The sequence below is a fragment of the Phaseolus vulgaris genome, chromosome 3 (assembly GCF_051622355.1).
Source record: "Phaseolus vulgaris cultivar YP4 chromosome 3, ASM5162235v1, whole genome shotgun sequence".
In the NCBI taxonomy this organism is placed as follows: Eukaryota; Viridiplantae; Streptophyta; class Magnoliopsida; order Fabales; family Fabaceae; genus Phaseolus; species Phaseolus vulgaris.
The window spans coordinates 42,073,291-42,217,128 of record NC_143500.1 but is presented as its reverse complement, the minus strand read 5'-3'; the positions used below and the strand labels follow the sequence as shown (position 1 = coordinate 42,217,128).

General features: G+C 30.4%; 16 protein-coding genes, 2 long non-coding RNA genes, 1 other non-coding gene and 1 pseudogene across 32 annotated transcripts in view; 8 read left to right on the top strand and 12 right to left on the bottom strand.

The window, feature by feature from the left end:
- The window catches only part of LOC137807713 (uncharacterized), a 3,320-nt gene extending 2,270 nt beyond the window's left edge, over positions 1 to 1,050 (bottom strand). Inside the window, exons 1-4 of the mRNA XM_068608478.2 lie at positions 950 to 1,050; positions 348 to 491; positions 168 to 236; positions 1 to 19 (exon numbers count right to left, since the gene is read on the bottom strand). The exon at positions 1 to 19 is cut by the window's left edge and continues 88 nt beyond it. Coding sequence (XP_068464579.2) covers positions 1 to 19; positions 168 to 236; positions 348 to 489 — 230 coding nt within the window. The 5' untranslated portion in view covers positions 490 to 491; positions 950 to 1,050. The remainder of the gene's footprint in view (positions 20 to 167; positions 237 to 347; positions 492 to 949) is intronic.
- A 120-nt stretch (positions 1,051 to 1,170) lies between these two features.
- Positions 1,171 to 2,738, top strand: PS2 (Presenilin-2). The gene has a single exon (XM_068608477.2). The coding sequence runs from the start codon at positions 1,235 to 1,237 to the stop codon at positions 2,597 to 2,599; it is 1,365 nt and encodes a 454-aa protein (XP_068464578.1). The 5' UTR covers positions 1,171 to 1,234; the 3' UTR covers positions 2,600 to 2,738.
- Positions 2,739 to 8,526: 5,788 nt separating this feature from the next.
- On the top strand, positions 8,527 to 9,746 carry LOC137805928 (homeobox-like protein). The gene is made up of 2 exons (XM_068605803.2): positions 8,527 to 9,160; positions 9,288 to 9,746. The coding sequence occupies exons 1-2, from the start codon at positions 8,559 to 8,561 to the stop codon at positions 9,433 to 9,435; spliced, it is 750 nt and encodes a 249-aa protein (XP_068461904.2). The 5' UTR covers positions 8,527 to 8,558; the 3' UTR covers positions 9,436 to 9,746.
- Positions 9,747 to 13,329: 3,583 nt separating this feature from the next.
- On the top strand, positions 13,330 to 16,723 carry RPA70B (RPA70-kDa subunit B). Its single transcript, XM_068608476.2, has 12 exons — positions 13,330 to 13,629; positions 13,739 to 13,885; positions 13,980 to 14,177; positions 14,298 to 14,475; positions 14,564 to 14,834; positions 14,919 to 15,021; positions 15,270 to 15,394; positions 15,480 to 15,558; positions 15,645 to 15,789; positions 15,957 to 16,117; positions 16,192 to 16,312; positions 16,392 to 16,723. Exons 1-12 carry the CDS (start codon positions 13,499 to 13,501, stop codon positions 16,584 to 16,586), a joined length of 1,854 nt encoding a protein of 617 aa, XP_068464577.2. The 5' UTR covers positions 13,330 to 13,498; the 3' UTR covers positions 16,587 to 16,723.
- Positions 16,724 to 18,095: 1,372 nt separating this feature from the next.
- On the bottom strand, positions 18,096 to 21,438 carry GDPD6 (PLC-like phosphodiesterases superfamily protein). The gene is made up of 8 exons (XM_068608475.2): positions 21,217 to 21,438; positions 20,613 to 20,791; positions 20,237 to 20,420; positions 19,883 to 19,957; positions 19,585 to 19,694; positions 19,053 to 19,271; positions 18,619 to 18,774; positions 18,096 to 18,440 (listed from the first exon to the last, which is right to left on the bottom strand). Exons 1-8 carry the CDS (start codon positions 21,230 to 21,232, stop codon positions 18,192 to 18,194), a joined length of 1,188 nt encoding a protein of 395 aa, XP_068464576.2. The 5' UTR covers positions 21,233 to 21,438; the 3' UTR covers positions 18,096 to 18,191.
- Positions 21,439 to 27,179: 5,741 nt separating this feature from the next.
- Positions 27,180 to 29,420, bottom strand: LOC137807709 (uncharacterized; annotated as a pseudogene). Its single transcript, XR_016519116.1, has 3 exons — positions 29,254 to 29,420; positions 28,753 to 29,161; positions 27,180 to 27,736 (listed from the first exon to the last, which is right to left on the bottom strand). The product of XR_016519116.1 is annotated as an uncharacterized LOC137807709 (transcript).
- Positions 29,421 to 34,942: 5,522 nt separating this feature from the next.
- TOM5 (mitochondrial import receptor subunit TOM5-like protein) lies at positions 34,943 to 36,666 on the bottom strand. The gene is made up of 2 exons (XM_068608473.2): positions 36,479 to 36,666; positions 34,943 to 35,270 (listed from the first exon to the last, which is right to left on the bottom strand). Exons 1-2 carry the CDS (start codon positions 36,563 to 36,565, stop codon positions 35,193 to 35,195), a joined length of 165 nt encoding a protein of 54 aa, XP_068464574.1. The 5' UTR covers positions 36,566 to 36,666; the 3' UTR covers positions 34,943 to 35,192.
- Positions 36,667 to 39,566: 2,900 nt separating this feature from the next.
- On the bottom strand, positions 39,567 to 46,548 carry LOC137807706 (nuclear transport factor 2). Of its 4 annotated transcripts, none has more exons than XM_068608471.2 (9): positions 46,312 to 46,548; positions 45,120 to 45,305; positions 43,191 to 43,491; positions 42,838 to 43,076; positions 42,576 to 42,750; positions 42,208 to 42,329; positions 42,061 to 42,123; positions 40,312 to 40,375; positions 39,567 to 40,219 (listed from the first exon to the last, which is right to left on the bottom strand). In XM_068608471.2, exons 2-9 carry the CDS (start codon positions 45,303 to 45,305, stop codon positions 39,978 to 39,980), a joined length of 1,392 nt encoding a protein of 463 aa, XP_068464572.1. In that variant the 5' UTR covers positions 46,312 to 46,548; the 3' UTR covers positions 39,567 to 39,977. The 4 variants fall into 4 exon arrangements, with proteins under 4 accessions (XP_068464572.1, XP_068464571.1, XP_068464570.1 ...); XM_068608470.2 differs by having other exon boundaries at positions 46,304 to 46,511; XM_068608469.2 differs by having other exon boundaries at positions 45,675 to 46,427.
- A 1,904-nt stretch (positions 46,549 to 48,452) lies between these two features.
- On the top strand, positions 48,453 to 51,084 carry LOC137807705 (uncharacterized). Of its 2 annotated transcripts, none has more exons than XR_011080582.2 (4): positions 48,453 to 48,661; positions 48,779 to 48,875; positions 49,229 to 49,343; positions 50,972 to 51,084. It is a non-coding gene; the product is annotated as an uncharacterized LOC137807705 (long non-coding RNA). The 2 variants fall into 2 exon arrangements; XR_011080581.2 differs by having other exon boundaries at positions 50,968 to 51,084.
- A 442-nt stretch (positions 51,085 to 51,526) lies between these two features.
- Positions 51,527 to 52,759, top strand: LOC150028850 (uncharacterized). The gene is made up of 3 exons (XR_016519115.1): positions 51,527 to 51,725; positions 52,228 to 52,294; positions 52,541 to 52,759. It is a non-coding gene; the product is annotated as an uncharacterized LOC150028850 (long non-coding RNA).
- Positions 52,760 to 60,994: 8,235 nt separating this feature from the next.
- On the top strand, positions 60,995 to 65,818 carry LOC137807704 (furry). Its single transcript, XM_068608468.1, has 2 exons — positions 60,995 to 61,461; positions 65,442 to 65,818. Exon 1 carries the CDS (start codon positions 61,071 to 61,073, stop codon positions 61,452 to 61,454), a length of 384 nt encoding a protein of 127 aa, XP_068464569.1. The 5' UTR covers positions 60,995 to 61,070; the 3' UTR covers positions 61,455 to 61,461; positions 65,442 to 65,818.
- Positions 65,819 to 77,259: 11,441 nt separating this feature from the next.
- LOC137807703 (uncharacterized) lies at positions 77,260 to 79,351 on the top strand. 2 transcript variants are annotated; one of them, XM_068608466.2, is made up of 2 exons: positions 77,260 to 77,446; positions 77,879 to 79,351. In XM_068608466.2, the coding sequence occupies exon 2, from the start codon at positions 77,961 to 77,963 to the stop codon at positions 79,059 to 79,061; it is 1,101 nt and encodes a 366-aa protein (XP_068464567.1). In that variant the 5' UTR covers positions 77,260 to 77,446; positions 77,879 to 77,960; the 3' UTR covers positions 79,062 to 79,351. The 2 variants fall into 2 exon arrangements, with proteins under 2 accessions (XP_068464567.1, XP_068464568.1); XM_068608467.1 differs by having other exon boundaries at positions 77,301 to 77,446; positions 77,899 to 79,351.
- Positions 79,352 to 86,324: 6,973 nt separating this feature from the next.
- LOC137805637 (uncharacterized) lies at positions 86,325 to 88,559 on the bottom strand. Its single transcript, XM_090300152.1, has 3 exons — positions 88,341 to 88,559; positions 87,382 to 88,244; positions 86,325 to 86,463 (listed from the first exon to the last, which is right to left on the bottom strand). Exons 1-3 carry the CDS (start codon positions 88,557 to 88,559, stop codon positions 86,325 to 86,327), a joined length of 1,221 nt encoding a protein of 406 aa, XP_090156278.1.
- A 2,429-nt stretch (positions 88,560 to 90,988) lies between these two features.
- On the bottom strand, positions 90,989 to 91,060 carry TRNAT-CGU (transfer RNA threonine (anticodon CGU)). Its single transcript has one exon. It is a non-coding gene; the product is annotated as a tRNA-Thr (tRNA).
- Positions 91,061 to 91,888: 828 nt separating this feature from the next.
- LOC137807702 (protein LONGIFOLIA 2) lies at positions 91,889 to 97,354 on the bottom strand. Its single transcript, XM_090299489.1, is given in 7 exon segments — positions 91,889 to 92,034; positions 92,036 to 92,819; positions 93,347 to 93,497; positions 93,622 to 95,571; positions 95,921 to 95,991; positions 96,364 to 96,897; positions 97,003 to 97,354. Coding segments are annotated over 6 exon segments (3,129 nt in total). The 5' UTR covers positions 96,509 to 96,897; positions 97,003 to 97,354; the 3' UTR covers positions 91,889 to 92,006.
- A 3,778-nt stretch (positions 97,355 to 101,132) lies between these two features.
- On the bottom strand, positions 101,133 to 108,086 carry LOC137807701 (Galactose oxidase/kelch repeat superfamily protein). Of its 8 annotated transcripts, none has more exons than XR_011080574.2 (12): positions 107,563 to 108,086; positions 107,129 to 107,278; positions 106,711 to 106,878; positions 106,176 to 106,328; positions 105,879 to 106,031; positions 105,306 to 105,470; positions 105,026 to 105,196; positions 103,967 to 104,150; positions 103,662 to 103,872; positions 102,676 to 102,940; positions 102,399 to 102,544; positions 101,133 to 101,543 (listed from the first exon to the last, which is right to left on the bottom strand). XR_011080574.2 is itself a non-coding variant. In XM_068608459.2 (11 exons), the coding sequence occupies exons 1-11, from the start codon at positions 107,750 to 107,752 to the stop codon at positions 101,482 to 101,484; spliced, it is 1,872 nt and encodes a 623-aa protein (XP_068464560.1). In that variant the 5' UTR covers positions 107,753 to 108,086; the 3' UTR covers positions 101,133 to 101,481. The 8 variants fall into 8 exon arrangements, 5 of the variants coding, with proteins under 5 accessions (XP_068464560.1, XP_068464561.1, XP_090155614.1 ...); XR_011080575.2 differs by having other exon boundaries at positions 101,133 to 101,537; XR_016519114.1 differs by lacking the exon at positions 101,133 to 101,543 and adding an exon at positions 102,165 to 102,299.
- Positions 108,087 to 110,653: 2,567 nt separating this feature from the next.
- Positions 110,654 to 111,358, bottom strand: LOC137807700 (Nucleic acid-binding, OB-fold-like protein). Its single transcript, XM_068608458.2, has one exon. It carries the CDS (start codon positions 111,180 to 111,182, stop codon positions 110,763 to 110,765), a length of 420 nt encoding a protein of 139 aa, XP_068464559.1. The 5' UTR covers positions 111,183 to 111,358; the 3' UTR covers positions 110,654 to 110,762.
- Positions 111,359 to 113,034: 1,676 nt separating this feature from the next.
- Positions 113,035 to 123,201, bottom strand: RBL12 (RHOMBOID-like protein 12). The gene is made up of 8 exons (XM_068608457.2): positions 122,748 to 123,201; positions 121,704 to 121,824; positions 120,319 to 120,438; positions 117,729 to 117,839; positions 117,110 to 117,148; positions 116,420 to 116,524; positions 116,274 to 116,315; positions 113,035 to 113,308 (listed from the first exon to the last, which is right to left on the bottom strand). The coding sequence occupies exons 1-8, from the start codon at positions 123,104 to 123,106 to the stop codon at positions 113,219 to 113,221; spliced, it is 987 nt and encodes a 328-aa protein (XP_068464558.1). The 5' UTR covers positions 123,107 to 123,201; the 3' UTR covers positions 113,035 to 113,218.
- A 2,324-nt stretch (positions 123,202 to 125,525) lies between these two features.
- On the bottom strand, positions 125,526 to 132,331 carry ABCB27 (transporter associated with antigen processing protein 2). Its single transcript, XM_068608456.1, has 17 exons — positions 131,858 to 132,331; positions 131,204 to 131,272; positions 131,067 to 131,102; positions 130,902 to 130,976; positions 130,623 to 130,747; positions 130,393 to 130,492; positions 130,132 to 130,303; positions 129,483 to 129,601; positions 129,297 to 129,407; positions 129,055 to 129,199; positions 128,708 to 128,840; positions 127,684 to 127,759; positions 127,524 to 127,589; positions 127,248 to 127,355; positions 126,422 to 126,529; positions 126,138 to 126,335; positions 125,526 to 126,031 (listed from the first exon to the last, which is right to left on the bottom strand). Exons 1-17 carry the CDS (start codon positions 131,906 to 131,908, stop codon positions 125,825 to 125,827), a joined length of 1,899 nt encoding a protein of 632 aa, XP_068464557.1. The 5' UTR covers positions 131,909 to 132,331; the 3' UTR covers positions 125,526 to 125,824.
- Positions 132,332 to 143,539: 11,208 nt separating this feature from the next.
- The window catches only part of LOC137807697 (cytochrome P450 78A5), a 1,984-nt gene continuing 1,685 nt past the window's right edge, over positions 143,540 to 143,838 (top strand). The window contains exon 1 of the mRNA XM_068608455.1: positions 143,540 to 143,838. This exon is cut by the window's right edge and continues 875 nt beyond it. Within this exon, the coding sequence (XP_068464556.1) occupies positions 143,727 to 143,838 (112 nt within the window). The 5' untranslated portion in view covers positions 143,540 to 143,726.

Here is a 143,838-nt window from a genome sequence, read left to right as displayed (position 1 = left end):
CGATCCATAATTATCCTTGCTACAATGATCATAACATTCAAGAGAAACTTTTACAGAGTAGAAAATTGATTTACATTAAAGCTGTCAACCGAATTTCATCAACTCCACCCAACAGAATAATTATTACAGATAAAAAAACCTAAAAAAGAGAGAACCCAACTATTTACCATCAACAACTTCACCATATTTTGAAAAAGCTTCCCTCAAGCTTTGTTCATCAGTGGAAAACGAAACACCTGAAAGAGACAGAGACAACCGATGGATGGATATACATAAACCATCACTATCAACCAAACACAGAATAAGAAGCATAAAAGGCATTAACTCAAAAGGAAGATCAAACGCACCTCCAATAAACAGCTTGGAGCTTGGAGCAGAAGACAGACAGCGTATAGCCTGGTAAAAGGAAGGAGACGAACGCAGCTCTGAACTAACCTGTCTGCTAGCTGTCTGTCTTAACAAATTCCCAATTCTACCAAAGAAAGCCATTGCTGCAGAGGAAGCAATAAAAGTCAACAACTCAGTACAGTGTATAACTCAAAAACACAAAGTAAAAAACTATTCAACAACTCAAACATCAAAAAATCCAAAAAGGTAGCCAACAAGAAACGAACTACACGAAAACTTAAATCATTTCTTTGTTTCAGAAACAAAGAAGAAGATAAATCCGAAAAGGCAGACAACAGAACTAATTTCAGAACAAGTTCAACCATAAAACTCTCTGATCCAAAGAGGAGATCAAACGATCACCGATGAAGGCATGTTCGCCGATCGAAAACGGAAAAGAAAAACACGTATCATACCATCCTAAGCAATATATTGATTTACACTAAAAATTATCAAACAAATAAATTGATTCTAAAGGAATAAAAGAGAAGCAGCGAAATGAAAGAAAAAAAATACGAAGAGAACCAGGGTTAAAGAAGAATATTGCATAATCGTATACTACCTGTGTTCACTTCTGAGACTCTTTCTCTAAAACCCTAGCAAGATATCAATAGATATATTTGAGGAAGGGAAATGGGTTTAAGTAGAGCTTATTCAAGACGTAAGACTCTATTTTTCTCCTGCCTTTTTAAATAACGGGCCTAAGCCCATTTTTGGTGATGCGTGGGCCCGGCCCATGAGAGAACTGAAGCCAGCCAACCAACCACAGTACTTCCCAGTCACCAGTTTCGATCTGAGTCAGTGTGACTCTCTTTTTCTTTCTTTCTTTCTTTCTTTCAATCTTGCAATGGCACAAACACAAACCCGGAGACCCTGTTCAAGCATCCTCGATTCTCTGGGGGAAGAAATCGTGAGAATCATCGCACCCGTTTCAATATGCATGTTCTTGGTCGTAATATTGGTGTCAATTCTGAACACGGATTCTTCTCTCTTCGACGCATCGATGAGCATGGTCACCATGGCCTACACCGAGACAACCTCAGACTCCACCTGGGACAAATTCCTTGGTGCCCTTTTGAACTCCTTGGCTTTCGTCGTCCTCGTCACCTTCGCAACCTTCATCCTGGTCCTCCTCTTCTACTTCCGATGCACCGGATTCTTAAAACTCTACATGGCTTTCTCCACTTTCATCGTGCTGGGGTTCCTCGGCGGTGAAGTCTCTCTGTTTTTGATCCAACAGTTTAACACTCCCGTTGATTGCATTACGTTTTTCCTCTTGCTGTGTAATTTCGCCGTTGTGGGTGTTATGACCGTGTTTATGTCAAAAATGGCGATTTTTGTGACGCAGGGGTATTTGGTTGTTATTGGAATATTGATTGCTTATTCGTTTACTATGTTGCCTGAGTGGACCACCTGGGCCTTGCTTGTTGCTATGGCGCTGTATGATGTGGCTGCAGTTTTGTTACCAATTGGGCCACTAAGGATTTTGGTGGAGCTTGCAATATCAAGGGATGAGGAAATTCCCGCATTGGTTTATGAGGCTAGGCCAGTGAACCATGGTAATTTGAGTTCTGCGCAGAGGCGGCGGTTGTGGAGGGAAAGGAGGGTTGAGAATTCAAATCTCCCAACTGATTCCAACTCAGCGTTGGGTCATGGCCCCAGTGTTGAACTCCCCTCCGATTCTGATGCAAGTCCCAGCAATAACGCAAACATGGTTAGGGGAAATGCCTCTACAAATGCAAATCTGAGAGCTAGTAGTTCTGGTGCTTCTTATGGTTACGGAAATTTGGTGACTGCAGAAGAGGAACCGGCGCGAGTTCATGGGACTGATTCGGACCTTTCTGCGCCCTTGATCGATCGTGGAAGGAATGTCCAGCACGGTAGGGGGGAAGATGCTGTGCCAAGTGAGAATTTGATGCTAGAAGGAATTGGATTGGGTTCTTCTGGTTCAATCAAGTTAGGGCTGGGAGATTTTATCTTCTATAGTGTTTTAGTTGGCAGGGCGGCAATGTATGATTTTATGACGGTGTATGCATGTTACCTTGCTATCATTGCGGGTCTTGGGATAACTCTGATCCTTTTGGCTTTATATCAGAAAGCTTTGCCTGCTCTTCCTGTGTCAATAGCACTGGGTGTGTTGTTTTATTTCTTGACCAGGCTCTTACTTGAAGTATTTGTAGTACAATGTTCTTTAAATCTCCTGTTGTTCTAAGGTTAGAAATTGTATTGTTTGGGTTTGGTACTTGTGTGCCGAACTTATGACATGACCACGAATATTGTTTGTTAAATCTTGGCTTTATGCCCCATCTTTAGTTGTAAGGTTTTCGAGAAATGTATATTTACTTAGCAATACTTTGATGCCTCCTTATTTAGTTCTAAGGATGTTCTGTGTGTCTTATGGCGAAGGGAAATGGAGATGTGGGAATCTAACCCCCTCCCTCCCCACCATTGCCATTGTGCCACTCAAAGGCCAGGTGAGAGATATCAGTTGAGCTTATAGCGTTGCCTTTTTTTTACACTGTTTGTTGATTTTGTTCTATAATTCTTTTCTTTTCTGGTTGGTGCTTAGAAAACGCCTAGCTTACTGCAGGTTTAGGATCTGTGACTGCAAACAGTTCATTCCTGATATCGAAGGTAGAAGAGGTGTCTAAAGATCTTAATATGCTTTAGCTATTGAATTCAATTCAATGTAGAAGAAGTCCAAAAGCATGTCATTGCTTGTCCAGCTAATTGTGAAACAAAACATTCAATCACTCTATTGAAACACTTAAAATCCAAGTTTTTTTCTTTAAAACTATAAATAACTATATGTTTGCAGATGATATGATAGGAATTCACTTTCAAAAAAAAATCAATGGAAAGTACTAAGCCAAATAGAGTGATTGAATTGCAACTAATTTAGAAAACAATAAATTTTACATGTCAGTCAGAGCCAAATAATGAGGAGGTAGGAAACCCTTTTATATTCTTAATATTTGGTTTTATCAACTTGAGTAGCAGGTTTGGTTAATTGAACCTAGTTTTGAAAGTTTAACATAAAGGAACTTATAGGTGATCAAGCAAATAGAGGACTTAGAGTGGTACAATTAGAACATTGAGAATTAGAAACTTGGATGTTGTGTGGTCTTGATAGGAATCTACCTTCTAGGTGGGATAGGGCTTTTAAGACATATATCATCGATGGCCATCAGAGTATGGGGCCTAATATTTTTCTGTAAGGGAGATAGCTAGAACAGAGAGGAGTGTTGTGTGGTTCTGTTATACATTGGGATTGGTAAATCATTTGTGGGGGATTATGTCAGATTTGGTACAGAAATTGGAGTCAAATGAACTTCTCTCTAACTTGGGGGACCATTGCTCTCATTCTATAGCAGATTACCTATTCTTCTTTATATGTTATTTCCTTGTTTTCTGCAGTACCTCTGATACTGATTGCATCAGTCGATACTCATTAACAGGTTTTTCTAGAGTTAAGTGCATTTCCTCATTCATTTATTACTTTGAAGGAGGTGGAGGACTGAAGAGTGAGGTCATGGTTATCCTTTTCTTTCATTTGTATTGAGAAGTACTTTATTATTTGAATGTTTGTATGATGAAAACCTTACATCAAATTACAATTAAAGATAATTAAAGAGAGAAATGTATTTTTATTAAAATTAAACAATTTTAAAATTATACTGTCACACATAAGATACTTAAGCTTTATGGCCATTAGCTTTTATTGGCAAAAAAGAGGGGGAAGAGTTGGTATGTATTTTGTTAGTGAATTTTACAATTTGTAAGGAATGAATTTACTTTAAATTTGAATTTTTTTTATTTTTAATTGTTTATTTTTAAATAATTTGTTTAGATAAAACAATTTAATATTATTAAATTTTATTTTTTTAATGAAATATTCTAATTGTTGTTGAATATAAATCTATTTTAATATTAAATGATATTTAATAATTCAAAAACACAAATTGATAATAGTTTTTAGTTCATGTTATCTTAAATTCAAAAATGTTAATTTTTTGGTTAAAAATTGTACTATTTTTTTATATTTTTACTTTATGTCAACTATAATTATTTTCTTTAACATCAATTAAGATTGTATTTTTTACCAACATTAATTAATGTTTTTATAGTGGACTTGTGAATCGAAGCTGACAAAGTTGATTTTGAAATAATCATAGATTGTTTGGTTGATAGTTTCTCCATAAAAAATAAACTTAACGATTGTGAAAAAAAAAATCGGTGGCATTAATTGGAAAACAATTATTACAAATATCAGTAAAAAATAAATCATGAAAAGTGTTAATGTCAACTTAAAAAAAAAAAATAGCATTTATCAAAAGGGTAAATTCCCTATCTAGCACCATTTACACTTTTATTTCCCTAACTAGCACCATTTTGCTTTTATTTCCCTATCTAGCACCATTTTGATTTATTTCCCTATCTAGCACCCTTTTATTTTTTATTTCTTTATCTAGCACCATTTCAAAAATAAATAAATAAATAATAAATTGATTTTTTTTGATAATTTTAATTTTGAATGCATTAAAAAATAAGTATTTTTAATGTTTAAAATAGTTATAAATATAATTAATAAATAAAGAAATGAGTTTTTACAAAATAAAAATAAAAAAGTAATAAATTAAAAATGTTTAGTTTAAAAATATTTTTTTAAGAATGAAGAAAATAAGAAATTAAATCCTACAACAACATAAAAGTTTAAATCTATAAACATAAGTTAGTATTTATTTTTATTGTTATTGATGATGTAATCATGTTAATTTCAAGTAAAAAATACAGGACATAATTATAAAAAAATCAAAGTCAATCAGTATTAATTAATAGTGGACACACAAATAATATTAAAGTGTCTACCCTAAATGCAAAATCCTAAAAAAATAACTAATGCGAATGCTACACTTAATGCTTACAAATGAGAAAAAAAAATGCAAAAATAAATAAGTATAGAAAATAAAAACAACAATAATAAAATAAAAACAAAAATAAATAAACAATGGCAGAAAAAAATAATAACTAAAAACATATAAGATATAAAATAAAGGAAAAACAAAATAAGATAAATATACAAGATATAAAAAAAAATCCAAACAAGATAAAGATAAAAGATATAAGACAATACTAAATAAGTAGATGTTGATCATAAAAAGAAAACTAAATGAAAGATGATCATTCATTTAATATTTTTTCAATGATACATTAAATAGTTTGTGCAAAATGAAACATAATTAATGACGAGAAGTGTACAATTCAATAATGTTGGGACATGTTCTTTTCGTGTGTCATGGTGTTTGACAATATGAACATTTTTTTGTTCAATTATGTTGTTCTTTTATGTTCATATCAGTCCTTATTCGACTTGACTTAGGTCTCTCCTTTAAGGTTATTTTCATGTCGGGACTTGGACATAGTATTTGACCAGTGTATGCAAACCAATACTCTTCATTTCTGAGTTCCATCAAATAGTCTTTCGTAACATGAAAGATCTGATGCAATGTTGTTGTTTTAATTTTCTATATTTATTTATTTTTACATTTTTCTTTTTCTCCTTTTTAAGCATTAAGTGTAGCAATTGCATTAGTTTGTTTTTTAGGATTTTGCATTTAGGGTAGATAGACACTTCAATATTATTTGTGCGTTCAATATTAATTAATACTAATTGACTTTGATTTTTTTATAATTATATCCTGTATTTTTTACTTGAAATTAACATGATTACATCATCAATAATAATAAAAATAGATACTAATTTATGTTTATAGATTCAACTTTCATGTTGTTGTAGAGTTTAATTTTTTATTTTTTTCATTCTTAAAAAAAATTTAAACTAAACATTTTTAATTTATTACTTTTTTTATTTTGTAAAAAAATCATTTCTTTATTCATTAATTATATTTTTAACTATTTTAAACATTAAAAATACTTATTTTTTAATATATTCAAAATTAAAATTATAAAAAAAAAATTATTATTTATTTATTTTTGAAATGGTGCTAGATAGAAAAATAAAAAATAAAAAGGTCATAGATAGGGAAATAAAAACAAAAGGGTACTAGATAGGAAAATAAAAATAAAAATAATGCTAGATAGGGAATTGAGCCTTATAAAAAAAGTAATTCTTAATAAAACAAAATGAGCTATCATCAATCGGGAAATAACTCTTCTGTAGTTATTTAGTTAAGAAAAAACCTTAACTAATGTTAATTAAGAAATGAACTTGTTTTGCGTTATTAAAAAATGATTTTATTACGTAAATCGGTCAAGGAAAAGAAATGAAAGAAAATATTATAAGAACATTAAGTGAGAGTGAGCTATCCTCAACACCTTGGGAGATCTCGTAATATATTACTTTATGATGGCTTGTTTCTTTCTACACCTCACAGATTTCTTATCCCACCTTCCATTCTTTCTTAAATGAGTTCTTTTGGAAACATTGTTTATATTATTGAAAGTTTATTTTAGAATATATGAGAAGTAGGAAATAAAGACTGTGAAGCATGGGAATTTATTTTTTTTACATTTCTTTAACCAATACCCAAGTATTTTCTACAAAAATAATAAATCGGTTTGGTATTCAAAAAATCACTTTTATTGTTTTCATCTCTTATACTAAATATAACAAATTTAAGTGCATAATTTGTTGTCATAAAATTTCTGTTAGTTTTCCATCAAAATAAATGTTACTGTAAGAAAATCTTTTACAGTGCCATTTTCAAGAGATCCAGCACTTTATCCTATTTCTATTTTTCTTACAAATAATCTAATGACTGAAAGTATCTTTACACTACCTTGAGAAATTTGAATATTATATTTTTCTCTTTTAATAAATGAAAATATACATTGCAAATTTATATTACATGGCAAATTTATATTTTTTTGGTGTGAAGATACGGAGTAAAACAAAAAGTATTTATCAAAATTAAATATAATTGGGGATTTTTAAGGTAACAAATTCAATATACACTATCAAAAGCTTTTTTTACAATTATTTATAAATAAAAAAATATTTATTAGATGTTAAATTTTGAAACCGAAATAGCTGCCAACTAGACTTTACTCTTATTTTCGGCCTTGATAGGATGATATAAGGAATAAGCCACCTCACATGCATGGTAAATGGTAACATGACCAATATTACAGTTGGCATGTTGAAGTTCACGGCAGATAAAGTTCGTTAGTTGTTACTACAAAAACATGAGAGAATATAACCTCCTAAACTTGTGCAACACCATACTTTTTATTTGACCCTTTTTTACTCTTTCCATTTCATCAATTTCTCTCTCCAATCTGTCATCTTCTTCAATATAACTTTCTTCCCATTTTCTTCATAATTTGTCTCTCTGTTACTCTTTGGAGGAAATCTTGGGACTGCTGATTTCTTGGCCATCTTGCTTGATTTCAGCAGGGGCCTGATCGGCAGTCTCTTTGGATCTTTCGAACACATTGGATTGTCATGTAATGTTCTCATTCTTTCAGCACTTCTTGATTTGATAATTTTTTGGAATGTATTTTCTTTTGTAAATTTACTTTCTGCATGAAGATAGGGTTTGTTTGCTTCACCTTTCATGTCGATTGAATTTCAATGGTGTAGTATTGGTTTGTCTGATTACGAGGCTAATATTTTTGTTCTCTTTCCATTTGGACGATTTACACACAAAATGTCACGTTCATTAAGTTTGTTAATTTGAAGCAAATATTGTTTCTGTATGTTTTTCACACAAAAACACATTTTGATTATGATGATGTGAATTTTCATTTGTAATTTTGGTTTTACAGCTTACAAAACTTTCCATTAGAAAACCTGGACCTCGTTGGCCGATGGAAACTGGAGGAGATAACAAAAATATAGGTGATGTTAATTTGCATCAGACATCTCAATCAATGAAACAAGGAAATGGAAGCACAAACAATACTCATATGGAAGCTCAGCTTTCATCACAGTCAACATCATCATCCCAAAACTCCTCCCTAATGCCTAGTGATGAAACAAACAACACAGGTAAACTGAGTGCATATTAATGGTGCCTTAAGCATTGATCCTACTGACTGACTAAACACATCATTCTTCAAGTAATACAAGTTATTTATCTCTCATAACATCTGCAAATGAATCATCACCAGGAAATTCATCGGATGAACCAACAAAGTCAGACAACAAAATGGAATCATCACAAAACGAACCTTCTGCGAGTGAGACTGCTCCCACAAATTTTGAATCACACACTCTACCGAAATGTAAAGAAGATTGTGCTCGAATAAACTCTGTGCCAAAACATGAACATGGTGATGTGGCAGATGGGGTAAACCAAGGATTGGAGATACAAAACCCTCCAGTTCAGGTGATGGAGCGTCCAGGTGAATCAAACACCTCTCCTGATTACACCTTTCCATCTCATGTGTTCTCCAAGAGCAATGGAAACTCCCAAGTGGAATGGAGCACTGCTTCTAATGAATCATTGTTTAGCATCCACATGGGAAACACGAGCTTCTCAAATGAATTAGGTTGTTTTAAATCCCGGGAGTTTGATCAGCCTAATGCTTCACCAACTCACTCACTAGCTACTCCAACAAATAAATTCAATGCTATGAGCCAAAGGACTCATGAACTACTGCACGCACATAGTTCCAAAACAGCTGAAGCAAGAGCTGCTGAGAGAATGAGGGAGGTCATAATGGAAAGTAGTGAAACCACAGAGAATGTTGGTAAAGAACATTCTCGACGCCATTCAAATGGCAGCAGCAATTCCTATGCGTTTCAACCGTAAGCTTTGGTCACTAACTGATATGTTATGTGTAACGCTAAAACTGTTTTAAATTCAAATATTGAACAACTATCACACGTAGTCATTCTTTTGATCACTTTTTGTTTCTCTTTCATTGATGTGAAGGTGTTCGAAAAGTCCAGATAGAAGTGGTTCGTCCCTGAGTGCTGGAGAGAAAGAAAATGAAAAGGAGTCGTCAAATACAGCTGATGAAACCCTAAAACCAGCCACAAAGGAACCAGGCAACTGGCTGGGTTGCTTTCCATGTTGTTAGTGGGGGATCATCACATAAGAGTTTTTTGAATTCTTACAACCATTAACTATTTTTTTTCGTCTTATCTGAATAGCAGAATAGATCTAGCTAGTTAGCTTTAATTCTAATTTTATTTTGTCATGTTTGTTTTGTACATCTTAGTTGGGAAATCAGAGACAAAACTTCTAATTGACTCTGATTTAGTTGACGAAAGGAATAACAAATGTAATTCTCCTGGTATTCCGTTGCAAGCTTGTCATTGGAATTGGCTCTTATTTACTTTAGTCATAGTCAATCATACCACGGATTCCAAATAAATTATTGTTTTTCTTATTTTAATAATTTCATTATCCTTAAAAATAAGTTATCAAGTAATTGAATAATTACCAAAATATATGTTTAATGGTCAACAAAATTATTATAATTAAGAAAATTATATTTTTATATCATCAATCCAATAAACACCCATATAAGGTTTTTTTACCACACAGATAATTTTTTTCTCTTTTTACTAAAATTGATCACTTTTAAAAAAATTACACATTTGGGTAAGTCGTGTTAAGTTGACACGACTTCTATCACGTCATAATTTCTTTTAAATTTCTTATTTTTAAATAAATATACATTATAAATATTTAATTATAATTAAAATTGTAAGTTATATAATATTTGAAATTAATATAGTTTGTCTAGTTCTAATTAATATTTTCTCATCATTAGGTGTTGTGTAAATCCATTACTTTCCAATGTATTTATTTTGCAAATCCACACCAACAATTATCTATTTATTTTCTAAATATAATAACATTTCTCATTTTTATTTATTCCAAATGCAAAACAAATTTCTTCATATTTTATATTAATCAAGTAACCAAATTAATTTATTACATTATCGTCAAACATAATCCATACATGATAACCCAATTTTTTGTCGTTTAAAACTAACATCCTTAATTTGTATCAAAATAATTTTAAATATTGCATAACTTACTACTTAGTGTATAAACAATAAAATTATAAAAAAATTATTAAAAAAATATGACGTGGCAAAAGTCGTGCCCGGTTGACAAAACAAAAGTCGTTCTAAGTTGGTACAACAGGTTACTGTGATAAAGTCGTGTCAAGTTGACATAATTTATTCATATGAAATTGTACCAACTTGGTACGACTTCTCTAAATTTATAATTTAAAAAAAAAAACTCATTTTAGTAAAAAAAAAAGTCTCAGCTTAATAAAACCTTATATAAATGTACTTTGATAATATAATAATATATATATATTAAAATTAATATGTGTATTATTTTAATATTATTATAATGAGTGGTTAGATACTTTTTGGTTTGTTTTGATGTTCTGAACCTATCAATGATCTTTGGAATAAGTAATGGTTGTTCGAACTCTCATCCTCTCTACACATTTTCAATAATGATTCTTCTTTTAGTTGTGGAACAAGTAATTGAGTACATTTTTATTTTTTAATTGACATATAAGTAGGAATGGTAAGAATGTTAGGATTAATTCAAATTTGTTAATTTCGTTAAATAAATTCCTATTATTTTTATATTGTTAACGGGTTCTTATATCCAAACACTTCTTAAAGTATTAACTTAAACATTTATAAACACTTCTTAAAGTATTAACTTAAACATTTATTGGTGAAATATTTAATTTAAAAAATATTTGTTGGATTTCTGATCATTATAGTACGGTTCTAACACAAATTTAAAAAGGATAAATACAATAATTTTTAAAAAATTCAAATTTATTGTATAAATTTTTATTATGATTATAAAAATAAGAAAAAAATTATTTTGAACCAGTCATGAAAAATATATTTCTGCTTCCAAAAAATATGAAACATACTTGTGCATGTAAATATTTATTGTCAATTTATATAATTCATAATTATATAATATATCAATATGTGTCATCGTGTCTTACATTTTAGATACTATACCTATCTTTGTATCCGTATTCGTGTTGTGTCAGTGTCCGTACATGTGTCATAGATACTAAGTATATTTTATTTGTTGGTGTTTAGTTTTTTCTTTCTAAGACTATATATAACTTATATATTTCCAATTGAAGAATGTATCATTATGAATAGAGCAAAATGTAAAATTCTAAAGCTTTAAAACATGGATACAACTCATGTATGTTATTTAGGTCAATAATCAATGACTCTTAGATGGCATGAAAAATCCATTGTTCTTGCCAACTTTTCTTTTACATTTTTATAGTTATTTATTCTATCCATAATTCATTCCTTCTTTTTTTACATATGGCTCTTTATTTTTCTTATAAATTTTGTTTCTGTCTATAAATTTCTTCTTTCTATTACTCCTGCTATGTGCTTCAAAAGTACAAGTATTTTTTTGTTGCTGTTTATCACATTTATGTAGAGTATTTAGATTTTCAGGATCACATAAAATTATACATAATAATAGTTTATGTATAATTATGTTTAAGTTTAGGTTGAGCTGGTATTGCAATTAATTTGCCTATCTTGATCTTATTATGTATGTTGTTTGTTTGAATAGATGTTATAATTTCAATGGAATTTAGTTAGTGCTTGTGCTATGATTTATCTATTAGTTTAATATATATATATATATATATATATATTTCAATTAAAAATAGTGACATGGATACTGTTAGTTAAATTAAAATAACCTCTAAACTATTATGACTTAACGTTGTGCCTGATTTGGTTGATAAGCTATATGTATTAGTCACTTTCAAACTAATATCGTGTTTTCAAACTAATTGCAAAAATCTGTGATTAGACAGCTATACAATCAAATCAAATAATCATCATACCACAATAAAAAAATCTTAATGTTAATCTTTTTTCGTCATATAATATTATTTATATGTTTTTTATTTTATTTTAAATTATAATAAACAAAGATATCTTTATTGCAAAAACGGAAACCATAACTTAGTGGGAAGACAAGATTAAATATATAAGAGTAAGGAAAAAAAAAAACTTGGTGACATGTCTTACTTTGAAAATTTGAATTTTAAAGCGGAAAATATGATTTGGATTGATTGATTTTCAATTTTATGTCTTACTTTTATTTTATTATAGAAAACATTTAAGAAATGATAATATATATAGTAAGGATAATTAAAAGTTATTTGAATTATCAAATAGATATTATTTATAAGGCGTAATAATGATTACACAGCTAACTGTAATGTAATTCTCCAAACATATATATTAATAAGAAAATTATACAACTTAATTGTTTTATTTATATACATTTTCTAAATATTTATACAAATATATCTGATAATTTTTGTATGAATAAGTATAAGTTATCTAATAAACTTAATAAAAATACAAACAAGAAGAATATCATAAATTTATAAATAAAAATATGTAAATACATATGTATAATTCAATTTGATTTATTTTCAAAAAATTAAATTCGATATCCAATCTAAACTAATCACAAAATATTGATCCATTGTTTGGATATCGATACAATTTATAATCAAATTTAATAAAGCACTATATTTCATAAAAATATAACGACACTATTTTCGGGCACAATTTAGGGGGAAACAAATGGAAAACAACAGAGGAATATATTTTGCGGATTTTCTTTTGCATTTTTAGAAATATGAAATTAGAAAATATTTATTTCTCTTTTAGAATATTTTTGAAATATATTATCAATTACAATTGACTCCTATTTTTTTTATGATCACGTAATTTGTTTTCTTCTGTTAAAAGAGTGTATTTTCTAACTTTATTAAAACTTTAATTTGTTTGTTTAAAAATTATTAAAACTAAAAAATTTAACCAAACGTAACTTTTAGATATATCTAAAGTAATATTCCAATTAAAAAATAGAAAATATTATTACCATCGATGAATATAAAAAGAAGTAAAAACTAATGGCGCGAGAAGCTTAGGAAAACGAAGCGCGAAAAGTCCTCGAATTGAAAACGCTGCTCACAAAATTGCCGTTTCCCGCCACACTCCCCACTGTACAAAACCACTCTCTCAGCGCTCCTCAACCTTACTCTTATTCTTCTCTCTTCATTCCTTTCTCTTCTCCAAAACTTCCCTCCAATGGCTGCAAAATCAATCACACCCGACGCCGTTTCGACGCTCCTCGCTAACCCTTCCCCCGATTCTTCGTCGGATCTTTCCGACATCGTTGTTCAAGTAGTTGATCTCAAGCCTAGCGGCAATAGATACATGTTTGTTTCTCTAATCTACTCATTTCGTTGCTCCTCCCCCTTTTTTTGTTCCGGATCTGGAATTTCCTGCAATTTTTTTTCACTTAATGCATTTTATGTGGTATTTTAGGTTCTCTGCCAGTGATGGAAAAAAGAAACTGAGGGCGATTCTTCCTTCGAATATGTATTCTGAGGTTCTTTCCGGGAACATTCAAAACCTAGGTCTTGTTCGCATTCTTGATTACACTCTCAACGACATCCCTAACAAATCTGAAAAGTAAGACGTAGTTTCGTTGCAGTTATCGTTCCGTACACTAGCTTTCGTAGATGATTCGAGGTTTCTGATTTTTGGTCTGTATGTTTTGTTGCAGGTACCTTATTGTCACGAAATGTGAGCCGGTATCTCCCGCTCTTGAAAAGGAGATCAAGAGCGATGAGCCTGCGATTCTTTTGAAACCCAAGGAAGAGGTTGGTGCGAAGAGTGAAGGTGCTGCTGGGATTCTTTTGAAGCAAAAGCAGGAAGTGGTGACAAAATCTGCTGCTCAGATTCTAAATGAACAACATAGAAAGTGAGCGGTATTTTTGTGTTCTTGTTTCCTTTCAATGCGTTCTGATATTTAGGGATTTTTTTCGCTTACTGTATTCTTCGACATTTTTTTTAAAAAAATTTATCTCTTATTTTATTTTAGTTCGGCTCCTGCTGCACGCTTGGCAATGACACGTAGGGTACGTCCTCTTGTTTCGTTGAACCCTTATCAGGGTAATTGGACGATAAAGGTTAGCGTTACAAGCAAAGGGAACATGCGTACCTATAAGAATGCTAGGGGTGAAGGTTGTGTATTCAATGTTGAGTTGACTGACGAAGAAGTAAGCTTTGTTCTTTCTTTGTTTGGGAATTGGATGCTGTTTTTTTGGTTAAGTATAGTCGTTGATGTTATTTTTTCTCTAATTTCAGGGTACTCAAATCCAGGCAACCATGTTTAACGATGCCGCGAGGAAATTTTATGACAGATTTGTTCTGGGAAAGGTTTACTATATTTCGAAGGGGACTTTGAAAGTTGCTAACAAACAGTTCAAGACTGTGCAAAATGACTATGAAATGACGCTCAATGAGAATTCTGAGGTGGAAGAGGTGGCGGACGAAGCAAGTTTTGTCCCAGAAACAAAATTTAGCTTTGTCCAGATTGATCAGTTAGGTCCTTATGTCAACAAGTCTGAACTTGTGGGTGAGTGTTGTTTAGAAGATGCGCTAATTGTTGTGGTTTAATCTTTCCCTCTTTCATTATTGATTGTATCTTACGTTATCTCAGATGTCATTGGAGTTGTTAAGAGTGTGTCTTCAACAATGAGCATTCGTAGGAAGAGTGACAACGAGAGCATTCCAAAGCGCGACATTACTATTGCTGATGAAACGTGAGTATTTACTACTTATCACCTTGAGTGTTTGGTTTTTCAACCATTAGAGTATTATTATTGAGAAACTTTATGTATAGGGAGATTTTAAGAGTGTTCCTATGATAATCAATGTTTTTTTTGAACGAGGTCATTATATTGCGTTGGATGATTGTGATTCATGTAGTGCAGTTGATTTTAGTTCTTACCTTGTAGGATACAGCTTTGTTGAATTGTGTAGCTTTAAATGTGTGCGCCTGACATTTCAGGAAGAAGGCAGTGGTTGTGTCGTTGTGGAATGATCTTGCTACTAACACGGGACAAGAGTTACTGGACATTGTTGATAAATCTCCAGTTGTTGCAATCAAGTCTCTCAGGGTTGGGGACTTCCAAGGTATGCTAACCTTTACTTAGATAAGCGCTATGTGACACTGGTGCAAGAGGATCATATATTAAGCGTTCTTGAATATCTGTATCAGGTGTTTCTTTGTCAACTATAAGCAGAAGTGTAGTTCTGGTAAATCCAGACGTACCTGAAGCTAAGAAACTCAGAAGCTGGTATGCCAATATCCGCTACGCTATGCTACTTTCCTTGTTATGGTATTATTTATGATAGTCATACTTTTGTGCTGTATGGTCCGCAGGTATGAATTTGAAGGAAAAGATGCTGCAATGGACGCTCTAGGTTCTGGTTCAAGTCCGACATCTAATAATGGAATTAGATCAGTGTACTCTGATCGTGTTGCTCTTTCTCACATAACCTCAAACCAATCATTGGGGGATATGAAGGTATTTGGTAGCTAATTTTCTTGAATGTTGGACATTGTCAAGATGGTTCCATCTTGTTGTTTGATATGAACATTCGGACAACATAGTATTAGAACTCTTGCAAGTTTGAAAGGATTGTTATGTGATTCACTAACCTGACTTGTGGTCTCTCATGTTGCTTTGAGCAGCCTGCATTTTTCAGCCTTAAAGGATATATAAGCTTCATAAAGCCTGACCAGGCAATGTGGTATCGTGCCTGTAAGACATGCAATAAGAAAGTTACTGAAAGCATTGGTTCTGGATATTGGTGCGAAGGATGCCAGAAAAGCGATGAACAGTGCAGTTTAAGGTATTACATTGATCACCTTTAGTGTTATGTTTTCTATCTGATACATGCATTTAACGTTTTCATTGCCCTTTCAGGTATATTATGGTTGCTAGAGTTTGCGATACAAGTGGTGAGGCTTTCATCTCGGTTTTTAATGATGAAGCTGAGAAGATTGTTGGATGCTCTGCTGATGACTTAGATGACCTTAAATCACAAGTAAGATCAGTAACTCGTTAATTGTTGAAACAGGATGATAGAATGCTTTATTTAACGTTACATGTCTTGTTATTGTCAGGAAGGAGAAGATAATCCTTATAATCTGAAATTGAAGCAAGCAACTTGGGTTCCACATCTTTTCCGCGTGAGTGTTAGCCAGAACGAGTATAATAACGAAAAGCGGCAAAGGATTACAGCTCGGGCAGTTGTTCCTGTTGACTTCGCCGCAGAGTCAAGGATTATGCTGGAAGAAATATCAAAGATGAGAACATAAGAGATGGATATGCAGATTTATAGTTTCTATATCTTTTTAAGTCTTTTTGAGTGATATTACTGGTTGTAATTATTAATACCCTATGTGGTTTATCAAACATTTTCAGACTTCTGGAAATATGCGCTAAATTTTTGTCATCCACATGTTCATAATTTTCCATCATGACATTAGTGATTCCTCAAATATTCTTCCCCAATTAGGTAGAAAAGTTTGCACTCTATGTTTTGATTAGATTTTTCATTCAGTGTCATAATACAGTATATTTTACTAATCTTACTCTTTAAAAACTTGTATTTTAGGGCTTAATCTTTGATTATAATTTTAAAATAGATAAGGTTCTAGATTATGATTAGAAACCAATGGTTTATTTAGTCATAATCTTTTGATTTAATTGTCCATCATACTTATTCTAAAATATAAATGAATTGATATAAAATATAACTTTGTTTCTGGAAAGAGTATTAAGTTAAGTGAAACTAAATATTTGAAGTTAAGGACTGGTTTGCGAAGAAGATTTATTATAACTTTGAGATTTGTTTATTAAGAAGTAAGCTTGATTTGATTGGTTTTATATATATTGTTTTATGAATGTGTTTTCTCTGGCCATCTCTTAAATATCAAATACGCCATCTCTGGCCTATCCCATTACTCCCTTATCCTGTATCCTCTCAACCATGCCAACCCATACTCTTCCCAACTTTGAGGATAAAGTTATAGAGGATATTGTTACTGAACCCAACAGACCCAAGATCCAATCACCTAAATGGCTCAAAAATTTTGTTGCAGCTAAATAGATATAATATCTTCTTTTTTACAAGCATAGAGAGGCTTATTAGTGCAATCCTTCCCCCGAACCCTTATGTGTTGTGTTGTATGACTATTCTATCCCTACATCTTATGAAAATACTAATTTTACTATTATATCTCTTTATTTCCTTTCTAGGTTAGATTGTAGCATCGCCTCACAATATTGTTTTCTGAATAATATCAAGATAATCATTAAACTAATGGGAATAGACAATAATATCAAGATACATTTTTTGTACTATTAAGCATCTTTATTCCCAACTGGAATTCTGTGGGCATACAAATATCGGAAAATTTCAAAATAGCAACTTAAAAGTAATAGGGAGTCGAGTGTTTAAAGAACTTTTAGATCAAGTTTCTTGTTTTCTTACCATCATCTCATCAAAGTAATTGAATAAATATGAACCTATTTTTTACAATTAATGGAAGCTATTTGGCATTTGAAAGAATATCTACACGCACTTTAAAACATAAACATCCTAGTATTTATTCGTTGAATTTTATTAAAAATCATGTAATGTTACGAGTTTTACTTTTTATTTAAAAAAATCCTTTTATATATCTAATAAATTTTAACCAACTATAAAAATTGAATTAAAAGTATGTTAAACACTAATTATCTTATTAGACAAATTCCAAAACTTTATATGGAGATTTATATTGTGATTAGTGATGTTTGATTTTGCTTAATTGTCAGATAACTTTTTAGTCAAAAGCTCACTTGTAAATATTATTATAAGATTTTTTGAACACAATAAATTAATCCAAACACATAATACAATATTTGAATTCTTGAGATCATTTATAAGAGGCGAGCAACATTGCAATTTTATGCAACAGTTTGGATGCAGTGTTATCATCGTTGTCACTATCATCATCTTGATGTTTAGAGGTCCATTCCTGAAAATGATGAAGACTACCAGTGAAGTCCGTAAACAGACCATCAATGCCTATCTTGTTGATCCAGTAATCATACTCCATATACGGATCTTGACTAAAGTTGAAGTGCAAAAAAGAATTCTCATTTCGGTAAGTATATGGATGCACCTGTAAGGATATTAGCAATTCATATTGTCATGTGTTTGGCTCCAAACCATTCATTCATGGAAGACAATACAAAGATTACAAATTAAAGAGGAGATATGTCAAAACAGATAATGCAAGAAAATGAAAAGTATCAAATCCATAAATCTTACGAGAAAAAATAAGCTTTAAAGATCTGTACCTGCAGATTATGAGCATGTGCCCTGGAAACAAGATCAGTAGGAGTTCGCATATAATTTTTTGCTACAGGTACCAACGTGTCTTTCCAAGGTCCAATTCCTACAACATATTGCTTTATGTAGTTTAGGTATTCATCAGATGTAATCTCCCAGTATGACTGCACATAATCATCACAGTACTATTTTGTTAGACTTTGGAATAGACAATCAAAACAACACTGTAACATAAAATGGAGACAAAGCAAGTATCACTATGATGCTAAGGCAGAAATTAACAAATGCTGCTAAGGTCTGAAGATGTATCACTATGATATAAATTATGAACTTTACAAGTATAACAAACTCCATTAACAAAACATTTTGTTCTGAAAAGTTGTAGACAGAACAGAATAATCCTACAGCAGGTTGCACATATGAGGTAATATGCATTACACACCTGATTGGTGTCTTGCGTTGGAATATCAATATCGTCGATTAACAGAATTTTGGGCAAGTCCGTTTTATTTGCTATATACACAAGTGAAGTTGGAGCAAATGACTGAATGAATATAGGTTGTCTCAGCCAATTTTTTGACAGGTAGGAACCCTTGAACCCATACTTCTGAAGTGTGTCCACAAACTTGTCCTCAAATATTTTTCCATCTGACCATTTAACCTGTTGATTGTATCAAGTCAACTTAATGAACGGAAAGAAGACAAAACCTCTAAAGAACTTGGCTAAAACATAATATTATTATTACGAAATTAGCAAGCATGACATTGTAAAACATTCTAACAGGCATAAGAATTCCTAATGCAATTTGCATTTAGAAACTCCCAACAATATAATCTCACCTCCAGTAATACTCATTATTAGCTTTAATTTGAAAATTGGTGGATTCTATTATATTCTTCAATTAGATGAATTATATATCAATAGCTCTGCCTTTCATTTAGGCATTTGTTGTATTCTAAAAAGAAATACTCACATGTTGATTGATATATACTGGATATTTTATCTCTGGATATATTCCAACAACTCTGGGTGCCTGCAGTGCTATGGTAATGAACTCTTCAAAAGTGATGATTTGAAACTTTCCTGAAATAGATTCTCAGTAGTTATAGATTAACGGCCTCTTTTTATGTGTGCAAAAGCGATATTAGTTTCATGTAGTAATCACAAGAAAAAAAAAAGTCATCAGCAGTAAGCTTTCCCAAAAATGAAAACAGCAAGGCATTGAAGAGGAAAAAAATGAGAGAGACTACTCTGTGGAAGGAGGGACTAACCATTAAACTGTTGATCCCTGTATGTATACCTCTGTCTCACCCTCAATGACTTTAACTCCTTTAATGTGAAATCAACTGCAAATATACATAAAAGTAAACTTATTTTGGAAAATTAGATTATTACAGCATGAAGAAAAATGCTTTAGATGGCAAATAGGATTTTCAACAAAACTAGAAAACTTGAAACATATGCAAACCTTCTAGGATACACTACTAAAAACAATGAAAACAGAGAGCAATTTCAAGCTTATGCATTTATGTCACAGACAGTAGCAATCATATTAACCCCATAATTATTTATTAAGGAAATTTGCAACGAAGCTGAACTAAGGATAGCAAGTTTAGCTACTCTACCAGTAAAGAACCCAGTGATGTTTTTCCCTTGGACTTCATACGTTCTTTTACGATTAGCAAACTCTGCGTAATTTGCAATGTCAGTAGTATCATCAAGGGTAGCATCATGAAAACATATAAGAACACCATCTTTGGATGATAAGATATCAGTTTCAATGAAGTCTGCCCCTTCTTCAATAGCTCTCTGCAAGAAACATTCGTTTTTGGGTAACCATAAGCCAAAGATAGAATTTATGTTTTACTATATCATATACAGTTTACCTAATCATATTTGTGCATAATTGAATTTACTGAAACAATAATTATAGTCAATTTCCAAATCAGAAACAGAATAACGAAAAAAAGGAAAGTAATTTTGCACAAAAATAGACTTCACCGTATATGCAGGATGAGTTGCTTCAGGAATCTCTCCATTTGAACCGCGATGTGCAATGTTGTATGGGCGAAGAGTCTGTAGGGGCTTCCTACTTCCCCCATCACCTTTGCTGGGAAGAGGATAAAAAGGCCTTGCAGTGCACCCAATAACAAGCAGAAGAAACACAAGAGGAGCAAAACCTGTTTTAAGTTCAGATTCATTACACTAAGCTAAGAGATATTTTGACGGAAACACTGTGGGGGGAAAAAACCATTATCACACTCACGCATACATGAAACGCACACATATCTCAAGTGAAGAAAATAAAACGAACACAATGGTATGGATATTATGGTGAATTTGAACGTTGACTCAAACGAGTGATATAACTGTGGCACGATATTCAATGACCTCAAATCTACCAAGGCACAAAAACCATTCAGAAAGTAAATGCGAAAGGGTAGTGGATTAATCAAGAACAACAACTGTTACAGATCACATGCACCCAGATTTCCATCTCGCTCAGATCAACAGGAACAAATAAAGGGATAAAAACAAAATAAAAAAAGGAAGAGAATTCGAAAAAATAAAGGTGAAGGGATCCTGAATAGTGAAAAAGCCTTACTGGATAAGGACGCCATGGAGATGAGTGTGGATATGGTGTGTTCCTCACTGCATCATTTTGAAGCCCAATATGGTTTGAACTGTTAAATAATAGTATCAGTGAGAACAATCTCTCATCTTGACTCCCCGAATATTCTCCGCTTTTTCAGATTCCTTCCAAACATGACAACCTAAATGCATACACCAAATCTGTAACATCCTTCAGTAACATAATTTTTATGTTATCCTAACTATAGTTTTCCCCTCTTCTTATGTATTTTTTTTTTTTATAAAATGATATTGATATTATAACCACCACCCTCCACTCACATAAACTCAATATTTTCCTTTTAAAATGATTTATTGACTAAAAAGTATCTTAATTTTTTATTTTATTTTAGTTGGGTGCTGCTAAGTTTACAATTTTTTTCTCTCTCTTAGTATTTTTTCAAGTTGTGATATTTAACTATTCATCATCATGTAAATAAAAAATTAATATTGTTAGTGTAAAAATATTATAAAAAGGTACTTTAATTTAAGATAGAACTTTTCAGAAATAAAAGTGAATGTTTTCAAAATTAAGTTATTATTATAATCGAAGCACTAAAAGTGAATTTTATCCTGCAATTATTTTGTTGGTTACACGAGCAAAGAAAAAAAAAACTAAAACACCCATTGATCACGTTCATAACTTAATAAATAATAAAGTGGTCAACCCTATTGATCACGTTCATAACTTAATAAACAATAAAGTGATCAACCCTATATGTATGTAGCACGAACACTCATATAACATGAAAATGAAAATGAAAATGAAGATGGATATAATTTTTTAAAATGTAGATACGGAAACACTAATTTATATATTATATAATCAATTATATAAATTGACAATAAAGATTTATATGCATAAGTATATTTTAGTTTTTTTTTTTATGCAGAAAGATGTTTTTATGGTTGGTTCAAAAGGATTTTGTTCCTTATTTTTATAATCATAATACAAATTTATACAATAAGTTTGAGTTTTTAGAAAATTAATGCATTTCTCATTTTTAAAATTGTGCTAGAATTGTCAGAAATTCATGTGCTAAAATTGTAAGAAATCCAACAAATATTTTTGGAATTAGACATTTCATCTACGAGTGTCGATGTCCGATACGTGTGTCTGTATCATTTAAGAGAAGTGTCCGAACCTCATAGGTCCAACCTCTCTTCATATAGTTAGTGAGTACAACAAGCCATTAGATTTGGATAAGAAGAAATACATGAGTAATTTTGTTTAGGGTTTAAAAATATAATAAAAAAGGAATAAAACTAATTAAAAAATATAATAGGAAATAAATCTATCTTATTAAAAAATAAAACAAATGAATAAAATTATAGATGATTAAATAGGGAAAATAGAATAAAAATAGAGATTATTTAATGTAAAAGAGGTAAAAGATAAATAAAATAAAAATTTAAACCTTAAAATTGTTTAATTTTAAAAATTGGTATTATTATTTATTAATATTAAAATTTATTATTTGTATTGGTATCGGTAGGTAGTTGGTATGATCTCCTAGAGAATGTAACTTATATAAAGTGAGGAATAAAATTTATTAATTATTAACAGAAATATTTAATAAAACTATAGAGAAATCATAATCAATAATAAAAAATATATACTATTTGTATTTGAGATAAGCCAGAGAAGATATAAAGTTTAAAGATAATAATACTTCAGATTGAGAATATAACATACAACTAATTACAACTCTCATTATGAGCAAGAAAAAAAAACTTCAATACTCTAATTTCATGCCATTAAAACTTAAACTATTATTTTAATTATTATATTTATTCTTTATTGGTATTATTATTTACATTAAAATGGACATATAAACAAAACAGTACACAACAAAACATAAATACATTTATAGGCATAATAAATTAGCAATTATATTATAATGTAAACAAACTTTACACACTTTTCTTCATATTTCAAATGTAATTTCCTTAAAAACTATTCCCTTAGTTTTCACTAAAAAAAAATATATCCAACTTGCATTCACTTATTCACGAAACAATTACATATAATATGAAAATAATATTTTATTACATCCATTTTTTTTTATTGTATATGAAATGAAAACAAAATCAAAGACAAATAGCATACCTTAGTGGCATGACAACAATGAAAACAAAATAAATAAATAAAATACACCTTAGTGGCATGACAACAAACACTTTAGTAAAAGAGTGACAGATCTCACCTAAGAGATGATGCAATCGAAGTACAATCACCACTGAGACATAACATGATGCAAGAAAAGAAGGAAGAAGGAGAACGCAAAGGCAAATAATAAGAGTTCTTTACTATAAATGTTTGAATAAGAGGTTATATGATTCTTTACTATTTTGAAAATACTTACCGTTGTTGTAGATACTTTTGATGAGAGTTCCTACTTAATTGTTAGTGAAAGATATCTTAACAAAACATATCTTACACTCATGCAAATAATTATCAACTTTTTCTCTCTTACACATTATAATCTTCTATAACTACCTTAAGAAACCTGTTAATCTAACCTTAATTTTATTTATTGGGAGACATTAATCTAACATTGTTACAAATGTCTTTTCTAATTGCAAGTTCATTTTTTTTATAATAAATTCGTGACACCTGCTTTCAAGTAGCTTCAACATCAACATTAAATTCGTAAGACCTGCTTTTAATTCTATTTATTCTTTGTTAATAAAAAAAACATTAAATTTTACATGCTACTTTGACATAAACATTTAGTTATTCTTATTCCAACCCTTTCTCATGTTGGGTGGTCATATTCAAGTTCTTATATTGTACTTTATATTAATATTGGAACTTCAATAGTTTATTTTTTTTGTTTTACCATTTTTTTTATGTCAAGTCCTAAAGATTCTTGACATTTACTTAAAGATTTGATATTGGACAAGCATTGTATGTTCGTTAATTAAGAAGTTGCTATCATGTGGGGGAATGAGCATCTTTAGTATGCAAATTCTTAAGTATTATTATATGCACACTTATAACAATTTTTATAGATTTCAATTAAATTTTAAAGTTATGTTATGTCAAAATTTTCGGACTTTCTCTCTCTCTAGCAATTGTGCTTTGTTATTGTTAATAATAATATATATACAATGATATTATATATTATATATTATTTATTTACTTAGATAAGTTAGCACTGTTAGTTTTATAATAACTGTTTGAATAAATTATATATATATATATATATATATATTTTGCAATATAGTTTAATATATTATAACTAAGTATAGAAAGAATTGTTAAGTCTAGAGGACACCGGGGCAAAAAAGAATTGTGTCTGTTTATAACATTTAAACATTATAAATACAGTACTTGGAAATAAAATAGTTTATCTCCCGTTGAAGAAATAAATTCTTTTAAAATAAATTCAATTTATATCACGATCTCTATTTAAAATATTTCAGACTTATAAGAATTAACATTTATTTTTTAATATCTTTTAATCACAAAAATCTCAACAGTTAAAATTATGTTTTTTGTTTTTTTAACATTTAATTACTAAAATGTAAATACATTCTATTATTTATTTTTCTTCTATCTTTTCTTTTTCATTATTTTAAATTTTCTATAGGTGATGAATGGTTAATAATATATGGTAAATAAAGCTCTAGCTTATACATGTTTCTTTAATTATTATTGTGATGTGTGATACTATGTGATACTAGTCACTCAAATTGAGCATTTGAATGATTTCATTAATGTATATAGTGTTTTTTTTTTCTAATCTATTCTACATTTAAATAAATTCCAAGAAGATGTACAATTTTTGGGAAAGAAGATAACACATACTAAGGAAGAATTAACTCACCAACAATATAAACAACTTGTAGCTCTCCTCAACAATTACAAATAGATTCCTCTCAACAACATCTTAGCATACTTCTAAGCATGTCACCACCACCTCATATGATAATGTCACTAATCATGCAAATTCAAGTATTAAATATTTTATTCAAAATTAATTCTTATATTAATTATTTTCAATAACATACTGAGTGTTGAAGTTTTTGTTTTAATATTTTTTTCAAAATGAGTTCACCTTTTTTAGTTAGACATCTAAATATGATTATTGGAAAGAAGTCACAAGTACGAAGTTACTTGTTCTTGAGAAAAAACAAACTTGGTCCTTAGTGAATCTTCCTCTAATAAAGCATCCTATTAGATGTAGATGAGTTTACAAGATCAAGCATAAGTCTGGTGGTACAATTGAAAGATTTAAAACACACTTGGTCATTAAGGGGTATATACAAACATATGTTTAAATTATTTTGAAATCTCCTCTTCTAACAAAATTTAATATTGTTCAGTTTGTTTTGTTAGTTTCAACAATAGAGGGGTTGATTTTTAGAGCAATTTGATGTCAATAATCCCTTTCTTTATGGTAATTTGTAAGAAGAGGTGTATATAATTCAACAACTAGGTTTACATCTTAATCATTCACAAAAAGTTTGCAAATTGTGAAAGTCTCTTTATGGTTTGAAACATGTTAGTAGAAAATAGAATTTTAAACTTACTTCCAGTCTTATATTTTTTGCTTTTGTCCAAATTACTTTTGATTACTCCTTGTTTGTAAAGAGTCCAAGTTCCTCTTTGCTTGTCATTCTTTGTGAACATTGATAATATGATTCTCATCGAAAATAATGTAGTAGAATTGAATGCTATCAAGAATAATCTTCATACTAGTTCTAAAATCAAGGACCTTGATCCTCTTTGTTTTTTGTTAAGATTGAAGTTTTATCCTTCTAGTAATGATATGATACTTAACAAAAGAATGTATTGTCTTGACCTACTGTTTGACGGTGACATGTTAGCTTTCAAGTTTTCAAGTCAGATCCTCTTCTATGGATCCATATTGCTTGTTGAAAATTGACGAAGGAAAATTATTGAGAAATTTTCTTTATTTAATTAATACTCATCTAAAAATTTGTTTTGTTGTCCAACACTTTAGTCAATCCAACCTTATATACAAATTGCACATCATGTTCTCAAATATTTAAAGGTATCTCCATATAGACCTATTTTTCCTTCATAAAGTAATGTTAACATCCAAGTTTTTTCAAATTCTGATTAAGTCTATTGTCTTGATAGGATACTTTCTAGCACATGATTTTGTATTTCATTTGGGGATGTTTTGGTTTCTTGGAAGTACAAGAAGAAAAATACTCTCTAAATCCTTTTATAAATCTGAATTTCAATAATAAAATAATTTATTTAAGAAACATACAAAGTATATTAAAATTGATTGTGATTTAATCACATTCAAGATAGTCTCATTCACTTTATCCCTATTTTCCACTTCCAATCAAGTTGTAGACTTAAACACTAAACCTCATCTTCCTCAAGCATTCAAAACATTTTTTTCCAAACTAAACATTTACATAAAAGTAATATTAACCAATGCTAATCTCACGTACTCTCATAAAATATATAATTAATAATATGAATTAAAATTTCAACCATGTGAATAATTCAATGCTTTGTATATAAATATTTTTCTTGGTTCTTTATAAATTAATAAGAGAAAAATAATCATTCCTTTTTATTTTATCTTTTCTATGCTATTAGTGATGAATTGTTAATGATATTTTTAATCTACATTAAAAATATATATTATTGATGAATTTAAAAATTTAAATTAAAATCCTCCATGTGACAATTATAAAAAAAATAATCTAATAAAGGATCTTTATAAATAAATAAATTCAAGATTTTCATGTTTTAAAACTATCAGCAACTTTAAAACAACTTCTTTATTCCAAACAACATACATATGTTTTAGTAATTTTTAATAAATGAAATAAAGAATATAATAAAAAAAATATTTTTTTCTTGAGAAAGTATTTTGTATTCTTAATTATACAAGTTCGGCTCCATATTTTTTTTTTCATTTGTTTTCAACACCAATGTGAAGGTTAGCAAATGGGGAAAACCATCTTTGTCTTTGATGAAAACTTCCCCTTACACAGTCATACTAAGAACCATGGATAAGATAATTATAGAAAACTAAGGATTCTTAACTTCTTCTACACATTTTAAAAGGGGTGTTAGCTGCTTCTACACATTCTAAAAGGGATCATCTCCATTGATATACAATGAATCAGAACAACCAGTAATGTGTTTCATGGGATCTGCCACTTCCTTGCCACCAGCATGCATCACAAATTCTGTGGGGGAGACAAAGCTGCCATGGCAGAGGCATAAATACAAACTTGGCCTCTCTTATACTTGTACAGAAGCCCTTCTATTCTCTTCCCAGTTGTGTCATCTCCAGTAGTAATCATGCAAGGCATTTTTCTCACAATGTCCATTGCCTCACTATCATCATAGGAGATCACATGTTTATGCTTTTTGGCTGGCTTCTCAATCATAATCTCAGATGGCCACAGTATCATTTCCTGCATTGCTTTTGGAGAAAGCATTGGATCATTTTCCAGCTTTGGTGATGTTTGGAAATTGGAACTAACTCCTCCTTCAGATAAGAAGACAAAAAAGTGTTTATAAGTAATAAAGACAAGTTATTATAATGTTCTGTGAGAAACTTCTGGTAAAATTCCAAATACAAGTAATTTATGCATATATAGTTTTTCAAGTCACTAGTTTTTCACTTGTTATGTTGTCTAGAGAAAAAAGCTTTAACAAAATGTTTCCCATAAACTGGTTTTCTATGCATAAAACAGTTGTGAACATGAGAAATTCTTGTTTCATTATGAAAGTTTATAAAAACATTTCCGTTTTGGTGGAAAAATTACCTGTGGATAACACTTTGGGAAGTCATGTGCAGAACAACCACCCCTGATTCCAAAACTATGAATATTTTAAGCTAAATGGGAATATCACAGAGACAGATTTAGGACGGAAAATTTGTGGAATTTGGAAATGTTAGTCATATTGCTGATCTAGATAAAAATAATTTAGCTTATGGTAATGAGTGTTAATTTCAGTATCATAATATTTTGCTTCCATATAATGGAAAAATTAATGGACTTGATTTGTCATGCAGAAGAACATTACTCAGTTCCAGTTCAAAGTCAAATGCTTCCTCTAGTCTCAATTATCACACTATCTCGAGTACCAGAAATTATTGTATGGTCTATTAGTGAAGATTGATCATATTTTTCAAATTTACAAGAATGAGATCTATTGTACAGTGAAGATTGATGGAACTATGGACACATATTAGTCAGAAAATACAATAATTTCACATCATCAATTCTGTTGTTTTCCTGTCACAGCATGTTTTGTTCCTCATAATTCCCCTACTTATTATCCTTCTCACCCACGTGGGATACACCACCTCCTTTATTCCTATCTGTACTCATAAAACTGTGTAATAGGAGGTCTATCAGATTGTAAATAAGTAATCATGGTAGTTTTTTTTTTCAACTATATCTCAGTGTTAAATAACACTCACAAAATACATGAATTATGTTAAAAAAGTGCATGCTCATGACATGGTCAACAAACCAAAGAGAAAAAAAAGGTTACCTTCATGCCATAGATCCCAAGAAGGATGTGCAAACATCTTGAAATTATCATCAATTGAGGGAGGTAGTGGCTGAGCACCAGCAAGAGACACCGGAGAAGACTTCTCTGCCTCTGCAGCCGCAGCCATCTGCATCTTCTTCATCAATAATCTCTTTCCAGTCCTCACTCTTCTCATTGTCTGCAAGTCCCCAAACCTCACCAGACCCTTCTCACCCTCTGCTAGACACAGAACAAAGGGATTCTCTTGAACCCCATTTTCCATTATTCTGATCTGGGCTTTCTCCCCAATTATTGTTGATGGTGAACTTGTTAGAACCATCTTTTCTTCTACACTTTGACCGCAGGGAGAAAGCTTGAGAGTAAGGTCTATCTGCTCAGAGTTAGTGTATGATTTCTCAGAATAAAATCCCTGCTAAATAAAAAAACACAGTGACTTTCTAGTGTGAATGAATAAATCAATTTAATCAGCTTTATATATTTTTTTTTCTGGTTTATTGTCACCTCCATTGAAATCCAAGAAAAAGGTGGAGTCATAGAACAGAACAACTCCTTTGAAGAAGACTTGTTCCCTCTGAATGAAAAAGGAAACAAGTTTAAGCCATAAAATTTGGAGGAATGAAAGGGTATCCACTTCCTCCACACTGGGAAAAGTGTCGCCAGGATTATATACTACATGTGACACAAAAGATAATAATGCAAATGAAATATAAACAGGAAAGTCAAAATCTAAACGCAAGCTCTGAATTTAATTTTAGGGACTGAATGTCACATTCACAAAAACAAGTGGGTACTGTGGGAACAAAAGAGTTAAAAACACGAGGATGAGGGTGGCTCACGGATTACACAATGTCAGCAGTGTACTCACCAAGTGACGTAGACACAGCAAAAGGAAACAACACACACTGTTTGATTTATACCATTAAATGTGAGATTCATTATTGTAAAAAACGCATGTGGAATCAACTACACTTAATAAATAACCCATAATTTATCGTCTTTCGTCGCCAATTGTAATTTAGGTCTACTGATAACTATTAAGTTTTTATTTTTATTCTCTATACATCAATAACAAATACAATATATTTTTAAATAAAAATTATAAAAAACACAATCATTAAATTTACTCACTAAGTGTCTATTCAGTCCAACTAATTGATTGTCGCTTCATCTAACAATTCAATATGAAACTGTGATAACCGATTCAATAAATACAGCAACAATTACTAATAATACAGTAACAATCACTGATGTAAACTTTAATATGATCATAAAAGTTAAAGTAAGAGGTAGCTGAATTTGAAAATGTAACTTAAAAACACAAAATTATGTTCACTTGGGTAGATGCTAATTTGAGGAAGATTGAACAAAATCAAGGAAGCCAGCTAAGGAAAGCTTACACAGTTTGGTTTGGCATAAAGAAGTGTGGACCTGAGGTGAGAAGTGAAAAGTGTGTGAGTTCATGCAATGTTTTTAAGCTGCTCAAAGGGTGAGAATGCTTTTCAAATTTTCCACGTGTTAATCAATGGAGATAAAGGTTCACGTATCTTGTCACACAAGCTGCTTCTGAATCCAAATCCTCTGTCACTGTCACTGTCATTGCTTACAATACGACACTTGTACTTCAGCCTCGTACGGGGTTCCCATGTAATTTTCAAAACATGGTAGGGGTATGAAGGTCAAGTTAAATTAAGAAGCACGAACTTGTGAGTGTGGAAAAATCCCAACTTGTTTCTTGTTAAGAATAATCAAGAGTCAATGCAAAATTTAAGTTTAGACCCACGTTTTTAATTATGTTTCATTTTTCAAATTAATATAAACGTATATTTACGATATTTTTTCTTAATAAACCTATTTTTTAAAATTTACACATAAATGCACTCTTCAAATTTTATTCACACAAATAAACTTGATTATTATTTATAAATTGGACAGTCAAATTCTACTATAAGTCTTGGTTTTAATTAATGATTATATTTTTTAAAACAAAGTGCGTTTAGCACTTTTTTAATTATACAATTACCTTTTTTCTATTCCTAAGTTGAACTTCGTAATTTAAAAAAAAAATGCACTAGCCGTTAAAAACAATATTATGTTGTTTATCTCGTAATGATAAGATTGTCGTTAGAAAAAAGGTGAGAGGTGGGAAAGAATTATTCCAACTTTCCTGCGTGGGGATGAAATGATAAACGTGGTGTTGAACAAGACCACTATTAGAGAGTACCATTTTCTTTTCAAAGTTTTGGTAAATGCACATGTCATTCATTTATTTTTTTCACAAAAACTTTGTTGGTAGGTTTCAACACAACTTAAATAAAATAAAATAAATTTAATATGATATTATTCTTATATTTAATTAGTATTATTTGTATGTCTACTTTAGTTAAAATAAATCCCTTATTATACCTGAGTAAGTAATTTATAATTGAATCCTATGTATAACTTATAACTAATGTTATGATATATGAGTGAATAATAATATTTGAAATATTTTTTTATATAATTTTTTTTTTTGGTAATCTTTGAATATGATATGTGATTAATTTTACATGGTATCATTTATATACTTTCTTTGTACATAAAAAAAAAAATTAGAGATATGTCTCTTCAATAAAATTACTTTTCTTAAGTGGCATATATTCATTATATATGTGAAAACTTATCACTAAATTGTCTATTCATAATTTGAGCAACATTTATATAACTTAAATAAACTTATGTCACTTGTGCAATACTAGGATATAAGAGAGATTATCGATATAATGTTTCTCTCACTTAAGCATGAAGTCATCATTTGACTGACCAAAACTCCTAGAGAGAGAGAGAGAGTCAAGATTGACTCTCTCAAAGTTCAACAGTCACACGTGACTTATTGTCACCATGTACCAAAACATCCTTGAAACTCTAACTTTTCATATTTTGAGCAATGAGAGCTCTAAATAAATGATCATTATTTTGACATTTTTCTTGGTTAAATATAAAATTATAGCTTGAACAAGGAACAATATAGATTAAACGATCATGATAACATTTGAGCGAGAGACATTGTTACTTAAATGATCATAGTAGTACTTGATCAATAGTGATTGATGTTAGTAATGATTACCACCACTTAAGCATTGCTCAAATAATAACTTAATGCTCAAGCGAGTAATATAGAAAAAATAGTTGTTCATCACACCAGAAGCAATTCTCTAATTACTCAAATCTAATTGTCCCCACATAATTTTATAATCCAAAATCATACCTCATTCCAAAAGTAAACATGTATGCATATATGTAAATTATATCACAAATATATCTACTATTTCAAACTTAAAGAATTGTAAACCTAAAATCCGAGCATTCAACATATTTCTTAAACATTTAAATTTTAAGAAAATAAATAATATGAATAATTAGTTTTCTCTATCTGGAGTAGCTCGCCTTGCAATAAAAGCAACTTCAATATTTGTAAGAAGCTGATAGAACTTTCAAAATTTGAACTTATATAATCAACTTCTCTATTTTTCATATTATCATCGTATTTTTCTCATCCTCGAGTGATTTGGATAGCTTGTTGCATAATTTTTCCCCAACTTAAAAAAAATAAATAAAGAGTGATATGATCCATACTAAGAGAAATAATTACTTGTTTTGGTTAAAATTTTGATTGATTTATTATTTATATTTATATATTTTGTAAGAAAAGATGGATAATCTTAGGAAAAAAGTTTAGAGAGTTTAAACATTTAAATAAAAATAATTTTAATTAAAGTAAATAATTAATTGTTTTGAACTTATTTATAAAAAAAATCAAAGATTAAGACTTGAAACTTTATGAAATGGGATAATAAGTGTTTTTTTTTCTATAAATACTTTATCTTTTATTTTAATTTTATATAACTTTTTTTTTCTTTAACTCTTGTAAATATGCTACTTTTTTAGCTTACATGACATCATTATTTTTATAAAAAGAGAGTGATATAAATAACTAGAAATAATAATTTTAAAATTACATGAATGAAAATAAAATAAAAATCACATAAACTAAAATAAAATTCAATAATATTATAAGGAAAGAGCATATTTTATCCATAAAAAAGAAAAAGAAAAGGAAATAAAAGTGAAGGAAAGCCTACAATTCTTGATCGAGCGAGTACAAAATTGGTGTATATTTTAAATGTGATTTGTTGGGTTTTAAGACTATTCTTTTATTATCTTACTATTTGTGTAAGTTTTAGTTCAAAATTTCAATCAATCATACAATGAAGGATAAACAAAATGTATTTATTTTAATTCACACAACGTTTTTTAATTTCAGCTTATTGACAATAATTGCAGCGTTGCTTTTTTTTTTTTTTTATCTGTTATGATAATCAAAGATTTTGTCTACACGTAAATAATGAGTTAACTATATAAAATATTACTTTTAAGTCAAAAATCTTAAAATAATAAATTTGTAGATATTTTTTTATATTCTTATTCGAGTATCAACATGATAAGTTCTTAATGTAGTTTATATCAATGTAATGCCGAATACTCTAGCAATGAGAATTATCCAAAATTTTGATTAAAAGATAATTAGATCTCATTATATCCGACCTAATCATTTGTACAGGCAAAGACCCAACACAACTATTATAAATAAAAGAATACATTAAAGCTAAAAGTAATCATAATCTTAAACTAACATATTTTACTTACGCTAAAAATTAACATACTTAAATAAAAATTAACTTAAACGTTGAAATATAATCATAAATATTTATATCAATGACTAAAAGAGCAAGAAGTGAAAAAATTAGATAACTCAAAACAAAAAAACAAAACAAAAATTAAAAGGGACACGTATAAAAAGGATTCCAAATCTTCAAGAACATATTGAAATCGGTTTGACGCTTCTTCACCATTTTCATAAATTCCTTTCAAACTACGATTTTTTTAATTAGTTTTTTAACATTATTTCCATACAAATACAAAAGTGAGAGAGACTTGTTTTAGTAGTGTGACACTTTTTCAATTTTGTTTTAGATTTATCTAACAATGAGGGCAATTGAAGATGGTTGAGAAAAATTGTTGGATTGATGTTGAATAGCCTTCTAAACCAAGAATAAAGCAAAGCTTTACAAATACGCAACTACACAAGTCTCACTAGCATTTCAAATGAAAAAATCATTTTAAAAATCATACTAACAATATTTTTAATAATTAAGTGTGAAAAAAAAAGTTAATTTCTATTGGATAATATGGATAAGGATAGACAATTCTTAAATAATTTTAATAGATACCTTTTGTATTTTATTGTAACTTGTTTCAAAAAAAACGTATGCAAAACCTTTAATAGTCTAACTTATTAACTATTGATTAGAAAGATTAGACCAAATTAATTGATCAAAAAATATAACTACATAAACTTTATTATACCCTTCAGACAAATATATTATTATATATTTTTAATTTTAACTTTTATAAATAATTATTTTTTAGTATTTTTTCTTTCTTTTAATAATTGTATAAGCTTTTTCATTTAAACAAATCTTTTTATTTAAATGAGTTGATCTGGTAATCAAATTTAATTTTTATTTGTTTTCAAAAAATAAATTTTTAAATTTGTTCTTTAACATTTTCATTATGTAATTTTTAAATAACATTATATAATGAAATATTACTTTCTTCAATTTATAATGTTAAACTTATTTCAATTTACACTACATGCCAAATTAAAAAGCAACCAACAAATACTAAATAGTTTAATATATCTACAAAATTAAAATATGTAATAATAGATCAAAGAAATTAAGAGTAATAGAAAGATATGCTAAAATATAAGAAATAGTAAATAAACTAAAAGCTCCTGAAATAAAACTTATCAACCACTTTTGTGTGGATCAACTACTTATAATTTAGGCCAATGCACCTTACCAAAGGCACTTTATATAAGAAAAAACAATTCCACAAATTCAACTAACAAATTTAAGATGGAAACACTACTTTAAAACTTTTACCTTCATTCACCTATGTAGCAAGGATTTTCATGCCAAGATAACAGCTTTGATTTGCAGAAGCAACAATCATAACAACAACTTCCTACTAAATATAAGAGTTTTTTCTTGTACAGATAAGATTTGACCGAACTATTCCAGCCCGCTGCAAATATATATAATAATTCTTGATTCTTACTATATACTATAGTATTTTATACACCAAAGAGTTAAATCTAAGAACATACAAAATAGTTATTTCATATCCAAAACATATTTTGCCAAAGGAAATGTGAATGTACTATAACATAACCAATTGGAAAAACATTGTCATCGCTCATCAAAAGCTTCATGCCAATGAAGCTCACTTCATGTTCAAATTACTGAAAAATAAAGCAAAAACAAAAAAGCTAGACATTACAATACTGTTTAAGTAGATAATAGAAACTCATGGCAGAGAACTTGTCACTTGTTCTACTTTCAGATTGCCATAAGGTCACCATAATTTCGCATGAGTACTATTGATCCTGCAAAAAGTCCCGCAGCACGCAGCATTTTCTACATGCCAAATAAACAAGAGAATCAACATTCGTTCTAAACTAAATCAAGCTTCAAGATATAAACATGAAGAAATACCTCTATAATTAAGTAAAAACTAAACGGCACTAGTCACTTAATAGCCAGTGCAACAATCTTTTTCATGTTCTACGACCAGCATTTCCTCTAAAACCAAGTTCATGAGTATCCTAATTAATCAGAAAGTTCGGTGGTTGCTTAGTCTAGGTGAAAAGTTACAGTAGCTATCCATTACTCCCAGGATAATAAATTTATGGGGTTCAACTGCCCATACTATATTTTCTACAATAATCACAGATCGTGCATCATGCTTAAGAGCTTCTTGCCAAAACTGATCATAATGTTTGACAGCAGAGTGCGCCTAAATTACTACGAAACCAATGCTCTCTTTGGGTGAGAGGAAAAAGAAATAGAAAGGGGGGGAAAACCGGACAATAATGTATTTTCTTACGTTTAGTTTAAGAGTAAATATAGAAAGGAAAAAAAGGATAAAAGTTGACTGTTAGAAACAAAAGTTCAAATTCTTCTTTCTTTCGTTTTCTCTTCAGTTCAAATTTCAAAATGCTCTTTCTCCCTTCATTTTCTCTCTCAAACAATCAAAGGGTAAAGGCAATGCCATTGTCATTAAGGTGCAGGCAATGAGAAGAGAACCAGCATCTTCAAAACTTGAAAGTAATATAATATAACAAACAACGGTAATAGCTACCACAGGAATAAATATCCAAAAGCCACAGGATTATCAACACAACGACTTGAAAAATTCAGGTATGTAATTGGAACAGATGCAAATGCAATCAACAGTTGTCTCATAACCCACAAGAACCAAGAATTGAACCACCTCCATATAAGCATTCACACCAATTGACAGTGACAACGGATTCGACTCTACAAGGTATAAAATCACGGGTTCGTCACAGAGCTGTTATGTTGCAACGATGAGTAAAATGGGCGATGGGGGTAATGAAAACCCATTCATTTTGCAAGTTAAAGGCACACTCATATCACAATAAATAAAAAATAAGGTTTCTTCCTTAGCACCTTAGCACAAAACACACAGAATAGCTCAAGATCAAAAAGGGTTTCATTTCATGGATTAAAACTGTAAAATTTCAAAATAAATAGGAACGGAAGGAAAAAAAGAATGAAAGAAACGGGTGCGAAACGAATAGAAGAATGGTTAGAGATATTACCACATTGAAGGCCCATTTCTCATCGTCGTAGATTTGAGAATTGAAGAAATCTTTGAGGTACTGGATCGAAACTACAGAGTCGGCCATTGATGTGAAAGGAAAGGCGAAAGCAAAGCACCACAAATGAGAGATTGGTATTAGGGTCAAGCGTTAGGGTTCTGGGTTTTGCGTTTTGCGCTCTGAAGTCTTTTATCTTTTTTTTAGCTTCTTTTGTTTTTTATTTTCTATTTTCTATACTTTCTTTCCTGGGTAAAATATAAATATTTATACTTAATTTATTACAAGGAATTTATAAATTCATATAACATCTTATTTTATTTTATTATGTGATTTTATTTTTATGAAATTTACATTAGCACTGAAGTTTTATAATTTTTTATTTGCATTAAATATTTTGTAACTTCAAAAATTATTAAAATATAGAAAATAATGTTATAAATATGAATATATTTATTTATTTTATTTTAAGATCTTATATAATATTTATTTTAATTTAAGATATTTATTATGTCACGTCAACTTGTTTTAAACAAATAATTCTTAAATTTAATACCTTTTTAAAACATTTGTATTGGGAAATTATATTTTAAAACATTTGTATGCGAAATGTTCTATAAATATTTGTGCCAATGGTGAAGCACTAAATGAATAACTTGCAAGAGAGGATAAAAATGTACATTGTTCTTAAATGTATAGATGATTTAAAATTAGTTTAAAATTTATAAAGTGTTTTAATTCAAAATCGAATGTTGGTTGTTTGATTTGGAAGGACATAAGATATCATAAGAAGCATGGAACAATTTCTCTAATGTGTGGTATAATGTCAATTCAATCTTTAAAATACAATTTTGACTTGTATGAAAAATATAAATTAATCTTTAATTTTTTATTTAGTATCAAATTAGTTATAAAAACACATTTTAATATTGAATTTGTTCTTTAAAACTACAACTTAATGACATTTCACTTATATTAGAAGTCTTTATTTAATTTTGGATTAAATATTTTTTTCATTTTTAGTCTAAATTTTATACCTCTTAAATACTTAAGAAGACTATTGAAATGAGTAATTAATAGTTATTTTTTATGACAAATAAATTTCCACTATGAATTAAGATGTTTCATACCGACTCGTATCTAACGTTAATGTTATAATATTATACTATATAGTATGCTGAAGATTTCGTTCATTACGTCAATAGCATATTTCATATTTTATTAATCAATTATTTAGATTATGATAAAATATAATTTCTTTTATTCTTTTATATTTTTTTGGGTAAAAGATATTTCAAGTTTTTTTTGTTGGGAGAGTTGAATTAGAAAATAGTTATATAAAATAGATGTTATTGTTATTATAGGAGTTCCTATTATATAAGTAGTCTGAATTATTATTGTTATAAAATAATTACTATATTAATATAATCATCGTTCTTACATTTATATTATTAATTCCATTCCTCAATAATAATAATTATTATTAAAATTTGTCATTGTTATTATAACTACTAGTTTTATTAAAAATGATAAGATAGATCAAGCTTGACGAATCAATCTCTCAACTCATTATTATTTAAGTGGAATAGATTAACTCGTCTATTCATATTGGTTCAGCCTGTCAATCCAACGGGTTACGGGTGAAGCGGACTAGCCAGTCAACCTTACATTTTTATTGTCCAAAAAGTAATATTAATTATTACAACTAAGTAAATAAATCCAAAATAAATCCAAAAAAATACAAAAAAATAAAATAAAAAGTAGTGGGCTAGCCCTTAAGCCTGCCAAACCACTCTATGATGAGATGGATTATCAATGTCAGTCTGTATAACCTTAGTAGGTCACCCCATGTTGTCCTGCTTTTGACGGATAAGTGTCAGACCAAACCAAAATGAATTGGAATGATCTGTTTTGCCATCTCTTAGTTTTAATGTTATTACCATCTTATTATAATACATCATCTGAATGAATTGCTAACATAACATAGTGTCACAATTACTATCAGTTTTATAAATTTTGTTATTATCATTATTGTTATTATTATTTTTATCATTATTATTATTTTTACTATCACTACCAACATATCTTATCATTACTTACATCATTATTATTAATATTTTCACTTTTATAAATAAATAAATTTAAGTTTAGTTTTACTTTATAAAACAAACTTGTTACATAAAAAGTTAGGCATTTTTTTTTGTTAATATAAAATTTGAATGGTTTCTAATGCATTATTCACTTGTTATTGTATTCTTCACTTTCATTGTTATTATATTTGATGAGATTGATTCTCATATTATCTTAAAAGAAAAAGAAGTAAGTTTAAGTATAATTCTACTTTTTCACATTCATTGTTATTTTACTTGAGATAGATTCTCACATTATCTTAAAAAAAAATGAAGTTATAACTCTGTGCTATATATTGTAAGTTTATAAAATGAAAATTTCTTATAATATTCTATGAAGCTCCGAGATAGCTGGTTATATCCGCTTCCGCACGCGTATCGGACACGGACACCTGACTAGTATACGAGGTTATATTTAAACTAGATATAGTAAAAGAGTAATATTATCTATTTTGATACTATCTTAATTTATGTAACACTTAAACTTTTTGTCATAACCATTACAATTGTAATTAATATCTGAATAATTATTATGATCGTTTTCCCAATCATCACCATTTCATTGTCTTATTTTTATTAAGATGCGCACTAAAGATTACTGAAGTATGTATCTGTCATTCTTATCTTATCCTTGTATGCTATACTTTTATTCTCATCATCATCAAAAATTCCTAAGGGATGGCTTGAAAGTATTGCAAAAAATCTTTTAAAAAACCCTTTCATTTCATGAAAAAAAAAAACACTTTAAAATATGTAATTAAGTAATAAGTTTCCCAAGAATATATTCCGCAGCTGACAGCCATGAGATTTATATCTTGAATGTTTGAGTTACGACGCCATCTATAGTAGGTTTCTTCAATATTGCACCCATTTGCTATACAGATAAAATAATTTGTCTTAGAACACTCGAACAAATATCACGCAACAAAAATGTGCACTTTAACCGATGAAGAGAAGATGCACTAAGGTTAAAATCGTAGAGACAGTTTTCATTAAGTTTATGAAAAAAGGAAAAGAATACACATAGTACCAATTTACATATAAACCCTCCACAACAGAGATTCGTGTAACAACTCAATCGCAGGAACACATCTTGCTCAATAACTTGGCAAAATGGAAGAAGGAAGAGAGTGCATTGGTACTGAAAAAATACATGACCTATCCAAAACACCTCTGCAACTGCAAGCACTAATGAACTCACTAATCTTCCATTGAATGATTGCACTGATGATAGTCAGAAACCTGAACTCGTGCCTAAATAAGGGGAAAAGAAAAAGGTGTTTGGCTTCCTTTTCCTATAAAAAATAATCAACCCACCAGATTCTTTTGTATTGTTTTTGTTTGTCTTTTTCTTATTTAATTAGCCAATATGATCATGCTGCTGAAGATGACGGTGTAGAATTACGGTTCCCCACACCTTGACGTCCACCACCACGCCCACCTCCATTTTGATTTGGCCGTTGAGAACTCCTAGGTTGCCCTGAGAATTCTCCTTGGTTTCTGAATTCGTTTCTGCCATAACCTCGTCCACCGCCAAATTTCCCACGTGCTCTGAAACTGTCGCTTCGGAAACCACCTCTTCCTGGAGGATACCTCCCTCTCCCACTACCGCTTACTAGAATAAGAAGAAAAAGAGCACAATCAACATCTAAATATGGATCATGTTTAACTAGAGATAAAAGCATAGATGAAAATATATCAATGTACCTCTTGTAGTAGTTCTCTTTTCCTCAACAACAGCTTGTCGCTCACCAACAGTGATAGGTGAAGCCTGAAATTAGTATTTAGCAAGGTGCTAGATCAGCATCATGTCGGTAAAAAACCAGAAAAAATTAAATAAAAAGCGCAAACACACCTAATACTTTAACAGCAAAAATACAAATTCACATCACAAACCCCACTTGACCTCATCTATATAAATAAACTACAGACAGTCCAGCCGCCGCACAGTACCAAGCTACTTCCTCAAACAGTTAGTCAAAGGAATCTATGGCTTCGTACCACATTTTGACAAGATTAAAGTCATCTGGACCTATCACCAAAACTTCACAGGGCCCACAACATTAAAAGTGAACTTATATTTTATGTACTGCGACAACAACGACTGCATTGTACATAATTTTCTAATTATGACAAATTATCTGCTTCACTTTACCAAAGAAATAGAAAATTGATTATTAAGTTTACTTGTTCCCCACTCTCTGATTCTTCTAAACCATGTCAACAGAAATTGTTATACATGTTATACAAGACTAGTTTTTCCTATGGTGGTGAAGATTGACAATGAAGGATAAACAATGGCACGGAAAAGTGTAGGGGTGATGGGAATGCTAAGGTGGGTGAGAAGACACAACAGAGAAGAGAAGATTCGTTCAGGGTCAAAATTATCAGTGAGAGAGAGTTTAAATGACGCTTACTATGTAAGGAGAAGATGACTGAAACTCTCACCTATGGTAATTCAATAATGTGAGAAGAAGACTAATTAATATAGGATTTAGTTAGAAAAGTGGATTAAACGAGACAGTATCCAATGAAAAGGGTAAAAGAAAAAATACTGATTTTTTTATTTGCAGAGCCCAATGTCATCCATTAAACCTATAGGCAAGGCAACCCCCTCCAGTAATATAAACTATATCTCTAGGCAATGTGGACTAGGGATTTTCTCAATATAGTCTCACACGCTCAGCACCATTGGACATGGTGCATAAAGAATGTCAGTGATCCTTTTAATGAATTTAAAATGTGCTCTGCCACCACCTTATAATTTGGGTTCAATCCCACAAGACTAGCTTGTGAAGTGTTGCCCTACTTACACTTTAGCCTTATCTCTTGTTAAATTGAAACTTGAATTTTTTTTTCCAAAACATCCATTTACTTGACTTGATGCATAAATAATATGGTAGGTAACCCTTTTAATAGAATTAGTATAGACTATGATATTATTTTATAACTTGGATTTTGACCAACAAAACTGGTTGGTGAGGTTATGATTGTCTCCTACTGATATATTCTTCTCAGATTCCATCTCTAGTTAATGTGTAACTTGAGCTATCCCTAATACTTCTAAATCATAAGATCCATTGACGTCTTTCACAACACTACAACACAAACATGCTCAATAAACATCTAACAAGACCACCTATATGCTAAACACAGAAAAAATAATCCCATTTCTAAACAGTATTCACATATTGCTTTAATCTGATTTCTAAATTTTCTACCAAGACCTTCCAGTTTAGAAGCATGTTTATATTATGAGCAAAAGATGTAGAAAATACTCGATTCAAGCTAAAGCTTGGGAATTACAGGCAACATTGATACACGCTAATGCTAGTTTGTACCACAATCAATCTAAAAGATCTTGTATAATCTTATGGCATCCACTCCTTCCGTGAGAAAATAAACAGACAACAGCGCAGGGCTACAAACTAACAGTTGAAAATAAACAATATGTACCTCAAGTGCACTTTGCATGGAACTCAATTCCTCAAATTCAACAAAGCCAAAACAGAATCCGTGCTGCAAGAAACCAAAAAATATAGTATAGCTCATAAGCTTGCCTCAAAAAATGCTTAGTTAATGCAGACAGTGATATTCACAGACCTTGCTACTTCTAACTTGGATACCATCGTGCTTAATAGGACCAAATTTCTTAAAAACCTCTTCAAGTTGCTCAACTGTTGCGCTAAACGGCAAGTTCCGTATATATATGGAGTGACCTTCAGCTGTTAAAAATACAAAACAGATCAATTGATTTTCATACTAGAATTTAATGCAACAGTATATATGGAGTTATAGACTTCATTTATTTTGCCTCCTTCTCTTTCATATATTTGTTTTTTTATCTCTTCTGCTCACAAGTTATTTTTAGTGAAACATGTAAGCCAAGGAGGAAGATGTGTCTAGATCACAGTTGATTGATCTGAAAAATAAAACGACTGTCAACCATGTCAATGAGCACCAATGTATACCTTCTTCATGGAGGTCACTACTCCCAGGTGCACTATCACTAATAGGAGCAAATGACTCAGGCACAGGGGTTGATTTGGCAGTAGTAGGCCATTGTTCACTAGATTTAGCAGATGCCACTCTTGCAGCTTGTCTGGGAACGTAGACATGGCCAGATGCTACATTACTTTTCATTACCTTCACGTAAATGAACATCACCAATCTAATCAAATATAAACTAGCAGAAAGGTAGCGTTGGGCAAGAAAATATAAGGACAAACTCACAATGAATGCATATGATCTCTTTGGTGCATCATCCTGAGCAGCAGAAGTTGAATCATGCACCGTAACAATATCATTCTGACTTAAGTCAGTAGGGGGTTCAGCGACCTCTTCATCAATAACTGATCCCTCTTCCTCATCCTGAGGATGATAAACTTCACCGCCATTACTATGGTTTTCATCCTCTACCAAAGTTGAAGTTGCAGGGTCTTCCACAAGATGTTTGGGAGAATGTGTCTCCTCTAGAAATATAGAAGTCGAAATTATGAATGGAGGGTTCAGTAAACCAAATAACAGTTGAATATATACATACATACATACATGTGGGTGTGTGTTTTGAGAAAAATCATGCAAACCTGATTCTGGCTCATGCAATGTCTCAGTATTTTCAGTGATGACATTTCCTGAGGCAGAATTTAACTGCGGTGCATCATTCACCTCAATGTACCTAAAGACATCATTTAAAACAAAATATCCCTTTTCTTGTGGAGCCAGAAAGAATGTCTGTGAGAACTTCCTTTTCACATTATCCTTCCCAGTTAAGCATCCAGTTACTAACACTATCACACCTCCCTTATGCGACTCCTGAGCATCTGCAGTTTTTATTTCTGCTGTATAATCTTCATACTTCAGTGAAATGATCTTCTCATGGATTTCCTGATCCAACAATTAGGCAAGGAAATTCTTCAGAAACCAAACCACTAGTAGGCAGCTTCCTAGGGTGTATAAACATTACACAAACACAAACTAGACATATTACGTGACAAATGTATTTAGTAAGGGAGTAAGCATGCTATCACATTACAATAGTACTTAGCTAAGTATACCAAAAAGCATGAATATTGCCTTAGGCTGTTTGAGCATGTTTGAAGAAAGTGGTACACGCCCCAGATTAGTAGTGTATATTAGATGGATGGTAGTCCGATCAATAGTGATAGAGGGAGATAGAGAAATTATAGATGAAACAAACATCATGGAAACAGATAGAAGACTCGACACAAGATGGGCTGATAGTTATCATCTAGCATAGACAAATGTAAAGTATCCATATTGCCTAAACATTGTGATACTAAGGCAGAAATAAAAATGATGATTTAAGTTAGCCATTCTAGTATAAGGGCAGACAGTCATCATTAGTATCATAGTACATTATAAAATAATGATAAAACTAACTGTTGTGCATACAGAACACTGTTCTGGTTTAAGTTTCATACTTAATATAATCATTTCTGCTTTTATCGATAGTATATATATATCTAAGGTGTCAAGGTCCAGATATCAATCGGCCCAAAGTTAACCTGTGCTTCAAGGCCACAAATTTTGTGACAAAAAAGTGTCATCGGTGACTGACTAGCATTCTTTAGCCTTGTTATAGTTTTGTTCCGAGCATACCTCTATTGTGACTTCTCATGTCAGATTTCTTGCATAATATTAGGTTGGCAAGGGGTGAAAGGGAGGGTAAATAGGGAATCAAAATCCTTCCCTTCTCATTTTTAGCCCCCCTCCAATATTAGGGGTATTTGGAGATCGGGGACGCCTAAACTCTCTGAACTGTGCTGAATAACTAATCCTTATTTTGAATACCAATGTTTGATCATTTTACTATCAATTGTAAAGGAATAAAGTATAAAGGTGAAATATTTTATTTTTGTTCCCCTCCACTCACAAACCAAGTAAAGGTAGGTGTCCATTCCTCCCTTCACTTCCCCTCCTTTGAACCAACCAATGCTTAGTTCATCTTGTTTGAAATGGGCACTTTATCTTAACTTTAAGCAAAAACTTCTGAATGACATCTGAAGCATAATTAAGTTCAGAGTTTTATTTCAGAACAAACCTAACAACCAATTATTTCTCCTTATTAAGTATATTACAATAATAATTCTACATAAATCCCAGAAAATCCATCTCTTATTCTTAAAAACTACTGCAAGAAACAACCCTCAGGATTCATAAACTAGGTTCCTTAAACAAAAACTCGATTACAAGTTTTAATTCAAAATTAAAAAAAAGAAACATCAGTTCAATCATCTTTATTTTATAAACAGTGCTAAGATAAAATGCATAATATGAAATATGTCTCATGTAAAAAAAAACTATTTTCAAAATGGTCATAAATATTCCAAAGAGTTAATAACAATTTCATTGCATCGTGTCTCTTTATATCTTTCACAATTTTAAAAATATTTATTTGGATAATGATTCTAGATATCGTTGGTTGTAAACAATATATGGTTTGATCATCAAAGAAGTGAACTACAAATGCACCTGGTAGATTATATACTTACTTGAACACTTGTCACAGTTGTCATCACACCATTGTTGTCTGATCTGGTCAAGAAACTCGAATCCTGATAAAACCTGTGCACCAAGTTTGGGGATTGGTGCAGAATGTGATAATATTGCTCCACAAAGGCATTGCCAACAACTTGAGCACTGGGAGTAGTCAGAGGGATGGTTTCCGGCATTGCCATCTGCAATAAATTTTACATTAGTGTAAAGCAGAAAAAATAATTAATTATGAATAAACCTGGGTTATGGAAAGTAAGAGACATATTTCAGCTTGCCACCCAGCTCGGCCCCACCCCATTTCAAATTAACAAAAAGAATTTGCATAACCCATATGTCATAAAAAGGACAAAAACAAATCCGTTTAAAAAATAATAGTTTGTACACACTCAGTGTCTTCAAATCAAAATTCAGGGTGAAAAGAATTGTAAAGCGCCAGATCAGAACCTACAAATAGAGGGGAAAACACAAATGTGGGGTGAAGAGATAAACTAGAATGAAACTTCACATTCACTAACTATCAAACGCACGAATCCCTTAAACAAGAAACTCACGAGACCGCTAGCCAGTGTCACCACATGTTGCTTCATCTAATCATCCCTAAAGCAAATGATGAAGCTCAATGTTATGAATCACAAGCGAAAGGGTGAAACACTGCCAATAGCTGTTCAAAAAAGTACAAAAATAGGTTCCCTGGAACAAAGATCAGAATGCCAAAACCAACGTTCTGGTTCAAGGTCAAGGAAGAGGACTACAGTAAATTTGTAACAGTATATAAGTGTTAACGCAATACAACGCCCTAATCAAGCCACTGGAGAGCAGAATATTCATTATCCTAATTTAGAAACGTGAACATAGGAACGGCTAAGCATTTTCACACAATTTAGAAGTGGAAAGCCAGAAATCACGAGAACTAAAAAATCCTAGTAAAAACCCTAAACAATCAAAGTCTACATCGGAACCATTGGAATTCGTGGAGAGTAAAAAAAACAGTTGAAGAATTTTGAAAAACTGGGAAAAGGCAGAAACGAAAAACGGCGTACATCATGAAAGCGAGAGCAACTGGTCCAAAACGACGCTGTATTGACAGATCAGGTAGGAAGGAAGCTAGTAAAGAAAAGAATAACCGAAAACCAGCGTATCCGACAACTATTATTAGGAAAAACGAGTTTATGAGACGCACGTGCATACCTGGTTGGTTGAAGACACGAGTTACGAAGGAGAAAGAGAGAGAGATCGAACAAGACAGAGTCCTTGAAGAGCGTGGGAAGAGAGAGAGTAAAGATTCTGAAGCTTAGTTTGTGTTTGTGTTGTGTTCGGAGATCACAAGAGACGATGACTCCTGCTGTTGCTTTTTCCTTTTTTTCTAAGATGCCTTTCCCACGTTTATTATCTATAATCAATAACAATAGTTTATTCTAATCTACTAGTGCGTCTCACGGATAATGGGTATAAATAGTTTTTAAATATTTTATTTATCATATGATTCAAAGTTTGGTACAATAAAAATAATAAAACTATGAAATCTATACTTTTTTAATTAGATTTAGTTATAAATAACTGCTGAGAGTTTCTTTTTGTACTACTTTTATGATTGTGAGGGTGGCTTTTAACATTAACTAAAGAATATTAGTAAGCTAAACTCCTTTTTTTCCTGGATTCATATAATTTATTTAGTTTAATTTCTAGATTTTTAACTTTTATATTCATCATCCTTTATTAACCGACTAAGTAATCTTTTCAAGCCAAGATTATTCCACGGTTGCCTAACTCCAAAATATATAATATCATACTTATAATTCAATATATTGATGTTATAAAATAGCTACTATTTTATACATTCAAATAATTAGTTACGACATATTATCCCTAATATAAAGTTTAAAAGATAAGATTTTATATCTGAATTGTTATATGAATAATTTCATATTTTTTTATACAAAAGTAAAATTTGTGGTGCTTTAAAAATAATATCATTAAAATTAATTACTCTTGATAAAAAAAATCTTAATATAATTACAATGTTTCCATCAAACTTAATAATATCAAGTTTCACACACCAAATTAAATAATACATCCATTTGTGTGTACATGTGATATGTAGCTTTTATACTAGCACATCACTCACATTTAAGCCACTCAATTTCTCACAATAACTCTAATTTAATATTCTTAAGCCACTAAAATTCTCACAAAAACTCTAATTTTTATTTAATATTTAAGTGTGAAGAGTACCTAAGGACCAATTATTTATAAGTGGAGAAAAAGTTCAAGAAACATTAAAAAAAAAAACAAGGTCAATGCAAAACTAAATTTTATAATCATGAAAGTGGGAGAAATTACAAATTCCTCATCAACAATGTGAAGTTACAAATTTTTTGTTAAGGAGATTGTTAGATTAATGAGCTTATATTACCACATAGTTAGTTACCTACTTAAATGCACTTAACCACTTCATGCTTACTTTGTTAAGGAGATTGTTAGATTCATCAACTTCTAAAACATTTTCTATAATATCCATCCTCATTTTCAAAAAAAATTACAAATCATGTTATACTAGTTTCTCTTAATTTCTTAAATCACAAAAACTATGTTTTCTTTTAAATAATCTTTAAATTTTCCTTTAGACATTTGCTTGAAGTATGTATGTATCTTTCCTATTTAAACTAGTTTCAACTTTTTGATGTTATTTTTCTTAATATATTTTTCTCACAAGTTTCATACGATTTATGTGTCTTTCTCTTAACCAAACCATGTACCTTTCATTTTAATAGAAAATGCTTTTTTTATGTTCTTTCTCTCATTTCTTCTCTTTCACTTCCATCTTCTCTTTCTATGATGTCATAATTTTTCTCTTCTAACATCTGTATCTTATATCTATCTTATAGTTCTTGAATCATCTTCTTGTGTTTTTCTATTTCATGTTGCATGTCCTTTATTTGTATACACATGTTGGTTTTTCTTGAATATAGGAGAGAGAATCTTTTGAAGACATTACACTACAAAAAAAGTATAAAAAGTGGCAGTTTTAATATGGCAGTTATTAATAATTGCCACAAATTTCAGTATAATATGTCATTTCATTAACCGCCATAATTATCTTTCAAATTATGTCATTTTTAACTGTCATAATTTTCTTTCTGAAAACTTGTTTTATTCCTTTATTCCTATATTCACATTTTTAACTTGATTTAAAATAATTTATTTTTTTTAAAACGTAAGAAAAGAATTTTTTTTTTTAATTTCATTTTGAAAATCAGAGTGAACCCTAACTCTAATGCTTTCACTCTCGTCCTTCTCTCTGCCTCACACTCACATGAACCCTAGTGCTCGCTGCTTCCACACGAACCTAGCGCTCTCTGCCTCACACGAACCTTAGCGTTCGCTGCTTCCACACGAACCTAGCGCTCTCTGCCTCACACGAACCCTTGCGATGTCTGCCTCACATGAACCCTAACGCTCTCTGCCTCCATACGAACCCTAGCGCTCTCTACCTCACAAAACCCTACTCTCTCTGCCTCTACACGGAACCAATTTGAAGGTAATTAAATGCTCGCGCGTTCTCTTATCAATGCCGACCATCGGCTTTGTTTGATGTTTAGGATTTGTCATGTGATTCTATTTGTGTATTTCATTATGTGTTTCATCTTTTTGCTAGGTAGCTAAAAAGTTATCACAGAGGCGGTAGGGGAGAAAGAGTTTCCTGACTCGAGTTCTGATTTTCGAGCAATTAAAGCAAGTTATCACAGAGGCAGGTGAGAGAATTCTAAAACTCATTTTGAGTTCTAAGAAAATGCAATATCTCTTTCAAATGCAAAATTAGAGCAGCCTAAAATTCCAAGGTATAATTCTCTGCTGGTAATTTGAGTGAATGAACAGAAAAGATAGTTGAAAGCTGAATTGAAAAACATATTGAACAGACAAAGTTTCTGTTAAAACCCCATTAAGTCGATTGCTAAAAGAATAAGTAACGCGAAACATTTGGCTTCCCCAAGTGGCTATCATCATCAAATCATATTTTTTTCCGTAGTTCTTGAATGAATCATTAATATAGAGATAAGATGATGTAATATCTTGTAGATTTTTATTTTCAAAAAATAAAATGCAGTTTGATAGTATTAACAAACCTGGAATTCTGCTGGATGGAAGTGGTGCAAATCCTGACCAAAGCTTACATATCTTTTGATGGTGGATGGTATGTTCGTGATTGAAAACTTGAATAGGTAATGCATTGACTACACAAATTTTTCCTGTCCTTAATTGTTGTTAGCCTGATTAAGAGCTGGTTACTATTGAGAATACTGGTTGATATCAAGATGCTCTTCATTAATTTCCCTTTTCTCTTGACCATGTATGTCCATGATGTATTTGTTTATCTATGTATATTTTAGCCGAAAAGAGGGATAATCCATTGTCTGTACAACAAACAACACATTTTAGTTCTTATGGACATAATTGGGTAAGGTTGTCTTGTTGAATAATGCATATATACCGATGCTTGGTTTATTCCAATCCTTGAGCTATTTTAGATCGAGTTGCGATAGTTATGTGTATTGATAGTTGCATATTGTATAGGAACTACCAAGTGTGATGAATGAGTGAGAAAGAGAGAAAGCCTATTGACAGAACAATATTGTAGGACAATATTTACATTAATTCAAGTCATTTTGTCTTGTAAGTTATCGATCAAGATTCAGGGAGATAACTGTTTCAATAGCTAAGGCGTACGTTGTCACAGTTTCAATTGTTAAGCCAGTTGGGTTGTTATTGTGTGAATAGGCAGTGACTACCAAGGCCTACTTTAATACTAACTTGAGATGATTGACTTTTAGAAATAAGGCTTGAGTGTATATTTTGACTCAACAATTTGTATATGCAGAAAAAAGGTCTGAATAGATGTGCACAGGACGGGAGAAAATTCCACTACCTATGTCACCCTATGGTGGATCCAAAATCCTGGACCAGCAGGACCGAACAAAAAAATTAATCACTCTTATATAGGTTGCAACTGCCCACCGTAAAATGTATCAAAACCCGCTTTTTATGACACTTATTAGTTAGATTCAACAAAAGTGAACTTTATGAAAACATACTGATAATACTTTCATATACCTACCTACTAGTATGTTTCCTGAATGTTGTTATTCAGCATGAAGTTTATTATCAAACAAGAGAGTGTATGTGCTCTGCATAGTTTTTAAATAAAATTAAAAGAAGAGCTGGGAGAAAAAAGTTAGCTCCAATGTACTGTCCAACCAATAGGTGGTGTCGGGTGGACAATTTTTATATTACAATAGATAGCACAATACAAAGAAAGTATTTGTTATAATAGTATAATAAAAAAATAGGATAGTAAAATGAAATTTATAAATGCCTTTGGTAAAAGAAGATAATACCTTCGAAAATATAGGAGTGTATTCAGTTTTCCCATACCGACAGAAAGTTAAGTATACTGAATATGAAAATTAGGATGGGGCATGGGAATTTAACGCAGTGACTACACTAGGTTTGTGGTGGTGAATAAAGCTTAATTGACTCTCGGGATTTGGCTTGTGTTTGTTGTTAAAGCATGAATTGTGTCTTGTACGAATATAGATATATCTAATGCCATTCACATACTAAAAAATTAGTAAGTAACTAGTACTAGCACAATCTAATAACATTACTAAAAGACTCATAAAACTGTAAGAATAATAATTATATTTTAAAATGAAGTTATTTTTTAATTTTGTTGGGGTTTCTTTTTTCATTACTTTCTGTCTTCACTTGGGAATAAAGTGAATGGGGGTGCTTATTGCACCTAGATAGGGCACTTGACCATTTGATTAAGAAGGCAGTTTCAATTAGGAAGCATCTGGAGAGGAATAGAAAGGACAAGGACTCCAAGTTTAGGTTGATTCTCGTGGAGCGCAGAATCCACCGTCTTGCTCGTTATTACAAGAAGACTAGCTCCTACCTATTTGGAAGTAGTAAGTGTCTTCAAACCCCTCACCTATTTGTTGCACTGATCACCATTTTGATTAATGATTGCTTTGATTTGAATTGATCTGCTAGTATATGTTTGCAGCAATTAATTATTAAAACACTGTCTGAAAATTATTAAAAATGCGTTTATGTTTTTCTAGTTCATTCACACTCTCTGTTCTCTTTCCTTTCTCTCTCTTTCTGGCACACACATTCTCTCTTAATACATTCGCATAACAACCTTAGATAGAATCAAGAAGGTTCTCCACGGTATTGTAGTTTGTCATTTCTTCCAGATTCTATGGATTATAATGTACATTTGAATATTCTTACCCTACTCTTTTAATACAAGCTATCAATATAGTGTGTAAGGTGATTATTGTATTTTATGCACTAATCTGAATCATTTTGTGAATCAAGACTTATTTGGATTAATTAGGAGTCATAACAAGGACAAGAATTGCTCTTGTGGCAGCATCCATAAGAAGTACATTAAATTAATTAGAATGGAAGAATGATTTTGGTGTTTATAGGGAGAGACCATGCAAGCTGCCAATGCCAAGAAGCCATGCACAACTACAAGTAAAGCAACAAAACCAAAGTCAAGCCCACTCAAGGATCCTCAAAATGTTGCTGCCAAGGTTTGCTTAATTACTTCAAACCTAAGTTAAATTATGTATGTCGCATATATGTTCCATGTTTTGATTGCAAATTAAGAAAACATAAATATAAGCTCAATGCTGATAGAATGTTTGTACGAGTGTATCACAGAACAGAAGAGAGAGAATAAGTGAGCGGCTTAAGACACTCCAAGAACTGGTCCCTAACGGCTCCCAGGTAGATTTTTCAAACTAGTTTGAAATGCTGCATTCTTTTGCATTTCCTTTGCAACAATATCTAGGATTATGATTTAATTCCATTGATGGATTATTATTGTTATGATGAATGACAGTTAATGAACATAAAATTTCTCTATTACTATTATAATACTAACAATAATTAATATTTATTTTTAATTTTAATTCCAATTCTTTGCTATATTTTAAAGTATTTTTGAAAGATTATTTTTTAAAGTGACTAATTTATCCTTTAATTTTTTTTTTATTTGTTTCAATTTATTCCTTATAACAAATTAGTTTGCAGGTCCACTGGCCTTTGAAAACGAGGAATACAATGGGAGCTTACCTAATTTGAAATTGAAACGACAAAGGTTGAGTATGCATACATGTCTAGACCCTTACCTGTTACCTGAATTAGATATATTAATATATAACACTGATTTCATTTGCTATGTAGTTATTCCATCTACAACTTTCGTTGTTGCAAGCTTCACTTTCCTCCTATTTTAAATAATTAATTTGTCACATGTTATTTTTTCTTTCTCTCTTTTCTAAAATAATTCATTTATTTTTTAAAATTTGAAAATTAACTCTAAACATATTTTAATTAATTTCAGGCACCGGATGATGGAAGTCGTACTTCATCACTGAACCAGAATATTATTGGATCAAGTGGAGGCAACAAGACAAATTAGAATTAGGACTATGACATTAGTTGTAATATATTCAAATAAAATTTACATTTTGACAATTTAATTTAATTGTTTTTTGGATTAGTTTGACATTATAAACTTTGTTATCTTAATGAATGAATAAAATCATTTCTTATTATTATATTTATCAATTTTAATTATATTATGAGGTATAATTTTATTATAAAATTAATTTATCTTATAATTTAATTATACTATGAAATTTAATTGCGTACTGAAATTTAATTATAATATAAAATTAAATAATATTATGAAATCAAATTATAAAACGAAATTAAATTAATTATTATAAATATTAAAATTTAAATTAAATTAATATTATATCGTATTAAGTGGCGGTTAAAACTGCCACTATTTACGTTAGAATTGGTGTACCCAGTTTTAAAATTACGACATTTATAACTGACGTCAATTACACGCTTAAAACCGTCACTTTATACAATGCATAATATAGCGTCTGCTACAACGGTTCTTAATTGACCGCCACATTAAACTTTGTGGCGGCAAGAATTCTGGCGGTATGCGGTACCGCCACAGACGTATAATGCGGCGGTTAAAAACGCCAGTTTTTACGAGCCGCATTATACACGTTTTTTTGTAGTGTTACTACAAAACAAAGAGAGAGAAAAAAATAGTAATAATGATACATTACCTAAATAAATATAGCCTAAATAAGTATATATTTTTTTTTGTTAAACATACAAAATTATTAAAAAAATCCAATTTTATGATTTTTTTTTCTAAATAATAAATATATAAATAAATATGATGTGATTCTTTTTCATGTGCGGATAAATAGTTATTGTTACTTGAAGTATTACTGTAAGGGGAGATGTCAAGTTGCATAATAATACTTAACATTAAAATTTGTATTTAAAAAATATATATGATGATCTCACATGATTTGATAGTATTCGTTTTATAATATCTTTAGTTTATATACATAATTAATGTAATAAATATTCTAACTAATAAAAAGTAAAGATAGTCAATACAACTTAATAAATTAAACAAACTTTTTATTATAATAATTTTTAATGATAATAGATCAATTTTAAAATTAATTTATAAAATAAATTTTATATTTATTTATTTATTATAAAATATTTTTATTTTTAATTGATATAAAATTATCATGATATAAAAAAATATAATCTCCATACATTTAAATAAAACTCATATTCACATCCATCATTCATAATTTGAATCTTACTAGTACTAGGAGAACTTTGGCTTAGGCAGGGAATGTTTTATACTTATTTGTTGAGTTGCAAAACATATTGTGATGTTGATGAATTTTGACTTGATGGTTTTTTTATTTGGTGTCACTCTCCTTACATTTTGTTTCAACGGAGTTGTTGACGCGCATTAAGCAGTATGTAACTTTCATTTTCATTTTTTGTACAGAAATGTAATGGAAATTAGGACGAAATTTATGTGACATGGGTTTTGTTGGTGGTGTGGTCCTAACCAATAGTATTAATTGTATAATAAAGAATGGTGAATGTGTCTTGACCATGAAATAGTGTTGTCGTGATCACAAAACACAATGAAGCTAAATGTATCTACTTTCCAAAAGGGGTATTCCAGGGCCTGCGTATTTAAGCCACACAGCATCTCAACATGCTTACATTTTCACCTTTCTCTACCAATAAGCACGCCATCATAAACAATAAATGTCTTCACACTCAAACTCTCTTAAATTTATTTTTGACAACAATTTATAATTTTAATTTAATTTTAAGTACATTTTTATAATATACTACTTATTTTCTTTTCTCATCTTGCTCATCAACTTGCACTTTCCCCTTTTCATATAGTTTAGCTTGTGAGTCGGTTTTTTTTTCTTTGAAAAAGGAAAGATCGAGTTAATCAGCTAGTTCAAAAAGAAAGAGCAAGTTGATCATTGAATTAATATTTTTTAATAATAACTCAAATAAAAATACTTAGATTTATAAGAATTAAGTTAAATTTATTTTTAAGTTTTTATTCTTTCGATGTTCTTTTCTTTATATTAAAACTGTATTTTTAGCTCAATGATTAGTACGGTCTGTGGTTACTTAGTTATTGGAATGCTGATAAAAAAAAAACTTAGTTATTGGAACAAAATTATAATTCTAAGGAAAAGATCTTCCTACATACTTTTCTTTAGCTGTCAAATCTTTTCGAAGTTATATATATATATATATATATATATATATATATAACTTTCAAGATAATCTTGATTACTTTTATTTAATTTTTTTCGTTGTTTATAAAAAAAAAATCTCAAATATATAAGTAAATTTTGGTTGTTTTATTTTATTTAATGATATTACTTTTACACTTTGTTTGGATTGGAGTGCATTGTAGTTGAGGACGGATGAGAGGGTGCATCTTCGTTTGAATAAGGCAATAGAGAAGGTGGAGGAGCGCTGAAAGAGAAAGGCTTAGATGAGGGTGTCTCAAAACATTGGAGAGAAAAGATATATGAGAGAAGAGAAAGTCACATAATACATGAGTGTTTTATCATTGTGCCCTTTCTTTTTTTCATTTTTCTTTCAATGAATTGATATCATACTACTATGCCATGCATCTACCATGCACCACAATTATTTCATTTAGAAATTTCTGACTTTGGCACATGGAATCTTTTTAATTGTGTTAAAGATGCTTAATGTATTGTCTGGGTAGGTTATGACATAAATAAGTTACATTCACGAGAGTTGTTATATAACCATGTTTCTCGGAAACACACATATGCATTCAAACACACATCTCAATTGCTTCACTGGCCTTGGAGAGTTTCATGAGTGAGTAGAATACGAAAGACAATGAGTTGAACGTGCATCTTCGATCTCAAGTTAGCCATTTTGATGATTTTTTACCGTGTCTAATCGATTAGCAGTGAAAAATCACAAGACACTTAATCGATTATATCATAAAAATAGTTCATAATCGATTTAGCAAAACACATAATCAATTATCTGCTATTTTTTTTAGGCTAATAGATTATATTTTGTGTGTTAAATTGTGCCTAATCGATTATGATGTAAAGCATATGTACATAACCGATTAGGTTTGTTTTGTAATACAAAACATAGTCGATTATGGTGCTGAAAACTTTGGCTAATTGATTAAGTTTTGTTTTTAACGCATAGCATAATTGGTTATGTTTGTAGTTTTTTTTTCTTCAGATTTTGCAGTTTTTTCTTTGTTTTTTTTAATAAAATGTGGGTGTTTTCAGGTGTTTTGTTGGTGGAAATTGTTTAGGCATAGCTTAATCTTCCTCCATTGTGTTCTTCTTCTTCTCTTATCCAAACATGTAATTTGTAATTTTTTTTCAATTTATATTTTGTTTGTGTTTTTTTTCCATTTTAAATGTCTATTTTAAATATATATTTCGTTTTTAATTATTTATTATATGTTTATTTATTATAAATTTAATTTGTTTAATTTATTTTATAGTTGTTTATGTGAATAAGTTTGTAGTTTAAGTTGAATATGCATTTGAAGTTACATTTATGTACATAATTTAGTTATAATTTAAATTAATTACATAATTGAATTTTAGATGTAAATGTTTCATTTCAAATTCAATAGTTATATTAATAAATTAATTATCCGTAAGTTAAAAATGGTTATCTTTGTTTATGTAATTTATTATTGTGTTTTAAAAAATATAAAAAATAATTTTGAGATTGTCCTAAGTATAAGGTAAACTTTATTCAATTAGGTTTGATGTAAACTTAAAAATGTTAAGTTAAAGATATTTATTGTTGAATTGTATGCTTTTCTTCAAAAGAAGATTATAAGTAGCATGATTATAAGCTAAGAATAAGATATGTCTTTTAGAAAAAAGTTAGAAGGTCTCAAAAAAGGATTAAAATGTTGTTAATGGACGTGTTTTTTTTTCTAATTAATATTATTATGTTCTTAATTTTGTTCTAATTTTAAAATTAGGAAAATAATTAACATGTCAGAATGTAGTGACTTTATGTTATTTTTACTTTTTAATGAATAACTATTTCATCTTCATCATATGTTTTATATTTTAGTGTCATGTATTAATCATAATTATATATTAAAAATAATATTTTATTATTTTCTATAATACATGTAAAATTAATAAATAATATTAATCATTAAAACAAATTTGACTACACCACAACCTTCTTCGTACAATAAACATCCGCTATTTTTTTTTTAATTATTTTATATCTTAAAAATTCAAATAAAGAATCATAAATCAAATATAAAATATCGCTTTTTTATGTTATCAATTCATATATAGCATAATATATTGTTAAATTTTAAACATACACATTTTTTTACCCAAATTTTAAATACCCATTTACTTTTTTAAAATATATTAATTTTTCATAACAATAAAAATGAAAATAGTCATTAATATTAATTTTCTTATACAAATATATAAATATATATATAACATAATATAATATAAATTAAATAATCGTAAATAATATAAAAATCATCTAAATACATTAATTTAACTAACAAAATTAATTTAAATTAATGAAATGAAAAAAATTAATTATATTTAAATTTTTAATTTTCTTTATTTATTTTAATTTTACATTATTTTAATTAACTTAAATGTGCACAAAATTAATTAATACTTATTTTTTCTGTTTTTATACACAAGGAAAAATTTGTAATCTTACAATTTATACCATTAAGAATAATTCAAAATACTCTTACAATCGTCACATCACCTACATACTTTAATAAACTTTCTTGATCCATCCACTCAAACATACCACAATCCAAACACCCTCAATTTTCTTCACACTCTCTTCCCAAATCCTCACACTTCCACTCTCTCACATCCTCAACTTTCCCCTCTCCAATCCAAACAAAGCATTAGTTACACTGGCATTAACTGCCTTTTTTTTATTTATGAAAAAAATATTTAGGAGAAAAAAAGAGATTAGTAGAATTTAATGTATTTAAACAGTCTTATTAGTATATGTGAAGTCATTTTCTTATAAATGAGAATGAAGAAGTATTAATTTACAAATATACATTTATGATGTAAACATGAAATAGTTAAAATAAAAAAATTATTGATATTTTATAAAAAACTTACACCACACAAAATAAGTACATATAAACTAATATAAACTAATTTAGTGAAAAAAAAATAATTATTATATAGATTAAGTAGATACTATTTTATAAATTAAAAAATTATTTGTATATAAAAGTAGTTCTTTATTATTAATAAAAAAATATAAATAGTTTTTAATTTGTATCTAACATTACATATCAATGTTTTAGTTACTAACTATTTTATATTTTAAATTGTTTTTTTAATTAAACTAGTGATTAATTTAATCAGTGACTAATTTAGATCGATTGACTCTTCAAGGATCATTGGAGACCGTTTGTTTTAAATTTTTCTGATATAGACTGGCCCCAACAAATTTCATTGTTCTGGGTATGATTAGTCAAAATCCAATTCACTTGAAACAAATCCACCAAATTTAGAAAATTGGAAACAATATATGAGAAAAAGATCTCGAGAATAAAATCCACAAAAACAAAATTTGAGAAAAAAAATATTGGAAACAATATATGAAAAATAATATGAATCCAAAATCTACAAGAGAAAGAAACCTATAAAATACAAGCTATAAGGAGGGAGGACATCATCTTACACTCCATACTCTATATTGGAAGGCATGTTAACTTAGTTGCATCGCCTTTTTATTTTCTTTTTCCCTATCCCCATAAGACTAAACCTTATTGGTTGATTCTATTGGGATTTCACATTGAATTCTAAAGTTATTTTCAATTTAATTTTGTTCTTCAATTTTTATAATAGATTTCATTAAACGCGGTATGGTCTTTTTGAATTTTGATTTTTTGCTTAAAACTTGTTTTTGAATGTTTGTTGATAATCCAATTCTATTTTTTAATTGGAATTCTTTGTTTACTTTATTTTATTCTAAACAATTTGTTATTGATGAATGATTGAATGATGAATGAACTCGAGAATCAAACATATCTTTTATTTTGCTTTAATCTTGTCTTTTTAATTTTGTCTTCGATAATAAAACAACCCCTCTTTTCAATTATTTGTTTCCACTAACTCAAATTCTCTTCATACAAATTTTGAACTCTATTTTATTTTATTTTATTTTATTGTAATTGAGTTTATTGAAAGACCACTTAATATTATTTTATACTATAATTTTCTTGTCTTTTCGTACACTAGATATTCTAGACTATGAGTGAATGGTGTAAGATATTACATTAAATGTTTTACACTTAAAATTCGTCTATTTGATTAAAAACAACATCAATCACACTCTTAAAAAAATTAGAAAATGAAGAATATATAAACTCTTAAATATAAAAATTATCTCTAATAACTCTTAAATGTTAAACACAATTAAATCATATAAAATCTATTTATATTTCTAAAAATATTGATCTTGAGAATTTGTAGATAAAAAAAATCATATATATATATATATATATCTTTATAAATATTTTTAAATTTTAATGTATTTTATAAGACTAGACAATTTTTTTATTAAATATATATACTTGTTATATCTAAAAAAATAATATAATTTTAATAAATGTTTAAATTGTATACTAATCTTTTTGTTCGATTCTTTTTATGTTACCTCTCATTTAATTGCCTCCAAAATTTACATTCCATGTTAAATTGATCATGATAACCTCAATGAAACTTTTTATATGATTTAAGGGTTAGTGAGGCTTACACCCTTTTAGTTTCACACTAAAGAATTAAAGCCCATCACCATGTTTTTGTAATTTACAAATCAATTTGTGAGATATCTCATGAGTCTCGAGAAAGGAAGTCCCTCTTAGGATACATTTTTTAATTATCTTCTTTAAGTTAATGATGTTAAAAGTGGGGAGGGTACTCAATGATCCATTGTCTTAAAATTATGTAAATAAAGGTACATTTTCTTTAAATAAATTATAATATTATTAATTTTAATTATTATGTATTAAGATTTTAAGTATGAGTTTGAATTTCATATTAAATAGAAACAAATAAAACAAATTAACAAATTTTTGTTTTAAGACTTGAAGATAATGTTTTTAGGTTTTCTATAATTTGTTGATGCAAAACTTTTCTTATGAATACTTCATCGAAGGTTTTAACATTGGTATTAGTGCATAGATTCGATATATTCCACAAGATTACTTGTTAATGCCTTTTCTTCATTTTTAGAAGTTTATATTACCTTTTTAAGGTCTAAGTTTGCTACCACATACGCAGCATTTATGTAAAGTACCCTATGTCTTCTTTGCAGTAGTAGATTTTTTTTTTTTGGAAATTAAATTGAATTTGTTCATTTTAATATATATAAGTCTAAATCTTCATCATTACGAGAATGTAAGTTTTGTGATTTTTTTTGGGACTTATTTTTGAATTAAAGTGTTTCTTACTACTATCACACACACATGTATTATATTTTTTTTAATAAACATTAAGCATTTACTTTTTTCTCAACTAAAATTTTAATTTTAATTTTAGACTAATTTGATTTGACTCCCAGTATTTTTTTTTGAGTAATCTCAAATCACTCTTCTTTTTATCATTATTCTGTTCGTAATTTTTTTAAATACTTGCATTTTTAAAATAATTAATACTTTTGTTAAACACATTTTTTAAATTCAAATAACAAACTATAATTTAATATGTAGAATATTTATTTCAAATTTTAATATATAAAAATAAACATTTTTTTCTGTACATTATAGAGGCTAAAAATCAAAATACTAGTCAGCATAATAATTAAAAAAAACCTTTTTCATTTATTTTTAAAAATTTATTACTTACTATAAAAATAAGTTCTTAAACGAAGTTTCTACACGTACCAACAAAATAAACCCTTCATGGCCCATTTTTTTACCTGCAATAATAACTAACTAGCACCCCATGTTTTATGCCTGCAACCTTATATTTTAGAAAATATCAAAATTATATTTTTTGACTTTTTTCAATTCTAAAACAATATTGTATTCGAAGGTAATTCGAAATTAAAAATAATTTCTGAATTCTGTAATATAGAAATAATTTATCGATTCTATAATCTAAAACAATGTTTCTTTTAAAGAAATTTATTTTAGATTATAGAATTTGAAAGATATCAAAAGTTGATCCCCGCATAATGCTCCTTAATTTTATTGAAAATAAAGAAGATAAAGAGAAGCTTTATTTAGTTATTTTTATTAAGGATAAAGTGGTAGTTTCATACCTCATGGGGGTGCAGCATGAAACCACAGGGTGGAGGAAGAATTTTCCTAATAACTAAGGATCCGGGTCCGGGTCTGGGTATGGGTCTGTTTGGGATTGAAAGGAAGGGGAATGAAGGAAAAAATGAGTGGGATTTGATCTGGTGACTGAGAAACCCAGTTTTCTTCTGTTCGTGGTTTGGTTCCTATAATGGCGAAATCGGCGTCGAATTCACTGGTGCAGAGTCTGAAGCGCTTCATAAAGAAGCCATGGGAGATCACGGGTCCCTGCGCCGACCCTGAATACAAATCCTCTATGCTCTTGGCCACCGAATACCGCCTGCAGTGCCCCGCCACCACCAAGGAGAATCCCTGCATCCCCAACTCCCTCCCCGAGACCGTATTCGACATCAAATACTTCTCGCGTGATCAGCGCCGCAACCGCCCTCCCATCCGCCACACCGTTTTGAAGAAGGCCGATGTCGAGAAACTCGCCAAGGAGCAGACCTTCGCCGTCTCTGACTTTCCCCCCGTTTACCTCACCTCCACCGTCGAGGAGGACATCAATGCTTGCGGCGGCGGATACCAGGGCTGACTCCCAGGTCACATTTCCCCGTTTCTGTTAATTAGGGGTTTGCGTGTTATTGTGTTTGAATTCACGAGATTAACCTCTGAAACTAATATTGTTTTCATCAACTTCCAAATCTTTGGCTAGCTGCATGCTTTAGTATAAAAACCAGGGAGGTTTTGTTGTTTTTACGATCTCTTTGGTGTTTGGATTATGGAGTTATTTAACTTAATTTCAATTTTCAACCTTTTTGTTCCTTCTTATGTTGCAATTTATTTTTTTAGAAGGTCTAGTCAAGCTGGTTATGTTTGTTTCGTTGTGCTTTTTACCTAAACTTTATGTAACCAAATTAAGTACAAATGAAATAAGAGGTTAAATTAGGCAGTTGGGAATCCGTGTAAAACTTTATTGAATCTTATGACATGAATTGAACATATGATTTTGCTAATGCTAGTCCTCTACACACTTAAATGATATGTATTTTTTAGCTACATACCCCAGTTAGTAAAGTAAGTATAGATGATACATGGAATTCAGGAAGAAATGTCTGCTACGCGTTTTGCAGCAACATCTCCTTTTGTCCGTCTTATTTTGCTGTCTTTGCTTACTGCTGGTACTATTCCTTGGGGGTTGGGGCTGGAGCAGGAAGACCCGAGTCATCTCTGTTAGGCTCAGAGATGATATATACCCCAAATGCCGTTAACTTTGATGAAGGAAACACCATTGACGATGGAAGGCACATTCTTCCCCACTTTCCTTTTAATGCTCGGACAAAGTCTTCCAATTCTTCTATTCTTCATTGCTTCGTCAGGTATGCAGGTGAAGCAGTAGAAAACCAATCAATGATCTTCTATGAGAATCTATAAAGGGCTAAATCATTGGATTGCCTGATTCTTCTTATGCCGATGAGGAAGTAGGTGCTATCTTCAAGCTCAATATTTAATTCCTTGCTCAGGTAGACGGGGAATCACTAAAGAGCCAAATAGGCAAGCTTCTTTTAGTCAGCACTTGTTAGTTAAAGGTATTAGGGTTAGTTAGCTCTTTAACTGTAGTAGCAGTGGCAGGATAGACAGAGGAAGTGAATGTATGTGTATTCAGTTAGTTAGCTAATTAGTTGAGTGGGAAATATCAGACTTCATTCAACTTAAAACCAATTGGCATTAAGTGAAATTGTCACGCTTCAGGAATTGACGATGTGGGACTTCCCCAACATCCCCTTCCACATATGTTTGCCAAACCAGATGAGCCAACTAGAATAAACAATTACTAAGATGAGCTATAGGCTTTTATAACACCATCTTAGATTTTAAATTAAAACCAATTGACATTAAGTGAAGTTGTTCAACAAATATATAAGCCGCACTCCAAGAATTTAGACAGGCGATGTGGGACTTCCCAACAGGGGAGACCAGGCTTTTGATTTCTCGGAGACTTCTGTTGTTAGCCGTTGTTGCTTTTCACTTTGAATTCCATTGATTCAGAGTGGGAGTAGTACGTTGAATAAATTTCTCTTTTGGTTAATCTCTACATTATGAAGCATTATTACCTGGTCTGGGAGTCAAAGCTACAGATGTCTAGGATAATTCCAATTGTTGGAAAGGAGGCTTTTTGGTGGTTAATTACTATTGAGATGTGTTTTGATGCCATCAGAACATACTGTGAGGGCTTTGAGAGCTGTTTCTCTTTGTTGGTGGCTTTGGTGAGAAAGGTGTAACCAGAAAACTGGCAGACCTTTGTGAAGGCAGTTTTCAAGTGGTTTTGGCCTCAGTATCCTGAAATATATTGCTGTCTGTTTCAAATGAAGCAGCCAAGCAGGAAGTGAATTAGAGCAAGAACCATTGGATCTGAGGACTTGAGCAAAGAAGCAGCAGCTTGAACGTGAGAAACCTATACAGAAAAAAATTACAATTATTCAGGTGAAGGAAGTAAGTTTGACCCAAGGGAGAGGATGAGGATAGAAGTGGAAAGCCCTCCTGTATTATGCAATAGCCCCTGTTTTTGGGATGCAGAACTCCTGAAAGATACAAAATGTTGTTCCACAATAAGCAGAAAGTAGATCATGCTATTTGTTGTGGCTAGATAGGACCTTTAAAAAGTTTGAGTATTGGTGGAACCACACTGGGGGATAGAATTTCAGGAAGTCCTAGCCAGCCCAGCACCATTACTTGGGCTTGAGCTTGGACTTTTTAAAAGGAGGTAAATACTGGTTGCAGCCATGTGAAGAATCAGTGAGGAGTTTGTAAGAATCAGAGAAAGGAAAGATGTGCATGATTGAAATTACAGAAATTGCCTTACCTTTTGATCTAATGAACCAACCTAAACCACTGAAGAAAAGTAATGATCCCGTTGAAAGGAGGTGTACCTGATTCACTGGCTAATAGTAGGCACCATCCTGCAGGTCACACTATATTTGATGATATATTAGGTTCACTTAATCATGTAGATGTTCATTGAGTTGGATTGGCTGCTATTGATGTCTCTAAAAGGAATTCTCCCTCAGCATTGTCGGTCAGACCCAATTCTGTAATGCTATTATTTTTGTTTTTATTTGTGGTCTTGAACCTAATTTCTGAAACAAAGAGGAAGGCTTCAGGGTAGTCCACCACACCCTACTCTTGGTCCACTTGGTCTTTGGGATCCTTCAAAAGTGGGACTATAGCTCAGGCTATCCATTTAGACATCCACTACCAAAGAGCCTCTGCATTCTAGCTCCCCCTGGTGGCCAATAGGTTGATAGCATTCAAATTGCAGTTACTATCTGTTAGGTCAATATACTGAAGCTCTGGGTACAGTTGATGAATGATGTTGCCCAGAAGCTATAATCTGTTAGGTATCAAGAACAAAAATATTGAGAAGTAAAGAAAGTGTAGAGAGAGTTGGGAATAATAGATACTCCAAGAAAGGATGATCTATGGACGTAGTTGATGCCATGATTAGGAGGAAAGGATGATCTATGTGCCTTCAAAAAACCAAGGGGGTTGGTGAAGATATTAAGGGAGTAGATGCATTGGAATTTGTAACTTTGGCTCATTGGTGAAGATAGAGTTAGACAAGAGAGATATGACAACATCCTAAAATTTGTCAGAAATCAACAAATATTTACCTGAAAGTGTATTGCTCCCCAAATAAACCTAGAGGAGCAACAACAATATGATTTTGGAAAGATTAGAAGGGTTAGTCCGAGAAATCCCATAGGAAAATATTTTTTAGGAGGGGATATGAGGGGTACATGGTGCAGACAACTAAATGAGAAAGTCCTTAGTGCAGTCTGACCACAATGGAAGAGAGGTGTTTCATTATGTTTCTGTGGAGTGGTGATAGCAGCCTGTATGACAGCTACTATGTTTCAGATTTCACTGAATTCCTGCTTTGTGCTCCTTTTGTTCAACTACTGCTCACTCAGATTAAGGTGGTTTATGAGATTTCATAATTTTCTCCTTTTTTATACTGTGAGACAACCTCTGTTTATCCTCTTTGGAACAGCCAAGGCATAATCTCAATTACATCCTGCCCAGCTGCTCAGTGGAGCACCTGATCATCTGCTTTAGTCTCTTGTTATTGACTTGTTAAATATGCCTTATATACTTCTGATTAATAATAATAATGATGTCTTTAGTCTATTTCTCAGCGTATGTATGGTATAAATTACCTTTCCGCTCATTTTTCTCAGTATAGTGGTTATCTTACTATCTGCTATCTCACTGGAGTGTTTTTGGCTTGGTAGCTCTGCTCTGCTATCCAGGTTAATAAACGTCTAAACATACACAAAATAAAGAAAAAAAAAACTATGATGCACCTGGTATTATGTTAGAAAGAAAAATACCCTCACTCTGTGTTACTCGTGGCGTTTCTGCTTTAGTGTAATGTCATTCTTTTAATGTGGAAACAAAGAAAAAGAAATCATTCTTGCTGTGGTTGGATTCTGCTACTCAGTCGTATAACTATGATGCATTAATAGTAGTATACACCTGCTGTCATAACTCTGTTTAACTGCTTTTCTGTTTTTGTGACCAGGTTTGTGCTCTTGATGAGGACATTATTGGCCCAGTCAGCTTTCTGTTTTTTGTCAATGGAAAAAAGGTTGGAATAGTCTTTTAGCACAGACCTCTAATGTCCGTCCATTTCAAAGAGGTGTGCAAACATTTGATATCAATAAAGTGTAGCTGGCTGGGGTTAAGTTTAACTATTTGTTTACTTTTTTGTGAATGTGGGATAAAAAAGTAAATTGATTCAATGACTTGATAATGGGTAAATTGAATACTTGCCCCCCAAATTTCCTATTTTATTTTGAATAGAGAAGATTTTCAATATCATTTCAAAATTTCTTCAGAGCAACTAGATGGAGCATGCAGCAAACATATATTGGAAATGAAATCCATATTTTGTTTAAAGCTTTATTCTTGTTGTAACTTGTAGCTATAAAATCGTGCCTTCACCTTAGACCTTTATTAGCTATTGACAAATTTGGTTTCTAAAATGGTATCGGAGTATCTGTTGCCTCCATTCTTCTAAATATAAGTTAATTTAACAAGAGGGGGGTGGATTTGGGCCTATGCAATGTTCATGACTCAGGGCTCTTGTGTAGCTTTAGGCATAAAACTATTCATGTGTCTTCGACAAAGAGCTTATTCTTTTGGAAGAGTTTGTTGATATCATGTATATATAAATGAACAGTATACATCATGATCCTTTATCCACGAAGTGATGCTGGTGACAGGATGAAAAATCATTTAGATACCTCGTGTTGAACCCAAATTTCTGAACAACTCCATAACCTTTTTAGTGGGCATTCAACTAGTTGAACATCTATTCTCTATACCACATTTACAAACTACCTCAGCTTAATCCCTAAATATAGATACCATAATAAAGATATAATCTTGCATACATGGTCCTGTAATGCTTAAGTAAGTAAAGAAACGCATGAATTTTTTTCCTCGTTTATGACTAACATGCAGAAAGATTGACGCACAGTAAAAGGATTGCCATTTATCAGCTTAACTGTTAATCACACATTTCTTGGATGCATATGATAATTGGAAATTTCTTGTCTCTATCCTACCGTAATTGTTCATGTAGAACACCTACATATGAATGTAATTGCATATAATGTATAGAAACGACTCAACTGTTATGTAGTGGTCCCCTAACTTGTTCCATACTGAAGTGAATGAAATATAAAGCTTTGGTTGCTCCTTTTGCAACTCGCGTGCCACTTGTTTGGACCGCATCCATAATTCCATATTGCGTGCCTCATTTTTATGCAGTATAATTGTCTTGCTTGACAAATGAATCAACTACTCATCTTTTAGTAGCTTTTCATAAGAATGCGCAAGTAAACTTTGAATGAGTATTGAAGTGTTTTTGCTTTTTTGGGCTACATATATTTTGGAATCATAGATTTATCTACGTGTATATAAATTAAATCAACACTAGCAGTATTATATTTTAATATAGAATTATAATATTTTTACGTCAATAATTAAGCTTAGTTAAATAAAATTTATACTAAGTTACTTGTACGGGTATTGTAAGTCAGTTGAGCGTGGTCAACTGATAAATGTTATAAAATTTGAACTGATTATTGTACTGAACAAGGTATTAACTTGATTAGTGAACTGTTAAATTATGAGATATTCTCTCACATGCAAAACAACTTTGAGATATTTAAGAATGATGATTTCTACCATTTTTTAAATTGTCACTTTTAAAAAAAATGTATTATATTAAAATTTTTTGAAGCACAAAGATATAATCTAATGAAAATGTTACCGAAGAGATCCATTCCCATAAAATGCAGAATGTAAATAAGTAGTTGAATCCTAACTGATAATTCTATAGTTACAAATAGGACCATGCAAGTGCTTCCATTTTCACATGTTTTATATGATATTCAACAATTTTTATGTTCATGAACTCGTATTCGTTGATTGACAGAGTCCACCTAATTGAGCACTTGGTCTAAGTAGGAACGAGCAAGAAACGAGTCCAAATAAATTTATTTTTATGTAATTTAAAATTTTGATGGGACATTTAAAAAAAAATAAATTCCAATTCAATCAGGTCAAGATTCAAATAGATGTGATTAAATCGAGTGACCAAATTTTAACATAATATATACATCTCACTATTATGGACGATTAAATTGTAAATAAAAAATTATAAAACTTGGATTAAGGTATATTTTAAAATCATTTTATATATTAAACAAATTTTTATTATAAATATATAATTGTTTCTAAAATTATATTTAAAAATATGTAAAAACTAAATTAGATTGAAACATTTTATTAAGTTTGATTGTTACCTAAAATCTTATGTTTGAATCCTTACTATTTTTATGTTAGTTTGAATTCTTATATTTAACTTCATATATTTGAATTCTTACTATTTTTATGTTAGTTTGAATATATCATTATTTTAAATATAAATTTTTTACTATTCTAAATTTGTGTATAAAAGTCAGAGTTGTCAAAATGAGTTATCAACTTATCATGGGTTGATTACTTGGTGGATCAATCAAACTCAGACTAAAAAAATGAATATTATGTAGTAAGTTTCATAATTTAATTAATATCAAATTATATTTTTATTGTTTTAGAGAATGAGGAATCATGGTAGATTTTAATAGAATTTGGACTTCAAGTCTACTTTATAGTATCAACAAGTCATTATGTAAGGTTCGTAAGAATAAGATGTATAATGATACTATTGACTTTGCTATTTTGAGTTTTCTTAGTATATATATATATATTAATAGATACAATGTAATAAAATTATGTTTGAGTAATCTTGTTCTTTTTGGAGTTTTTCATTTTGCATGAGTATGGTGCGGTCCTCATGCATTATATACTTTTTCTTCTTTCTTTGTGGTAATGCACATATGAAAATTAGTTAATGAATGTACACAATTTTTTTTTTATACTCCTTCTTTCCTTACCAATGTCAAGTTCCACTAATAGAGATAGATAAGTATATATGTTATTGTTATTTCTTAATTATCATCATCGCAAATAACAAATTATAATTTATATAACCAATAAGAAAAGTTATAAATGACAAAAAAAACAAAGGGATAACAAGGGGGTGTGGTGAGATGTGTGTGTTTGATTATACTTGTTTTTATCTCCAAAGTAAACATTTATACCTATCCCAATCACGGATGAATTTTGTATCCTATCCTCATCTCTGTCCGATATTGGGTGTTGAGAAAATAGACTAATTTCAAGAAAGATGTGAATTGAACTTTAAAACAAAACCTTAGTTCTTAAATTTTTTTGAATATTTTGGTAAAGTTTCTTGAACAATTTTTTTGAGATGTTATACCAATTTACCTTATATTCAATGAAGAAACACAAAAAAAAGATTTAAGAGAGGAAAAAGAAAGATACAACAAATTTATATTGGTTTATCTTTCAAAGATGGCTACATCCAATTGGCTAATTATCTTGATAAAATCAATCTCCTAAAATAAAGTTTTTACATGAACTCTACGAGAAAAAAAAGAGAAAAGTAACTAGATCTCAAACCCTCTAAGATCTTTACACACTGATGAAATCCTTTCACAATCCAATCTTGATCACTTGGATCAATAAAGAAAACTTACAAAAAATAAATGAAAATAAAATTTGGAACAAGATCACCTTGATGCTAATTATAAAGAAAAAAAATTCCCACTAAGAACAATGCTAGATGATCTTCACCAAAGATGAGTAGAACAAGGCTTGAATTTTTCTCTTTAACAAAAATTCATTCAAAAGAATTTCAAGAAAATGTTTTTAGCTCAGTGTAATCAAACTTTGCTTTTTAAAAAGTTATCTTTTTATGAAACCTTTCATTTATATTAGATCATTTGAAGAACAAAAGCACTAAATTGGTATAATCAACCAATTGAAAACAATTATAGTCAATTAAAACAAAAGAAAAATAAGTTTCAAAAGTCAATTCAAATAGTTGAACTATGTTTTAACCGGTTGAAATCACTTAAAACGACTCTTTTAGTGATTTCAATCGGTCGGTTCATGTTTCAATCAGTTGAAACAAAGTAAATGTGATTTCTGATGAATGTTTTAGGATTTTAAGAGGTTGAAATCATGTTTTAATTGATTGAAATATTTAAGCATGTGTTCTCACAAAGTTATTAACAATTCAACTTATTAAAAAGTTATTAACAATTCAACTTATTAAAGTGAGATTATAACTAATTGAAATTATAATTACTTGGCATCCTTTTAAATCAATTTAAATGCTTGGAAAAAAGTTTTAAATATATGAAATGTAAAGATCAAGCATTAGTCACTCACTCACACAAGTCCTAAGCCTAAGGAATACAAATTTAACATGTTCAAGCACATGACCTTCATCAAAGAGGCTGAAGACATCAAATCAATTATTCAAGTTCAACCTATACACATGCCTATACTTACACACTGTCTCAAATATTAATCAAATATTTTTCTTATAAATAATAAAAATAAAAATAAAATATATTATCAAGAATTCAATTTCAAAAAGACTTATAATTACATAAATCTTAAAATAGAATACCAACTAACAATTGCATAATTTTCAAGTAACTATAGAAAAAGTAAACAATTAGATAATGAAAATTTCACAACAACTATAACATCTATTATTTTTGTAAATGTTAAAAAGAAAAATATTGTAGTAATTTGAGTAATCTCGCTGAATATCAAATGACTTAAACCGTTGAGAGAAAATAAGAAATTATGTAACGAAATAAGAGTTCTTCAATAAAATGAAACTAAGAACCAAACAGAAAATAAAAGATAGATTTGTTAGGTGGCCTAAGGATTTACACGATTGAATACTTGAAATCATGGTTATAGAATCGAGATTCGAAATGTAATCGTTTTTCGATTTTTTTGGATTGTGAATCAAATCTTATTAAGAATTGTAAGATACATAATAGATAAAATATGATATATTTTTAAGTCAAAAATCAAAATATGAAGTTAAAATGTTCATGACTCTTCTATTCTCCCTACTACATTCTTCCCCATTGCGTTCTTGACTTTTATAGGCAAATTCATGGTCTCTGTGACTATCCGTTTTGTTCTTTTTATTAAGTTTATTGAGATTTTTGGAAAAAATTAAATCTTTCATCTCTTTTTTCGGATTTTCACTATCTATTTTTTTTTTTGGATTTTCACTATCTTTCGTTTCCTTTTTCGAATTTTCCAGAATGATTTTCCAGAATATGATTGATTCGAAAATATTGGAATCGAATCGGGAATAGAATCGAGAATCCACGATTCACGTGATTCTTATAATTCACGCGATTCATGGTTCGATTCATGCCAAAAAAACGATTCAGGACCCGATTTGAATCGATAAGGTCCTGTTTTGAATCGCGATTCGTATCGTATGAATAGTAAGATTCTAACTACCATGCTTGAAATAGATAGTCAGAAGCTCACATGACAAAAAATAAACAAAAACTATTTTTTTTTAAATAACATAAATGATCAAATGTGTACACGAGAAATAATTTGGTATGATATTATTGATATTTATATTTCATGAAATGGATTACATTGTTTCAATATTACGGCAAATGTAGTATTGTTCCTAAGGATGAATATCAAATCCACAAGGAAAAATTATTTTAAATCCTAGTAGTAACACTCACTAACTATAAAGATATGTACAATAGTTTTATATTTGAAAGATATTGATATAAGTTTACATGAAAAATTAGGAATGAGGTTAATCCTTCTTACTCATTTTGTAGTTTCAATGAATAAAAAATATAACATTTCATCTTGATTGACATTCATACACATGATATATCTTTAGTGTCAATATGTCTTTTGTGTGCAAAACTTTTTTTCTTTTAGTCTCACCATTTTTTGTAAATATTGTTTTATATTTTCACTCTTTTATAAACTAACATCTATTTTTTATTTATTTGATGCTACCAATAATTCTTTAATTATTTGATTTAAAATCTCTAGGTCATGTTTCACGCTTCTTAATTTTTAATGTTATAAATTAAAAAAATATTTTATTCTTATTCTTTTAAGTGTAAATATTTTTAATTTTTTTTATCAACAATAAAAAATAAATAAATAAAAACCAGAAAAAATCTAATCTATATATAAAATCGTACACAAATGAACTATACTTCTCCAGAAACTTCACACTAACTTATGATATTTTGAAATGTTTAGATAACATTAACTATGTCCTTATTGTTTGTCTCCATCTTAATTAATCATTACAATTATTATAAAAATAAAAATATTTTTAATATAGAATAAAAATTGAAAAAACTCAATAAAATATTTATATTTTTAATTTTTACCTAAATTTTTTAAAAGACATATATCAATCAAGGCACATTCAATTGAAGACATTAATATTAGCATCTTTATTTGAAAGAAGTTAAAGAAATGGTGCAGCTAGCTAGCATGAAAAATTGAGCTCCTCTGTTGACCTTTATATATGATAATAAACATGAAACAGAAGCAGAAGCAAGATCATAGGCCACACCAATGACCCAAACGATTCCTCCTTCTCAGTCACTTTCATTCACATGGACACACGCATTGAGGTTTGCAATTCACGCTGTCACTGCTAACCTTAATAGCCAGTAATGGTTACAAGGAGAAGAACCTGTCATTCTCCTCCACTTTCTATCAACATTTGGACGTGATCGATAACACCCTTTTCTCTTCCTTCTAAACAATTCACTTACCTTAATGTGCATTTACCTTTATTACTTTTCTTTTATCTTCACATCAAATATCTTTGCTCTTGTCACTAGCTTTTGCAGATTTTCTGTACAGCGCAATAACTACTAGGCAGGTGCAAGAAACCAAGAAAATTTTGTAGTTATGCAAAATTTAAGACCTAAATTGATTTCTGTGACTATACATGCACACATTTTTTTAGTATGTATAGATAATTAAGCATAGATTCCTGTATTCCCAATCCACAATGGGAAACTTGTCATTCATGCAAATCCTCCTGAATTACCTATTGATTTCTGAGCTCACATTTATTAACTGAGTCATATCTTGAAGCTAAATAGCAGAGATCTCACAGTCCTTGATAGTGATAGTATATATATTCATTCATTAGAGAGTTACTCACTACTACTCAGTGGACAGTGTTGATGTTGATGCAACAGTGTTTTCAGCTGTAGTACCAAAGAAAGAAACATACATACTTATCTTTCTAAAACATTTCAAGTAAAACATTACTTTACATGTCCCTCTTTTGATTAATGTGCACCCAGTTTCCTAAACTTTAATTTCTCCAAGATATAGATTAGAAATAAAAAACTTTATATATATATATATTTGTATTTTGAACCTATATATGCATGATAGTGTAGAGTGTAGACATCTACAGAGAGAATTAAAAATCAGACAGAAATATTGGTTATTATTAATAGTCTATGACTTCAATAATTTATTTGTGGAGGCAAACTTTTTCCTTTCTCTCCTAACTACTTTTGAAACTTTCTTCCTATAAAAACTACTTCAAGAATAATGAAGATTGTATTTTCACAAGCAAGTTTTCACATAAATAACTATTTATTAATTTCATTTTAATAATAAAATATCATTATATTAAGTGTATATTAACCTGTAAATGAATAAAAAAGCATTAATTTAAAATGTAAATTAGTTGTATAATATAGATTTATAGCAAATATATTAGTTATCAAAATACTATAATATTTCAATATATACATCATACCAACCAGATGCCAAATCCACAACTACTTAATTAAAAAGCCTCAACCTTCTCTAAGAGTTTAGACAAAATAAATTGCAGACTCAAGCTGTCTTCTGTCTTACATCTTACATGGTAGTACTCTGGTATTTGGTTATAAAGGTCCAAAATGCAATTTTGTCTACTAGTTTCATGTGTATTTCGTCTAAAGTAATAAAAATTTGATTAAAGGTGTCTTGAATATAACATACAAGAACAGTAAACAGGTTCACTAACCTGAGTTTTGATTCAAATTATTGGAAATCAATATAACTTACCGATAACTAGAGATCTATCCTATTTAACATCGGAATATTTTTCAAATATATTATGATTTGGTAAAAAAAAGGATTTCTATGAGTAAGTAAATAAAATTTAAAGAAATACAGTTTTTTTTTTTAATTTTTATTAAGTAGCACAGTCAATATAGATTCCATTTCAAATACTATAATTCGAAAATAATTGTTAGAAATCTCAAAATACCACTTAACACACTCAGAGAGTAAGAAATTTATACAAAATATAGGTAAGATAATTGATATAGTTTGGTTGAAAGAAAAATATAAAAAAATGAAATATATTTTAAAAGTCATTACTCTATGAGAAGGGTGCTGACAAAAAAAATGAGAAGGGGTTTAAGTCTATTAGTTTGCTCCATCTTTTTTACTTTTATCTTTGCATGTTTTATTCTTTTTGATTTTGTGTATGTGAGTTTGGTATTCTTTATATACTTACATACTAAAATTGCTGATAAAAAAAATGTAAAATCCTTGCAGAGGTATGGTTGAGTATAAAATTTGAAGTGAATTGACTTGATTATTCCAAGATTATACGAGACTTAGGACAAGTTGGAGTAAATAATTATATGATCAGGATAGGAGTATTTAGAAACTCCTGTTATTGTTAAATTCATTACTTTTTCTGCTATAGGTTGCAGACATAAGGATAACGCTGGGCACATAAAACTAAAAAACCCTTGAAAAGATAAACAAATTGACATCAATACGTCGAAATCATCATTTTCTGTTTTCTGCAAACAAAAACTGAATACTTCGAATGGGCCATCTTTATAACTCAAATGATAAAGTTCTCACTGAATTGAAATTCCTACCGCAAGTAATACCATTTTTTGTATTTCTTATTTTTTTCAAATCTGATTTAAAACTAATATATCCATTAAGAGGTGGGTGCAGAAATATTAAATTTTCAACTTACTTATTACTGCAAGGTTCATATATATGTGGTTCACAAGGTCTTAACCCCACTTAGGGTTTTGAGTTTAAAAGTATTGGTTCAGCTTTTGACCAGTACCCAACCACGGCAGTAGCAGTGTGTCCTGATGAGGAACGCCTCAATAATTTAGGCCAAGATTCCTATTTTGTGGATATTTTGAAGGGAAAAGCTGAAGCCTCTTACTCCTTGTCTCTAACTCCAGCACACATTCATTATGTTTTTTCTTTTTTCAACTTTCGACATACAACATGGAGAGTTAGCTAGCTAGGGTTCTTCTTCTGTCATTTTACTACACATACATAAATCTTATCTACAAATATACAGCGTGAGTATCATTTTGAAAGGAAAATATCTCTCTAAGGCTAAGTAAGCCACACCAATTACTTCCATGTTAGTTTTTTCTTTTCTTTTCCTTGTTTGACAGGAAACACTCTTATATATGCATACAACAACATTCAGAAGACAAAAAACTAATTAGGATTATATGATTATTTGATTTTACTGCACCATATACTTGTATTTTTTGGTTGATCTGGGATACACTAGTTCTGAGTTGAAGGCCAAGGCAAGTTCATATCACACAGTAAAAGAAAAACTAGGATTAGTGTATTTAGCTAGAAGAAACTAATTAATCTTAAAGTGTAGATATTAATACTGTGAAACTAAGTAGCATAATTAGAGAATAAATCAAAGTAGTTATTAGAATGTGAGTCATACACACACAAACACATATAGAGACTTGTAATTGTGCTGTGTGCAAATCTCACTGCCATATGCTTGTGGTCCCTCTCTTTTTTTCCAGCTATAAGTTGAGTGGATGCTTTTATGAGCCTAAGTTGGTCCCTCGTCTATAGCACAGCTATGGATCTATATCATCTAATACAACAGATCAGACTCCAACAGCATACATCATAACTTTTGAAAGTTTACCTGTGAGGCTTTCTTTTTTTTTTATTTTTACTTTCTTCATATACTTCTATTAGTAATTGCACCATTTATTTTGTCTCTCACTTTTCAGAATTCATTTTCTTAAAAGCCAAAAATGTCTTTCCAAACTAAAAAACCAAAATAAATTATATCTGTACAATTTTTTACAACAAAAAACAGATAAAAACATCAAAATATAAAATATGAAAAGGGCTATATAGCGAGATAAAAACGAATAATATTATTGTATAAAAATTTATAGCTCATAAAAAATGCAAATAAATCATGACATTATAACATTATTATATATATTTTGTGTGTTAGGGATGACAAGGAAAAAAAACGTTAATTCGTTTATCTAACTGTGGAATAGGGTGATTAGTCCGCAAAATATTTTATGTCTTCAATTTAAGGTTGCATTAATATAATCTTTTAATAATTTAAATAATAATATTTTTTTTTATGAAATATCCTATTTATTTGATGTAGTATTTAATTTTATGTTTATTTAACTTATTTAAATTTCATTGCCTAAAGTAGATTAATGAAATGCAATAAAGATGTGAAATATTCAAATAAAATATATTTATATGTGTATTTTTTCTAAATATTTTTGTTTATGAAAACTGACCCACGAGACCTCTGGACCAATTTTTATACAAGGCAAAACAACTCATCTTGTTATAAGTGGTGACTCACATTGTCATTCTTATAATGTGTGCCATGTGTGTATATTTATCTTTCTCTAAAATAATCTATTTTTATTCTTTGTCCAATTTCATTTTCTTCAACTAAAAAAGGACATGTGAAGAAAGTAAATAACTTAACTACTAAAAGAGTATATGTTAAATGGTCAATGAAAAAGACTAAAAATAGGAACAAATTAATTACAATATAGATTCAAAACATTTGTTCCCCTTGACGGTCTCTTTCCCATCGTAATTAACATGGCATATAAATGAAAACTAACAACTATACCTACATAATATAACATTCACTTTCATCCCTGCTTTACTTTTATTTAACTTGCAAGTATTTATATAAATTTTAAAAGAAATTTAAGCTTAGGGAATTTTTTTATAGGTAACTTCAATTCAGAAAAAAAAATGCAATTTAGATTTAGGAATAACGGGAAATTTTTAAACACGCTTCAAAAAAATAATTTTAAATTATGGGTAGTTAAGATTTGAAATAAAAATAAAGGTTCTAATTTAGAAAAGAGGAGTTTAAATGATTATAGTTAAATTTTTGTCTCATCTATATAAAAGTTAAACACATATAGGACAAATCCCTAACAAAAATGTAAATTGCATTTAAAATTGACCATACAGATTAAGTTTAGTGTCTAATATATACACCTTAAGTAAATTTGTCTTTAAAGGATAAAAATCAATGAATTTTGAGAAATTTTTGGTTCAAATCTATTCTGATGCTTTATTTTTATTAAAATAAAACTCAAAATCGTAAATGGATTAAAGGTATAATATTATTTTTCCTAACTTTTCCATTTTTTCACTCCTGTTGGGCTAGCTGGCACAGGCAAGCCTAAATTAGTCCGACATGAAGTTTTCTATAATTAATAACTAAAAAAAACCATTCAGAGTTTTAAAATTTAGTGTACTATTATTTTAGTTATTTGAAAAATATTTTGATGTTAAATAGAAATTCTTATTTGGCCTCTAATTCTTTGACGATTTTAGGGATCAAGTTAATTTTAGTTTTGATTAATAGTGATTATTAGGGCAGTGAGTAACATTAATTGTTGATGAGCATGTGGTGTAAACAGACTGAGAAAGTGAAGACAAGTAATGGTTGACGTGGCACTTGACAAGGATGCCACATGGTCAAGGCGAATTAATTACTATTAGTATTATTATTTTTGACATTTACACCCATATTATATGCTGTAAAATGATAAGCTTTCTTTACAAAAATACTCAATTCGATGCAACATTATTATTCCTTTGCAGGAAAAAGGTTGAAGTCGAAACTTGAGGTCATCTGCTCCACTAGTTAACATTGAAGTCTTGTACGAAGTTTCTACTTCTGCAGTCTCCTCCATTTCTTCTTCGCTGAAAAGCTTAAGACATAGCATCCACACTTTCCTCTCTCACGTAAGTTCATCTTGTTATCTCACCACTCACATCAGCTTTCACCTCATACTTCTAATGTTTTCACTGAAAACCTAAGCATGCATGTCTCAATTTTTCCACCAAACTCATGTTTCTGGCTTCGATTCACTTTCATAACACTATCAATTGAGTGAGTAGAGTTGTCTTTGCCCTAATTTGGACCAGCATAACTTCAATGGTCTTGTAGAATTGGTAAAGCTGATTTCAGTGTTCAACTTTACACTATCTTGTTTGTTTCTGACCCATAATTTTGGCTCCCTAATTTTTGAATCTATATTGTGGGGTGTTTTCCAGTCAAGTGAGGAACAATTTTAGCATATATAGTTTGTTGTAAACATTTAAACAAAAACTGTACAATAAGAAAAAGACAGTTTTCTGATATTATAACTTCTTCCTTTCCCCATTGTTTATCAGATCGGGTTGGTTGGTTGCAGTGCATGAGATCGAAAAGGTTGATTTTATTGTATGGTATTATCAAGAGGAAAATGATGAGATTATGAGTGGCATGATGAATGAAAGTTCAAGTAAAGTTCAGTTAGCCAATCAACAAGAGGGTGAGAACATTAAAACTGAGAAATTCTCAAAGGCACCCTCCACCTCAAGATCATGGTCAACATTCAGAAACCCAAGAATTGTACGAGTGTCGCGTTCTTTGGGAGGAAAAGATAGGCACAGCAAGGTTTGCACCATTAGGGGACTGAGGGACCGAAGGATTAGACTGTCTGTACCCACAGCAATTCAGCTATATGATCTTCAAGACAAGCTTGGACTCAACCAACCTAGCAAGGTGGTAGATTGGTTGCTTGAAGTCACCAAATCTGATATTGATAAACTCCCACCACTTCAATTTCCTCACTGTTTTACCCAGTTTCACCAACAAACTCCACTGTCAGGTACCTCTCAGTTCTCTCTTGGAAGTTTGTATGATGGTGTTAATTCCGCCTTTATAAAGGATGGGGGAAATAAAAACCTCATGGTAAAGTCAACAAGGTATTGGGATATAGATTCACAAAACCGTACGGAGTTAGCTGAAAGTGTCTCAACCTCCCAGAAGGGCAAGTTCTGGACCAAACCAAATGAACTAGAAAATCATCAAAATGGAAATGGTGGTAGTACTCGTAATAGAGAAGAATCTTCAGCTCATTGTAAGCTCTTCCCCCTTGGGACTAATAGCTCTTATTTACCTGGTTTGTCAAACAATGCCATGACACATAACTCCTACCACCATTCTGAGCCTTCAAGTCTATCTTTATCCCACCTTGGAAGCCATGGATTATTTCCTTCCCATTCAAGCAGTGGCAGTGGTGTGCAATTTTCATCTTCTAATTTCTATGGAGCATCTGGTCCCCAATTACTTTTTTGTCCACCTTCTGCTACACCATCTGCTTTTTACTCGGTGGAAACTGATCCAAGACAATCCAACAATGTTCAGATCTTTAGCTCAAGTTCCCAAGTCATTATGCCTCATCCTCTCATCCAATCTATTCATTCCACCAGTTCACCTCTTAGACGCCTTCCAACATCATTAAGCTCCAAGCTTTTTGATTCAGATAATAATGATCGTAGCCAACAAGGTAAGGGTGGTACTTGTTCTTGAATCTCCTCACCATGGTCCCTTTCTCACGCAAACGATTTGAACAATGCCAACAAGATATAAGGGTAGTACTCGTTCGAGGACATTCTTCATATCAATATTCAACGGGCTAAAGCACATGAATTAAATTTTCGCACTCAGCCGTGAATATTAGTTTTGTAAGTATGGCAATGCTAGCTATACATACACAATATTTATATTTGAAGTAAACTTTGTGGTTGCAACTTTTACATACCTTGTTGATTAATCATTATGAATACGAGGTATAATAAAACATTCTGAAATAGTGCTCATGTGCTTATATGTTAGAGCTTTAATATGAATTTGTTGGCATGCTTTAATCTATAGTTTAAACTCTTAAATAACCGAGTGGGTCAAGTTCAATCATTTTCATCTTTTATTATCTAGACTTCAAGTCCAAATAGTTCTAGTTTCTCCCTCCTAAAGCCTTAAATTATAAAAATATTCATGTGTTTTCGTTTAAACTTGAATTATTTTTGGTTCATGACACTATATACGCAGCCACGAGTCATGTATATTAAGTGGTTTAATTTTGGACAGTAAATCATAATGTAAAATAAAAACTAAATACTTTATCAAAACCCAGCTTGTTATGCTTTGTAAAATAGAAAGTTCGACATGATATTGTGTTATGACACTTTCTTTTTACCCAAGATTTAATTTTCTTGTTTGAATTCTCTTTCATGTTATGAGTAATAATTGATGATTATGTTGAAAGTAACCCTTGTACTCTATCTTTCATTAATATATTATGCTTTATTCAAAATGCTAGGAATCCCATTTAGGAAGTTTAAACTGGTACTATTTTCGCATGCTTTATTCAAGATGCTATGAATCCCATTTGAGTACAAAGGAAGCTTAAACTGGTACTATTTTGCAGCAGTCGATCATTGAGATCACTGTGTATTGCTGGTATGGTAATCTTTGTTTAAAAAGAGTACAAATAATTAATTATAAAGTAAGTGGAACATAGATGCATAGACTGATGAAACTCGATGAACATATACATATGCACAGATGTTGCTGTTTGAACTTCACGTACTCTCTCTCACACACTTGCATGCTATCCTCTCACTTCATATGGACTTGACAGCTTTCGAAATGACTCCGATTGTCTTGTTGAGTAATATCTTATTTAGTTGCTATTTAACGTTGCTTTTGAACTTTTTTGCGCACGATTTGACCAAGGGAAGTGTTCAATCAATGACTAAAAGCAATCCCAAGAAAGCTTCTCTCACTAGTACACATCCATGCACTCATATTTAAGCTTTTGCATAATTGCTATTTTCAGAATGTCAGATTTAACCTGAGTGAAACCAAGACATGTGTATGCGTAGGATGACAACGATTCGGCCTAATACCTATAATAATTACCTCGTAAAAAAGTTGTTATGTTTTTTGTTTCATTATTTATAGTATTGCTTAAAAAATATCAATAAAGCATCTTATATTTGTGAGTCTTCATAAATATTTACGAATACTTTTTAATTTTTTTGTGTGTATTTGAGGGATATGAAGAATCATCATAATTACACTACAGTGCATATTGGTTAAAGAATAAAAAAAATCCCCCTTCAAACAAATTTTATAGGCAAAGAAACTGTCCTTGAAAAAATTTATGATTTCTTAAGCTCGTGCATTTGAATTTGGTTTACACTTAAAAAATGCCCATTTGATTTCTTACATTGGTGCATTTTGATTTTTTATACTTTTACCTTTGAGTTTACTTAAATATATATCAAACTTATAGATCAATATAAAATTCATACCTTTTGGATTAGATAACAATAAAGGCTTTCCGTCACAAAACAAAATGAAACATAAAAAATAATGAAGAGACATGATCATTCACGAAAAGCACAAAGAGGCATATGGTCACTCCCAAAAGACTCAAAGAGATGGTGGCGACAGAACTAAGGTAAGATGAGCAAAGAAAAAGCAAAATCGTAGAAGCACAGTCATAAACAACTTATAGAGCCAAGATTCTTATTTATGAATCTATCAGTAGATTAAAGTCTCTTCTCACGTCACGAGAGACATGGATGAGAGCAAAGAAACAAAAAACCTCTAAACACATCCTTCACGAAGAATTTTACTTAATTAGAAAGGGAAAAGAGATACACTTTTCATGTAGATATATCTTTATTATATTTTAATAGATAATAAAAATCTAATAGTGGATATTCATTCCCAAATGGATAATAAGTTTCTTTATACCTATTATGCACAAGTACCTTTAAAATATTATTTTTTTACACGGAATTTAGCAACAAATATATGCATTCACATTTTTCTTCATCTAGTGATATGCTTGCATATGCTATTATGAATCTATCATTAAAATGCAAAACTGGTTTCTTTAGAGGAACTGTACGTGACTTCTGATACTATTAAAATACGTAAAATCAAGTCAGATTTTGTATATGTTCTGAAGCTAATATACCTTTGAAAACATTCGGCAGATCCAGAATGGCAAGCATAATTTCCCAGATTTTCACACACACATTTATGTGTATATATGTATGTATATGTTTGTTTTTGTCTTCCAAGCGTGTGGTATGGTTGGTTTACTATATATCTAAATGGAACAAACGAAAAAGCTAAATAGTCTGTGCCTTATTTGGAGTTATGGTATTAAAAGCATGTGCTCCCGGGGATAATTGTAACTTGCAAACCAAACGTCCTTTTTCTTTTCGAAAATAAAAGGAGGCTAAGGCTTTCTTAAAGTCCACTCAAAACCACAAAATGATATGTATTAATAATTTCTAAAATCCCCCATTTTAACAAGATTTTAAATTAAATCACCTACTAATCGCATTGTGGACATGACTGTTTTATGTGGAAAATTATAATAAAGATTTTTATTGTCGTAAATTGAACTAAGGGATGTTTATTTTATGCAATCATGTTTATTTATGAAAATTATATATTCCTAAAAACATTATAATTAACAATTTTTTAGTAAAAGGTGTTTGGTTTCATTTGACTATTTATAAATATATTTTTAAATTTAAAATATTTAAATTTTAAATAAATAAACATAAAATTTTATAAGTGAATAAATAACCATGAAAATACTGTTTTCCATCCTTCACACACAGTGACAATAAAAACTGACTAAAACATAGAATCTCTTAGAATAAATTCTTAAGAATAAAATATAGCCTTCAAAATATATATGTTTCTTAAAACTATTACACTACCTTGAAATTAATATGCTAATTTTTAAGTTTGAACTTTAAATACTAAAAAAATGAGACTAGTAAAACAACTTTTGGAAGCCTGGTCCAATCAGTTCATTCCCGGATAATTTAATCTCTCATGCATGCAACTAGCCATGCATGTTGCGCCACCCAGACTTGATAGAGACAAAAAGGCAATGAATTAAGGCTTATGGAGGTGCAAGTAATGATATAGTCCTCTATTTAAACTGTTACAATTACAAAAGAAATTAACATCTACGATCAATTCATAAAAAGAGTTAGGATTAAAACGAAAACTCATGTGGGAAAAGAAGAACATGTTGTAGTAGTTTTGTTGTTTGAGTTTCTGACAGGATAATTTAGAGAGTTAAGAGAAAGATAAAGATGGTATTAGAGGGGAAAGATCTGTGTGAGTTGTTGATGTCTGTGTTTGTGTACATATATAGTGGGGGAAAATAGGAAATCCTATCTTGCTTCATCTTTGTACCCTCTTTAACAGTATATTGATGAAGGCAGGAAACTGATAGAAGCATCCTTCTAACACAAAGTGAAAAAGTGAGAAAATGTTTTGGAATCTGCAGTTCTTCTGATAATGAAAAGGAAGCAACATGAAATCTCAAGCAGAGTACTACTGATTTTGAAAGCAGTCTCTCCTGCCTGTAGACAATAATATATCACAAGATCCAAGATCAATTAAAGAGACTCGGTAGTTGCAGCGAGTTGGGTTTTTAAAGGGTCCTTTTAAAGGTGTCATCAAAGAAAAAAGCCAAAATTTTTACATGGTGGTCCCAATTCTAAGGTTTCAAAAGTAACAAAGAAAATTGGAAGCAATAAAGACGAAGCAGTTACATTTATTGACATGCTATTTTATTTTCTTACAACGGTTCACAGTGCCATGTGATGTTTGGTGTGCCACTTCATTTTTATATTAGCTTAGCTCTTAGCTCAGCTTTACACTTATTTACTGCACCCTCGTAAAGCTTCAACAAAAGTAAAAAACTAAACAACAAATAAACCTAAATTATATTAACTAAATTGTTCAATACGAAACTGATATTATGTTTATATTTTGATTCTAAGAAATGTTGCATCTTCTAGATGTGTTGAACGGTTTATGGGTTGAATTTCAGTGAGTATGACTTGTGTTTTTGAGACAAAAATGACTCTTTCTTGGGATTGGGAACAAATACTTATGTCTAAGATTCAAATATTATGTAATTAATTAACTTTAGTGTTATAAGAAAATAATTGTATTATATATTGTATGGTTTAACATATATAGTTGTTTTGATAAAAAAGTTATCATAACTTTTTTATTGTAATAAAGATTATGATGATGAGATTTACGTTTTTTTATAATTTATATTTCTATTATTATTGATCTAAATTATTGTTGATTATAAGATTTTATAAACATGATATTAATAATTTCAATAAATTAAATCAAATGAATTTATAGGAAATTCTTAAAAAGAGAATAAATATTTTCTTTGATATTAAATTATCATGTTAATTAAAATTTATTTGTTATATATATATATATATATATATATATATTAATTTGAGACACCTCTATAGTACTGAATGGATATTATATATGATTAAATATCTGTGAAATTAATAATTATTTATGAAGGAATTTATCAACTCTACGTTTGAAGTTTACTATAAAATTAAAACTTAAAATATTTATTCTTAAATTAAACCATCATAATTTGAATGAGGAAAGAAAAATATTTTTCTTAAATGATTCATGATGAGTTAAATTAATTACTATTTGATATTTTATATAATACTTTAAAGTAAATTCAGAGTTGTTAAAAATGGAAGAAAATACTATATTAACACTGAAAAGTATTCGGTAACTTCCTTAATTAATTTATTAATTTAATTAATATATTACTATTTAGTTTTGAATTTAAGAAGTGACACACAAACAGTATTATGATCTTTACTAAAGAAATTAATTTTCATATTTAATTATTAAAGTAAACAATTTAATATGATTAAATAATTGATTAATTTTAAATAAATTATTATTAAATTATTGACTATCATTAAAAATATAAATAATATTAAGGTGAAAAAAAATAAAAAAATACTTTAGTTGTGAGGAAATCTTTGGACTTGGTCAAAGTTGCAGTTTTGATTAGAAAGAAAGCTGGTTTCTTGGTTGGATTATAAAAAGAGGTCAGGGATATTTGTTTAACAATTATCAGTATCTCCTTCAGTTCTCTCACATTATACTTAGTATTTTATCTCTAATTATTTCACAAATCAAAATAGTCAATAATAATCAATTTCGATAACAATGGTCAGTTTCAATGTAGATCCACATAAAATCTTCATACTGTAAAAAATTGTTTTTCATATAAAGAGTTGATAAAAAAAAGTGTACACAATTAAAATGTCTTAGCCAGAGTATTTATATAATTTAAATATAAAATAAATACTTTATTTTTATTCTGTTATTTTAACTCTACTAAAATTTGTTTTCATGCATTGGTAAGTCCGATTCCAAAATTCAAGGTAATGGGATATTTTTATACAATAATGATGTGTCAAATTTTCCATGCACCTAGAATCTTCTTCTACGTCTCTATACTTTTTTTTTCTGAGTACGATAGAAAATGTGATTTCTTGTTTCCGTAGTGTTAGTTATTTGTGGCAGTGATTTTTTTTAGGAAAGTTTTGTAGTGTTTTTATTAATGAGTGATGTGTTTTTTTTTATAATAATGGTATTTTTTTTAATTTTTTTAGAAGTCACAATAAAAACAAGAAAAACTGCTAGATTATCTTCAAATAAAATATTTAGCAATTTCAAAATATTTTTTAGTTTTTTCTTGATGAAAAAACTATCGTTAAACAAGATTATGAACAATGTGACATGCAATTTTATTATTATAATTATATGTGAACAGTATTATGCACAACTTTCGCAACAAAACAGTAACTAAATATTTAGATACTAAAAATAATTAGTAACTATATTAATTAAATTAAATATCAATTTAGAAATTAAAAAATTATTTATATATAAAGTGGTTATTATTTATAAAAATTTATAAATAGTTTCTAAATTAACTATCTAAGTTTTAGCGACTAGAATTTTAGATTCTAAATTAGTTTCTAAAAGACTAATAAAGACTAATTTAAAATATAAAGGAGAAAGTAATTAAAATCTTTGTAACTAATGGTTAGATATCAATTTATAAATTATTTTATAAATTTTTATTAATAATAGAAACTACTTTAGATACCAATGATTTTTTTAATTTATAAAATAGTCGCTAGTTTAATCAAATAGTTTATATTTAATGATTTTTGTATAGTGTTTACCTTGTCGAAGTTGATTTGATTTTTGTTTATTAGCAATAAAGAATTAATAAATATGAACCACTTCGGGGTGATTCAACCCTTATACAAATTGCACTTTAACCTCCCCCTACCTCTCAAGAAACACCTACCAAACAAATAAAATCAAAGATTTTTTTTTATCAACAATAGACAAATGAATTAAAGAGGACACTTCAGAGGTGTCACAACCCTTATACAAAGAAAACTTACAAAACAACAAGCACAAATACCTAGGTTCATTTGGCTCTTGTTTTAACATAACAAAAAAGAGTCTAAAACTAAAGAGATCACCTACACAACAGATGAATACAAACATCACCAAAGAACAAGGTCACACACTCAAACAATCTATGTTTAACAACCTGCTACTAAACCTGAAAACACCAGTGCCTAGGCTCCAAAAAAACATCAAAAAAACACCATAACTACAACAAAAAAACAACACCAAAACTGCAGTAGAAAACCAACATCTATACAACATAAAACCAATGTCTATGCAACAGAAAAACAACACCAAAGCTGCAGCAGAAAGACAACATCTATGCAACAGAAAAAAAAAAGCACAAAAAACCATAACAAATACCTTTAAAACTATCGTATGGCTGCATCTTGACTCACCACCCTGCCCGAAAATTGTACTTACATCTTCTTTGGCCAAAAAAGAATCAAACAACAAAGAACTGCATCATCCGAAACCAGCAGAGGACCTCCCACTTGTGTTTTTCCTTAAAAAAAGCAGGTTCCACCAGCGTAAACCAGCTCTTCTCCGTCCATCAAACCTGTGCTCCACAAACTGGCTCTCATCCTTCCTTTCATAGGACACTCTTAATGCAAATTAGGGGATTTAAATGTCAATAAGAAAAGGAGTAGTTAAAAGCATCCATCCTATGTTTCATCCAAAGCCATGTTTTTAGTTGTGTCATTTGGAAAATCTCTTTCGCGTTCACCTCCTCCCCTTGCCTAAAAACAATCTGGTTCCTTTGTTTCCATATACACCACACAACTGCCGCACACATACCTTTCCACACCAGGTTTTGTTTGAGAGATCCATAAGGTAAGACGAAATTCTCAAAATGACTCCTCAAATCATTGTGTTGGACAAACTTAATCCCAATCCATCTAAAGCATTGAACCTAGACCCGTTGAGCAATGATACAACCAACAAAAAGATGTTGCGAGGATTCATCCGAATCTTGGCACATAACACAATTTAAAGGGGTTAACACCCCTATTCTAGATAAACTCGTTCTTGTAGGAATCCTATCCATGAGGGCTCTCCATGTTGTTGTCAGTACATTTGGAAAAGCTTGTAGATATATACTGATACATTTCCTCTTCTTGTTCCTCTTCCCATTGGAACTATTACAAAGTAGACTTTAAGCCTAACTCAACCCTATAAAACCGGCTCATAAGGTGAGGTTTGCACCCACTTATATACAATGAATTGTCCCAATTTCTAGTTGATGTGGGATCTCCAACACACCCCTTTCACGCTGAGACTGCCAACTCGTGCGTGGGACAACATATTATGAGTGATCCGATAATGGCCCGATAGCGGGTGGCATGATAGCCCCAACAAACACTCGCTAGGATAGGCTCGATATGACTTTGATACCATATTACAAAGTGGACTTTAAGACTAACTCAACCCCATAAAATCGGCTCATAAGGTGAGGTTTGCACCCATTTATATACAATAAATTGTCCCAATTTCTAGTCGATGTGGGATCTCCAATAGGAACATAGCCCTCCTCCACCCTAGTCGCCACCTCCACTCTGAATCCTCCCACCCTCCTACCTTTGCTACCTTCTTCCCTTGATCCAGCGAAAGGGAATACATCCTAGGATACTTAGATAAGTGGGAACCACCACCACACCAAGCATCCTCCCAAAATCTAATCTTATCCCCACCTCCCACTTTCCATTCTAATGCACCTCGAAACCAATCCTCTTCCCTATCCTCATCGCAACTTTTACAAAGGTCTCTCCACCACCATGACTGGTACTTCAAAGGAAGCTGATAATGTCTATGCATTATGCCATACTTAGATAAGATGATATATTTCCATTTCCCCTTTTCTTCTCCCAAAAGTCTCCACTTCCACTTAGCCAAGAGGGTTGTATTAAACTTTCTAATATCTTTAATGCCTTGTCCTCCCTCCTCCAACAGTTTACACAGGTTCTCCCAGCTCACCCACAAGATAGAGCTTTTCTCCCTTCCCCATCCCCAAAGAAACCTCCTTTTGATGCTAATAATTTTGCTATGCACCACCTCTAGAGCTTTGAAGAAGGACAGATAGAAGAGCGGTAAAGACGAAAACACCGATTTCACAAGGCAAATTCTTCCAACAAGAGATAGAAAACATCCCTTCCAAGCACTTAGTTTAGAACTAATTCTATTTATCGTTGGCTCCTTTAACTGCTTCTTCCTCGGGTTACCTCTTACTTCTAACCCGAGGCATTTGAAGGGAACCATCATAAGACAACAGTGTAAAGATTTAACATAAACTTCAAGGGATTGCCTCGTAACGTTAATACCTGTCAGCTTTGATTTGTAGAAGTTGATTTTCAACCCAAATGCAAGTTCATAACACCTAAGAATAGCCTTAAGAGAGAAGACATCGGAGTAGGAATCTTAGCCCAAAAAAAGAGTGGCATCCGCAAATTGAAGAATACAAGTATCAACTTCATCAGAACCCACCTTCACACCTTTGAGCAAATTAGCTTTAGTCGCCTGTCTAACCACCCCAACTAGGCCTTCAACAACCACTAGAAAGAGGAACGCAGCTAAAAGATCACCATGTCTTAATCCTCTCATAGGTTTAAACTCTGATGTAGGATTACCATTAACTAAGACAAATATCGTTGTAGACTCCAGACATCCCCTGATCCATACAATCCATCTACTGTGGAAGCCCATTCTTCACATCATATCATATAAAAAATTCCACCTAACTGAATCATACATCTTTTCATAATTCACTTTTAAACATAACCCACTCATCAAATATATTAACAAAAATAAAAAATCAACAACAACATCATCAAAACCAAACCAAGTTGATTTGATTTACTTCGATTGATTTACGATATCTTATTATTACAATAATTGAATGTGAACAATATCCCACACAACTTTACCTTGAAAACGTTGGTATAATCTACATCAATGTACTAATAAATAAATAATAATATATATATATATATATATATCATTTTAATTGGCAATTATCAGGTTGCAGTGTCCTTTCTAAAACATCAGATGTATGTGCTTAAACATTAGAATATGCATCAATGTATATATCATCAGTTCAATCAAAGTATACATTTTTTTTCTCAATTTCTATAGTCACATTTGCTATAAAATCTTTAGTGGTATTGAATCACATGTCATCACTATTTCATGTCAAAGAGACTTGTTACTGTATTCATTTACAAAATGTTACTGTATTTTGTCAACATCGGTTGTTTAACAACTACTATAAACAATGTGTTATAGAATTTATATTTTGTAATAATACATTCTCTCAAAACCTGTTTGCCAACTAATTATTAATTATTTCAATCAAATTCAGCTTGCAAAAACTCATGCATGTATTAGCAAATTATTCCAACCATAATAGGTAGAGAGTGCATATTAATTAAATTCTATTACAAACAATTTTAACTAATAAAAAAATATTTTAATTAAAATTTCAAGCACAATAAATCATTTAATTTTATTCAACGGACAAATTTTCTTAGAAATTCATCTTTATCCTGAAAATAAAAATTTAACTTCAAATTAATTATTGTTAATTCATTAACTTTATTTATTAGCTACTACATTTATTAAATTTTTTTAAAGTTTAAATAAACTGACAAAATAGTATGATAGAAATTTCAAACACAAATTATTGTCCTGGTAGCATAAATTAGGTTCATTTTTCCTTTTATTGTTATGATTATACTAATAATGATAACAAAGAATGAATTGTATAATATTATGACAGAAATAATGTGATTCTGTTGTACTTTAAGCATATATATAATATAAACATAGTGGTCCTATTTATTCTTACTATTCTTTTGTGTGGCTAGGGAGTTGAACTACTTAGAACTTGAGCATATTCCATATAGAATTATAAAAGAAGAAAAAAACATATGGTTATAGGTAAGTTGCATGCACTTTGTAGGCGTGCAGATGAGAAGAGTACTATTTGACTACAAACAAAATCCTCTACTCCAATCAATTCTTGATTATGATCAACATTAGATAGATAAGGGGACCACTCATGCTACTTCCAATTCTTTCTTTTCTTCCTCAAATTGGGAAGAGAGACACATATAACATTTTTTCTTTCTTACAGATAAAGAGAAACATAAAAGCTCAAATAACTTTAGTAATTGCTTGGTTTTACCTAACAAATTTAGACATGCATCTGATCAGTGATACAAAATAACTAAAATATCTTTTGTAATTTTTCGAAATCTCTTTTTTTCAATATGTTATCGGATTTTGTTTTGAATATATTGTTTTTTTCTGAAAAATGAGATTTTGATTTTCAAATTTCATTTTCATAACACAAAAATCTATTTTAATTTTTTTAGTATATATTTTTAATTTTTAATTATGAAATGAGAGACAATAACTCAAAAGTTAACTTAGTTGCAGATCTAAAATCATTGGGTATAGGAAGCAATTGACAATAACTTTTTGGTCAACAATACAAGAGTCCACTCTATTAACCATCCTATTCAGTTTTTCATGGTTTTCTTTATACATTTTAAGTAATGATTTTTTTTTTCAACAAAAAATTAATGAATTAAGATAGATATTTTTGGGTGTCTCGATACAGAACCAAAGTCTATACCACCTAACTATTTATTCCAATAGCTTACAAGTTTCAAAATGGTTAAGATCAAGACTCATGGAACCAATAACTAAAACATCTGCTACTACCCATACAAGCATAATTATGCAGCAAAAAAACATACAGATTTATGCATCAAAATTGTATTTTAGTTTAACCAACACTATACATAAAGCTCACCATGTGTGTATATGCTACTACCAATCTAACCATAACTAAAAAAGTGTTTGACAAGACTTTTGCATTATCCGCTATTACATTTGTTCTCCATGCGAAAGATGATTGAGGTCTTAAAGAGTTGCAAGACATTCCACAAATTCTGCAATCTGATTGATGTTCAGGCTTTGCAACAAAACTGTATAGCCTACACACAAAAAACACCATACCTCCCTCCTTGGTGGCCATCACACAAGGAAATATCAGTACACCTTTACGCTATAAGGAACCCATAAACCAAATCTCCAAAAACTCAAAAACCACCAATATTTTGGTAAAAAGCCTTCGGCGAGGATCGAACTCGCGACCTTTCGCTTACGAAGCGAACGCACTACCACTATGCTACGAAGGCTTATTTGATAAAAATAGTTCTACACAATATTTATAAGTTAGTTTGTAGGAAACTAAATATAAAACAAAATCTGAAAATCAGCCCAAATTTACACCATACTTCTGGTTGTTTTTTTTTATAAATATTTTGTGTACAACAGCAACATGTCTGTATTTAAGAGTTATGCAACATATTCAAACCTCCTAGTTCTAAACCAACTCTAAGATTTTTATTTAATATTTACTTAATAAAACATAAGCACATTGGTTTATTTATGTCTTTCTTAGTCTATATAGCAATTATCTTCCAATTTCTCCACTACCTTATTTTTCATAAATTAATTTTATCTTTTCTTTAACCGTTCAACTCCCAAAAAAGCATATAGCAGCATTAGTTATTTTGAGTTCCTCTACCCAGTAAGTACAAAATTCAGTGAAGTTGATTCTATACTACATTTTGCATTATATGTTTTTGGATTGATGACTACGAACTATTGAATGTGACAAGTGCAATCAGGAACAGTATTCTGATTTCCATGGCTTGGAATTTGGTTTACCAATGTCTTTCTACAAGAATGTAGCGATTTTATAGTAAAAAGGAGATGCACATTAGCCCCTTTTGTTGGCCTAGAACATGAATTCTTCAAGAGACATGTGCATGGCATTTCCCAGTTGTTTTCTCCACTTTCATTGAGGAATGCAACTTCTAGTATTTTCAGGGCACGGAAATTTGTGGCCTTACAGAAGACAACTCAACATCAGAAGCCAAAGTTACAACACACATGTTTCACCACGAATTTTTGAGAATACTTATGATGTAAATCCGTGTTGAAGTTACTTGCTTCACAGGTTAGCAAAAACAATCAAAGCTCTTAATCCTTAAACTTTCATGGCTTGATACAAAAAAATCATTTGTAATTGTAGATGAACAAAATGATGGATTAGAGATTGGCAGCAAATGGAATGAACTACTTTCCAAATAGCTTGCTGTGCCTACTGTACCTTCAATCGCAAACTTTCATCAATCACAAACTCATCAACTAAGTCCTTAAATATCTGCCTCTCAACATCCAACACAACCCCGGGTAATTCACCAGGGAAACATGTCCAGTTTTCTGAGGGATGCATCACATATTCCTCTAGCATACTTTTCAGACCATCCCCTTCATCTTTTAAACTGCAATCTGGCTTCACATAATTAAGTTTTTGTATCTCAAAGCAAAGTTCTTTAAGAAGCTTTTGTGCAGTGACGAATTTCGTTGCAAGTCCATCAGGCTTCAACCATGGCTCACGAGAAGAGCCTAGCTTTGTACCAAGAATCTCATTCACAGTATCAAAGATGAGCTTCCTGTGCCACTTCTCTGTATTTAGCTTTCTATAAGCAATTTTTCCAGCGGTGCCCCCTTCTTTTGAAAGCAAACTACTTAATTTGGTCTGCTCCAACACAAGGAATAACTCAGGGTTAATGGGATGACCTGATGAGTGATGTTGAAATGTCAGCAACTCAGAACTCAAAGCTCTCAGTAGTAGACCTGAAGCCAACAGTATTTCAGCAATATATCTGTGGTCTGAGTTTGTATTTTCACAAAGGGAAGCTATGTAATCGATTCTAGTTTCATCATGACTTGAGTTTAGCTGTCTAAGCTTTTGAATAAGGCGACCTATGCTTTGCAATTTCTTGTGGTTGATCTCTCTATATCTTCTGTTGTTAACGAAGAGGTCATCTGCAGGGCTCCACTGATCTGTATGATAATTTTCTTTAGATTCTTGAGCGTTGTCAACTGCAGAATTTGAGCTTATAGGTAAATAGTCTATGGGAACGAACAAAATATTCCAAATTAAAATTTCTTTCTCTAGTGAATACTCGCTTCTTCTTTTTTTCAGAAAATAAGATTATGGCAGGAAGAAAACATAAAGCTTAAGGCACCTTGAATATGATGCTCATCATAGTTGCCTTTGAGAAAATTTGATATATGTAAACCATTTTGAACGTGACTTAATAAGGATGGCTGGAAACCAGAAAAATCAGTGGCTCAAAGGAGTACAGTTATGCATCATCATCATATCTATGTAACAAATTACTTTGCCGTCTTTGTACGATACAGGCATGGTCAACTCTAGTTGTGGTCAATCCATCATAAGAAAAGGATTTTCAATCTCTTACATGAGGTAGCATTTCAGATAGAAAACGACTAAAACTTCTTTTAAACATAAAGTTGCAATCAATCTTGAGGATGAACTGACTGTCAAAACCAATAATTTGTCTTTTTTAATCTGACTAATTACATGTGGAAGAAAGAAATATCACCTTTACAAGAATTGGATATACTCTTTACTGGCGATGGCATACCGAATTTGTACACTGAGACATCGACAACTGATCCAAGACTTGGATGATCAGAGGCATGTGTTGCGAGTTCTGCAATTGATTCATCCTCATCCCACCTCAGAGTTGATTTCTGCAAAAATTAAGTAAAATTTACATATCAACTGATAATTGGAATATATTACTGCCAAAAGTTTTAATTTTCTCATAGTTTTAATCAGAAAGATTGAAGGCAAAGAGATCATCGTAGTTCTAACCTTATGCATGGATCCTGAAACTAAATGCTCAATAACCTTCCTAGATGGGCATTGGCTATCAATAATTTCAGCAGATTGTAAACTGCTGGTAACTTCAATATCCATCTTTGAGTCGAAAGTGATACTGTCTGATTGAAGAGATACTTCATCCCACTGGCTACTTAAACTTCTCAGTTCGTTGCTAGTCTCACTGAGTCGGTCATCACTGCTCTGTGAATTATGGACTTTAGGTCTCAGTTTTTGACTGGGAGAATCTGGGTATGTTGTCTGCTTCAAGGACTGCCTTCTGGGATTATTTGAATCTGATGATGGGGTAAGAAGACAAGATTGCTTCTCCGATTCTAACTTCTTCTGTTGCATTCTTGGGCTAACAGATCCTGAATTCTTTACTGAGTTTGGGCCATTTTCTTTTGGAAATTGTGTAGACCTTGGTTGGGATTGTGTTGATTTTATAGTCTTCATACTATTTGCTTTATTTTCACTAAAACTGATAGAAGCATCCTTGGGACTGTTTCTAGGAGACTGATCTTTTGCTATTTGACTGGAAGCTGTCCCTTTTTTATCATGTACGTGTACACCATCACTATGAAGTTTGTGGGAATAAGAAAGTTCATTAATTGGAAAGACCGAAGAAGTAAAAACTCCAGTTTTCTCAACAATTTTTGCTGGTTTCATGATCACTATAGGTGACTCTACAGCAATTGCATAACCAGATTCCCAGGCTGTTTCCTGCCTCATAGAATGCTGAATTGAGGTCGAATTTAGTTCATAGTCTCTTTTATTTCGAACAACATCTGAAGCTTGTTCTTCTTTTCTGGTCTCTAACAGACCCTTTACTTGCATTGTTTCCAATATCCGTTTAAGTGCTCTGAGATCCCTTCCAGATTGTTTAAATTCAAGATCCTTCAATCTATTCTCAATCTCGCTATAAACTGAAGGAAATGAATCTGGAGTTCTTGCTACAGGTTTTATGGCCCTGGAAGTTAGTTTCTCAGAGCTTTGGTTTCCATCCTGCTGCTTCCATGGTGCAGGTTCAATGGGAAACCTTGTACTCAAGATTGGTTTCACAACCAAATCAAGATTCTTGCATTGTGGGGAAGTCATCTCTTTCTCTTTCAATGGGACTTCAGGGAAATTAGAAACTCGAAGTGGTCTAACGAATCCATTTTTCCCAAACTGACCATTACCTTGAGTTGAGTCATTTTCACTAAAATTTGAGTTAGTATCACTAGCCTCACAGGATTCTGGCAATGTTTCCAAACCCATTAATTTTGCTACAATACTAGGTGACCGTCTCTGGGATGCTGAAGGCTGTCGTAGACTAGAAATGTTGTCATCTGAGGTGGAGGTACCACCTGCATTGAAATTTTTTGAGAGGTTACTGGGTTTTGAATCAGAGCTGTTTGAGCGCCATGAACTTTCCCTACTGTCCAGTGAAAGTCTAGGAAGCTCTTTTAACTTTTGTGGACATTTCAAGGTGTCATGCGAGTGAAAAGGTATCTCACTTGTTTCTCTTCCATCATAAGAAAACCGAGGAGCATCCTTAGGAAGTTCTTTAGCTTCAACATAACGTCGAGGTGTTTCTCTAAGTTTAGCAAGGACTCGCAAGGACTCCTTTAGATCAATAGGAGTCTGTTTTCTATCAACAGATTTAGACACCTGAAATTGTCTCGGGGAATCCCCTTCTATGGACATTCCTCTGGCTTCCCCATATATAGACTCCTTCACCTCATCCCTCAGGTCAAGAGATGGACATCCTAAATTGGGAGAGGTACTTGCTTGGTTCATAACTGGGTCCCTAATAGGAGTTTCAGGAAAACCAACCCTGTCAAAGGGAGCATCTGCTTCAGCTTTATAGTCCGAAGAGGACATTGATGATGAACAAGAAGAGAACGAGGTTCTTGATGATTCAGCTGAAATTTTGTGCTTATCAGTCATACCCCTCATATCCTGCAACAAACTCACCAAATTGCATATGTTTAGTTCCATTCAATTACGCGCACTTCAGACAAGATGGTAGTTTCAGCACATTGCAGACACAGGGTAAAAACAAAATTTAAGCCACTAAATTAGGAAGAAACAAACAAAATCGGCAAATCCTGAAACGATTTTCAGAAAGATAACAAACAACCAATTCTCGGCCTTTTTACAACTGACACCAGTATATAGTACAAATTTACTGGACCCAAATTTTGATCTGGTAGCAGAACTTCCATTCCTCAAATTGAAATATTATTCATGAAATTTTGAAGCGTAAAACAGTTGAGAATTTGTGAAACATGTAAAGGAAGGTTCTTACTGCTGTTGATTGCTGCTGGTTTATGCTATCAGAACCTCTTTCCAGGCTGTCATAATTGAAGTGAGAATTACCTTTGACGAAAACAGAAGCGTTAGATTTGTATACTCAAATGAAATAAATACACAAGACCAAGAACCAACACTGAGTGGTGCAAAGGTCATGAGCTAATTATTTTATGGAGACCGAACCAACTACTGTATACAAAGTATCGAATGAAATTCAAAAGGGAAGAATGCAAACAAAAGGAGTTGAAACCTAGGACTAAAACATGAGACTAGTATCCTTGTGACAAATCAACCATTAAGAAACAGCACTAGTGATAAAACATATGAGATTGATGAAAGGAACATAGAAAGAAAAAATGAAAAAAAGATCAACTTATGAAAGCCACGCTGAGAAACTAAATTTATTGAACACGTGACCAACAACTACCAAAGGATTACCTGGAGGAAGCCTCTTCTGGGTAATGCGGGGAGAAGATATAATGTGGTGACGATCAAAGAGGTGGAAAATCCCAGTCATGCATCCTATCTGCTTTTTTAAATCTAGGCTGTCATCTGCTAAAGAATGCAAGAACTTTGCTGCCATATCTACCTCTTCTTCTTGAATTAAACTCAACTTCTCAACTACCACAATCAATTACAATTACTCCCTCTTCATAAAAGCTTCATCATTTGTACTCCAAATCTACTAACAAGAGAACAATGCGAAGTTGCAAACCAAGCTTGCAGATTCGATTAAGCAACAATTAGTACAACACAGAATCCAGTAATTCAGACAGCTCAAAGGGTCCTTAGTCCTTACCATCCAAAGAATCAATCCATTGGGCTTAAAGATATAATTGAGCCTCCTTTGCTCTCTAAAGTTTAGTCCAGTCACAGTTCATAAGACAACTACAAGTCAATGGAGCAAGTCTCCTCGTCTATGTTTTGCAGTCCCATATGCAGCATCCGCAAAGAGGTTGATTTCCATCCTAGCTACACATAAACAATGTAATTGCTAAATTACAGGGCTGCACTAAATATTTCATGCAAAATATTCTCTAGTTGATTTCATCAAATAATATAGAGTTGGTTCCTTACAAAATATGAAAGAGAGGAAACTTTGCCGACAGTACTGCCTTTCCCAAAATTTTCAAGCAGGAGTTATTATCATTTGGGTATTGGTTTTACCAAAAAAAAGGAAACAGGTAAATAAAAAAAAGAGCCAATGCTCCTTAAAATTTGCAGACAGAAAACGCATTGGAAAAAATTCATACACAATAGCTTGAACCACCTAAATGAACTAGTTCCAACATATAGTGCAAATGAATTTCTGCAGATCCAAGAAGAGTTGTCTTAATGTTTCTCCTCTGAGAACAAATGGAGAATCGTGAAAATGGGCACCCAATCTGGTCAGAGCTGGGTCAGAAAGTCCATGTCTTTTGTTTTGGTTATATAGTATTTTCATTGTAAGAAAGACAAGAAATTTGAGAAAAGTTGAGTGGGTCACTTCTGTTGTTCTCCTCACTGAGATACGACTACCCTTTTTACTTCTCTTCCCCGACAAACTAGGTTATGGTACCATTTGCTTAAAAAAAAATATTTGATAAAATTTTATCTCTTAACTATTAAAATAAATAAAATTTTAAAAAATTATTAAAATGGATAGTTATATTAAAGTTGTATTTACGAAATATTTAGAGTGAATTTTCATATTCGTTTAATCGATATAGAAAACAATAATATAGCTAATTATGCTTACAAGATGCTGAATGCAAATATTGTTTCCCATAATAATGAGAGAAAAGGAGTATATAAATAATAAACATGAACATTATTTTATACAATAAATAGTTTTGGAAATTCAAATTAACTCCAAACTCATTCTAATATAACTGCCAACGTGAAGGGACTGATATGTAATAACCACAATAATATTTTAATCACATTCATTAAATAATTTGAAGTTGTGGCGTAGTACTTTGTTTCTAATTGAAGTGGTGATCCTTTGAAACGACAAAAATTTAGTTTGAAAATAATGAAATAAAAAATTAAAGAGGCTTTTGCTCCAAGGTTGCACGGAGCAAGAGTGAAAGTGACGCACGTGGGCAGCCATACCTTTTCTTTGGATCTCTTTTTCGTCGGACTCCTCAATGTTTCACATTGCATGCTATTTTTATTAGACCTTTTAAATTTTCACCCAAGAAGAAAATTAACTTATGCTTTCTTCTCCATCTTTTTTATTTCAAATCCTCTTTATAAATTTCAATTTCTTCCTCTTCTCTATATATTTTAGCAATTCATTAATTTTCACTCTCCTTTTCCTTTCTATAATATTTTTGACATGTATGTTGGAGGTGGATGAAACTTTGTGTAGTGAAGAACATGGTGGAGGTCAGTATTGTTTAGCTTAGTGAAGTAGGAATACAAAAGATGGAGGTTGCTAGGAAGCTTTAATGGTAGAAAGTAAGAAAAAAAAACGAGAGTGGAGCATGCTGGGATTTAGTTTTTTTTAACTAAACACAATAATTAATGTCTACTGTTTTACAATTAATTTCTTCATTGTGCTTGTTCACAAAATATTAAGTAGCCTTGACTCATTAATTATGTAATTTTCTCTCACACTAATCATAAATAGATAGGTTAAATATATTTTTATTTTTATGAAATTATTTTTTATTCATAGTTCAAAATTTAAATCTTATATTTAAATCTTATGAGTATAGTAAAAAAAATATTGTACTTATAAAACTTTAATCCATTTCAATAGTTTATTTATTACAAATATATAAGAGATCTAATATTTAGATCAACGAAAAACAAATTTTACATGACGAAAAACCTATTTAATCTTAAATAGATTTCTTATAGTAGATGTAGACTTGCTTTATTCATTGTCTTATTAACTAAATAAAGAAAGAAAAAAAATAACAATAAAAAAAATATTAAGAAAAATTGAAATTTTTAATTTCAAATTTTCATATTATTTGTTGGAGATTTCACATAAATTAGAAATAAAAATATTTCATAATACATAAATAAATAACTCTAAATTTCATATTATAAATCAATTTTATAAGTTTAAGTTATATTTAAACTCTATTTTTTAATATAATTTAAAAATATAACAATTTATCTTTGGTGTGTAAAGGTCTCCCGCCTTAACCTGCGCCTTTGGAAAGACATTGAATTAGATAATGGTATGTGCATGCAGGGCATGAAAGAGATGAAAGAGTTTGCATTGATTGAGTAGGGTGGAGGAATTGAAAGTGACGGTGATCGTAAATATGGTGACAGAAAAATAAAGATTGAGCAGATGAATCCAACCCCACGTTCATAAACACCAACAAACCTATCATAATCATCTCTACCCCATATTCCACCAAACATTTATTACCTTTCTTGTAAGACCCTGCTCCACCAATAATACTCATCTCTGCACTCTACACTCTTCACCCACTTCGATCAGACAAACAATTATAGCCAAACCTGCATTACTTTCTCCACAACTAACTACCAATATTAACTATTCCAATCCAATACCCATGCTTGCCTTATCACGAGGGAAATCCAACATTATTTTCTCTTCCTCTCACAAGGGTGTCAAGTAAAACAAAATTTTGGATATTTTCCTTTTGGGTCTAGTTTTTTTTCCTACGACAAGAATTATGCAGTGAGTCAGAATAATTTGGCTTGTGAAGATTAAATATAATTTGTGTTACATGAATCCTCTCTGCAATATATACAGGAGCAAGTGTGCAAAATATAATTAGACTTGGTCTGTTTTAGTTGTCTAGCCAGATCAAATATTTAGCCTTTATTATAATTTGCAACACAACTTAGAAACTTAGACTCCTATTAGATGCAGTAAATAGGTACTTCTCCCAGTGAAAGGAGAATGTCAAGCTTGTTTTAATGGAAATTTTATATTCAGCTCGATTTGTCACACTGTTTGGGATTGTGTAGAAGATACACAACGACGTTACGGATTGACAGTGGGGCAATAAAAGACAACATGGTACCCCGTGGCAGTCTTTTGTTTTGTGACCCTTCTCTTCCTCTGTATCTGGCATTTTATATTCTCCACAAGCAATTAATACTGAAAAAGATAATTCCTCGTATAAATCACTACACAACAATAATAAAACGATACCGTTAACATAATTTGGCACTGCCTTTCAATGAAATATTTAGTGACAAACGTTAGATGATTAAGTAAACCTCCAAAGAGGCTAGTCAATAAAGTTTAGATGAACCCCAATATGGTTATTGAACTGTCAGGTGTGCAAATTAGACAGAAAATCACCGACTAATACTATGTTTTTTATTTAATGAATTGGATTAGAAGACGCCAAAAGAGCCTGTCCGGTATCACTTCTAACTTGGATTTCTGGTGATTTTTATTTACCAGTTGGGAATGAAACATACTTGTATTGTAACTGTCATGTTGCTGCTTGAAGAATGAAAACATATCAAGTTTGTAGACCACGGAAAGGCATGTTTGCGAAATAATGAGTATAAACACTGGCTAGTACTTTGAAATTCTTGCAAGCATATTTAAATAGAAATTTGAATGGTAGACGCTATGAGCCAAACACTCCAATTACAATAGACACCTTGAAAGTGAAATAAAAAAATAGGCATGATAAATTGTATAAAATATTATAGGAAGAGAGGAATTGAGAATAGAAATGAAGTAGAGAAATGTTCATGAACATTTTTTTAAGGAGAATGGTGATTGGTTGGTTTAATGAACTGCTCAGTTGTCATTGCAACTACCCGCATAAAGATGACAGCAACAGTGATGAGAAAACCAAAATAAAAAGTGTTGGAATGCAAAAGGCAACCGCACATAAAGTTGAGCTTCTATCACCATATAATCAAGAAGCTTAAACTTCTGAAAGGTGCCATTGCCCATACTTTGCTTTATGCTTTTCATGAAAAAAATATACGATAAATGAACTTTTCAAGTAGTCATATGGCTAAAGAAGAAATGAACTCAAATCCTGTCAAAACAACAGATAAATTGGAATACGGATTCTTTATGCTTCAGTGCAGTAAACTTGGTGCTCAAAGACAGGGCGCCAGATTAACGCCGACAGATAACAGTGCTAACCTTAACGTTATTACACCTCACAGAAACACGAATGCCTGAATTCAACTTCAGAAAAATACATGACAAAACAAGAGTCCTACAAGATGAAAAAAGAACAACATAGTAACTCTTGAGCTTTGCAATTTAATAGGTAAATCTGCATTTGGAAATAATATTGATGCCCAGGCACCAATAAAACAAAATTTTCTTTCCATGCAATAAATGAAGACAGGCATGAACGTAAATAGATAACTCAGTAAAATAGAACTGCTTCTATCACTACCTAAACCTAAAAGTAATAAAGGTTTTGTTCAATTAAAAATTCAGACCAAAGGGTGTCAGTGAGCATATAATTGTATATCCCACCAGTGGAACATGTTAGCCTATATCACCAGTCAGTTATATTGACCTCTATGGTCACCTTGAGAAGAGGAATGTACAAATGCCTAGCAGACAAAGTTATCACCAGCCATTATCTTCTGTGTTCAAATTAATTTTGCTGCTTCGCTGCATTCTCTTGTTGGAGTTGTGGAATCCGCGGCTGCACCTACCATTCATGAAAAATTAGGGTGCAAAAACATTGACAAGAAAAAATAAATAACATCAAAATAAAATAGAAAATGCTCTGTAACAGAAATCTATTCTTTTATACCATATTCTTAAATAACACTTCCCTTCTTGACATAATACCCCCTTTTAACATTAATTATTTTGAAATCTTAACTCCAAAAAAATAACACTGTGTTGCATATCAATATAACACATACCTTAAATGCACGATCAACATCTAGTATACAGAAAAGAGCATTTTTTTTTTCAGGGAAATGGGCATGTTCCGTACAACAATGGAAAACTTAATCCAGCTTTCCAGGTTCTCGGCAATACAAAAACACATGTGAAAAAAAAGAGTAATGCATCCACCATCAAAATAATATCTCCTTATGCAAAAGGGTCATGGGAAGTGAGGGAGTGGAAAGAAAGAAAGAGAATTAGAGTGAAAAGGAAGATTGTTAGGCTGAATTGAAAGAAAGTGAAAATGAATGGAAAGATGATTTTATCTGTTATTAATAATTTCATTTATTATTTATAATATTATTTTAGAAAATAATTATTATTGTTAGAAAAAAACACTCAGTCGATTATGATGGCCTGTCATCCCATAATCGATTATGTATACAAATAACTCTTAAAAAATGTGTCGCATCCTCCACACTTCTCCACAAGTCAATGCAGTTTCTTCTCATTTCTCACCATAATAAGATGATTTACACCGTGGAGCCCACTAAACTTTCTTAGGAAATCACTGCAAATCACCAGTTCCAAATGCTCACCATGAGCACAAATTCACACCCTTCTTTGCCAAAGTAAATCTGTTAAAACAAACAGATCTTCAGGGTCTCACCTCTGAAAATATGCCTTCACGTAACAAAAGATTTAGTGATAGTTGATTCATGAGTTGGTACTAGAGTTTAAAGCCTTTGACTATGCAATCTAGTGTTCAATCCTTGTCCTCCCATCCGTCCAATACAATTGGGCCCAAATAGGCATCTAGCATGAGATGGTATGTTAGATCTAACAGTTTAAATTTTTGGAATTGTAGCTTTATGATTGAACCCCCCAAAACAAAGTGATTTGATGAAAACATATGAAAAAGACTAAGTGGACCAACGACTTCATACCTTGATTTGACAGGCAGAAAGCACTCTCAGATGCAGCAGGTTTCTGAAATTCAGTGTTGTAATTTGGAGCATCAAATTTTGTATCATGTCTTGTAACTTCGAAGTTGGAAATTAGCACATTTGTTTGATCATTTGTTTGCACCTCATCTTTGGAACTTGTCACGTCATTTGCTTTTTTCAAGTTTCCACTCAAGGATATGGGTGTTTCATGTTTTTCATCGTTCTGATTCAAAGCAGCAGCTTCTGGTTCTGGGTTGGCAGAAACCTGCAGGACAGTCATGGATAGATATAACTATATATAAAAAAACTTAAAAAAAAAAACCACCCCAACGCTCCCATGGATACAAAGTTATTCGCCTAACATCGAATAATCTGATGAGATTCATATTCTCATTTCCCAACACAAGATGGGATGATCTTTCAAACATGTACACAATTAAATCCAAGCAAACGAACTATCACTTAGAAACTGACAATGTCTTATCACTGGAAAGTTATACTATATATAAAATTGGATTTAACCCATGGCAAATTGGCAAGTAAGGGAAAACATTATAATTGTACAGATGTCCCAGAAATATATCAAATGAATTGCATCAGCTACAGTTCACATGGATCCTCAAAAATCAGAAAGAAAAAACTCAACACGAAGTCACAGAAATGCATCTTCACTAAAGCAACATTTGCAAGAAACATACATACAATATCCTTAAGAGAATAAAAATTTGAAAATCAGTATTTCATGCAGTATATACTCTAGGTTGCAGCAGTTCTAGCAAATTTTAAGACAAAAAAAAAACAAGATAATACGAATGTTAAGATCAACTTCCTTTCAGTAACAAAGCTCAACAGAATCACTCAGTCAGTTTTTTTCTGAGAGTAGTTCGATTGAGCAATCTAACAGGTGTAATTAGAGAAAAGATAAAGAAATCATTACTCATGCCTTTCTCTATAATTCTAAACAGAAATAGAGAAAAAAACTTAACCTTATGGGTATCAGAGGCATCGGCAGTCATTGGGTTACTTGACATTACCACTGGAATGGGTTCAGTGCGGTGTTCATGAGATTCTGAACTATCTCCACAAAATGCTTCTTGGTTTTCCATTTGATTTTGCTTAGGTAATTTAGGAGTCTTTAATTGGTTAGAGTGTGTACCATTCGAGACAACACCATCAATTTCACCAAGAGTCCTTTTCCTGCTTTGTGATTTAAGCATAAGTTGAAACAAACTTATATAAAAAAGAAACTTAATTTAGTAACATGTTGGGGGAAGGACTCAGGAAGACATACCTACTGGTAGTCTGAGCAGCTGAGTACAGAGTGTTTGGCTTGTTTAAAAACAGTATTCCACGAAGAGGCTTTCCATCAATAACAGTTTCAATAGTATATCCTTCTGAGATGTTCTCAGTGACCTTGGCTTCAAACATTTTCTTTCCAGGAGGTAGGGATTGATTTACTGGGATATTTAGCCTACCTGCATTTATGATAGTGGATATTTATCAGTCCATAAGTGGCACTAAAATGTAAATAGTCATTTATCATTTTAATTTTGTTTGTGCTCCTGGCTCATAAATAATGGAAATCCAAAACTATTAGAGAATCATTATTTTATAAATCACTGACTCGCCAACTTCCATAACTACAATCCATATCTAAGATTAATACATAGTCGTTGCAAGCACTATATCTTCACAAACACAAACTTGACTAATTGAATCTCACGGAGAGTACAACAAGGAACACCAATTCTTGCTGCCTTAAACTTAATTAGCCAAACTACACAAATCTTTAAAAGTGAGCCCCAACAGAACCTTGAAAAACTTTTTGAATCCAACATACCATGATAAATTTTTAAAAATTTACAAAAATGGGTATGATAATATGTACAAAATAAAACAAGTATAATGTATCATAGTCAGGCAAAGGCAACCAACCATCTAATATACATATCAGCATTTTATAAAGGTACAATATGGATCTATCTATCCATATATCATAGTTTAAAACCATAGGGTTTTATTACCCACTTTGGTAGAATGGAAATAGGTGGAAAGAGTGAAAAAATGTTGCTTGTTTGGTTGAACGGAAATATAGTGGAATGCACTGATACATTTCCCATTTATTTCCACCAATTTTCATTCATCTTCCTATCTTTTTCCTTGTTTTTCACTTTCACCACTTTATCAAACACCTTTAATTTTCACTTTAATTCTAGCATATTTGCATTCACTTTATTTCATTTCCATCCACTCATTTTCTTTTCTCTCTACCAGATGGAATCTAAGAGAAAAATTAAACTTTACTATCAATGAATCACAAACTTTATGTATAAAGACAACAAATTCATACTTGGCTGGCTATAATTCAACACTGACATGATCTGGCCCATATCAGAACCCACACCATATCTTACTAGAACTTGATTTTGGCCAGGATTGGGATTTTGTTCTTGGCACTTCAGTTTCAATTGCTTCCTTAAAGATAACTTCTCTGGTCTCTGTTCACTTTCCCGAGCAATCCCTAAAAGGCAGATATATATCATAATTGATAAGAGATACTAGAGAAATACCAGAACCAAAGGTTATGTTATAAAATTTAATAATAGCAAATAAATGTCACTTTGCTGAACCTGTATATAGGTAATACATATCATCCAGGGCTTCAAGACTTTTATTACAACCACCTATGAATACAAGAACACCCCCCTTGAAAGGGTCTAAACAGTCACCAGCCACAGAAAATCTAGCAGAAGGACCATTGGTTGCAGATGTAACATTTGTCCAAACACCAGTGTCTACAGTTAGTAAGAAATGAAAGATTATATGAGGAATCAATTACCATATACATAACAATAGTCACTGAAACAGTAATTTTGGGAAAGTTGGAGCAAGACCCTACATTAATTTATAAGCTAAAATGACCAACGTGAACTCTCATCATCTAAATGATTGAATATCTTCTGAAGAAATGTCAAAAGCATTTGGCACCAATGAAATGTGCAGAAATAAGTTTGCAAACAACCTGTCACGTGCGGTGCTGCTCCACAAGGACTAAATTCTCAACTTAAAAAGTAAAAGTTATAAAAGCCACAGCAATGGCCTTCACAGTAAGGTTCTATTTTAATTAAACAGTTAAACCACAGTACAACACAGACAAAAACTCAAAAGTGAAAAAATATTCGTATAAGCTATAAAGAACATACCAATATCAAGCATATAAAGGTCATTATAGAGATTTTGGGCATCTGTAAATCCCCCAAAAACGAACAAGTTCTTGCCAAAAGAAACAGTCGAATGACCAGCTCGAGGAGGCAACAATTGGCCTGATGCACTCAGCTCCCTCCAGATTAAAGTATCTAATAATTACAGACATTTCAAAGAACATCATGATATTCTGAATAAAGATCCTTTATTTTGCACTACTATTGTACATTTTATATTTGTAATACAGATATTACAATTCAGTAAAATTAAGAGAAAAAGATGGAACAGATCGATACCAGTATCAAGGATATGGACATCAGACAAATAATAATCATGTCCATCTTCACCTCCTATTACAATAATTTTATTTTTCCAAGATGAACAAGAGTGGCTATCACGAGGAGACGGTGGAGAGCCTGATGTTGTAGCACACTTCCAGACAAATGTCTCTACAAAGGAATTATCAGCATAACTTATATGCAATCATTAATCAAAAGTAACAGTCAAATTTTCAATACAAATGCAAATGTGAAAGCAAAATAAATGAGAAAAGAACTAAAATGCTTTGACACCCCTATGTCTCCATGAGTAATCAAACAAGTGCCGTCTCATAATTCACAACTGAAATCATAATAAGCCTCTACAAGCAAGCCATAAAATATATGATTATGCCAAGTTCAGATATGTTCTCTCAAAAATAATCAACAAACTTGGAAACACTATCAATTTTGCCACCATCACCGATATGAGGTCTCATTTAAATATCAAGGGAATAAATCATGCAGGGAACTAACTTATCCCATAACGGGCATTATGATATGAGAAAATCACCTGTATTTAATATGTAAAGGTCGTTGTAGTAGACCTCATTATTACTATCTGAAGATTTTCCACAACCACCAAATATGAATAGGCGTTTTCCAACAACTGCTGCACTATGACCCTCACGTGCTGGTGGCCCTTCTCCTCTTATGGTGGGAGAAACCCATGTATGCAACGCTAACATGATTTAACATCAGTGAGTCAAATAGTAAATAGATAAATAACAATCAATTAGACATAACTGCATAGCATTCTCAGATCTTAACTTAAGCAGTAGATTTCAATATCAGTGTCCATCAAAGGTCCGGGACCACATCTGTCCCGGCTTGCACATAGACCATTGATTCAACTTGAGCTAAAGAACATACATTATGGCTTTTGGATGCAAAAAAGGGTGAATAATTTAGATATGAGAAAGAAGACTCACAAGTGTCTAATATGTGCAAATCCTTGAGAGGATTCATCCCATCTGTACCCCCAAACACAAACAGATTATCACCAATGGCTGTGCAAGTGTGGCTGTCCCTAGGGGTAGGTGGGGAGCCTTTTAGAGTAGGTTGGCTCCAAGTCTGCTTCACTGCAAATCACAAATGGGGAATCAGAAAATAAACAATACAATACGATTTTCACATTATCTTGCCGGCCAGAGAGAGCCCTAGAACAACAACAAAGGCATAAAAAACTGAAAAGTGTAACATAAAATAATACACTCTATACAAACATCGAATACGAAACAAGTATCCATTTTTCAGCTGCACATAACCTATCAAATGAAAACCAAATAGCATTTTCCAACCAGAAACTCATCGTGACATCAGGGCATGAAGAAAAATAATTAAATAAAAGAGTGGAGGCAGTTACCAGTGTCAAAGACATGAACTTGGTTGGTCTGACAGTTATCTTTGCCGTATCCACCGAAGACATAGACAAGTCTGCCACCTTTGACGGCGTTGCAGGTGTGACCCCACCTCTTCCCTGGCCCATACACCTCATTCCCACCTTCACCACCCTCTGTGCCTATCGCCTTCACCTCAACCTTTTCCCACCTCATTTTCGACGGTACAAAGGAATCAATTTTTTCTCACCACCCCAATAAAATATAATTTTAAAAACGAGATTTTTCCGATTTTTTTAATTCAACAATATGCGAAGAAGAAAAGGGGCGAGGGTGAAATCAAAACAGAGGAAGACGACATACATGCGAATGGGGAAAAATTTGAAAAAAAAAGTGTCAAATCAAAGGAATCAGAATGAAACTGGTTTTTAAGCCGATAAAGCCGAGCCCAGTAAAAAAAATTAACCTGAGAGATGGAGTGAATCTGAAGAGGGATAGATAGGTATTTGTGTAACACGTGGACTATTTTCGCTCGTTTGATGAATTTCCTCTTTGAAACATGGCAAGTAAATTAATAATAATAATCAGTAAATAGAAAATTCTAGAATGTAGGTTTCAGTTTAGGTTTATAAAATAAAGTTTGTTTAAGAAAATCCAAAGGGTTAAACTGTGTGAGATCCTAGACATTCTCCTCATGTTAAGAATCATAGATAAGAATTGAATATTTATATTTGATTTGATAATAATTTAACAATATAAGCTTTGATAAGCTTAATAATAATAATAATTATTATTATGATAGATTTTGAGATTGTTTATAGTTTTACCTTTTTTATCAAATATTTTTTGTATTATCAATACAAAAATATATGTGCTTTATTATTATAAATTTGTTAGTTTTTTATAATTGTTATTTCAAAAGTTATACACATTTTAGTTAATTCATTTATTTTTTATTTGGCCAAATCTAAAAAATAAAGTAAGACAATACATGAATTATTATTTAATTAAAAATAATTATATATAATAACTTTATTAATTTTTATAATAATTTGAAATTACATTAAGGATGATGACTCTTCATTCTTATTCTTGCTGTGGAAGCGTATTATTATTATTTAAAAAATATATTTCAACTTTTTTATTCTTTTTCTTTCTGTGTTGTATCCATGAGCAATCATTTATGTCCACTTATTATGTAATTGAAGATTTTTCCTTCTGTCTATTTTCTTATATTAGGTTAAGTCGTTTTTCTAATTATAATTACAAAGTAACGTTAGTAATATATATTTTTATGCAAATTTATATTATTTAGTAGAGTGGACATTTTGTTATTCTTTTCTTGTATATTTTCCATATCTCATCTATTTAAAATTTTGAATGTTTATTACCACATTATTTTTTTTAAATTAAATAAAAATTTGAATGTGATATATATTAATTAGGATTAGTGGAACATATTTTTCTCTAAATTATAATATGTCACTATTTTTACCATTCAAAAATTTTCACGCATTTTACCTTCATAACTTTCACTTTTCACACATTTTTACTAACTCACTAAATATTTAACTAAGTGGGATATATAATAAAAATTAATAAAATGGGGACAAAATAACAAGTTTTGTAAAACTTAAAAAAAAAAAAATATTACATGTAATAATCTGTGATTCATGATTCTCCGTGTTTTTTCTCATAATATACATGATTTGAGATTTTTTATTTAATTAATATAACTAAAGAGAATTTATTCTATTAAAACTAAATTCATCGATAAATATACAATGAGAAATGAAATTTTCAATAATGTAATCAAATTTTAAATAATTTATGTAGAAAAAAAACCTACATGCACCCAAAAGAGTTTGAATAATTTTAAAACTATATTAATTTAATTTTTTTCCTCTAAAATATGTATTATGAAATATAATAATTACAAAAGAATATTTTTGAAACAAATTAATTTTAAATTAACTAATTATATTTTATTTAAAATCACTTTTAAACAGAAATTCAATTAATATCTCTTATATTAAATTATATCTAACATTTTATTTAAAAAAATATATAAACTAAATTTTAAAATATAGTTAGACATGAATGACAACCACAAAAGTCACTCGCCCCTAATGAGGTTGTCTTCCAAAGTGAGTTGTTAACTTTCTGGTGGATTTTCACCACAGGAGTTGTTAACATTAAAAGACTATTTTGCTTCTCAGGAGCAGTGAAAGATATAGAAACGTGAGGTTCATAGCATGATTAATTTTAAATTTTTAAGGTTTGAAGTGTTGGAATAAAAGGTTATTATCATTCTTGAGTACATAGCAATTTGTGCTACAGAAGTGAAGTGTGTTTTGTATAGGTACTTACTCATTTTGACTTGAGCTTCACTTCAACTCTACAGGAAGATAAACCTGCAGAACCAATTTTCATGAACCAACAAAATCAGCACCTTTTATATGAACATTTATCTGCTGCATATTCTTATCAAACTCACCCTTTCTCTAATTCTCGTCTTTAAATTTTGAAACGAAAAACAAGCAGATGATTGAGAGGGAGGCTCTGAACTATGCACTCGATGAGGATTCTTTTATGTTCACTTTGCTTGTATCTAAGTGCAGTTTGGGTAATATCAGTATGCATAAGGTTAGTAGTTGTCTTGGCAAGCTCTGAATTTGAAAGATTAATAAACTTTTACCTCTTAAATTTCTCTTCTCACTAATTCACCTAATAAATATTTGAATTGAAGTTGAGCATAATCAGAGAACACAACTAAAAGTAGCTAAACAAACTAAAAGTTTTGCATCTTCCCACCTATCAGAAAATCTTATTGCAACAATGAATGACCCTTGGCAAGTCATAAACTAAAACCATTACATAGACTAAATTGATTAACCTTCACAATCTCAAACACTAGAACAGAAGCTTCAGTTTATGCAAAAGAAACCCAATTTCATCACAAACACATCACTGGAGGTAAAAAAGCACCGGTCTGGAACCGCAACATCTTATCGCAATGACAGTGTTTTCGAGGATTGGGAATAAAAAATACTGCCCACTCTAACAACAACCAATAAGACAAAAGTGATTCAAAAGAAGAAATTAAAACGAAATTGATTGCAGCAAATCAAAGAAGCATTATCATTACTTTCATGTTTGCAACTTTTTATACAGCAACGACTATGCATGCGTTGTGTTGGTGAATTTAACAAACAGGTTGTGGGTGTTAAGAGGAGGTGCTGGAGCGGAGCCTATAAACGATGCGTCCTTTGGAGGAGTCGTAGCGGCTGACCTCGACCTTGACCCTGTCGCCCGGGAGGATCCGAACGTAGTTTTTTCGGATTTTTCCGGAGATGTAGCCGAGAATGAGGTCCTCGTTGTCGAGGCGCACGCGGAACATGCCGTTGGGGAGGGACTCCATGATAAGGCCCTCGTGGACCCACTTCTGCTCGCCGGACTTGTCCGCCTTCACAGCGGTCGGGAGGGTGGGCACCGCCGGGATGAGCGGTGGAGGGGGGAGGAAGGAGAGGGTGCGGTGGAAGGGTGGGAGGGTGAGAGGGGAGAAGTTGGTTCGGAAGGATGAGGAGGGAAGAGCGTGGTGAAGGATTGGGGTGCGGAGTGAAGTGGGAGTTGACGAAGTGAACATGTCGAAGCTCTGAGAGTGGGTGTGATTGGTACAGGTGAAGAGCGAAGATTGAAGAGTGAAGAAGGAGAAGAATGAAGAAGTTGCGAGTGAATTTGAAGTTCGCAGATGAAGATATTTGCTTGGTGCTGAGGAAAATGGGGGTTTTGGTGGGATAAGGTTTAGGCTTGGCCAAGAACATTAATATATGGAAAAAGATTATTGTTTTTTTATTACATTGATTTCTTAATTTTCTTTTCACACAAGTATTTTGGATAGAATATTATTTTAGACTAATGGACTGAAGAAGAAAAATGTTTATTATATATAATTAAAATGTATAAGTTGTAACTAAAAAATTAATACATAGTTATATTATACTTGGATTTTATCATAATTTATGATAAATGATTTAATCTATAACATAAGGTTAGGTTAGTTTTAAGTATCAGGTTAAGAAGACTAAGTATATGTATAAAGATAAAAAAAAAAAAAATACTCAATGGTTATTTTTATATATCTTTTAGTATGATTTTATAGGAATCAATAAATATAATAAATTTTCTTAATTTTAATAAAATAATTCATTTCTATTTAATATAATAATTATATGCGTAAATTATTTAAAAAAATATTATAAGAACTGGATATATAATATCTATATCTATATCTATATCTATATTATTAACAATGGGATTATTTTTGTAACTTGTATATAGAATTCCTTACTATTTTACTTTTTATGTTCTGTAAGTGTATTTATTATTAATTTTAGTATCTATGAGAGAAATTACCCATAAGGAAAGATAAAAAATAATTTATTTTTATAACTGTTTTTATAGAGTTTTTTTTTTAAGTTTTAGTAATACTTCTTTATTTTAATAATTGTTTTCTGTATTTTGTATTACCATGAGAGAGAGAATGGACAAGGCATATATAATTTTACTGGTAAAATATGAAAGAAATAACTTTTTCATAATTAAGATAGAGATGAATAGGAAAAAAAAGTAGTTTCATATGATGGTAAGAATATATGTTTAGATAATAAGATAAAAATATAATTTAATTTATAATTATCAAATTGCCCATATGCAAATAAAATACCTCCAAAAAAATGCAATCCTTACATATTTCACTTAGTAGGTGGTCCTCAAACATCCTTTCTTAGAACTTTCAAATGGTATCATAAGATTTAGCACCCTAGATAATTTTTACTAAACTAATTTCCTTCTCCTTCAATCATTTAATTTTCCTATCTTCAATCATATTGGTTGGACTTAAAACTAACTCATAAGTTAATAGACCAATTTGGCACTATAAACTCTGGAGTAAACTTTTCAACCTAATGACTATCCCTGGTTTGTTGCAGGCAAAACCTTCAGAAGCATTTTGTTGCTGCATAAAATTTTATCCTAGCAATAATTAAAAAAAAAAAACAACTCATTGACAATTTTGGGTCACCTTTGATAATTTCGATTTTTTTAACTAAAATTTATAAAATACTGCAATCAATAAAAAAATTATTGTTTAATAATGAATAAAAAATGTTTTACAATATTAAATTAAGTATGTTTAAGGAGAACAAATAAAATTAAAATTGAAAATCAAATTATTTGGCACTTTTGTTAATAATATAATATCAAAATTAATTGGTTTATAATTAATATTAGTTAAGATAATGATTTAGCTAATGTAAACTGGAAAAAATATCAAAATTTAGTTTTAAATCAAATTGAAATTAAAAATAAGGAATATTATTTAAAAGAGAAAAAACTACGTGAATGATAAGAAAAAAATAACCCCAAAAAACTAGTTTGGTTCAAGAATGTAAATTCAAATGCCTAATGTAGGCGAAAGTATTGAGGGGGCTAACATATTTCTTTGGATGAGAAAGGGTATAATATTCTCTTTTTCATTTTGGAAGACTAAAGTGTTTAACATTAACAATATATCATTAAAACCTGGAGAAAAACAGTAAAATTTTGTATGCGCGGCTGTTAAACCTGAAAGGAAAACCATTGAACAGGATAGACACAGTTTTCCAAGTTTGGAAAAGGGATTTAGAATCTTCCTTTCCGAACACCTGCCCAAGCCACGGCTGCAACAACAGCTCCCCCCAAATGAACAGATCCTGATATTTGACTGTCTCCCTGCAATTTGACAATCAACAATAGTATTCTGCCACAGAATGAATGACGGGAAGTGTAGTTCAAATGATATGCAGGTATCATGCAGAAGAGAAAGCTTGCCGTGCAGACCATCAATTACAATCACATGATTCAACTATTCATTTTTTGGTTTATGTTTTCTTTCATCAATTCTCATTAAAAAAAATTGATATGTTATACAAACTTTAATGAAAAAGGAACTGCAGGTGCACAACTTAACTCATTCTATTTGATGATTCCACTTGCATAGTTTTCATATTTTTTCTGAAACAGGTCACACCTAGGCATTCGCTAACCGCATGCATCCTATATGACTATTCCATTCCACTGTTTTAATTCTTTTCTTAGATAATGGCTTCAACGGTCAGTCACTCGGTAAGAACCTAATTTGGCTGTATCGTTGGCTTTTCCATTTTTGTTAACATGAAACATAAGCTTTATGTGTAGTCACTTGTGTAGTAACTGCTTATTAGACAGAGAAGAAAGAAAGAAAGAACATTAACTGAGAAAATTGTACTTTTCTTGACTGTGTTACATGTTTAATGTAACTGTCCATTGTGTACACTTCACAATGTGGGGAAATGCACTTAATATGAACTACAATTAGAAAGAAGACAAAATTATGACTTGTGACATGAGTTCATGTGATTACTTATGTGAAATGGGTTTTTAAAGTATCAGCTTTTATATAAATTGGATAATGTTAAAATATATGTGTGGTTGCATGTCGAGATTCAGATTTGATTCCTAAATCTGTATATTGGTTGTATCTTGTTCTTATTACTAGCATATCAATCCCAAAATCTCAGGGATTTGTTTCCTAGTATAGGTTGTGCTTGTTTCCAAATTTATCCAATCAATGTATGTATAAAGATGTAAGTAATGAGACTGAACAAGAGAGAAATTATTTTCTTCTAAACTGAAGATAATATCAGAGCTCCTTATCCTTGGAAGAATCGTTCGATTTACTTACAGCCTTCATTGCTGTAAGATTCATTTTGTGTCCAGATTCATTTTATCAAGCATTCTGATTTAGGGGGAGTAACAGTTCTATTGGTCTATGTGAAAGATATCATTGTTACTGGAAATGTTGAAAAGGAGCAACAAAAGGTTGAGTCAATGTCTTGCAAAGAATTTGAAATCAATACTTCTGAAATATTTTTTGGGAATTGAAGTAGCCCATTTCAAGAAAGGAATCTTCATATCTCAGCAAAAATACATTACAGATCTATTACAAGAAACCGATAAAACAGTCTGCAAGCTAGCAAGTACACCTGTTGATCCAAATTCAAAGTTGGGAAGTGCAAAGAATGATGTTGTTGTAGATAAAGAAATGTACCATAGACTTGTAGGAAGACTTATTTATCTATCTCACAGTAGACCAAATATTGCTTTTGTTGTGAGTCTAGTCAACCAATTTATGCATCAACCAAAGGAAGCAAATTTAAAAGTTGCTCTTAGAATTGTCCAGTATTTGAAAGGAACACCAGGAAGAGGAACTTAATTAAAAAGAAACAAGAGTACTAGTTTAGAGATATATGTTGATTATGCAAGTTCAGTTGTGGACAGGAGCTCAACTACTGGATATTGTACCTTCCTTGGTAGAAACCTAGTAACTTGGAAGAGTAAAAAACAAAGTGTGGTGGTTAGATCTAGTGCTGAAGTAGAATTTCGGGCAATGACTCGAGAAATATGTGCACTGTTAACTGAAGATTATATTGGAGGACTTAAAGATAAAGTGGGATGAATCAATGAGGTTATATTGTGACAATAAATTTGCAATCAGCATAGCTCACAACCTAGTGCAACATGATAGAACTAAACATACTGAATTGGACAAACATTTTATCAAATAAAAGCTTGATGGTGGCATGTACTCCATATGAGTCTACTCAAGGACAGCTTGCAGACATACTTACCAAGGGGCTGAACAATAGTAACTTGAAAAGAATTATACTCAAGCTGGAAATGGAGAACACTTATTCACCAGCTTGAGGGGAAGTGTCAAGATATTTTAGAAAGTTTCATATTTGATTCTTATTGTTTTTTAATTTTGTATATTCGTTGTATCTTGTTTTTATTACTAGCATATCAATCCCACAATCTCAGGGATTTGTTTCCTAGAATAGGCAATGCTTGTTTCCAAATTTATCCAATCAATATATGTATATATATATATATATATAAGATGTAAGTAATGAAACAGAATAATAGAGAAATTATTTTCTTCAAAACTTGAGATTACCCAAGAAAGGAAAATTATAAAATGATATTAACATGGCATCTGCTTAGGAAACGATGAAAGAAAATTCATTAAAATGGTTTGGACATGTTCAAAGAAAACCAGTGAGGAGAGTACATCACATGGGATCTCATTGTAAATACTCCTAACTAAGAATTAGGTTTTTTATCAACCCAATGACCATCATGTGACTAATGATTAAGTTGTTTTGTGAATTCCTAGTTTTAGAACCATCACGTTAAGCATAACGTGTATGACAAGGCTATTTGTGAATAAGGCTATTTTTTCATTGTTTCTAAATCTCAATCAAATAGAATTTATGAAATTTTTTCACGTGTATGATAAGGCTATTTGTGATTGACATAGCAAGTTGATAACCATATTAAGGCATCAAGATTGTAACAAAAAGAGTTACTTATTTATAAATAACTTACCATAGACACGATAAGACCTATTAAATCTTGAAGCACATTGTACTTTTTGGTACAATAGTGACTAAGTTTGGAACCATGGATCTCGTATAAACTACCCAAAGCCATCACAACTAAGGCACCAAAAAAATCCTAGTGGATTATATGCTAAAATTATGTTGATCTCATTGAACTAGTTACAACTCTAGCATTTGATCATCTCTACGACAAAGTTACTCAAGATGGAAAATATTATGAACAATAGTAAACAAGTAAGCCTTGGAGTTCACCATACCTCTAGTATCCTGAGCATATCTTTCCCAATAATAAAGATACCCTTAATTAACAAGAAATCATAAGAAGAGAAAAGGATATGTGAGTATCTGCATCACAAACTTCACAATTTTGGCTTAACATAATAAAAGGTGGAGAAGAACATACCAGCAAGATCGCGGGAACTGGTATAAAAAAGTCAAGGTAAAGGGTTGCTTTTGGAAAGAGAAATATATCAAGTAGCATAATAGCATTCACCGCTCCACTTGCCCCCTAAAGATTGCCAAGTTCTAGTTCAATTAATTACAGGCAGTGATTTTAACTAATGTCTTAAGTTATATACAAAAACAGTAATTTTAAATGCCTATACTAAAATAACTTGATATTCTAGCTATAATGATAGGGACAATTTAACATTTAAGAGAACATTAAAAAAAAGACATTTCCATCAACTAGGAGAAGGTAATGGAGTGCAATGGACAGCACAAAGTAGATCAACGCTGGTAGGCAATGAGAACTCGTGTACACATATTGATGAGTGCCATAATGTAGTAAAAAATGTGAAGAACCCAAAATGGAAAGAAATCATTAACTACATTGAATGTAACCAGATAGAACTTTTCTGTCCTGTCCTGCTTAGCACCCATGAAAAATTAAATTTATGTAGCAATATCCTCTTTATTTGATTCGGAATAGAAATTATTTCAAGAAATCAACATATTTTATAAGTAAAAGGTACAAAATAATTCCCTGAATACACAGCTGGTATGTCAAACTAAAATTGTCTGTTAGCACAGAACACATCCTATAATCCTTAAACAAGAGGAGCCCATTATATAGTAGTTTCTAAAAGCTTACCAATGCTAATTCCTTTGACACAATCATAGCTCTCCAGTCCTGTTGCAAACAGAATGCAGAGAAACATTGAAATTCAATAAAGAATAGTTGCGGGAGACCCTTTTTTGGGTTTGTGGGAGGGGTGGACATAAACTTTTACATGTTTGTAAAGTATTCCAACCAAATTTGTCAAGTTCCAACCAACTAGAGATAAGTATTCACTTTTGCTCATATGTCGATGAAATTTAGCTAGCCAGTAATCACCTGGACCTAGGCATAAATATGTATATCAATTTACCATTGTATGCTAGAGTAAAACAACCTCTTGTCTATCTTTTTGGAAAATTCATTTATAGATTCTTGTTCTAAATCAAGTGTACAAAATATTTCAAGAAAAGTTTTAACTTTATGAGTTTCGAAAGTTACAACCTTACATGTAGGTAAAGAAAAATGAAAGTAAAATATATAAATTAAATCTGAAAAGGTTGTGATTTGAAGAAGTGACATTAACTAATATTTTTTTCTAGTTTATGATGTAGGCAGAAATCAGCTTTTTGTTAATTTTCTTTGCTCAGAAAAAATGAAAGAAAGAATTATAGAATTGCTCAAGGCATTGCATTCAAATTCTAATCATGGGGACCTTTGATGTTTGCGCTTTATAGGTTTGATGCATTAAGTAAAAAACAGAGCCAACAACTGCCCCTGCAAGGTACAACTTCAGCAGAAATTCCGGTCCAAAATTTCTTCCAACCTGCCCAAAACCCAATGAGAATAGTTAAAGAGTAATAGATGCTCAAAACAAAGTATTTATTGAAGAAAAGCAGGTAAAAAGTTTATCAACCAAGTGATGGTATCTAAATTAAACTGATTTTTTTAACAAGCCAACTAGCCAAGCTAGATGCTATAAGAATACTTGTAGGAATAATTGATAGAGCTACATAATGGAACCCTTATGTGTCTCAAGCACCACAAAGGAGTCGATTATATATAAAATGTACATTGTATTACATAAAGATGAGCCTAGGCCATATGGTAAAGTACATCTAACACTCCCCTCAAGCTAGCATATGCACCAAACTTGTTACAAATACAATCAATTCTAGGACTCCATAGGAATTTGGTGATACTAATAATTGGAGTTAACAAACTAAGTAGCAATGTCTCCAAGTACAATCTTTTCGTGAATAAAGTGACAATCTATTTCAATATATTTGGTTCTCCCGGGGAATACTGAATTTGAGGCAATATTAAGAACGTCTTGGTTATCGCAAATGAGAGTCATCTTTATTTGAGTAATTGTTTCAGAATTGGAAGCATGACATTTCTCATATCGTTTGAGGAAGTCATGGAAGAGAGTCGGAGGTCTAGAACTATAAGAGAGAGTGACACTAAAATCAGAAGGAATAGGGGCAGACAACTTGGGTAGCATTAACAACTAATTGAGGATGGCGACCACCAAGTAAGGCATAACATTGGTCAATGGTGTGACCGAGTTTGTGACAATACATATGAGATAACCTTTACCTAGTTTGCAAGAGCAACTATAGTCATCACAGTGAGATACCTATGCAAGAATCACCAAGGGGGACAAAAGAAGGTATGTCAAGTGATAACTTGCAAAATACACAACATGGTTGACCAAACATATTTCAATGTGCGATCAATCGGAGACCCCAAAATCTGATCACAAACTGAAGAATACTCATCAAGAAGCCCATACAACTCCATCACCATAAAGTTTATGGGCAAAAGTAGTATCGGACGAAAATAGTTCATTGAAGTCATGTGAAAGACCATGAAGTTTGTCGAAGTATTCGACCATGGGGCTATCTAGGTGTCTAGGGCAATGATTCTCGAGATTTTGGCAAACACTATAAAGACATTGAGTATCATTGGTGCACAACAATTGAGCTTATTCTTAAACCCCCAACACATGTATTATGGCCACATTTACTTAAAGGAAGGATGGATAGTCGACAAGAACACTATAGATTTGGACATCAACTTTTGACCAACAAGGGTGATTTTTTTTTTAATCAATGGAGGTTGTTGTCTAGGTAATGCAAACATAATCTTGTCCTTAAGTCAGAACTTGATACCACCACAGACTCAAGTGTCATAATTAGTGCCACTTAACTTGTCAATAGAGAATCAGACATGGACATAGTTAGTAAAGATGGAGGATTCAGCCCTGGCACCATAGAAGAAGCCATGAGCACATGGAAGAGAAAGAAAACAACATCATGAGAGAGAAGAAAGAAATGTCTCCAAAAGAGAGGAGAAAAGTAAAACGAGATTCAATCATGAAGTCGAGACCACATTGGAGAGAACATCAAGATGAGTCCAGCGCTAGTGAGATTGGTCGAAATGATGCTAGATCCCTATTATGAGTGCTTGCTTCTAAGCGAGTGTGAGGCTATGTGGCATCTCCGATGGCACCAATTTTGGCAGTGCAATCGCTTGGGAAGGGCAACTCTAATGGTGGGGTCATTGGTTAAAAAGTTGGTGATGACAAATAGTGGCAGCGAAAATGGAAGAAAAAGAAGGCTCTACAATGAGAGCATGCTAGAAATTGGAAAGAAACACGATATTTGAAAAAAAAAGATGACATCGATGAGCAATTGGTCTACCGAAAGTGCACAGATTTGACAAGGCTCAAGATATGATGTAGGAATGAATGATAGAAAGTCATATGATGGAACCCTTATGTGTCTTAAGAACAACAAAGGAACCTGTTATCTATGCTAATACATAAAGAGGATACCAATTCTCGTAACTACTTTCGATATACACATTTTGATGTACAATTTACCTTTATTGTTTTGGTAACTACTTTTACAAATAATTGTTTTTCTATTTCTATATTATGTGGGCAAAGACATTATTGCACTATTGTTTCCACTAGTATATAAATGTACATTATATAAATAAAAATGGACATAGGCCTATATATTAAAGTACTTCTGACAATAAAAACTAAATAAATTTAACGTGTATGTTAATGAGAATAATATCCTTTTTTTTAAATCATGGCTTCAGATACTATTGATCTAAAGGTCTTAACTCCTAGTTCTAACATATAGTAGAAATTTAACTCCAAACACATGGTGGCAATTAAAAGGGAGAGGTACACCTATTAGTAAGAAAAAAATAAAATAAAAAAGGAGCATTAAATGAAGACAAAAACTAGTGAAAAGTAATGATAATATGATACAAAAATGGCAACTTACATTCATTCCAAAGAAGTAGAGTCCAATCATATTGGAAACTAGATGCCAGGTATCTACGTGACTAAATGCATTGGTAATCAAAGTGTGCAAACGTCCACTCTTAATACTGTCCAAAGAGATCTATTCACAACAAGTAATTGAATGAGAAGTCTGGATGGTGTTAAGTCCACATAGATAATAATATTGAACGTTGAAACAACACATTTCTCAATTCCATCATTCAACAACGGGTAAAGTGCAACACCAACAATTTTAAACCTTTGATGGTTGATTATATCATTTGAAATTATCCAAGGTTTAGGTATCGAGAGATGGAGAAAGATAGATGAGAATGAAACACTTGTTGATATTAATTTAGACATATTACAACATATGAATATACTAGTGTGATTTATATTGTAAAACCTACTACACTAACATTTATTTATAGTATATATAATCAAAAAGGAAATAAGGAAATAAGGAAACTAATAATCTAAGATATGGTGAGATATTTTCACATGTGCTAACAAAAGTCATATTGTTGTGGAATAGCTCAAACCAAACTCACAGCCGAAGCGTCTACCATGCAAACAATAGAAGGTAAACTAAGGAAGAACAAGAAAGAACCATACACAAAAATAGCATGGTTCAATTAGAGTGTTAACGAATTTCAATGTACAATACATCAATGACAGAATCCACTATGACCAGAGATTACAACTCTAAGTTTCTCTTCAGTGAACTCTAGTTCAACTCTCACAATTTTCCATTAATACAGTTGAACAACAACTCTCAGTAACAAAAACTAATGATATAGGTTCCTATTTATTTAACATAACCATAACTAGCTTTTGTGAAACGTGTAAACTAACAAGAGAAGACACGTGAAATGTGCTTCCTCCTACTAAATTGAAATGTCAATTTAGGCAGCTTCTCCAAACAGTACTACTCTCAGTAAAGCTAAGAGACTAGATGTATCCACAAAATATGCTAGAAGTTGCATATCTTCTACTAGACGGTGTTGTGCAGTTAGACGATCTAAGATTTTATTGAATCAATCTTTACACATACTAATCTATATGCATCAGGTATGAATTTGCTTCAAGCATCCCACAATATCTCTAAAAGATAAACTTCGACTTCAAAATGAGGATGTCACGGTAATTAAAGCTTCAAAAATCTAGGATTTTCCCTGTCTATCCTTGATAAGAAAAATTGCATTGATGTAACTTCAAAGACATTGGTAATATATTATTCCACTATAACACCGTCTTATGATGAAGGTTGACAAAGAAACAATTGATTGACCCACAACACATGTGAGACAAAGCAAATGTCTGGAAATAATTTCTACCAGTGTGGCAAAATCAAATTCTATAAAATTTCTAAATCAAGAAACTCACGGTAAAATTTTGTATCATAAACTTTTCATTTGCTATCCTCCACAATAAAAAAATAGCAACATTAGCTATAATCAAGCCCAAAACCACGCCATCAGATGTTAGCCCACGGAGCCATGATCTCCTGCAAACAGGTTCAAATATATTACTGAAATTACCATATTATATGTAAAATTGAAAACAGATTAAACAAGTGTACTAAAGTTTAGAAACTCTGACCTTTCTAAATTATATGCTAAAAATGTCATGTTCTCGAAAAGAAATCAAATTTAAAAAATTAAGCAGTTTTGGGCACCAAGTACTTATAGAGAAGAAAACAATAAAATGGTAAAATGAATTAAGTTTATTGCATCGGCTAAATTCAACGGTGTATCTCGAATAGAGATTTCTTACAAGATTTTTTTTTAAACCAATGTTTGTGGTCGGCAGTACTTTTTGGGGTTCTTATAGTACCACATTAAGTTTAAGAAATTCATAATTAGTCTTGCTCCAGGAGTAAGAGATTTCAAAAAACTTTAAGAAACTCATAATTTTATATATTTTTTATCTTCACTTAATTATATTTCAAATTTATTCTGCTTGGGAATTGTTTAGTTTCGGAAAGAACAGTTTCTTATGTAAAAAACTTTTAGTCAAAGAAACTGATAAGATACTTTCCTTTAAGTTAAGATTATGTCATGTAGAATCTCTCCAATGATAAAATTTCTTCATAATTTGGTTTCTTCACGTCAAAGTCAAGTAACTTGTTAACCAACCACTTAGAAAGATGGTTGAACTTAACTTTTAGAAGCTCAAGTATAAGAGTTAATTTTAACTAGAGTGAGATGCTCAATTCATCATTTTACCATCTAGTTATCCAAAGAATAACTCAGTAGGGTGACCTAAATGAGCATTCAACCTCGCGCTACAATCAGGCAAGGAATATATACTTTGTCTCAGAAAAGAAAAAGAAAAAAACCGACAAGAAAAACCCTAATTAAACCCAGGCGGCATTGGAACAAGGAAATACGAAGAGATAATTCGATGCATAACGTTAGGGAAAATTACCAGGAACGCTGGGAGAATCCATGATTGTAGTTGAAATTGAAGTTGTGTCGACGAAAATAACGAAGGATTTGCCTGTGATCTAGTGAGATGCTTCTAGCGCGGACTCCGAGGAGAGAGCTGAAGGCGAAGCGGCGTGAGATCGTTGGTTGGGAGAGAAAGGCGGAGAGTTTGGTGGTAAAGGAGCGGCATGAGTGAATGTGAGGAGGGTGGTGAGTGAGGAAGGAAGAGGGAATGTGGTTGCGTTGATGCAGTTGGGGTTCGGAAGGTTTGAGAACAGAGGAGAAGGTGTGGAAGATACTGTGAGATTTGGGTTGACGATGGTAGTGGTGTTCCACCACTTTGCGAACTAAACTCTGCATTTTCAAAACTGTTACGTCTTCACAACCATTATATGTGTATGCAGTGTAACAGGCATTAAAGGAAAAAGGCTTAAAAATTTATAAATTTATTTATAGAAATAAGTTGCAAATTTTCTTTTACAATATATAGTTTTTAATTTTTGTAATGGAAGCAATGCTTTTGTATGACTTTTCTTTTTTTAACTTTTTCATTTTTATTTATAGAATATACCTTTTAATTATTTTTTAAATGGGACTTGATGCATTATTCTATTCTTTCTAAAATAAATACTCTGTTTAAGCATAACAAGTATTTGTATATTTTGTGTTTTAATACAATAAAAAAGTCACATTTTTAGAATTAAATTTTAATTTCGTTAATTTTATTTGAACTCAATTAATAAATAATTTAATTAAACACATATTTAATTTGTAATAATTATTATATGTATTTATTTGTTTATTAAAAAAATCAACTTGCAATTAATCTTGATGGATAATTGTAGGTTGATTATATATTAACATTAATTTTCCTCTTTTACAAACATGTATGATAATTAATTGCTTAAAGACCAAACACTTGTTTAATTATCTTAATTATTAATTAAGTTTAAACCAAAAGTAATGGAATTAAAAAAATATGTAATATTTTTTATTGTATTAAAAATAAGTAATATTTTTTATTGTATTAAAAATAAAATATGTTAATATTTATTATATTGATTATTTGTTGTACTAAAAATAAAATATATTAATACTTATTATATTGGATCGATTATTTTTTTTAATATTCTTTGTATTGTTTTTCATTTTTGTTTGTGATATTGTTTGCTATTTTTATTTTATATGATGTTATTTATTTTGATGGTACAAAGTTATTTTTAATTTTTATATAATGTTTTTTTATTTTGAGAATGATTTTGTTTTCTTACATGATGATTTATTTTATTCTTTTTTAAATATATTTTTTATGAATTTAATGATTTTTAAAATAAACAAAATGGAGAAAAAAATATTAGACAACAACTAAAAGAAATATATCAGTGAAGGATACAAATACTATAGTATATGATTTTTAACACAAATTTTCATATGATAATAAATACTATCATATTTTAGCTATGTAACCAAATTACTTGCATTTGCTTGTTCATACAAATAAATAAATAAATAAATAAATATATATATATATATATATATATTTATAAAAGTGAGTATAATCACATGTATGATTTAAACAAAAAGTCTTAATTGTAATTTGAAGAAAAAAACTATTATATATAAGACTATATCTAGGAATTACAAAACGATATATAAACAATATAGACAAAATTGTTGAATATAAAAATGACATATGTAACCAAAGCTTTGGACACAAGAAGAACAAATTGATCTAAATAATCAATGGATACAAGCTATAAAGATATGTATTTGAAATCATTATATGACATAAACAGATAGACATCTCTATATGCATTTGACAAAATGTATGGACATTTAATCTTAAAGAAAGTTGATTTGCTCTTTTTTAAAATTGTTCTAACATTCGCACACCTAATCTCAGAATTTATATGCTTATTTTGGTGTTTGAATTTGTATGCTTGTTTTGGTGTTTCTCAAAAATACAATCAATGGATACAAGCTATAAAGACATGTATAACAAGATGATGAACCACAAGACACAAGTCACTACGATTATTTGACATACTTTTGTTTATTTATTTTATACAAAAGTTAAACAGTAAAAAAAAATATAAATTTAACTGTACAAAATATATATATATATATATATATATTTAAACACATAAATTAGTCGAGTTGGATTATACATAACTCAAAATCAGTTTATTTACTTAAAAAGTTCATTTTTAAGTTAAATTCAGCTCATTTGATTTATGAATTAACTCCAATAATTTTTTTTAAAGTATGCCTCAAAAATCCCTTTAAAAAAGAGAACCTAGTTATGAAAAACGAATATAAAAAAATATTAAAGTACTGTAAACATAAACATTTATGTACTATTATCTCCTATTACAAATTTATGTGTACATGTATTATAACTTTGTCGATTTTTATAATAACGATAGTTATTTATATTTTGAAATAATCATTGATACTACATATTTATTCTAACACGAAAATTAAGCTCTGAAATTGCTCTTTTAAAATTATTATTATTTCATGTTAGTGCCATGTGTCAACATAGTTTGAAAGCATAATAGGAATGATTTATGATAATTACTTGTGCATTAAATAGCTAATGGGAGCTACAGTGTTTTAGGAAGATGAAAGCATATGTTACTGTAGATCAAACCAATTACTTTCTGTTCCAGAGCTTGGGTGTTAGGCCGTTTAAAATGCTGCAAAACATAATAGGTAATCGAAGGACAAGTTTTGTCTATAGACCGGATGCTAACTAACTAGCAGTAGAAGAAAGAAATTCAAAATAATAACACATTTTCTTTTATTTGGTTGAGTAAAATTAAAGGGAAAATTTGACCTTTAGGAAAGAAAATCAAAACTCTTTCTTCCTCTTCAATATAATTTGCAATTTCTTTCTCTCTTCCCTCGTCTTTCCTCTCAATCAAACAGAGGGTAATGCCATAACTTGCATCCGTGGAAGTGAAGGTCTTCCTAGGAACTGGAGACTGAGTATTATATGCCCCTCCTCTTGCGGGAAGACTAGTGTCTAACGAACAAGGTGGTAGGTTTGGTTATTCATAATTAGCTGGGACGATACTAGATTTCAACTTTTGTTGTTGTTTGTAGTTGTCTCTTGACTAATCCAGTATAGACGCCGTTCTTGCTAAGAAGCTCATCATGGGTGCCACTCTCAACTATTTGGCCATCAGATATAACGGCAACGGTGTTAGCAGTTTTAACAGTTGATAACCTATGAGCAATCACTAGAACTGTTCTTCCTTTCATGAGAGACTCCATGGCATCCTGCTCCGTATCCATCACCATTAGCATATTGTGTAAGGGCAAAAGCAAGTTTATATGAGCATGAAACTGGAAAAAGAATGGCAACCAAAATAGCATGTTAACTCACCTGCACTAGGTATTCACTTTCAGCATCTAGGGCACTGGTAGCTTCATCCAAGAGGAGAATTTTTGGGTTCATAAGCAGGGCTCTAGCAATTGCTATTCTCTGTTTCTGCCCTCCTGAAAGCCTTACCCCACGCTCTCCAACAAAGGTCTGGTATTTTTCTGGGAATTTTGATATAAATTCATGTGCATTGGCCATTTTCTGCATTCAAATTCATACCAATAATGAGCAAATGAGACTAGGGAGAGAAGTGTCTTATTGCAGAATGAAGATTTAGAAAATATTACAGAAGCATTTTCTAAATCAACAGCATCCACTTTGCCATCAAATCCATAAGCTATGTTCTCCTCTATGGAACAGTTGAAGAGTGTAGGCTCCTGACTCACTATACTGATCTGCAAAGACACGAGCAAACTGCATTAATTTAAGTTATCAAAATCACAAAAAGAATTGCAGATTTTGAGGAGTCCAATTGCTTGTTACCATGGGCATATCACATTAAACCTGTAATACACCAATCTAATTTCTCAAGCACCAAATTTTACATTCTCAATATCAAGCTTAATTAGAACGCAATCAGACAGCACAGTAAGAAATGTAGTAGTAATAAGTGACAACATGATAGGTAAAAGGCATGAATTAATAAATAGCTTTCCATCTTGACTTCTTATTAAGTTAATATATCCGGATTTTATCCTATACTCATGAATTCATAATACTGCAAGACATTTACGTTCCTAAAATTTAAAAACAAGACTACGAGTCTACAACACTAAATTGGAAAATCATTGTCAGTAGTGTATAAATGTCTTATATAAAGTTAATATGTACTGAAATGTACTTGTGATATTCATTTGCTAAAATGTTATAAATTTGTTGTGTTCTGTAAAATGTACTTTTGATATTCACTTGCTAAAATGTTAAAATTCATTGTGTCCTACGCTGAAACAGCTGCTGTAGTGCTAAACTAAAAATCCATGGTCCCTGTGTTTGATAGTAAATAGAAATAACAAAAGAAAATTGTATTGTTTAAATTCAAACACTTGATTCTATAAAAAAAAAAAAAAATCTTAAAATCTTAAATTAAAAAAAAAAAGACTACGGTCAACATACCTTTCTGTGCAAATGATCGTGTGATATTTCTACCAAAGGAACCCCATTCAGTAGAATCTTTCCCTTGGTTGGGTCGTAAAATCTTTCAATTAAGTTCGCAATTGTACTCTGCACAAAATAAGAAACAAGTTAATGCGCATGGTGTTTTCTCTTTCACTCCACCTTGCTTACCTTTCTATGCCTCTTCAACCCAAGCTCATTAAATAAGAACCTTGTGGAATGACAAACTCCAAAAGAAAAACAGCAAGAAAGGGAAAATAAAGATGTGTACTATACCTTTCCACCACCACTTGGACCAACAAGAGCAACCTTTGATCCTGGATTCAGTTTCAATGTAATGCCCTGAATATAAACAGTGCAGATAATTTGCTTAATTATTTACCGGATGCCTGAACATTTGTAATGCTTGAACATAAAACTAAAAGGAAGTTATTACCTTGAGCACTGGATGACTAGGGCGTGATGGATAGGCAAACCACACATCATCTAGTTCTACTTCCCCATCTTGATCACTACAATAAAAAGCATTTAGTGCCACTTATCATTCAAAGGAATAAAAATTTCAGAAAAGGGATATATTTAATTCATGAAATGGTTCTGAAATTTGCATTATGTAATAGAAAGGGTGAAAAAGATGTGTATGAATCTTTGGATTCTCACCCTATCTTAGACATTTATTCTCTATATTATATAGTTTCCCCTCTCTGTAGCACTTAAAAAAACAGCGGCAACATCTATAAAGACATGTTTGATTTTCTTATTACCTTTTTATTTTAAAACTATTTTCTAAAACATCTTTACAACAGTACTATCAATTTATCATTCAAATTTTATTAACTTTTGAAAATGGTCTCCAAAAATAAGCGTTTTAAAAACCAAAAAACATAAACAGCATGGAGATGTTTTCTCATCCTCTGTTCTTTTGTTTAAGGCGCTGAAGAGAAAAACTTTCAAAAGACATAAATGTGTTCAGTAGACAAGCGTTTTCAAATGTGCTTAGGAGACAAACAAATTTTACAAAACAGAAAAGTGTTTTTAAAAACAATAGCAAACAAGGCATAAGTGTCTAAATATTGCAAGGTCTATGTTATAACGAGTTTAACCACTTTTTCATAGGAAATACAAGATTTGAATGTATAGTCAGGACAGGACACTGTAAAATCATTTAGTAAAATATTCCAAAAAGGCAAGTTCCTTCATCTGCACATCCTAGACCAAGTTTAAGGATAGTAAAATACATAATTGGTAAAATGAGAGACAAATCCTCAATGAATAGCATGACAGATATAAATCCATATACGCTCTTTACTATTTAGTGAAATTCACGAGTGACTCCACTCAATGACGGGTCTTGCCTCCTATTTAGTGAGTACCATATTAATTTCACCCTACTGTACAAAGTGTGTTGTTTTCTGTTGCTAGAATTTAAAGTTATGTTTTAGGAATTATATGAAACTCACCCCAGTGGACATTTACTTCCTGACTTGGGCATGGATGAGGTACGATCCAAAAGTTGAAATACCCTTCTGCTAGCACCTGCAGCTTTCATAACTACTGTATACAATCCTGACAGACCAGATATAGAAGAACCCACTACAAGAAGGTAAACGAGCTGAGTCAATATCGATACAACACAGGTAGTTCAAATACAACAGTTAAACTATCACTGAAATAAACCAAGAGAATATAACGACAAGAATCTTAACCAACTAATAGCAAATATCCATGGATCATACATACTTTCAAATGCGAATGTTTTCCTGGTTTCATTCTAATGTAAATGGGAAAAATAGAAACAAGAACTTACCTGAGAGACTATAAAGAATGAAAGATGTAAGATCGCCAGAGGACATGGAACCCTTGATTGTCAAATTAGCTCCATAGATAACAACTACAATAACTGAAAGTGTAGATGCAGCATTAAGGCCTCCAGAAAAGAGTCCAACAACTTTCTGCATTGCCAAAGAGATGTATAAAAGATTAAGAGTTATAAAGGTGGATAAATAAAGTTACACCGAAACAGGTATCAAATATAAGTGGCTAACTCACAGCTTGTTTAAGTCCAAGATTAAGTGTTTCATCAACTTTCTCTGAGTAGCGTGTTATTTCAAATTCTTCTTGGGCAAATGATCTTACTGTTCTTATTGCACCAAAGGATTCCTGTGCAACACAGATGAAATTAATAAAAGTTAAACTATCTTTTCCTATGATATCTGTTTGGTGAATAAGGCATACCTCCGCAATTGATGAAGCTAATGCAGCAGCAGCTTGAGTTTTATGAGAAAGTTCACGCAGGTAACGGCCAAACTTGCGAACAGCAACAGAAAGAACAGGTACAACAGCCAAAGCCAACACTACAAGGGTTGATGAGAAAGAGAGAAGTTAGGATAATGGATAAGAACACCTGGGTGAACCAGATTGGCCAGAAAACCAAAGAAGTGGTTCAGTTTTCAATCTAGAAAAATTGAAAGATCAGTCATTCAGAGAACCACTCAAACCAGTGGCAAAAAACCAGTTTGGACAAGTTTTTTATTTATTTACTTTTTTATCCTTTATTCAATCAACAATACATGTACATGTACAAGGTCCACTGGCACAAATGAGGTTTGCTATCATTTATTATTTTTCTGTCTACGCAGGATTTACAATATAGTCCTTTTATGCTAATGTTATAATTTATCTGATTTGATTTTTTATCATTTTATGTTAATTCATTGCTTAATATACTGTACGATATTAAAAAAATTAATTAACTATCACTGCTTTGACTAAAGTTGAATCATAAGTTACCAAGCTGCCACTAGTTCAATGACCGGTTTAATTTTTTTAAAAACATTGATTAGGATAAACATTATTTGCATTTCTTCAATGTTGAATTACTCACACGTTAACTTCCATGATGTTGCAAACATGAAACTAAGACCAATAAATGCAGTTGAAAAGTTTCTCAGGGCCTCAGAAAGATTGGTAGTTGCAGCATTCTTTATGATCTGTGTATCTTCAGATAGCCTGCTTAAAAGTTCCCCGGTTCTGGTAACATCAAAGAAAGCTATCTCCTGAAAACTCATCATCCATAATAAACAAGCCTGTCAGAGAAAGTAACACACCTAAAAGAGATGCAAAACAAGAGCCATTATCGTTTTACCTGGTTTACAAGGTGACTGAACAAATTCTTTCTCAGCCGTGCAACAACCCTTTCACTAGCAGTATAAAAAAGCCAAGCTCGAAGTGCAGTGCAAATTGATCTAGAAAACCATGAAAACTCAGTGAACCACTTTGGATCCAATAAAATTCATGCGATAGATCTGAAGTCATGAGTTCAGAGTAAAATCTATGTCTATGATAAATTGGAAAGTACTCAAGCAAGGATCATACCCAAAGACAACGATCAGAAAGATTTCTAGTATGGTGCTCTTAACAGCATCCAAAGCTTCATCTTTCTCCTCTGGAGTCCGGATATCCCTAGAGACAATGTCAATTATCTTCCCACCAAATTTTTGCTGCAGCAAGAATATTTCCATGTTCATTAGAAAGCAGGTAGAACCTTACATCCAGCAATGGTGACAGCAAATAACGTAAATACATGCTGACAGAATATTTAGTATCTCTGTGTGTAAGAGGGACCGGAAGAGGAAGGCATTAAAAAAAACATACAACTAAGATACTTGATGTGGCTGCAATCAAAAGAGCCACAGTACCGATCATCAACTTCCCAGCCTCAGGTTTTGCCTGCAATCAATTTCAAACGAACAAAAGAAGCAGCTTTAATGATCACAATAACACGGCACCAATTCATCAAAAGAAACAATGGCCACTTACGAGTGAAAATACTCGAAAGAATCCCACATTTGCCGCCTGTAATGTCCACGCATTAAGTTAGCAAATGCAAATATAACATGATGTTAACGCTATGATTTGTTACAAAGAGAATTAAATGATGCGTGAACAGTAATTACCGGCACTGCATCACCATGTTCAAGGTCTGAGACTTGACCTTCAGAGCCACCATCCCTCTTTCCTCTTTCCTGTATAGCTTCAAAAATTAATGGAGTACCACATCGATAAATGCAGTCGCAGAAATATGTCCAATTGCCCACGACCCTATCCAAGATTTTTACATTGACTGTACCCAATCCATAACCATACAATTCACCAAAGAAAAATGCATGACCGTACCAAGAATCGGGGACTAAATTAATAGTTCCAGGGAGCAATCGTCACAGGGTAAAAACCTTAACCAACAAACCATGCACGAGTTCCTCAAAGTTTGAAACCGTCAAAAAGCCATAATCTCTCACGTAAATTTTAATTTCATTCATGCCTCAAAATGAAAAAAAAAAAAAAAAAAAGAGTAAAGACTTCAACTCTGGTTTCAACTGAACAGAGTTTCCATAACACAACTTAACAGAAAGTGGTTTATACAAAAAAAAAATCTAAAAAAAAAGTATTATTTATTATTATCATCCCGGAGGCAGTGAATTACAGTGAAGAAGCGTGTGTTTTTGAATTGATGACAGAAGTAGCAATGAATGACAGTGTTGCAGTAGAGAAGAAGAAACAATCGAAGAAAAGCGAAGAAAAATAGTGGAGAGGGAGAGGAATTGACTTACGCCACGCGCCGATTCCAAGAGAGGGGCTCGTTCACTTCTTAATCCATTCATTTTCAATCTCTCAACCAATGCTTCTCTCACTTCCACTCTCTCTATATAGATACCAACCACACCGCCAACACCCAAACGTTACGTTCGCTTCCTTCCGTCCATAAAAAAAATTAAATAAAAAAAACAAAATTGTGTTAGTTGGGAGTTAGTCAACATGCACTCTATCTTTAGAAAATTATTTTTCACTTATTTTCTTTTGGAAAACTACTTAGGGTTAGGCATGCAAGGAGTGTGTCTCTCCATTTATTTCATTTTCACATCCTTACATTCAAATTTATAACCAAAATAAAGTCATGTAATCTAGATGCTTAATTAAAAAATAAAGTTATTTTTTAATTTAAATTAAGGTCTTCTTTTCATAATTTGTTTAATATAATTCATAAAATACCAATAGAGACGACTTTTACTCGAGAAAGTTCAATTGCGATGTTAGCAAGAAAAGGAATATTATTTCTAAGAATATCCAGTTACGTTACTCCACGGGTCTGAAATACCTATAAGCGGCCAAATATGTTAACAAGTTATTTATTTTATTTATTATAACCATATAAGTATATTATATAGTGGCCTATTCCAGTAACCAAAAAAGTATTTGTCTTTTTATATTATATATATACGTAGAAAAATATTAGTCTTTTTCCATGATGACGTAGGTAGTGATGTACATGGCGATAATGTAGTTGTTTTTTTTGTTTGATTTGTGTTGTCTTTTCTTCATTAATTACATTTTTTGGTTAAAAAAAATTATAAATGGAGGAGTGAAGAAGGAAAAGAATATCCCACTAGTTCAGTCCGTGAATGTGGCCCCACACTCCAGGGAGGAAATACGTGGTTTTTTTTTGTTTATTCAAAGCACGTGTTCTGATGTGTGGATAAACCAAACAAATATGTTTAAATATTGACTATAATAATTATTTGACAAAATCAATAAATGTTTCAGTTTATTTATTTTTTAGGACAATAACGTTATTGTTTCTGCGATTTTAACTTGCTTTAACACATTTTTTAAACAAATATTTTTTAGTAATTATTAATAAAGACTAAAATATATTTACTCAATATGAAAGAATAATAAAATCTATTTCTCTGAGACAGAATTCTGATGACAAGTAATTAAGAACTCAGTGACAAGATAATAACTATATAATCATTATAATGCTACCATTTTTGAAAAATTTGATTGTTGGTAATTCAAAGCTCAAATGGGCCAGGCAGAATGCCATCGGGCCAACCATGAAAGACTGACTTTTACCCTGAGCACCTCTATCATTTCTTTTTGTACCTCTTCGTTATAAACATAAAAAGACCTTTTAAAATATTTAAAAAAATATAATTAAGAATGCATTAAAAGTTTCGGATTACATATTCTAAGGATATTATGATCAATATATATTTAAAATGTAATCTAAAATTGATTTTTAACATTTTAAAATATCCATTTGAAGACATTTATTTTTTAAATTATCTAAAATAGACTATAAACTATTTTGAAAATATCATGTTGTTGATTTCTTTTCTCCGTTTTTCTCCTTTCCATCTGAATTTTAAACATCCTGTTAGATTAAGAATGGGAAAGTATCTATAAAATTAAATTCAATGACAGTAATTAATTAAACAATTTATATCAACTTATCTCACTCTTTTCCATCAAACCTTTGAGACAGGCAAACACTTAATCAAACAAATTTTACATAAAACAATAAAAATAAAAGGTACATATTCCTAGAGAAAATTTGTTGCAATCTTATTTATTTTGGCACTATATATAACAAGAATTTTCAGAAAAGAAAACAAAAGAGTAAAATATTTGTTCATAAATTTTATTTTATTTTATACATAAGCTTATCTGTAAAAGTTTTATCATATTAAATTTTTCCAAAAATATTTAAAATTTTCATATTATCTAATTTATTGCTTAATGAATTTTTTTACAAAATGTAAATCATTTTTTTTTAAAAAAGTGTTTATAGAAAAGGTTATTATACATAGTTTTATGAGGAAAGTACGTCTATTTAACTTATGACATATTACAAAAGTTAAATAGTTCATTTAATACAATAAGTACATTTCGTTTTTAGTGTAATAAAAAAATAATTTTAATGAAAAACTTTAATTTCATTAATTTTTTTTACTTTGTCATTAATTAAGTATGTAGTTTATTTTTATTAATTGTGACATTTTTTTATTAAGAAAAGTTGACATTAATATCCAATTAACCTTTATGAAAATATTAAAGATTTTTAATTTACAAAAGCTATAAAAACAAAAGAGTAAAAGGTTGTCTTCAAGATTAACGTGTATTAATGTAATTTTTTTTAAAATCAATACATGTAGTAATTATCAAAGATGGAACATGTGTTTAATTATCTCATACATCAATCAAGTTGAAATAAAACTAATAGAATTAAAAAATTTATATTAAGATTTTTTTTTTCTTATTATACTAGACACAAAATATATGGCTATACTAAATTAACTATTTATCTAGTTATATAATAATATATTTTGTCTAAAAAATACAAATTTATTTTGTCTAAAAAATACAAATTTATTTTGTATAAAAATATTATGTATTATGCTCCTTTACGTCATTTTACATTTACAAAATAGTTTATCAACTAGTTTTATTTTCTAAACCAATAAATTAGTTTATTAACTTAAAACTTATAAACTATAGTAGTATTTTACCTACTAGGAACTAGCTTTCCAACTAAAAGATAGTTTATTAGCTATAAACTTGTTTATAAGTTGGTTTTTCCAAAGAGTTGAGTGTGTTTGGTGAATAAGTTAGTTATTAACTTATTTTACTATTATATGAGCTAATTTGACCCAAAAAAAAACGTTTATAAGGTACTCAAAGTAGCTTGATTTATTAATACATACAAAAGAAATTAATAAAGTTAAGCTTGCAACTTATTTAATTTCTTCCATTATTATTCACAGTATTTTTTTGGGTCCGTTTAAAACAGGGTGCTCTTAAGTCTATTTTCACTTAAATGAGAAGGGATCTCGCTCAAGCGAAAATGAGATGATTTTTTGGGTCCTATTGGATCCGTTCTCACTCAAGCGAGAGAATTTTCGCTCAAACGAGACTCTATTCTTGTTTAAGCAAGATTATTTTTGTTCAAACTAAAAAAATTGAAAAAAAAACTTAATTTTTTTATTTTTGCCTACTATTTATAAATTTATGTGAAATTTGTGATATATATTGAAGTTTTTAGAAATTTAAACTTTGATGTGATTTAATGGTGTATTGATGCGTTAAATGAAGTATACAATGATGTGAAAAATATGATGGAGACAAAATATTTTCATGAAAGAAGATAATGTATTGAGATTGTTAGGAGAGTGTATTGATTTGTGATGTACTTTGAAAAATGATGAGCATGACTCTATTAGTATCTTGGAATTATATAGATGAAAAATAACAGGTCGTGAGAGTCGAAGAAGGTTCATATGATTCATTATGGGTTGTGGAAAGAACTTGATCTTTTAGGTCATATGAATTAACCATGTCATACGGGGAGGTTGAAGGTTGAGATATTTTTATGGGCATGGTTATGTGGATTCACAGTGAGTAGTATGATAGGTGCAGGTCTTAGAGTGTTAATTTCAAAACCAGGTCTTCCGGAAGTAGAGTCGGTGTCTAGGTGTTGTGAGTTAGTAAAAGTCCAACATGAGAAGATGAATTATGAATTTTATATATACTTATTTCTTTATGAAAACATGGGAGGATTGATGCAATTATGCTTGTTAATTTAAGTTATATTTATGTTTGAAATTTTAAAAATAGTTAGTTTACCCTATTGTTTTTACATGATAAAATATGATGTTACAGGTGAGAGAGAGTTTTGCGGTGAACTGAGGAAATGCTTAGTTTTATTGAGTATTTTGGTTTGATATGTATATATATTAAAATTCCTATGAAAAATGTGTATTTGTAAATACTATATGATTAATATGTGTATATATGTAAATATTTATTTGGCATTTTATGCATCTTATAGTTTTATATGTGATAAATATAAAGATTTATGTTAGGATCATTATAATCATAAATATGTATATATTTGACGTTTTATGCATCTTATAGTTTTATGTGGTAAATATCAAGATGTTACAACCATCATAAATTATGATTATTTCTCATGAAATTTATAATTAATAATCATTAATTTTCTAAATATGTAGATTTAGTTTATATTTTTTTCAGTTAAATTGAATAATAGAAATTAATATTTATGCCATTATTGCTTAAATAACATATGATAATTAAACAAGATCAAATTAGAAATATTCTAAATAATTGTTATAAGATAAATAAATAAATTAGATGAGGGATATTTTAGTGCTACCATACTAATGGTATAATACACTATAATTAAAAATTGTAATAAAACAATAGAATTAAGGTTGATATCATTTCTCTTTTTCTCATGTACACTATCTCTTCCTCTCCTTTACTTTTTCATCATGGCTCTTTCATTCTTTATCTTTTTGTAGACAAGTAACTTTATTTTCTTTTTGTCTATCTTTAGTCAAGATGATGAGGTAAGATTTTCATCTCTTAATTTTTTAAATTTTTTGTGAGTTCTAATATGATATATTAATAATAAAGTATTGAAATTATCTAATGATATTGTGATTCATAACATTGTGTTTGAAAAATATCCTATTATAAACTTGTACATAAATTTCATACTTTGGTAAAGAATTTTGAATAGAAAAATAAACTAAAAGAAAAAGTCAACACTTTTGAAAATTTGCTGAGCTAAAATTAGGAGGGAACAGAGAATTTTGTTTGAAGAAAACTTACCAACAAATTGGATTTAGTGAACAAAATTGAATCTATAAAATACAAGTTCTTTTTGTTAAGCACTCTAAACAAATTGAAAATTTACATAGAAAACTAAAAGTTAATTATTGAAGACTAAATTAGATACTATTTAGAGATTAAAAAATTATTGGTATTTAAAGTAATTTCTATTATTAATAAAATTTTAAAAAAATTATCTAAATTAATTACCAATGTTTTAACTATTAATATTTTAAATTTTAAATTAGTCTCTAAAAGATTAATAAAGACTAGTTTAAAATATAAAGTAGTAAGTAGTTAAAACCTTGGTAACTAATGATTATATCAATTTAAAAACTATTTTATAATTTTTTATTAATAATAGACACTACTTTAGATATCAATAGTTTTTTTAGTTCATAAAATTGTCTCTAATTTAGTCAAATAGTAATTAATTATCTTGATCTATAAAATTAGTTTTTGTTTAATGATTCTTTTGTAATAAATATATATAAAAAATTAATATAAAAACGATTAAAATAATAATAAAAGTTTTAATAGGTGAAGTTTATTCTTATTACTAATTAATTTTTATTTCGTTTAATATTTACTTATAGTTATGTATATTTTTATTATTTTGGGTTTGCCCTAAAATTTAAAAATAAAAATTTGATAATATATTCATGTATAAAAAATATTAACTTCAATATAATTAAAAATAACATAATATCATTTAAAAGGTATTTTTTAAAGGGATGTCAATTGAACTTAAATTGATGTGATCAACATTAAATTGAAAAGTGATCTACAAGAAACCATTACAAATTTGACGGTTTTGAGTTGAATGAGTTTGTGTTTTATTTAATAAAAAATTGAGTTCGAAATTGGAGATGGATATTGTAATCGTCGTCTTACTCGCTATTTAATCTTAAATCCTAAAATATTATCTATGCCCCTCTCTAATTTTTGTATCCAATATCCATATGAGATTTAAGTAATCATCGCATCACCATTCTTCTTCTCTTACCTTTTCCTCTTTCACATCCCTCTCGAATCCTTGTTTAGGTAAGCAATTAATCTCATTTTTTTATTTTATGTTTCCATAGTGTTATCATGGAGATTGATAATAACAATAATCATCTTAATGGATAACATTATAATTGGGTTCTCTGGAGGAAGGATGTTTTTGTGGTTAAAGTAGAGGTTTCAATTCCTTAAATTTTTGTTTATTGTTCTTTGTATTGATTGAGCGTGAAACAGATGTTATTAACATTGACCATAAGTTAAAATGGATGTTTGTTTTTACTACAGGGTTAGAGTTGGTATCAGGTTTTGTGTAGGTGCCGAAAAAAATTATGCCTGTTATGGTAATGATAAGAGAATGTGGCTCTTGGTAAGGTATGCTAGTTTTTTTGTGCAGGTTTTTTGATTTGTTTGCGGGCGAGGACTTTGTTTTGTAAATGTGTTTGTGGGCTTCTGGTTATATTATGGGTTATTTTGTGTGTATTGTTTTGACTAAATACTTGTTTAAGGACCCAGTTAAGGTAAGTAATGTTTTCTTTTGATGTGGCTTATCATTCCTTCTAAATGAGGATTTGATTGGTCATCGGTAAAGGTTGAAGAATGACCATGTTCTTATAAGTGTTTGAACATTCCTTAAGTGTTTTATTTTATTTTATTTATTTATTGTTAAAAAAAATCTTTATGAATAACAACAAATAGTCATGAGTAATTTTTTAATACCATAATATATTAGATGAACATTATTAAATTTTTTTTCTTTATTTTAACTTTTTCTATTTTATTATTATTATTATGTGTTTATCATCCTGGTTTATCTCAAAATTCATTCTTATACTTTTCTTTCTCATAATTTAAATTATGTTTTTTTTCTATTTCTGTTTTTTCTAAAAAAATACACTCATATAAAAAAAATTTAAGCTTAAACAATAATCATACTAAATAAAGTATATTATATATATATATATATATATATATATATATATATATATATTATGAGAACAGGTGATATTTGAGCAAAACTTCTATTTCATTTTCAAAGTAACAGTTCAGAGGTATTTTTTTTCTTTTAAAAAACTATGCATATTTGTTAAGACTATTCATTCCAAGTTAATGTTACAAGTGTAAAATAAATTTAATTTTAATGTAAAATATTTTAATATCTCAGGACATATGATATCTATGCAACCTCATTTCAAATTAACTGACAGTTAGAAAAAAATAATGACATATTTATTTATTCAAAAACACTTCATGTATTGTTTACCGCTTTTATAGTTACGATTTGTCCTGAAATCAACACACACAAAAAAACGTGAATGATACTTTTTTTTTCTTTAAAAAATACTTCATTATTCTTAAATTGTTTAAATACTTTAACATCAAAATAAGACACATATTTTTTTTTTATTTTAAATATCTCATGACATATGACAATACTCATGTTTTTACCCCAGTTTAAAAAAAATACATGTTTAATTTAAAAAAATAGTGACAATTATAAGTGTACATTGAAAAAAATAGTATATTATATTTTCATATTAATTTTATTCATATTTGCAACTTTAACTATTCACAAAAAGTTTTTAAAATATCACATGTCCAGTGATATGTATTTCAATTGTTTGTAATTATTTGAATTTTTTTAAACAAGTATAAAGTTTTTTATTTAAAAAATATTAAATATCTCATTCATTTTGTTCTGAAGTAAAAACTATTGTATCATTGTTAAGTATAAGCTCCCGAATATATTCAAAATACTTATATTGAAATTTAATTCAATGTACTACAAGTTGTCACTATTTTAAAAATAAATAAAAAATATAAAGTTTTTTTAAAAAAAAAAAACTAAATATGTCATTTTTTTAAACTGTGAGGTAAAAACATGAGTATTATAATGTCCTGAGATATTTAAAAAAAAAAAATCTCATTTGATGTTAAAGTATTTCAACAATTTAAGAAGAATTAAGTACTTTTGAAAAAAAAAACGTATCATTCACATTTTTTATGTGTGTTGACTTCAGGAGAAACCGTAACTATAAAAGCTGTAAACAATGTATAAAGTGTTTTTTGAATAAATAAATAAATATGTTATTATATTTTCTAACTGTCAGTTAATATTTGAAAATGAAGTTTCATATATATCATATGTCCTGAGATATGAAATTTTTTTACATTAAAATTAATTAAATTCATTTTACCCTTGTAACATTAATTTGGAAGGAATAGTCTTAAAAAATATGGATAGTTTTTGAAAAAAAAAAATATATAGACATCTCCTTATCTGAACTGTTATTTTGAAAATAAAATAAAAGTTTTGCCCAAATATCACGTGTTTTCATAAAAAAATTATATATATATATATATAGTGTCTTTGGAATAAATCAGTAACTATTTAAATTTTGATAAAAAATATAAATGTTGTTATGAAAACAATGTTTAATTATTTTTTAATTGACATTTAATTTCAAAATGAAGTTAATTTTTTCATAAAATATATTATTATATACAGACGTTCATAAATAAATTAGTCGAGTTGGAATTTAACTGCATTTATATAAATATATTTATATTTACACTATAAGTCCTTTAATGATAATAAAAAGTTTTAACCATTACACTACAAAATTTTGTTAACATGTTATAATTATTATTATATTTATTAATATTTTAAATGATGAATACATCATTCAAATTTTGTTAATTATTATTATATTTATTAATATAGTTATAATATTAATATAATTAATATTTTATTTAATATCATTCATATTATTATTTAAATTAATAAAATTATTAATTATTATAAAAATATTATTAATATTATATATATAATTAAAAAAATTAAAACTATTAAAATTATTTATATTTTTAATATTATTAATAAAAATATTTATATTAATAATAATTTTGAATTTAATTTTTGAATATAAATTCGTAATTAAAATTTGTAGATAATATAAAATTTATCTACGGATAAAAGATATGTAGGTAATAATTTGTAAGTAATGTCGAATTTACTTACAAATTTAGATATGTGGGTAATATCTATAGATAATGCTAAATTTATAGATAATATCCGTAAATAATGCTGAATTTATCTAATAATTTAAATTTGTAGATAAAAATTCATAAATAATACTAATTCTTTTTAGTGTTATATATATATATACACTATAAGAAAAACATGAAATAGAAACAAATTTTAGACACTAAAAATAATTATTTGCTATACTAATTAAAGTAGAGATCATTTTAGAAACTAAAAAAAAAGTTTTTAAATTAATTTTTATTATTGTTAAATAATTTTTAAATTGATATCTAATTAGCAACCAATGTTTTAATTACCAATTATCAGTTTCTAAATTTAACAAAAACATTGGTTATTAATTAGATACCAATTTAAAAACTATTTAATAATAATATAAATTAATTTAAAAATAAAAAAATTTGTAGTCTCTAATTTAATCACTAACTAATTATTTTTTATCATTAAAAATTAGTTTATATTTCATGAACTCTTCCTCTTTTAAAATGTTTATTATTTCATGTTAGTGCCAGTGTCATTGAAAACATAATAGAATATGTTTATTATTTCATGAAAACATAATAGAATATGTTTATTATTTCATGAAAACATAATAGAATATGTTTATTATTTCATGTTAGTGCCAGTGTCATTGAAAACATAATAGAATGGTTTATGATAATTACTTATGCATTAAATAGCTAATGGAAACTACAGTGTTTTAGGAATACGGAAGCATACTGTAGATTATTTTCTGTCACAGAGCTTCGGTGTTACACCGTTTAAAATGCTGCAAAACATAATAGAAAGAAATTCAAATAATAACACATTTTCTTTTATTTGGTTGAGTAAAATTAAAGGGAAAAAGAAAATTTGACCTTTATTAGGGAAGAAAATCAAAACTCTTTCTTCCTTTTTCATATTACAATTTGTTTTCCTCTTCCCTTGTCTTTTTGTCTGAATCAAACAGAGGGTAATGCCATAACTTTCATCCCTTGAAGCGAAGGGCTTCCTAGGAACTTCCATAAAATATAATATACTGTTTATGGGAAACTCTGTTTTCATTTTCAAAATGTCATATTGAATTCCTAAATTCAATAGAAATAATTTTAATACAAAAGATTATAACTTATCATATAATCTAAAAGTCAGCAGAAACATATAAGTTATCATATTTGATTAACTTTTTTTTATAGAAAATTAATGTTTTGAGAAGAAATTAAGTGATTGTATTATAAAAATTTGAATCTCATAACAAAATCTATTAAAATCACATTGAGGTGACATTAATTAAAAAAAGTATATCTGTATTATATTAGAAGACATATTTAGTATTTTTTTTATCAGTAATCATAAAAATATATAGAAGAACTAGTAACCCTTATAAAAAAAGGTATGAGCACTCTACCTGCAAAACACATTTGAATCAACTAAAAAACAAAGCAGTTCCAGACAAAATCATACAAAATATGACACAAATTTTCTCCGACATCCCACTAAAACGAATATAGATAAACCAAATAAGCAAGATACCAATCAAAAAACGAAAAACTAGCTGAGGGGAATTTGGAAGTGAGTCAAGCCCAAACCTTCAACTGAGCCAAAAAAAAGATTTCAGACAAGTCTAAAACTCACTCATTAAAAACTATCTTATTTCTATGACACCATATCTCACCCACCATTACAATCCAAATATTATCTAAGTCCAGATTTACTGACTCGGAAACTTTCATTAACATTAATGAACCTGATTAAACTCAAAAAGTGTAAAAAAATATATTTAGTATAGGTGTTCAGGATCCGAGCAATTCAAAATCTGAGAACTAATTCAAAAAATTGATAATAAATTAAAATTAAAATTGTTTGGATTGATTTGATTTTTTTAAAAATTGAATGGAACCAAATTAAAATTAATTATTCAAATACTATATACTTATTATTCAACCACATAGCAGACATTCGGATGAGTGTCGAAAATAAATGTGTTTAACTTAGTTTATGTTTTTAAATTTGTGAAAAGTTATATGTTAGTCTTATAAATGTGTAAGTAAAATAAAATAAAAATTACTTAAATATTCATGTACAGAGACGTGGACAAGAAGTTTGGTAGGTTTACGTACAAATGTTCACACAGAGTGAGTTTGTTAGGTTTATGAAAAGTATGTTATTGAAGTTATTTATTATTTATATTAAAATGTATAAATAAATAACATAAACACCTCACTTCTTTATTTTTTCCTTCCTTTGTTGTAAAACTGTATAAACACTCTTTGTGCATTTATATATTATTTTACTATTTTGTGAATAAAAAGAAATAAATTACTGCATAAAAAAAACAAATATTTAAAAGAATAAAACTACATATATACTAATACAAATTATACAATAAAATTGAACAACCCATTCAACTCAAATCGTGAAAATTGATTTAGTTTGATTTAATTTTTTAATGTTTAACTAAAACCAAAGCTAATGATTTCTAATTTTTATGTTTAAATTTAGATATATTGTTAATAAAAAATAAAACCAAAAAAACACTGCAAACATCCTATTTTGTACTCATACAAGAAACTTTAAGGATTTCTCCATTAATATGATCATAAATATAATTATTAAGTATGAATATATTGGGTATAAAAATGTTTTTTCATAAGACTATAACTCACAACAACAACAATTATATTTTATATAAAATTATACTAAATTTGAATAAAATAAAAAAATAATGTTACAACCAATTAACAATATTTTTATAATTTATAAAGGGGGTCTAATATTGATTTTGAATGAGTTATAAGAAGTGTTTGATAGAAAGGTTTGCATGTTAGTGTGTTAGTGTAATGAAGTGTGGATGATATCTATATAAGGTGGTTCACACTCTTGTCATTCACCACAACTCAACTTGAAGGTCCTTCTTAAGCGCCTCATACTTTGCCTTTCTCTTTCTCACCCATTCACAACAAATTCTTGAGAAGATGTCATTGGAACTTTGCTCTCTCTTCTTACCGCTACCTACTTGCTCAACTATACTCACTTTTGATGTTTTGCTCGGTGTTATGTTCCTGGTAGCCATTTTTGGCTATTGGC

Bases quoted from the DNA above. Each gene is read 5' to 3' on its own strand.
- PS2 (XM_068608477.2), top strand. From the start codon at position 1,235: ATGGCACAAACACAAACCCGGAGACCCTGTTCAAGCATCCTCGATTCT.
- LOC137805928 (XM_068605803.2), top strand. From the start codon at position 8,559: ATGGAATCATCACAAAACGAACCTTCTGCGAGTGAGACTGCTCCCACA. The intron at 9,161-9,287 runs GTAAGCTTTGGT...ATTGATGTGAAG, and splicing joins AATTCCTATGCGTTTCAACC to GTGTTCGAAAAGTCCAGATA.
- RPA70B (XM_068608476.2), top strand. From the start codon at position 13,499: ATGGCTGCAAAATCAATCACACCCGACGCCGTTTCGACGCTCCTCGCT. The intron at 15,022-15,269 runs GTGAGTATTTAC...CTGACATTTCAG, and splicing joins ATTACTATTGCTGATGAAAC to GAAGAAGGCAGTGGTTGTGT. The intron at 15,559-15,644 runs GTATGCCAATAT...TATGGTCCGCAG, and splicing joins GCTAAGAAACTCAGAAGCTG to GTATGAATTTGAAGGAAAAG.
- GDPD6 (XM_068608475.2), bottom strand. The intron at 19,695-19,882 runs GTTAGTCCCTCC...AATCTATTTCAG, and splicing joins CAGGGATCAACAGTTTAATG to GAAAGTTTCAAATCATCACT. The intron at 18,441-18,618 runs GTACAGATCTTT...ATATCCTTACAG, and splicing joins CACATGCTCATAATCTGCAG to GTGCATCCATATACTTACCG.
- TOM5 (XM_068608473.2), bottom strand. From the start codon at position 36,565: ATGGCCGACTCTGTAGTTTCGATCCAGTACCTCAAAGATTTCTTCAAT. The intron at 35,271-36,478 runs GTAATATCTCTA...TTTGGCATGTAG, and splicing joins AGAAATGGGCCTTCAATGTG to AAAATGCTGCGTGCTGCGGG.
- LOC137807706 (XM_068608469.2), bottom strand. From the start codon at position 45,710: ATGAAGCAACATGTGGTGACACTGGCTAGCGGTCTC. The intron at 45,306-45,674 runs GTGAGTTTCTTG...AATTTATTGCAG, and splicing joins TGACACTGGCTAGCGGTCTC to ATGGCAATGCCGGAAACCAT. The intron at 42,751-42,837 runs GTGAGTTTGTCC...ATTTACGTGAAG, and splicing joins AGAGATCATATGCATTCATT to GTAATGAAAAGTAATGTAGC.
- LOC137807704 (XM_068608468.1), top strand. From the start codon at position 61,071: ATGGCGAAATCGGCGTCGAATTCACTGGTGCAGAGTCTGAAGCGCTTC.
- LOC137807703 (XM_068608466.2), top strand. From the start codon at position 77,961: ATGAGTGGCATGATGAATGAAAGTTCAAGTAAAGTTCAGTTAGCCAAT.
- LOC137805637 (XM_090300152.1), bottom strand. From the start codon at position 88,559: ATGGGCTTCCACAGTAGATGGATTGTATGGATCAGGGGATGTCTGGAG. The intron at 88,245-88,340 runs GTGGGTTCTGAT...TTCTCTCTTAAG, and splicing joins ATTTGCTCAAAGGTGTGAAG to GCTATTCTTAGGTGTTATGA. The intron at 86,464-87,381 runs GTTCCTATTGGA...ATTTGCATTAAG, and splicing joins CTAGGGTGGAGGAGGGCTAT to AGTGTCCTATGAAAGGAAGG.
- LOC137807701 (XM_068608459.2), bottom strand. From the start codon at position 107,752: ATGAGGTGGGAAAAGGTTGAGGTGAAGGCGATAGGCACAGAGGGTGGT. The intron at 107,279-107,562 runs GTAACTGCCTCC...TGTGATTTGCAG, and splicing joins AGTTCATGTCTTTGACACTG to TGAAGCAGACTTGGAGCCAA. The intron at 103,873-103,966 runs GTATGTCTTCCT...ATCACAAAGCAG, and splicing joins GCTGCTCAGACTACCAGTAG to GAAAAGGACTCTTGGTGAAA.
- LOC137807700 (XM_068608458.2), bottom strand. From the start codon at position 111,182: ATGTTCACTTCGTCAACTCCCACTTCACTCCGCACCCCAATCCTTCAC.
- RBL12 (XM_068608457.2), bottom strand. From the start codon at position 123,106: ATGCAGAGTTTAGTTCGCAAAGTGGTGGAACACCACTACCATCGTCAA. The intron at 121,825-122,747 runs GTAATTTTCCCT...ACCTGTTTGCAG, and splicing joins GGATTCTCCCAGCGTTCCTG to GAGATCATGGCTCCGTGGGC. The intron at 113,309-116,273 runs GTATGGTGAACT...GTCAAATTGCAG, and splicing joins ATATGCTCAGGATACTAGAG to GGAGACAGTCAAATATCAGG.
- ABCB27 (XM_068608456.1), bottom strand. From the start codon at position 131,908: ATGAATGGATTAAGAAGTGAACGAGCCCCTCTCTTGGAATCGGCGCGT. The intron at 131,273-131,857 runs GTAAGTCAATTC...GAAGCTATACAG, and splicing joins TCTTGGAATCGGCGCGTGGC to GAAAGAGGAAAGAGGGATGG. The intron at 126,032-126,137 runs GTGAGTTAACAT...GATACGGAGCAG, and splicing joins AAAGTGAATACCTAGTGCAG to GATGCCATGGAGTCTCTCAT.